Genomic DNA, 144179 nt, shown 5'->3' with positions numbered 1-144179 from the left:
AAACAATAACATCCTATTTGTTTCTATAAGTAGAATTCATTCAATATCAACCAACATTTTTCTAGTACAGAAAACTCTGAAGGTTTCATTTAGAATGTGGATACCTTGTCAGTGTTTTGTTTTGAAATCATACTTACTGTTTGGAAAGACAGACATCATTTCTTTCCCAAGGAATAATAGTACATATCTGATAAAATAAATCAACCTTCCCATTTCTGCCTTACTTATTGTTTATATTGTGTAGTTCTCTCAAATGTACCAATAGAATAGAATTCAGTGACTTTGGTTCTGGCCTCAGAATGGAAAGAACATATCTAATGATCATGGTGAATAAAAACATTGAGGATCAAAAAATCAAACAAACAACAACAAAAACACACAAAGAAACAATATTGAGGACCATAGAGAGTGACAATGTAAGCACAAACATCCAACACTAAGGATGTAATTAGCATCATAAGTCTCTTATATTCAGACCTAACCAAATAAAATATATTGAAGTTCTTAGCTTCAGCAATTTATATTTCAGTGCATTCCATATATTATCTCTTTGTGACAGCCTGATAATATGAAAATATTGCCAATATAGCTTAATGGTATTGAGTGTTTTATTGCAACAGCAGATTTCCAAGCCAGTAACATTATCATTCATTTAATAAAAAATATGTTTACTCATTTACTGAAGCATAATCATGACAATGAAATGTATACTGATGAATACTATTATTCAGAATAGTATTTATTTGAAAATAAAAGGGTCTGATATTCATAATAAGTATAGTCTTAAAATAAACATAACCCAATGTATTCAAGTAGTTACTGCTTTGTTTAATAGTATAAAAAGAAATAACAAAAATCTGAGTGACATAAGCAACGCAATACCTTAACTTGTACTCATGTGAATCAATGGCTTAGAGAAATACCACAGTGAGCAGTGACACAACATCAAGAGATGATACAAGTATGATTAGAGTCTTTGAGGGACAAGGAGGGCTACAAAATATATTTGAAAAAATATTGGCTAGATTTTTCAAATTTGTTAAAAACTATAAACCCCGCTATGCAACATGTTCAATGAATTTCATGCAAGAAGTACAATTAATCTTATTGTTTAAAATTAGAGATAAACAGGCCATCTTAAAATTAGAGAAAAAGACATTACATACAGTGGAACAAAAATAATGATAATAGCAGATTGCTCATCAAAAGCAATGCAAGTTAGAAAACAATGAAGCAGCATCTCTTTTCTTTTTTTTTTAAATCTTGGAGCTGCTGTTTACTTACTCCTTAAGTAAATGACTTAAAGCAACATTTTTAAAGCACTAAACACACACACACACACACACACACACACACACACACACACACACACACAACCCTGGTGATCTAACATTCTATCCCAATAAAATTTGTTTAAAAACTTGAATCAGTATAAATACATTTTCAGATATACAAAAGCTGAAATAATAACTAGCAGATCTGCAATACTATAAATATCAAAGAGAAATCCTTCAGGAAGAAGGACAATAATTTCAGATGGAAGTTTATATCAACACAAAAAATGTAAATGTGTGAGTAAATATAAAATATTTTCTTATATTTTTAATCCTCTAATATGATTGTTTTAAAAATATAATAACGCATTGTAGAATTTATTTACATATAGAGTATACTAGAGGCCCAGTGCACGAAATTTGTGCACGGTGTGGGGGGGTGTCCCTCAGCCCAGCCTGCACCCTCTCCAATCTGGAACCCCTCGAGGGATGTCCAACTGCCCGTTTAGGCCCGATCCCACTGATGGGATCGGGCCTAAATGGGTACTTGGACATCCCTCTCACAATCCAGGACTGCTGGCTCCCAACTGCTCGCCTGCCTGCCTTCCTGATTGCCCCTAACCACTTCTGCCTGTTTGCCTGATCACCCCCTAACTACTCCCCTGCCAGCCTGATTGATGCCTAACTGCTGCCCTGCCGGCCCATTTGCCCCTAACTGCCCTCCCCTGCAGGCCTGATCCCCCCCAACTGCTCTCCCTTGCAGGCCTGGTCCCTCCCGAATACCCTCCCTTTCAGGCCTGGTCCCTCACAACTGCCCTCCCATTCTGGCCATCTTGTGGTGGCCATCTTGTGTCCACATGGGGGCAGGATCTTTGACCACATGGGGGCAGCCATCTTGTGTGTTGGAGTGATGGTCAATCTGCATATTACTCTTTTATGAGATAGGATAGAGGCCTGGTGCATGGGTGGGGGCCAGCTGGTTTGCCCTGAAGGGTGTCCTGGATCAGGGTGGGGGTTCCTTTGGGGCGTGGGGTGGCCTGGGTGAGGGGCCTGTGGTGGTTTGCAGGCCAGCCACGCCCCCTGGTGACCCAAGCGGAGGCCCTGATATCTGGGATTTATTTATCTTCTACAATTGAAACTTTGTAGCCTGGAGCGGAGCCAAGCCTTCTGCTTACTCTGTGGTGGCAGCCATTTCTGTTGGGATTTATTTATCTTCTATAATTGAAACTTTGTAGCCTGGAGTGGAGGCCTAGGCCAGCCAGGGCTGCAGAAGCTTGGCTTCCTCCATTGCTGGGGAAACCCAAGCCTCCCTCCTGCTTTCCATGGCCGCAGCCATCTTGGTTGGGTTTATTTGCATATTAACTCCTGATTGGCTTGTGGGCGTGGCTTGTGGGTGTGGCTTGTGGGTGCAGTAGAGGTACAGTCAATTTGCATATTACTCTTTTATTAGATAGGATGTATGACAATAATAGCATATGTTGTGAGGTCCTTCAATATCTAAGTCAACAAGCTGAAGACCCAGGAAATGTGATGTTTAATTCCAGTCTCAGTCCAAAGGCCTGAGAACCAGGAAAGCTCTGTAAAAAATCAATAAAATATTTTAAAAAATGCAGATGTGGTTGAGAGAAATAAATGGAAACATAAATGAGCATAAATAAGACCTAAATAAATGGATAAATTTACCATGTTCATAAATCAGAAGAATCAATATTAAGAGGTCAGTTCTTCATAATTACAACTATAGAGTCGATGAAATACCAATTAAAATTTCAGTATGTTTTTTTGAAGTAATTAGACAGGCTTATTCTAAGATTTGTATTCATATGTAAGGGCATAGAAGATATTAAAAATAAAATTGTAAAAGTAGAATAAAATAATAGGTCTTACAAAATCAGATTTCAAGTTTCATGACAAAGTTACCATAAGTAAAGCAGTATGGTTTTAGAGTTAGGATAAATAGAACAATAAAACTGAATAAAGTCCAAGCTGACTTTTTTCTAAATATTAGGTCAATTCAATGAGGAAGAGACAATATCTTCAACAAATGGTGCCAAACTATTGAATAACAATATGCAAACTGAACAAATAAAAATCCAAAAAACTTTAATCTATAACATACATACAGAACATACATACAGAATACTTACCTCAGCTGAATCATAGCTTCAAATTTAATGCTTAAAACTAAAAATATTCTAGTTGAAAACATAGAGGAAAATGGAACATTGGCTTTTGCAATAATTTTCAGATTAAAAAGAAAAAGTGCTATTCATGAAAGAACAAATTGATAAATTTAACTTCAACAATATTAAAAAATGTCTCTTCTTCATAAAACCCTACTAAGTGGATATAAAAATGAGTCAGACACTGGGAGAAAATTTTGCAAATCTCATTCCTGGGAAAATACTTGTATCTAGAATATACAAGGAACTCAGAAAACTCACTAATAATTTCAAGTGGACAAAGTTTTGGGCACTTCACCAAAGAAGGTATATGGATGACAAATAGGCACACTTCCCAGTTCATTAGTGAAAAGTAAATTAAAATTTCACAGATATATCACTATATACCAGGGGTGTCTAAAATTTTAAAAAGACTGACCATGTCAAGTTGGCTAGCAAATGGATAGACTGGAACTCTCCTACAGTACTGTTGGGAATGTAAATTGGTAAAATCACCTTGGTAAATAGTCTGGCAATTTTTAAAATAAGTTAAATATACATATACCACATGCCTCAGTCATTCTACTCCTAGGCATTTACTTGAGAGAAAGGAAAGAATATATTTATACAAATACTGTACTTGAAAGTTTGTAGCAGCTTTAATTTTAATAGCCCCTAAACTGGAAACAACACAAACAGTGATCTAAAGGTTAATAAACAAGACAGTTATGGCATATCCACACAATACTATAAAATCACTCAGACATATTGATATATGCTACTACATCAATGAATGTCAAAATAATTTTGCTGACAAAAAAAGATAGATAAGAAAAAGAGTAGCTACTCCATTATTTCATTTAGCTAAAACTGTGAGAAATATCACTATAGTCTAAGGTGACCAGACGTCCCGCTTTTGGCGGGACAGTCCCAATTTTTAACAATTTGTCCCGCGTCCCGCTGCGTTTTTAAAAAGTCCCGATTTTTGGAAAGAATGCATGACAAGCTAGGGAACGGCGGGAGAACGGGAAGGGAATATACGGTTTTCGGCGGCCATGTGGCTATTTAGCCAGGATATGAGTTTTATATTATTTTTGTTAATTTTATAATGTTAAACTTTAATAATAACAAATAATTGTTGAGAACTGATTGTCGAGAACTGCTTATCAAAGTTCGCATTGTTGATCACTTGTTAGAATTCGACCACCATTGTTTGGACTTAATGAACAATGGCATTTTTGGGGATTGGCAAAGACGAAAACATTTTGTAACCGTCTCTCAGATGATACACATCGTACTGCGTGCTAGTAAGCTAGTTAAACAAGTGATGTCATTACAAATCAGCTATTCAGATAATTTAGGTAAGTAATTTATTTATTTATTTCATAAATACATAAATTTTTTTGAATTTAGCAGACAGTACTCGTATTATTTATATTTTATAGTGGCGGCATAAAGTCTAGCACCGGCCTTGAAAGTGACACGACTTACGTTACGGCAAATTCATGACCTTTTAAACAACGACAGCAATCTACTAAAAAAAATTCACTCAAATGAGAAATATGCCAAAGAATAAAATAATACTATACATAATTTTTTATTTATTATATTTGTAAATTGTACTTATGTTGAAATTTAAAAAAAATATATTACAATACTATTTTTGCATTCTATGAAAATTTTTGTTGCTCCATATAGACAAAATTTTTAAGCAAGAACTCCCGCCCCAGTCAATGGTGTCCCGCTTTACCAATGTTAAAATCTGGTCACCTTACTATAGTCATAAAATGCAGATCTGTAGTTCCCTGTAGATGAGGTGGGCAATGAGCTGTGGGAAGGGCAAATAAACAAAGGAGTGTGAGCAAAGTCTGTAATTGTGAATGTGATTATGTTCATTATCTGGTATTAGCAATTTGTGATGATGGTTTTATGGACGTATACATATGTCAAAACTCATCCAAATGTGTATTTTGAATATGTGGTGTTTCTTGAATGTCAACTATACCTCATAAATGCTGTTAAATCAAATCCTAGTGAGAATCATTTATTCTCACACATACACAACTTTGTAGGGCTAGGCTGTTTTAAGCAAGGACCAACTGGATGAATCCGTTTCATAAGGAGTGGCTAGAACTGATATGCATCCTACTAAAGAACTATGGGTAATATTGAGTGGCTCTGCTTTATATGTCTCTCATCCATGCTCTAAGAAGCCCAGCTTCTTATGATGATGGCATAGTGAGAAAACAGGAGAAAAAAAAGACACACACAAAACAAAACAAAGCATCTTGAATCTGTGATTTGTAAATGGCATGCAGTCATTCGTGACTCTTTCAACTTCTTAAAGCAAGTCACATAATCCATTCCAAAGTCAAGGGTAGAAAATATACTTCACTCAACATGAGGCTATAGTAAATGTATGGTTGAAATGATGATTGAGGAATCCAGCCAGTAAAGCAATCTAACACACACACATACACACACACACACACACACACACACACACACACACACAGAGTATTTTGCTCAAAAGAGCCAATATATTTTGAAGAGTACGTCAAAGAAACAGGAAATCATATTGCTCCTCATCTTTATAACTTTCCATTTTATTATAAGCTCTCATATCCTAAAACTTTGTATATCAATCTTAATCAAGAGGTTTTAATACAAAATTGATAGCTAAATGTGTCAATTAAATTACAACAAAATTCCTGAGAATATTATTTTAAAATTACAAAGTACCTGATCCAAAGTACTATGAAAATTTCAAAGTACTTTAAAATTTCAAAGTACTATGAAAAAAAAATATCCCTGGCATCCTCCTCAATTAGCTCTACAATCATCTCAAACTAGCCCTCAGCTGTTATGGTTGAAATACCAAAATGTTGATACATTGAAATATATAAATTCTTCCACTCTTATATATTTTTCCAAATTGAAATCCCCATGTAGCTCATTGTATTATTTTTAAACTGTTTGGAATTAACACAAGTTCTAAATGTTCTCCACGTTTTTACATTTTCCTCATTTATCTGAAAAATATCCAAGAGAATTTTAAGGCGATTTATGTGTATATAGGTTTTGGAAAATGTTGAGACGTATTACTCATCCCCATGGATTAGTAATTCTGCTGACTAACATAGCTGCCCACACAGTGTTCTAGCTAGCATAAGAGGAAGTTGGACCATTGAGGATATACTATAAACTATAAACTGATAATTCTGAGGGGAGCAACTTACATTTGTTAAAGTAAGTTAATAATAGCTATATTATCTACATGAAGTACTTCTCCAAAATGAAACACAGAAGGCTTCCAGAGAATTTCAGGTCAAATAAAATTCATATTTTAGTCAGAATATAAAACATTGCAATAGTCTTCCTCAGAAGAACAGCCATAACATTCAAACTGAAAGGACAAGAATCTCTCAGGACATGTTCTTTCTCTGACATTTATAATAAGTGTTTGCTCACAGCAAGAGAAAGAAACAGCTGAAGAAAAAAAGGTTTAACTCTATCACTTTAAACATGTGTGTGATTTTCTCTGTTAATTGTTCTTTAAAACTGGCTAACTCAAGAATAATTGTTGTGTACAAAACCCAGCCTATATATATTAGTAGGAACCCGCTGTCAAAATAATATTTGTTTTTCTGGCCATCACTGCTGCAGAAAAGTGGAGAGGGAAGGTAGAAGGAAAATATGAATTTAGAAGACATTTATTTCTTTTTCCACAGGCACAACTCAAAAGATGGTAAATGTAAAATAATAATAGACCTAACCTTGGCAGCTGAACTCAGTATAGAAGACCAGGCTCTGAGCATCCCACGTCCACCCTTTTGATCTTATTATTGTGACACAGAAGGAGAGGAAAGCCCTGCTGCTCGGGAAAACAGATCATGGATGGAAAGGTAAATGTCAAGGAGAAATCATAAGCAAAAGGAACAACATTGGTTTGCATGGCATGCCAACTAAAAAAACACCATAGCTGGAAAACAGTGAGTGAAACTGTAGGAAAGAAAATGAAAGGCTAGTAAGGTCATTTCTCTAAAGCACACAGAAGTGCTAACTTGCCAGTTTCCTGACTTTTTAGTTGAAGGATATTTTAGGGAAAATGTGTCACATGCGTGAGTTCATGTTTTTCACAAGAATAACATGAGGGATTTAGGGTTTTTCTTTGTTGTTATTTTATTACTCCACTGGATGGTCCTTATATATTGCCTCATTTTTCACCAGAGGTTTTCACATTGATATTTCTGGACCTATCAATTGTTCAAATAGTGAGAACTGAACTGGGAAGTTCAGAAATAATTGACCACAGAACACAAATAGTCTATTGGTTCAGAACAAAGATGACAGCACCAATTAAACTTTTCCCAATGTTCCACCTCCCAGAAGAGGAGCTTATGTTTTAATAAATGCTTGTCTGAAGGCCACATGGTTTGTTTGTATATTTTTGCTTGGTTAATAACAATGACAAATCAGGATGGTTCTTTTACCAAGCAATATACAGACAAGGATTTTATTCAATCTGCTTACATTACTGGCCTTGACATTTGCCGAAACATCACTGCCAGTTTACCTATTCCACGATCCTACTGGCATATGTAGTATTTCAAAATGAGTCAGGCACATACTTTAGACTGGACAATGTAGTTTTCCTGCATGTCCAGAATGGGGAATTTGAATAGTGAACACCCAGAGAGCCTCTGCTCTAGAGGGTCACTATGAAGTCATTTATATAATGAAATGTAAGACCATTACATGACACAGAAGAGATTTTCAATATAAAACATAGGCTGTTAAAAAGGAGGCTAAACGCCCTAGCCAGTGTGGCACAGTGGATAGAGCCAGTCTGCAGACTGAAGGGTCCCAGGTTTGATTCTGATCAAGGACACATACCTCGGTTGCACACTCAATTCTGGTCCCTGGTTAGGGCGCTCGGGTGAGGCAACCAATTGATGTGTCTCTTTCACATCAATGTTTCTTTCTCTTTCTCTCCCCCTCCCTTCTAGTCTCTCTAAAAATCAATGGAAAAATATCCTCAGGTGAGGATTTTTTTAAAAAAGGAGGCTAAAACTTAGAATCATATCATTCTCAATCAAATCAGTGTGTGTGCCAACATAAATAGAAAACAAAATAACTGGAATATATCCTGAGCAGTTAACTATTTTATTTCCTGGATATTATTATTAACAGTGGTTTTATATTTTCTTATTTATATGACTATATTATGATCTAATCAACATGCATGTGCATTTGTGATATAAAAATAATAACAGATCTACACAGGTATAAATATGTGTACACAGATATATACACTGATACCTTTATAGATAATGAATAGCACACCAGTTTTACCATTGGGCACATGCTGGACTCCCATGAGAAATATTAGTAGCTAACCTACACCTGTCAAGACTGTGACTTACTTTTAGTGTCATAAGTAAAATCTTGCATTCTGCTCCGGCATGCTTTCTCCTTGTATTCAATGTCACACTCTCAAGGAGCTGAGAGTGATCTCAGACTAACAGTTTTCTAACAAATGGGACTGTGGTAATACAGCTCCAAGGCAATGAATTCTGCCAACTGATTTGAGGGTGCTTGGAAGCTTAAGTCTCTCAATGCAGCTGGCTGGTATCTTGATAAACTGAGATAAACTGACATTCTGTACCTCCAAGTGTGAATCCCTGGAAAGGACATACAATAGGCAATGTAACCTAAGTAGTATCCTTATTTAAAAACATTAATCTGAGTTTATAATAAGAAACTAACCAGACAAATTCAAATTGATAATCATCCTCCCAAACAACTGGTCTGGTTTCCTCAAAAATGTTGATGTCATCTAAATAAAAAAGTAGGGCCCTGGCCAGTGTTGCTCAGTTAGTTGGGCATCATCCAGTGCACCTAAAGATTGATGGTGCAATTTTCACATGCCAGGGTTATCGGCTCAATCCCTAGCAGGGGGCATGCAGGAGGCAGATGATCCATTTTATGTTCTCACATCGATGTTTCTCTCTCTCCCTCTCCCTTCCTCTTTCTCTAAAAATCAATAAACTATTACCCTACCTAATAAAAGAGTAATATGCAAATTAAGCATCACTCTGCTACACCACAAGCCATGCCCACCAGCCACGCCCACCAGCCAATCAGAGCAAGTATGCAAATAAACCCAACCAAGATGGCTACAGCCACAGAGAGCAAGAGGGAGGCTTGGGTTTCCCAGGCAATGGAGGAAGCCAAGCTTTCTGCCTGCCCTTGCTGGTCTAAGCCTCCACTCAAGGCTACAAAGTCTCAATTATAGAAGGTAAACAAATCCAAAAAGAAATGGTGGCAGCCAGGGAGCTGGAAAGAGCAGGAGGCTAGGGTTGCCCCTGGCAATGGAAGAAGCAAAGCTTTCCGCACACCCTGGCCAGCCCAGGCCTCCGCTTAAGGCTACAAAGTTTCAGTTATAGAAGATACGTACCCCAACAGAAATGGCTGCCAGCCACGGAGTGACCAGGAAGCTTGGCTCCGCTCCAGGCTACAAAGTTTCAATTGTAGAAGGTAAATAAATTCCAGATACCAGGGCCTCTGCTTGCATTGCCAGGGGGCGTGGCTGGCCTGCAAACCACCACAGGCCCCTCGCTCAGGCCGCCCCACGCCCCAGGGGAACCCCCACCCTGATCCGGGACACCCTTCAGGGCAAACCAGCTGGCCCCCACCTGTGCACCAGGCCTCTATCCTATCTAATAAAAGAGTAATATGCAGATTGACCATCACTCCAACACACAAGATGGCTGCCCCCATGTGGTCAAAGATCCTGCCCTCATGCGGACACAAGATGGCCACCACAAGATAGCCAGCAGGGGAGGGCAGTTGGGAGGCACCAGGCCTGCAAGGGAGGGCAGGTGAGAGAGACCAGGCCTGTAAGGGAGGGCAGTTGGAGGCGATCAACCCTGCAGGGGAGGGCAGTTAGGGGTGACCAGGCCGGCAGAGGAGGGAAGTTGGGGGCAAACAAGCTGGCAGGGGAACAGTTAGATATCAGTCAGGCTGGCATGGGAGTGGTTAGGGGGTGATCAGGCTGGCAGGCAGAAGCGGTTAGGGGCAATCAGGAAGGCAGGCAGTCGAGCAGTTGGGAGACAGCAGTCCTGGATTGTGAGAGGGATCCCAGATTGGAGAGGGTGAAGGCTGGGCTGAGGGACACCCCCCCACACCCCCATGCATGAATTTCGTGCACCAGGCCTCTAGTAAAAAATAAAATAAAATAAAAGTGGAAAAATGTTCTATTTTAAACAAGAGTTAAATGGCATCTCAATTATATGCAATATGTGATATACTAAGATAAGTCTATAAAAGACATCAATGACATAAATGAGGACATTTTAATATGGACTCCATAGTAGATAATGCTATTTTATCAATGTTAAATTTTCTGAAACTGATACTACTTAATAATTAACAACACGAGCTTGCATTTTTAAAATATTTATTTTTGTATATTTCTGACATATTTTTGTTTATTTCTTAAAAAAATATCCCATGCTGTCCTAAGATCTAAATTCTATAACATCCAATTTCTTGTCTGTGCAACTCACAATGGTATTTCTGAACTAGGAATAATGCTTTCCCAAGTTGTAATGTGGTGGCTAACATAGGAATGACAAGATTTCTGCCATACCTCTGGGGTTGGTCCCAAAGTGACCAGCTCAAGGAGTCTAAGACCACTGCCTATGCCTGGCCAGCCCTCCAGCTGAGTATCAAGATCTTGGTACTCTTATGATTCATTCAGAGCTATTATTCAGACAAAGAATGGAGTTTGGGAAGTAATTAGAATAGGTTCTTGGGTCAAATGGACCTAGAGTGAAGTTCCTATTTTGCAGCATATGAAATGGCAGATCTTGTGCTTCAGGCTCTTGATCAGTAGAGAGGAGTGATAAAATATCTGTAACATGGGGGAACTGAGAGGATGCAATGGAGTAAAGCACGGGCTTTATTATCACAGAGAAATGGGAGGGTTTTTAAAAAAATGATTTGATACTTATATGTACTCCCAGGTCATTTATATTTTATAAAAGAAGAATTAAGAGCGTTTTGGGGGGAAGAGGGGTGGGAAACTTAACCTGACTTAAGCCTCCTTGTGATCAATGCTTACACTAGCATATTCTAAGAAAGACATCAATGAGTGTGGTTTCTATAGGAAAATATATATTTACTATATAAAATATTAAGAGGAAATTTGCTATGACTTACACCCAGGATCAAAGTGTCTAGATTCTCTGATTTTTAAATGATTTAAAAGAAGTTTCTTCTATATCAAACCCTTGTGGAAAGATGTTATTCCCTATTATTGAGATAAAAATATAAGCCTAGAAACTAGAAATAAATGTTTATTTTTAAAATGTTGTCTATTTTATAATTGGTATATACAATTAAAGAGTGGAAAACTTTGGAACAGTATAATTCACAGTTATTGATTTTAAACTTTCTCCCCATTTTCACTTAGTAAATGGTAGGTTTTCATCTCCAGTTTTGCCCAATGTCCAAATAGTAGTTTTTATTTAGTAAAATTCCATCCTGTTTGAAGATTTTGCTATTAATGGCTTTATTAGGACATTGACTTAAAAATTTCTGTAAGAAAAATGTGGTCCTTCCTTATTAACTTCATTTTGAATTATTTACATCTGTTCTGTTGAACACTCCCCTTTGATCTACATTGCATTGCACTAATGATTTTTTGCAAACAACAGGAACATGTTTTCCATATTCTCTCAGCAAATGTAAATGCTAATAGTGAATCTATATGAAAAATGTCAATATAATAAGTTTAGATTAAGTACAGTGTTGAGCATGGTTTGTAACACCCATATTTCATTAATGAGTAATATTACCTATCTTTTATGCTTTGCCTATTCAACAGAAACAGAACATTTACAATATACCTACAGACAGTGGTTACAACATACATCCAAACAACCAGTCACAGAATTGCTGGGAGTGGAAAGAAGAGACCAAAATTAGCTTTTTAATCAGAATGCCACTAGCTCTGTGCCTAAAAATTATAATAATAGAGCATAAACTCCATCCTTTATGCATTAGAATGTACTAGGATATGTCCTACTCTCTTTTGTTTTACATTTGCTTCTATATAAAGTGTTCTTACTTCAAAGTCATGCCTGTCTTCTCAAACCTATGGCTATCATCCATAGTATCTCCTGACACTCTGTGGTAGGCAGGATTCTAAGATAAACCCCAATGGTGTTTGAGTATGGTGAGAGTTTGTTACTTGCTTCTAGTCAATAAAAATATGACAAAGGTGATAGGATGTCATTCTCTCTCTTTTTTAAAAAAAAATATTTTTATTGATTTCAGAGAGGAAGGGCAAAGGAGAGAGTGATAGAAGCATCAATGATGAGAGAGAATCATTGATTGGATGCCTCATGCATGCCTCACACTGGGGACTGAGCCTGCAACCTGGGTATCTGCCCTGACCAGGAATCAAACTGTGGCCTCCTGGGTCACAGTTCAATGCTCAACCACTGAGCCATGCCAGCCGGGCTGTTATTCTGTTAATTTGGTTACATTATATTGCAAGAGTATTGGGATAGACTCATTAGCAGTCTGGAGCAAGAGATTCTCCTGTGTGCTTTGAAGACATAAGTTGTATAGCAATAAATTGGAGTCCCAAAGAGACTAAAGCTCAGCTGACATTCAGTAAGAAAATAGGGACCTCAGTACTACAACAGAAAGAAAATAAATTCTATGGGACTACATCAAAATAAAAAGCTTCTGCACAGCAAAAGAAACCATCAACAAAACAACAAGAAAGCCCACTGCATGGGAGAACGTATTTGCCAGTGTTATCACCAATAAGGATTTAATCTCCAAAATTTACAGGGAAGTCATACAACTTAACAAAAGGAAGATTAACACCCAATAAAAAAAGTTGGCAACGGACCTAAATAGATACTTTTCAAAATAGGACATAAGGAAGGCCAAGAGACATATGAAAACATGCTCAAAGTCACTAATCATCCAATAGATGCAAATCAAAATGACAATGCCATATCATCTCACACCTGTCAGAATGGCTATCATCAACAAATCAACAAATGACAAGTGCTAGCGAGGATGGGGAGATAAAGGAACCCTTGTGCACTGCTGGTGGGAATGCAGACTGGTGCAGCCACTGTGGAGAACAGTATGGAGTTTCCTCAAAAAAACTAAAACTGGAACTCACATTTGACCCAGAGATTCCACTTCTAGGAATATATCCCAAGAAACTAGAAACACCAATCAGAAAGGATATATGTACCCCTATGTTCAGAGCAGCACAATTCTCCATAGCTAAGATTTGGAAATAGCCTAAGTGCCCATCAGCAGATGAATGGATTAAAAAATGTGGTACATCTACACAATGGAATACTATGGTGCTGTAAAAAAGAAGGAATTCTTACCATTTGCAACATCATGGATGGATCTGGAGAGCATTATGCTAAGCGAAATAAGTCAGTCAGAGAAAGATAAATATCACACGATCTCACTCATTTGTGGAATATAATGAACAACAAAAACTGATGAACAAAAACAGATCCAGAGTCAGAAAAGCATTGATCAGACCGTCAAACCTCAGAGGGAAGGTAGGGGAGGGTGGGGAGAAGGGGGAGAGATCAACCAAAGGACTTGTGTGCATGCATATAAGCATAACCAATGGACCGAGACACCAGGTGAGTGAGAACATGAGTGGAGGGTGGGGGGGGGGCCAAGGGGAGGATAAAGACACATATGTACTACTTTAATCAATAAAGAAAAAAAAGGAAAGAAATTCTAACAACAACCAAGAATGTTTGGAAGAGGACCCCCTGAACAAAGACAGCCCAGTCATGTCTTACACTGAAGCCTTGTGAGACACTGAGCAGAGGACCCACATAAAAGTTGCCTGTACTTCTGACCCGTGGAAACTATTGAGATAATAAATGTATGCTGTTTTCAGTCACTAAATTGTTACATGATATTAAAAATCTACTGCATACTACCTAACCTACAAAATATCTCAGTAGCTTTTCTTGCATTTCTTTTATGTACAAAAACGTAATACCATGCCCCTCACTTCTGTCTCACTGACTCCTACTTATCCTCTGGACTGACATTATGTATCACCTCTCAGAAGACTACTGTGACTCACTACAGAACAAATTAGATTCCTTTCCTGCTTCTTCCCATGGTAATTGTATATGCTTACTTACATTTTATTTTAATGAATTCCATATGAGGCTTTTAAATGCAAGAATCATGCTTTACTAGTATTCTTATTTGATCATATTCTCTATGTTTATATATTGTGCTTCCTTTACCTGTGGGAGTGGTCCATAATTCCAAGTTTTAATTGATTCTTAAACTCCCAGCTGGATTGGAGTCACACAAATTCTGGAACCTGTTTTAGATTTACTGTGTTCACACTTGGGTGTGTGAAGATGATCTTCTCCCAACCAATCTCCCTATTCTTATATTCTACCACATGCTCTAGGAACTGCATATGCTATCATTGGGATTAGCTCTAATTTTCTAAATGTTTGTACTCTCTCTTTTCTAGATGCCTTTTCCCTTTCTCATCATTTTTTGGAATATCTATTGCCCTGTTTCTGTGTACTGAAGTCACTCATTCTTCAAAATTCAGATTAAAAGTCACTTCCTCTAAAAAGCCTTCCTCAATCCCTAGACCTGCTGGCTGCTGCTCCATAAAAACATAACTATTCATTTACAAGTATCTCTTTCCTAAAGCCTATAAAAGTATGGCTTGTGTCAAATTAATCACTGTGTTCCAAATTGATAGTATGATACTTGAAACATGAGACTAACATATTTTTCTGAATGAATGAATAGATGATAGATGATAGATAGATAAATAGATAGATAGATAGATAGATAGATAGATAGATATCAAAGCCTTATAAATAAGAAATACCACAGAGCTATAGACCTATGCTTTCAAGATCCTCCTGATTAGGAACATCAGAGATTGTGCTGGAAGTAATAATGCTCTAAGGCAAAATGACATGTGAGGTAATTCACTTCTCACTTCCAAGAGATTTTAATATGTGCCACACTCCCACTCCCATTTGAGAATCTTTACCTGGTGAATAACTATTGTCAAAGAGAGGTTCAAAATTTTGGGGTGTTTTGGGGTGTAGAACAAGTTTGAAAATTGTCACTGGGATGCAATGAAGCTAATGTTGATGTGTAGCTCATGGAAATCCATCACATTACTGTGGCTATGTTTCTAGATCACAGCCACCAGCACATGTCTTCATCAGAAGAAAATTACTAGCAAATTAACGTAATAGGGAACTGTTCATGTTCTTAATGCCCAGAAGTACATTAAAAAGTATTTATGTTTTAACTTCTTTTATACTTCACGCCAAGAGCATGTTAAAACAACTCTCTTACAATATAAGATGAGTCTGAATGGATAGAAAAGAAATTTTAAATTTTGAAATAAAAGAAAAATTATTTTTGGCGGTGAGATTTAGGGCCTGGGATGCTGGGCCTGGGGCAGCTGAGGAGCCCCAGGGATAAGTGGCGCCATCCCTGAGGCCTGCTGACTGGCAGACCCTGCGTGCCCCCCAGAAGTCAGCCAGCATCAGCGACCAGGAGCAAAGGCGGGCAGCCCTGGGCATGTTCACCCCCAGAGATGCAGGGCTCGGTGGGCGCCAGTGGAGGAGCCGGGGAGGCAGTGCTCTGCCCAAGCAGCTGGAGCACAGCCTGGCCTCGCCCTGCCCGGCGCCTTGTCCATCACAGCGCTGTACGCTGCCCTGGTCGACCCTGCCTGGTTGCACATTCATGCTGGCACCTGTTCCCGCCAGGAGCTGGGGGTCTCCGACCTACTTGGCCATGTGCACCCGGATCTGCTGAAAGATGTCTGCATGAACCCCCAGACAGTGCTGCTCCTGCGCTCAGTGCCCATCTGCTTCCTGCGCATCCTCTGTAGCCTCTGGCGTTCCTTCTGGTGTCTTTGGGCCCCAGCATCCAGCCCTGCAGGCCACCCATCGCTATGCCCGCCTCCTCACAGCCCTGCAGTGTGCTACGTCATCGGCTTTTCCTGCTGGACTTCCGAGCTCAGCCTGGCCCAGCAGCAGCAATCAGAAGTACCATGGTTCTCAGGTGTAATGTCATCTTTGCTGTTAGTTTCCACCTGGTGGCAGGAGCTGGGGGAGCCTCAATCCTGGCCACAGCAGCCAACCTTCTGCGCCAGGCCACCGCGCCACAGAGGAGGAGGAGCAAGCCCTGCAGCTGCTGTCTGAGATGGAGGAGACCTACCCCTCTGAATACGAGGTCATCAACCAATTCCAGCCGCCCCGCCCTACCCACCCTACTGCCAGCCTGGGCTTTCTCCCTCCCTGCTCCCACCAGGGGCTCCTCCCACACCCAGAGGAGCCAGGCCTTCCCCCAGCAGGCCTCACTGGTAGGGTCCTGAGCTTCACCCAACCTTCCCCAGGAGAGACTCTGCCTTTTGGATTATTCATGCATCCCTGCTCTTGAAACCTGGGGTTCCCGGATTTTAGATCATGCACTGTTTCCCCTCTTGCCCCCTTCCTGCCCCTGAGGTCACTATTCATCACCAACCAGAGCTTTCTTTCCTTGGGAAGCTGCTGACAGTGGACAGTCTCAGATAGAGGTGTCAACAGGGCCCCAGGGAAAGGGGACCGTGCCCTGCAGGCTGCCTTCAGAATGGTCAGTGTCTGTGGAACTCCCTGCACTTTAGTTTTTGGACTCCCCATCCTCCATGTCCTGGTTTGACGGGGAGGAGGAATTGCTGCTGGGAAGCAGAGCAAGTCTCGTCCCCGCGCTGCCCAGGCTTGGGTGGCTGGAGCCCAGGCAAGGAGAGAGCAGCAGGTGTGGGCCCGAGGCCTCCTGGTGCCCAGAAAGGATCAGAATGAAGGGGGTGACCCTCCCCAGCCCCTTTACCTTTTAAAAATGAACGGTTTTAAGAGGAAAAAACAAAACCAAGCAAAGCAACAATCATCTGTTGTTGTTGTTGTTGTTGTTTTTATTTATTTATTAAGGTATTACATATGCATTCTTATCCCCCAATTGCCCCCCCACCCCACCCCCACTCATGCCCTCACCTCCCTGGTGTCTATGTCCATTGATTAGGCTTATATGCATGCACACAAGTCCTTTGGTTGATCTGTCCCCCTGTCCCCCACCCTCCCCTGCCTTCCCTCTGAGGTTTGATGATCTGATCAATGTTTCTCTGTCTCTGGATCTGTTTTTGTCATCAGTTTATGTTGTTCATCATATTCCACAAATGAGTGAGATCATGTGGTATTTATCTTTCTCTGACTGACTTATTTCGCTTAGCATAATGCTCTCCAACTCCATCCATGCTGTTGTGAATGGTAGGAGTTCCTTCCTTTTTACAGCAGCATAGTATTCTATTGTGTAGATGTACCACATTTTTTAATCCACTCATCTGCTGATGGGCACTTAGGCTGTTTCCAAATCTTAGCTATGGTAAATTGTGCTGCTATGAACATAGGGGTGCATATATCCTTTCTGAATCATCTGTTTTTAAACTAGCGACAAAATTTGTCATTTTATCGCTATTTATCCCATTCTTTTTGGCTCTGCTGTGTTTAGGGCCACAGATCCTTCCAGCCCACAGTAGTTTCTCCCTGAACCTCTCCCAGCAGAATGTAGCCCCCTTCCCTTGCTCAGTCCCTCCCTGGGGCCTTCCTGTGGAACTCAGAGCCCCCCCAGCAGAGGGGCTGAGGACTACTGCCTGGCTGGCTGGCCAGCGTGGTGCTCCTCAGGACTGTGGACTGAGATATAACCCGGCCTCCGTGCAGGCACAGAGGTCACAGCAGAGCGGGAAACCCACCGCTCTCCACAGAGGAGCCACAATCCAGTAGACCCCGCTGCGTGAGGTGTCAGACGGCAGACCTCTCTGTGTCCTTCAGGCTTAAGGCCTCCCCTATACTGTGATGGGGCAACAGCTTGCTGCATGCCCCTCCCCTTCTTGAACGTCCTCTGGCCTTGCATTGTGCTACTTGTGGGCTTTTTCTTGCTCAGCCATCACTCTGGCTTTCCTGTTTGCCGCCCATGGCTCTGCGTCTGGCTGAAATTTTCTATCCTGGGATCAGCATAAAAGTGGAAGAAACTCAAGAGATCTTCAGTGTGGATCCAGATGGCCAAGCATCTTTGGAATCAGTGACAAGTGTGGAGCTGAAAAACAGACGGGTCCCAAGGATCAAGACCAGAGAGTAGACACCACTGTTGAACAGTGGCTCGGAAGGAACGGTATGCACCTCATTCTTTGGCCAGATCGCCTGGGGAGGTCCTGACAGACACATGAGTGGGTGGTAAAGACCACGTCTGCACATGAATAAGAGGCTGCCCGGAGTTCACCGTGATGCCAAAGTGTGTCCCTTAGTGACTTTCACCCCAGACCCCGCCATTAGGCAAGAAAGGTCGCTGTGTGATAGCTGCGCACAAAGCCAGGAAGCTGCACTGTGTTGTCTTTCTGTCAAGACTGAGCAGATATCTAGGGTGTGGCCAGCTCTCGCTGACCTTGGGTGTTTGGGTGTCTGAGGGGCAGATCAGGAGACCAGGAACCAGACATGCCAGCCAAAATAACCCATCATCTAATGAGGCCCCAGACATGACCCTGTGGACTGTTCCATGTAATTCAGAACCCACTTTTTATAACCGTCCACATCTCCAGCCTTTCCCCCTGCTATCCTGACACTAGCATATAAATTCCCCTGGTTGTTTTTTTCTAGGGGGAAAAAAAATAAAAAGCAAAAGAACATAAATCACAATAATGAAAAAAATAAATAAACATAATTTTTAATTATGATTTTATGCCACAAATAATAAGCCAAGTCTCTGAATTTTAGTCATAAATTTCTACAAACACTGACAACTGTTCCCCTAGTATAAATTATTTCCTTGTGTCTGACCACCATGGCTCAGTGGTTGAGCATGGACCTATGAACCAGGAGGTCATAGTTTGATTCCTACTTAGGGCACATGCGTGGGTTGCAGGCTCCATCCTTGTGTGGGACATGCAGGATGCAGCCAATCAATGATTCTCTCTCATCATCAATGTTTCTATTTCTCTCTCCCTCTCCCTCCCACTCTGAAATCAATAAAAATGTATTAAACAATTAAATTATTTCCTTGTGTCAGATCTGATTTTATTACTTTTATAACATTATTTTATTAATTTTTATATTTAAGATCATGAAGTGGCTGCACCAGTCTGCGTTCCCACAAGCAGTGTACTTGGGTTCCCATTTCTCCACAACCTCACCAACACTTGTCATTTGTTGATCTGTTAATGGCAGCCATTCTGGCGGGTGTGAGGTGATTGTTGTTTTAATTTGCATCTCTCTGATGATTACGGACTTTGAGCATTTTTTCATATGTTTCTTGGTCATTTGTATGTCCTCTTTAGAGTAGTGTCTATTTAGGTACTTTGGCCATTTTTTCATTGGATTGCTTGTCTTTGTTACACTGTATTTGTTTTTTATATATTTTGGAAATTAACCCCTTTCAGATGTATCATTGGAAAATATGTTCTCACTTACAGTCTTTTCATTTGGATGGTGGTTTCTTTTCCTGTGCAGAAGTGTTATATTTGATGTAGTCCCATTTGTTTATTTTTTTCCTTTGTTTCCCTTGCCCTAGGAGATGTATCAGCAAACATATTGCAACAAGAAATGTCTGCGATTTTGCTGACTCTGGTTTCTTCTAAGATTTTTATGGTTTCATGAGTTATATTTAAGTCTTTTATCCATATCATATGTCTACATGTTGGACTGGTGAAGGTGGTGGTGGATGTGAAGTACTAATTTGTGTGGGAAAATTATTTATTCACTAAGATGTGGTAGTAACAGAATATTCAACTGGAATAAATATCTGTCCTATACACTCTTACTGTGTTTAATCATTCACTCTCAGAAGATAAAAATAAATGCTTCTTGTTTATGTGAAGGAAAGTAGCTCAACCACTGCAAAGTAATCTGACAGATACTTCCCTTGGAATCTGATTCATCTGTGAGCTTTGACTCTGTCCAATTGATTAATGAGTCAAATTCTATAAAGTACTAAAAAAAGTGGTAAGTACTAATAAAAAAGAATAACACTTTTTCTCTATTAGACTACTGCAGGTTTAATGACAAAACCTGCTTGAAAAAATTACATTGTTGCAACCTGAATAATTATATTATTTCACTTGTTAATATAAATAGCTCCTCTATTTGAATTTGGGATTTTTTTCTGAAATCACATTATTGAAAAAAACAAGCATTTAAACCACAAACTAATCCATTATTGTATTCTCTATTTCCCAAATGGTGAAAATGTATTAAAGCAACATAATTTATTGTCTTTAGATTAAAAAAAACACTAAGTAAAGCTAAATTAGAAGAGTTAATATTAGGGGAAGAGATCATAGCAGAATAAATTGTTGTTTTTTTTACCACTTATATTATACAATAAGAAAACAAAAAACTGCCATCCACATTTCATATTTTTGAGCTTTGTAGGTTTCCAGATAAAATATAGGTTGTCACCTATATTTGAATTTCAGAGAAAAAACACACAAATACTATAGGTATACCCCATGTATTTTTATTTGCTACAACTGGTAACCATACATTTTTACCATATTCATTTTTACAGACTTATTGACTACCTACAGTCCAATTCTTATAATAACCATGACACTTACAAAAGACAATATTTGATTTCTTCAATGAGACCCTCTAGTGCTCTTCCTGTATCATACAAATAAAGAGGCTATAACTTTTAGATGATTCAAGTACAAAATGTTGGGGACTTTACCAGTTTGAGTTGGCATTATGACTGAGATGCTGAAAATACAGATGACAACAGCCTCATATAATAGAATGGACCCACAGTAGACTTTTTATAAGCAAAAAATAAACATTTGTTGTATTAAGTTCCTGAGATTGGAATAATGATTACTCCCACCTCATGACCTAGTCTAAACAGACTGATATCAAAATTATTGCTATCACTCAGCTGGCATGGCTCAGTGGTTGAGCATTGAACCAGGAGGTCAAGGTTCAATTCCCGGTCTGGGCACATGCGTGGGTTGCAGGCTTTATCCCCAGTGTGGGGCATGCAGGAGGCAGCCCATCAATGGTTCTCTCTCATCATTGATGTTTCTCTCTCTCTCTCTCTCTCTCTCTCTCTCTCTCTCTCTCTTCCTCTATGAAATCAATAAAAATATATTTAAAAATTTATTACTATCAAAGTAAGGCCTTCTGTACTTTATGATCACTCAGAATAGCAGTATTAGTTCTAGATTAAATTACATATATAAAATAAGTAAATTATAAAATTCATTCAGACTTTGATAAGAATTTAAATCCAGGTTGTGCTATTTTATTGATGTTTATATAATACCATAGTTAATGTTTTTATGAGGATTAGAGATAATGTCTAAGCCAATATCTGTTAAGTTATTTTAATACTAGAGGCCTGGTGCACAGATTTGTACACTGGTAGGGTCCCTCTGCCTGGCGTGTGTCCTCTCGCAATCCGGGACCCCTCAGGGGATGTCGAATAGCCAGTTTCTGCCCGATCCCCGCAGGCCTGATCCAGACAGGAGGGAGCCTCCATCCTGTGATTGAGCGTCTATCCCCTGATGGTGTTATAGCAACCAGTCAACCAGTCATTCAGTCATTCAGTCATTCAGTTGCTTAGGCTTTTATATATATAGATAATTCTCTAGTTACCACCCAAATTATTGTTGAATTTATATGTTCTATTGCCATAAATCATGAGAAGGACTTCTGACTCCTTTCCAGGTAAGTCATATTATATGTTAGATCTTTCGAAAAATGTGACTGGTTGCTGAAGTAGAATATCTGAGACAAGTTGGAAATAAGGGACTTCACCATGAGAGAAGAGTCACTGTCATTTTTTTTTCCTTTAGAGACATCCTATGGTTATAAACATTATGCTGTTTGATCTAAAAATGAGGAAATTGGTCCTTAGGGTAAAGAAATGATCTGAATATGTCTGACTTTCCCAAAAAGGAATACATTTACTATCTATGTGGCAAATTTTAGATAAGTGACAAGCTAGCAGACAATACAGTGGTGGAATCAATGTGATGTGGTGTCAAATGACAACACTAATGGCAAGATTGGCTCACTGTGGAGACATTGAAATAAAACTCTTTATAATTGCTCTATAGTTTCATTTGTAATCTATCTTCAAATGAAGCAACATTGGTTCAGTCTGTCATGGTATACATTTTCAATTCTGTCTGTACGTTATCATCTTCAGATAACTTATTATTATTATTTTTAATAAAAGTGTTCAGGATCCTCACATAGGAATTCCAATTCAGTAGAATTGATCAGTATCTTACTTTTTAATGGCTTTATTGGTGATTTTTATAAATTTACCAGTCTTGCTAGAAAGCCTTCATGATTTTCTTGATATACCATATGACATATTCTCAGTTTGTAGAACTAGAATATGTTAAGCACATTCTTTGCTAAAAGAATCTTAAGAATATGAAGTAAGGTTGGTTTTCTGTTATCTATGCCTGAATATATTTCTTAAACATAGAAAGCATAAAGAAAAATAGAGAAATATAAAAATAATATAAGAAGGTATTTTAAAAGATTGAAAGAAATACAAATAGCTAAACAAAATTTCAATTTCTTCTGAGCTATCATTTCTGTAATGTAATAGGCAAAATATCACACTCCTATTTGAAAGGTGTTCTTGTAGCTATCCTAGCCACAAAACTTTATCCACAGAAAATGATAGTTGTTAGATTTCCATGTATTACACGTTAATGATTATATTGTACTAGAGGCCTGGTACATGAATTCATCCATGGGTGGGGTACGGCCGTCCCATCCCAATGAGGGCTGATCAGACCAGGCTGGCAGGGAGAGAGAACGTGGGAGGTTTGAGGGGGCCAATTGGGGCCCTGATCAAGCTGGTTGTCTGCCGCAGTGGGAATCATAGTGACCGGTCATTCTGATCATTCTAGTCCAGGCATCCTCAAACTACGGCCCGCAGGCCACATGTGGGTGTTTTTGCCGCTTTGTTTTTTTACTTCAAAATAAGATATGTGCAGTGTGCATAGGAATTTGTTCATAGTTTTTTTTATAACTATAGTCTGGCCCTCCAACAGTCTGAGGGACAGTGAACTGGCCCCCTGTTTAAAAAGTTTGAGGACCCCTGCTCTAGTCATTCTGGTCGTTCTGGTTGCTGGGCTTTTATATATATAGATGCTTTAATTTTGTATATTTTTAATTTATTCCTTGGCTAGTTTCTCTGTTGTTCTGCAACAGTTTTGTATACTGATATAGTCATATTATATTTAATTACTAAAAAAATTAAGTAATGCTATTTATAAACAAGACATCTTTTGGTTCTATAGAAGCTTCACAAGATAAGTAGAATTTACAATATAGCAAAAAACAAACAGACCAAAAAACAAAAACTAAACTTTAGTCTTCTTAACAATAGGCAGTTAGGATACTATTACCACTTGGTTAATGATTTGACCAACATACTTTAGTGATCAAGTATTATGACTATAAGGGGGAAGATTTTTCATTCTTTTTTAAATGTGGGTATTACAATTTGCATTACTCAAACTTTGAAGAAATTTCTCCCAAGAGGAACATTATATTGAAGAGCAAACATTTTTCAACCAATAACTTTTGGCCATGGGAAATATGTTCTTTATTATAATCTCAAAAGTGTGTCCAATTAGAATACTATTTTGACCCTAATAAGTATTGAAAATCACATATTACATATCTATGTGTTTACAAGCCTTATTTTACTATATGCATATTTCACTGTCCCATTAAACCTGTATGATTTGACCAATCATATTAAATTGAAAAGACCCTTCACAATTTATTTTTAATTTCCTATCTTCTTGGTTATTATACTTGGATAATCTCTTCCAAAGTAAGTATCAGCCATTAAAAGGCATAAAATGTTAAGTATTTTCCTACTCCCTTCTTCACTACTAGGCAAGATTTATGATCATAGCCTATTTGACCATCAGTAATAATTTACATAATTCAAAATCTACCCACAATATTTAAATCATGAGCTACCTTCTTTTCAAATTGTGGGCCCTCTCACATACTAGTGTCCCCATCTGTACACAGTGACAACTTATTATTTCCCTCAAATAAATTGAATTATATTGCTTGCTATTTCCAGAAGTCTTTTTTTCTTAATAACAGTTTCTAGATTTCCCTTCTTCTGACTGTTTGAATTTCAAGTTTACATTTTATATACAAAGACTTTCTATTTGATATTCAGAGTCATATAAATATTTTAACAAAATTTTTACTGAGAATGAAGCATTGAATCTGTAATAATTAAGATAAATTGGTTTTTTTGGAGTGCAACTCCACCATGATTTTGCAAATATTTTTTACAAATTATTATATGTACTTTTCATTAGAAAAGAGTATTTTTCTGTAATCTCAAGACTGTAGAATGATTTGAATTGATTTGACATATTTATAATAAATCATTTTAATTTCCAGGTGTTAGAGAAAAAAAAATTGCAAAATCTCATTAAAATGCATGATTTTATACTGTCACTGTCTTTGTCTAAGTGGAGTATTTTATTCTCTCCGCTTATAAAAGCCGTATATACTAATCCTTCTTTGTATATTCCCTACTATGTTTCACATTTAGCAAGACCGTGGGTGGGTTAAGGAGAGCAGAAACTTTTCTTGATCCACCCATTGACTGTGGGAGAATATAGTTGGACAGAAAATTTTTATTTTATTATGCTTCTCAAACTTTATTTCCAGTATCTGAAACTACTAGTAAGAATTTTTGTTTAGATATGTGGACACTGTTTTCATTTTAAGGCTATTCTTAGTGTATCTTCAAAATGTTAAATTATGTTATTCAAATGTTCCTGGAATTCTCTCTACCTTGATATGTGCTATTCATAAATATATGCCTCTGATGGGTTGGAAACCCATCCCAATTTTTTTTTTACTTCCCTATCTTCTTGGTTGTTATACTTGGATAATTTCCTCCAAATTAAGTATTAGCATTTAAAGATAATATAAATGTGCAAATAATCTTTTTTTTTAAAGCAAACTTAGCTAATAGATTGTATTTTTTAGAAGTCAATTTGTTTATTCTACAATAACACATTTTTCTTGCAAACATAATTGTTCACTGGTAGATCTGACAGCTATAAAATGTGTGTGTGCATTTTTAAGCTGAATGTAATACATGAATTTCATAGGTATATACAAATAAAATACAATAAATTGTGATCTGCAAGAGAGCTTTATCTAGTATGTATGTCAGCCATTCCAGTTTCAATTTGGTAAATTTTTTATATGCACTTCCAATATTACATGTAATATTAGAAGCTATGATTAGAAACAAGCCTGGGGGACTAGATGAATCATGGGATTGCTAATAGGATATTAAGTCTTTTACAACTACACAGTCATTTGGTTGAAATCTAGCCAACATTAATAGGGTACCATATTATAATTTGACAAATGAAATGACTATGTTATGAGACCCAGTTTTATTGAACAGAAGGCTATAGAGTACTTTATACTGACTGACCAATGCAATCACTGTACAATTAAAGGTAGTTTTTTAAATATCTGCTCAGGACCATCCATAATTGCTCTCTGAAAGATCAATAACATTCCTTAATTTGTATCTAATGTGAGATAGTTTTGTGTGATGTAAATTGATATTAGAAGGAATTAGACATTTAAATATCCCATGTAATAGAATATTTTTCAAGACACATTTTCTTTAAATGTTTTGAATGTGATATGTTAACATGGAGTCAAAGCTCAAAATATTGGAAATACAGCAATGAATATAGCAATGAACGTAACCAGAAAAATTCTTTACCTCTTGGAGCTTATATTTTAGTGAATATTAAATGGCCCTTATTTTTTGTAAATATAATTTACATTAGACGTTATTTTAAAATAATATTTAATGAATAAGGAGCATTTACACAGAAATGTCTATCTATACCAATATTTGGAAATCGGTGAATGCAATTCAAATTGAAGAAAGAAAACAAGCCCTAGCCCATTTGGCTCAGTGGATAGAGCAACGGACTGCAGACCAAAGGGTCCCAGGTTCGATTCTGATCAAGGACACATACCTTGGTTGCAGGGTCCTCCCCGGCCCTGGCCCTGGTCAGGGCTCATATGGGAAGCAACCAATCAATGTGTTTCTCTCACATCAATGTTTCTCTCTATCTTTCCCTCTCTCTTCAACTCTCCCTAAAAATTAATGGGAAAATATCCTCAGGTGAGGATTAACAAACAAAACAAAAAAAAAAAGAAAGAAAGAAAACAAAAAACTGATCATCTCAAAATTGCTGAAATAATTTCGATTAATAAAATTGAACAGAAATTTCTCTTAAAGAATCTCGTTTTGAATAAAAATAAACTTGCTAATAAGAATTGTCTATATAGTACCCTCGTAATTGGGGGTGTAGAACTTCAGCAAACATTATGTTAAATATTGATACTTTGGAAACTTTTCCCATAATGGAAAAAAAACTAAATAATAATATTCATCATCAGTAATGTTGTGTGGGTTTAAACCAAGGCATAAGACTAATAAAATAAGTAAGTATATATACCTTGGGAAGAAAAGGACAAAACTCATAATTATTTGCAGGTGAGAAAAATATTCCTCTCTTTTAAAAATCTAAACTCATTACCAAAAATTATTATTAGAATATTTGAATTAAGAAATATGACCAGAAAATATATCAGCATACCACAAAGTATTTCCAAGAGTCATGAATAACAATTTTAAAAATTTTAGTGGAAAGAGTCTCATTCACCAAGCAAAAAAGTTAAGAGATGAAGAAATCAAATCTTCTGAGCAAGACCTTCATGCTACATGTGCTAAAATTTAACTGAAAAACATAAAATGAGTTATGAACAAATCAAGGGAATAACTGTTCTTGGAGGAGAAGATCCCACTTTAAAGATATTACCTACTTTGGCTTGCTGAGAACCAAGTGGAATGTAATAAGTGGTTAAGTCTAATTCAAATTCTACGCTTAAGTAACTGTGGTTGGCTGGGTCTTGTGTCTGCAGCCATAAGTAACATGGGTTTTCTACAAGAAAAAAAAATCCATAGAATAACTAGGATGAAATATATTTGATCCCAGATCAGAACACTGGAAGAAATATCAAAGGGGAAAATGAATAAATCTGACTACATAAAAAATATGCTATGTGAAAAAAAATAGTAAGCATAATTTTAAAATATTAAACTGGAGATAAAGCTTTGTAATATCCAAAGGGATAGAACCTATAGATATGGTTTGACTTAAATATTTTTCCAAATTGGTACAATTGCAGTTCATACTATTACCCTCAGACATAACAGAAAATCATAAACTGCTCTATGTAAAATATAACAAAAAGCAGTCTTTGCGCTCAGACTAAGACATGATTTGAAAGTGATTCAGCAATTTTTCACCATTGGTCAACAACAAAGGAGAATTTAGGAATAAAGAAAATGTACACAGAAGGAAATCGATGTAACCCTCTCTTTATACACAAACTTACTCAGATCATTACCTAACAGTCTCCTTCTCAAGTTCTCAAATTTGAAAAAGTTGTACTCATTCTCCCCTCTACCTCCAAAGTGAAGGTCTGGGAAAGCTACATTTCTGCATGCTTACCTTTTCTGAGTGCCTTTCAACTTTGTCTCAAAACTGAACCTCACATTTCAATCACTAAATTATAAATGTGTAAGGAAATCCATGCTGTTGCCATAGACATAATCCAATAATCATAATGATTTTTGAGAAAGAAGAGAGATACCTGTGTTTACATCTAGCTTCTGTAAAGAATGAGATAACAGAGGACTCTCATGGTGGATGAGTGCCCTGCAGGTACTACAGTGGGCTGCAGACACGAGACAGGCTAGGTTCATTGCATAAAGAGAAAAATCCGTCCTAATTTGTACTTTCCCCTCAGGCTTCAAATCCATTTTAAAAATGGACTAAAGCAATAGCTAAAGGGATTTGCACCCCAATAAAATCACACTTTGAATGACAGCTTTGCTGCTTGGGGAAATGTTACCATAATTCAACTGTTTCTATAATGAGTGGAAACAAATGTAAACTCAGCTACCTGGACGCAGCCATTGAACTTAGATAAGTATTTCCCAATCGAAGAAAGAACATCTGATTTTTCTTTGACATGCTCTGGTGTCTGTGAGCTTTGCTTTTTATGGCTTTAATTGAAATTTCATAATCACAGAGTTCATATACTGGGTAGATTTGATTCAGTACTCAGGAACAATATCATTCTCTTAGAGCTCTGCCAGTTTAAAAGAAAAAAAATATATTCCCATGCTTTTATTAGACTCTGTGCTTCTGCTGATTCTCAGTATAAGACTCCCTTCTCTAAGGTACATGCTATTAAAGAAAGCCTGCGGCTAAACTCAATGGGGACGAGAAGCAGGTGAGCTCGCCTAGATTAAGGGTTTAGCAAGTTTATTGGAGAATTTAAAGACAAAAAAAAAAAATAGAAGGAAAAATGCTTGGGATTCAGCAAAAACCAAAATGAATTTGGTCCAAATCTGTCATGAAGCAATGTGTATTTTCAAAGGAAATGTAATCTGTGTTTCTGACTCATTTACAATGGCCTTATCAAAATGTCATGTAATCAAAGTTATTCAGGGTCCAATAATTACTAGTATTTTAAGCTTCTAAATAGTATTTCCAAATATTTCCCCCCATTTTGATTATAAATGAACTCAAATTCCAAAAGGTCCACCAAGGTCAATAAAATTCTCAAGAGTCATCATATTAAAACAGAATTTAAACTCTGCAATTTTTTCCTTCCTCTCCTGAATCATTAAAATGGTTATGGGATGCTTAACTCACTTGGTGACTTTGGATAGACAATCAAACACAAGTCACAAAAAAAGATCCTAGGAATAGATTTGAACAAAATGTTATTTTACATATTTATTATCCAATGTAAAAAAAAATAAAATAAAAGAGCTAACAAAAAAGTCTCCTAACCTTACTCTACAGTGTAATTGTAGTTTTGGGGGGATTTAGTAGGAGTGTAACATAAGACACTCCAATGTTGTATTAGATGCCTGTTTATACATTCTTCATGTTCTGCATCTTTTATGTTATTCCACAGGGAAACACAGAAAGTCATAGGTGGAGGTTGTTATAATTTAGCTCAAGCCCTGAAAGTTGAAATTGGAAGTTAAATTATAGGAAGTTTACATTTTCTGCCCAAGAGAATGTTAATATTTGGTGGCATAACTATTCTCTACTGACACCCAGATCCCCAGATGTTTCCAAAACTGCAAGCATAAAAGTTTTGTAATGTGCTCACCTCTCTTTTGAGGTTTATCAAAACCTGCCATTAGTATGGCCAATAACTGAAGCAGATCCTCTAGCCCAAGGCATGACAATCTCTTGCTTAGACTATTGAATTTCCTCATAACTTGTTCTTTGCTTCACTTTCATTTTTCTACAGTCTATTGTTCACCTAGCAGTTAGATTGAGCCTATAGATCAGGGACGGGAAACCTTTTTTCTGCCAAGGGCAATTTGGCTATTTATAACATGATTCGCTTAATATAATTCACTTAATATAAATTTATGTTGCTATGAAAAAAGCTCCTAGATTTATTGAATTTTGAGTCCCACCTGCAGTTGCCTTGGCAGGGCCAGACCGAATGATTTCATGGGCCTTATATAGCCCGTGATGGGACATTCCCCACCCCTGCTATAGATCTTCTCAACTACTATTTAAAACCTTCCATCAACTAACTATCAATTGCTTTTCCATCCCATTTTGACTAACATCTTTAATGTGACTCAGAAAACCCTATAGTGATCTCAATCCTGGTACATTAACAAAGTGATGATCCATCTCTTCAGCACCTGCTGACTGTGCTGTCATCATACTGATCCCCTTGCTGTTCCCAGTCACCAACCACACTCCTGCCTCAGGGAATTTGAACATGCTGCTCTATGGGCACAAAGTATTTTTTCCCTGAGATATCCACTTGGCCCACTCTCCCATTCAGGTCTGTGCTCAATGTCAGCTCTTCAAAGAGGTTTCCCTAGCAAACTTTCTTTACCTAAAAAATAATCTCTTCTTGCCCTCTCTGTCTTGGCTTTTTTAAGTTTCTTGCTAGAAGTCAACACCAACTGATAGTATATATATATATATATATATATATATATATATATATATATGTATATGTATATAAATGTTAGAGGCCCAGTACATGAATTCGTGCATGAGTGGGGTCTGGCCAGCCTGGCTAGGGTGAGGGGACATGGGCAGTTGGCTGGCCTGCCTGCTGGTCAAACCCCTAGTCGAGGGGACAATTTGCATATTAGCCTTTTATTATATAGGATATACACTGAGTGGCTAGATTATTATGCGTTCAGAGATCATAATAATTTGGGCACTCAGTGTATATAATCTTTTTATTATTGGATTTCAGTTGTCTGTCATTAGAATGTAAGTTTTATGAGGAAAGACATTTCCCTGCAGCACACTGAACAGTGTCTAGTAGATAGGTTCCCTCCTAACTACTTATCAGGGAAAGTATACCTCAATAGAGACCCATTATATGAATGTGATTAAAATATGCATCTGCCCCTTTGAGTCGATGCATGCTCATTATTTGCCCACATAACTACTCATGCCAATGCACTAAAGAACCAAAAGATTGGCCAAGCTGCATCTTATACTTCAAAATTATTGGAAAATTCATCCCAATGCATCTATCAGTGGTTCCCAGTCAGATTTTCTCTCCTCATCCTGCTCACTTACAAAAGAATTCATTCCAATCTTTCCATCTCTCCTAGCTATTTCAGTCAAATTGCCCTCTTCATGGATTTGCCAATGTAAAATCAATAATTACAGACCTCTGTTACAAAAATCACAAAAAGATGCATACTGTTTTTACTAAAATGATGTGTCTTTCAATAGGATACCGTGCAAATGACAAAAGTAAAGTCCGTGAGAGTTGGGAGTTCAGCCTCACCCAGAACTGACCCCTGCCCTTCTATTTATACTGCTTGCTCTTAGTCATCTATGGTTCTGGCATCGGGCCTATCAAGACGGGTTTCTGGGAGACTGGTGCTCTGATGGCACATGGTTCCAATCTCAGACACCTCCATCATCATGTTCCATAAATTTAGTTTTATAATTAAATTTAGGATCCTGTTACACAAAACATTGCATAGCCACTTATTCATTAATCACTTACAAAGAGAGCGATCATTGCTCCTCAAATCACCAGCAGTTAGTGCCAATGTAGTTAACCTTGAAGAGGAGAGAAATTTGAGGATCTGCTTTCATAATCATGACTAAGGAAAAAACTGTGGGATTGAATATGGAGATGTCATCAACAAAAGACTCATAATAATACATTACACTTTTCTTTTCCTCAGATACCTGATTTGAATGGAAAACCAAGGCTAAATCCACTAAAAGTAGGGCAAAAAAGTCTGGGTGCACTCAAAGATGAAGAAGGAATACAAATTTTCCACAATATACAAAAGTAGAGTGTTCCTATGAAACCTGTTGTAAGCCCAAATGGCAAAAAGTGAAGCAGCAATTACCATTAACTTATATGGAAAAAATTTTGAGCATTCCCAGATCCAAAACTCAATGCACATATAACGTCTTTATTTTGTGTGCCATGATCAAGACACCTAATTATGTCCAGCTTTACACTGAGCATAACACCACTATGAGCTCTTTTTCTGATACACTAGGATTCATCTTGCTAACAGATGTACAAGATAAATTGAGGTAAAGCACAGATGCTCACAGACACAGTTCAAAGCTACTGGGCTTGATGCTGAGATCCTGAGTGTGGCTCCCTGGGAAGGAATTTGAGGAGCTACTCTCACTGCTCCTGGTGTGTGCTGCCTTTGTAATGGCTCAATACAAAACAAAAGCTGAACACTATTTTCACAGTTCATCTTTTTTTGTAAAAGGAACAATCCTTTTTGGATGTATTTTGCTTAGTGAAAACGGGTATTAATACCGGTCTTTCCTAAAAGCGAAGTGATGTGATGCAACCTTTTGAAAAATGGAGATACTTGCAGTGGCTAGTCTTGTCAACATGATAATAATGTAATGATAAATGCTTGAAATAGGTACACATGTGGTATTCAAATTTAATAAATTTTAAATAGGAAATAGCAGCTTCCAGTCAAGATGGTAGCTAGATAAATGCAGTGCTTGCATCTTTCCACAACCACCTCAAAATGACAACTAAACTACGGAACAACCATCATTAAGAACTGCATAAACTGATGAATAAAAACAGATCTGGAGACAAATTAGCATCGATCAGATGCTCAAATCTCAGAGGGAAGGTAGGAGAGGGTGCGGGTAAAGGGGAGAGATCAACTAAAGGATTTGTATGCATGCATATAAGCATAACCAATGGACACAGACACCAGGGGGGTGAAGGCATGAACGGGAGTGAGGTGGAGGGGGCAATGTGGGGATAAGGACACATATGTAATATCTTAATCAATAAAAAAATTTTAAAAAAGAACTGCCTGAAACCCTAGCCAGTTTGGCTCAGTGGATAGAGCGTCAACCTACAGACTGAAGGGTCCTGGGTTCGGTTCCAGTCAAGAGCACATACTTGGGTTGCAGGCTCAATCCCCAGCCTTGGTTGGGGCATATGTGGAAAGCAACCAATCGATGAGTCTCTCTCATATTGATCTTTCTCTCTCTCTGTCCCTCCCCTTCCCTTCCACTATCTCTAGAAATCAATGGAAAATTATCCTCAGGTGAGAATTAAAAAAGAAAGAAAGAAAAGCACTGCCTTAAATCTAGATGGACAGAAGTCCCATGCAACAGGAAGTCACTGGTTCCATCCCTGGTCAGGGCACATGCTGGAGTTGAGGGCTCGATCCCCAGTGGGGGGTGTGCAGGAGGAAGCCAATCAATATTTCTCTCTCATAGATGTTTCTATCTCTCTTTCTCTCTCCCTTCCTCCCTCTGAAATCCATAAAAATATATTTTTTAAAGTGTCAAATTAAAAAAAACAAGGAATAGGGAATCACAGGACACATTTCAAATGCTTATCAAAAATATGTATCCAGAAAAAAACGCTTGACATTAACACCTCTGATCACTCTCCATTACTTATAAATTAACTAGAGGCCCAGTTCACAAAATTCGTGCATGAGTGGGGAAGGGTCCCCTTAGCCCAACCTGCACCCTCTCCAATCCAGGACCCCTCGGGGGATGTCCGACTGGCGGGCCTAAACAGCCAGTCGGATATTACCTCTCAAAATCCTGGACTGCTGGCTCCTAACCACTCACCTGCCTGCCTGTGTGATCACCCCTAACTGCCTCTGCCTGCCAATCTGATCATCCCCAACTGCCCCCGCCCCTACCAGCCTGGTCTCCCCACAGCCTGCTGCTCAGTCATTTGGTCGCCCCTCACTAACCCCCCTGCCGGCCTGGTTGCCCCACGCAGCCTGCTGCTCGGTCATTTGATCATCCCTCAATAACCCCCCTGCCGACCTGGTCACCCCACACAGCCTGTTCAGTTATCTGCTCAGTTGTGATGGTCACTTAGGCTTTTATATAGATAGATTAACTTTGTTCTGTAGTTTTACAATGATGACAAATAAAATAAATACTGAAATAGTGAGAAGCTATATTCTGAGTCTCCTCTAGGGTCAAAGGAGTTATTTGTGGGATTGGGAAAGCTGCCTGTGATGTTCATATTATATAGACATATGTGATAATGAAAAGAGGTGCTTAATTATTAATCCCCATTCGAATGTTGGAAAGCTATGCTATTTACAAGGCCTTGTTTCTCACTAGCAACAACAGTGCTTGAATTTTCTCAGCACTGACCATATCAAAGGTCTAAATTTTCTAATGTTCATTTAATACAAAACACATGAGAGGAAAACTAGGAGGATAGTTTTTAACTGGTTTCAATGGCATTTACCTATGGAATATTAGCATACAATATCATCAAAGAGCAGCTGGATGTCAGCCAGCTACCAGTTTAGAAGCAACCCTGAAAACAATTCTCTTTTGTTAGTTTGGATATGTAGCATTGATGGATGATGGCTGTATACTTGAGCAGCTGGCCATATAGGAAACTGAGACAAGTCTAGTCAAAAACAGAAGACCTGCCCTAAGAACACCCTGAAGCACAATTAGCAGCCTAACTCTGGATTTCTGGAAAACAGAAAGAGCAAAACAAATTAATTTTTGGAACAATAATTACAGAGAAGTCTGTGCAAGCCAAGTTACACACAATTAAGTATCAAACACAGGACATTATTAACTTAAAGAAAAGCAAATGCATACATCTACATCGAACAAATTAAGTCAATGAAGACTCATCAAGCAGGTGCATACATTTATCAAAGTTCTTTACATTCTTCCTGGTTACAATCAAGACTGATTATTAGAAATAGAACTGTAAAGCTAGTAGCATAAAAGGGAAAATATAATATCTTTTTTTTTGCTTTGTTTCTGTGTATTTAACTATCAGCCTTTGTCATATTTAAAATACTAGGCTGGCTTCAATTGGCTAAACTTATGAAAAGGTTGGATTCCAGAATTTCAAAGTGCTAGTCTTTGAATTAAGGTAAGGAAGCTGTTTGCACTATGAACCATGTTTGGAAACTATATTCTTCATAACAATATTTTAAAAGTGGAATGTTCTCTAGAACATTGAGAGAAATGCAAAGTACTTTCCATGGAGTTGTAAAATATATATAACTATATAAAATACATTTAAATTTACTTTAGAAACTGTAAATATAAGGGATTAAAACTAAAATTACAAATATAAATTAATCTGGATTTTAAAACTTTGGTCTAGATGACACACTCAAATGAGGTAATTCAGGACATTTTATTAAAGAGGTTATCTCTGAATAGTTATACATGAAACCAATCAAAATAGGGCTAGCAACAATAGGAAGTACCTGATATTCTTGTCTTCAAGGGGAAAGAGAAAGAATAGTTCCTAGACTCTAGCACAAGTACCTATATGGAAAAGCCCCAAAGTCTAATCAACCAGAGCTGTGTTATGAGTATAGATATATAAAAAATGTGCAGCAACAAAGGGAAGGGAGTAAATATGCAGCATCATTCTCTTCCCATCCTCTAATATCCTGTCAAGGGCCTTTCCAAGATTTTTTACTTATAATGATCACCTCCCTGTTCTAGGGCAGGATGGATGGAATAGGTGCAGAAGGAATCTGGAAGAGCAAACATAAGGTATGTAGCAAACAGTTGGTCCCAGGATAAGATTGTTAGCTACTAAAAAATACTGAAATAGATCATAGCAAAATACTCTACCAGTCTTAGTTAACATTAGAGTGATGTCAGTATTTAATAAAATAATTAATGTAAAATTCTTCTCCCAGGAAAATCTGATTACTTTTCTTATCCTTCTTTAGTATTTTTTTACTAAAATTATTGATATTATCTTGATGTATTCCACATGGCATGTTTGGTATGTTATCAACTTCATCACTGTGAAGAAATATAAAGCCATATATTTTTTACAATATATATTCAAGGAAGGAACAGAGGAAATCATTATGGAACACCTACTTGTGAAAAGCACTCTGAGTATTCAAATATGAGATTTGATAGTTTACAATTAGAGTCAAACATTGTAAATATAACTTAGACCAAGTTGTAGTAGAAGAGTCTCTAGCAAAATATTATTCATGCTGACTTTTCCTTATATCACCTAAATAGTATTTCTCTACTGAATTTGTTCTGTTTATATTTATTGATAACTTTGTGTATAATGAGAATTATGAGATAAGAGAAAATACAAATTATAAATAAACTAGAGGCTCAGTGCACGAAATTCATACACTCAGGTTGGGGGGGGGGTGGGTCCCTCAGCCTGGATTGCGAGAGGTTGCAGGCCAGGCCGAGGGACCCCACTAGTGCACAATTGGGGCCGGGGAGGCACGCGGGAGGTTGGCCAGCCAGGAGGGACCGTGGGAGGGCTCCAGGGCATGTCTGGCCCATCTCGCTCAGTCCTGATTGGCCGGACCATGGAATCAAGCTAACCTACTGGTCAGATCATAAGCCCCCTGGTGTTCAGTGCATGTCATAGTGACTGGTCGACTGTCTGCCCCCTGGTTGTCATAGCGAGTGGTTGAGCAGCCTTGGCATATCATTAGCTTATTATGCTTTGATTGGTTGAATGGCCGACTGGATGACCAGACACTTAGCATATTAGGCTTTTATTATATAGGATAATATTTTAGAATATCTTATTACCCCTACTTTGGATTATTTTAATCATTATAATTTATCTTTATTTTGTTAAAAATATCAACAATATTAAACTTTAATAATATAATAATTTAAACAATTTATGCAAAATGAAATAGATTATATAGTATTAAGAAAATAATCTACAAATAAAATAGTGTAATTATTTTCCAATGTCAAAATAGAAAATAAGTAAATACTTCAGTTGCAAATAAAAGTTTTTGTAGAAAATTATCACTGAAAAGACTGTATATAGCCTTAGCTGGCTTGGCTCAGTGGATAGAGTGTCGGCCTGCAGACTGAAGGGTCCTGGGTTCCATTCTGGTCAAAGGTATCTGTTCCTTGTTTGCAGGCATGATCCTGGGCCGGAGGCAACCAATCGATGCGAGATGATGCTTCTGTCTCTGTGTCCCTCTCCCTTGCACTCTCTCTAAAAATCAATGGAAAAATATCCTTGGGTGAGGATTTTAAAAAATAATTTAAAAATACTGTATATAGATAGTATTGCAGTTCCACTTTTGAAAACATGAAGTAAGTAATCCCGCCCCCCCATTATTCCCATTAACTACCACTACAAACCTGAAGACAGAAAGCTGGAGAGAAAAAGGAAGACTGACCAAGACTACAGGAACAGAGGAAAAACACAAGAGAGTTCCCTGAGGTTTCCTTTAGCCCCAAATGTTCCAAAATTGGTTTTGGAAAAGTAGGTGACCAAAAAACAACAGGTACAGACAAAAATATGTTGTAACATAGTCAGTTTTTGAGAGAAAAAAGGGCCAGGGAAGCACTAGCAAAAGAGAAAACTGTTAGAAAATAAAAGTTGTAAAAAACTGTGGCCTCCAGCCCCAATGCCACCAGCAAAGGCTAAGTGGAAAGCTTAGATGCCAGGTTCTCATAGGCATATCTATCCCCTGTGCTGGGTGGTATCAGATAAAGGTAGAATAGGAATCAGGACTGTGTGGGCTGTTGTGTCTCCCCAGATTTATATGTTGAAGTCCTAACCCTGAGTACCTCAGAATGTGAATGTATTTGGAAATAAAGCCTTTAAAGTGATTAAGTTAAAACAGGGAACTAGGGCAGTTTTATTTTTTATGGCCCAAATCTTGAAACAACAAAAGTATCCCTTAATTAGTAGCTTGTTAAACAAACTGTGGCAAATACATACCATAGAATACTAGTCAATATTAAAAAGGAACAAATTATTGGCACATGCAAAAATCTGGATGGATCTCAAAGGCCATAAGTGAAAAAAGCCAATGCCAAAAGGTCAGACACTGTGTGATTCCATTTATATAATATTGTCAAAATGACACAATTATAGAAATGGAAAACAGATTAGTGGTTGCCAGAGTTCACGGATGACTATAAAAGGTATAGCAGGACAGAGTTCTTTGTGGTGATGGAATAGTTCTGCATTTTGACAAGGTGGTGGCTACACAAATATACAGATGTGATAACATGACATAGCATACAAGCATACATATCCATGTTGCCAATCCCAGTTTCCTGGTTTTGATAATTTAGTATAGTTATGTAAGATGTAATCATTGGAGAAAAACTGGATGGAAGGCAAATACAACCTCTATAATTTTGTTTACAACTTGTTTTGATTTAAAATTATTTCAAAGGGGGAATCTAGGACCTGGGGAGGGGAAACACTGCTGTGGACACACCACTCTGGAAATAACTGAATAGTCAAGACACATGTTGAAATCCCAACCACCATTCTGGGTTTTAGAGCTTTGCGGAAGTCACATAAACTCTCTAAGCCTGGAAATAAATTTAAAAAATTAAATTTTCAAAATAAAAAGATTTTAAAGACTGACCACAGTTTTTTTAAAATTAATTTTAGAGCCTGAATGATATCACAAGAATTGGCAACCCTAATATTCCAGAAAACATAGGAAAAAAAATACCAGCAATATGATGAAGGCAGATTATCTCAAAGGCCTCTGGGATTTAAGATATATGTATGATATGTAGATTAAAATTTAGGGCTCCTTCAGAATAAAGGTGGTAGGCAACAGATGTTTCTTAGTATACTCTACATTATTAAAATTTTATTTTCACAGAAAACTGAATTATAGATTAGCAGAAATTAGGTAAATAAGCTACTGATTTCACTTAACTATCTTCCTTAGATAAGCACGATAAGTACCTAAATAAAAATCTAAATATGAATTACTTGAGCAGATGTACATTAGAGAAACATACACAAACACTCTGAATATCAAATGAAAACTAAAACAAAAAGGGTTCTTCTCTATCGGATCCAGATAATTTAGAGAACCAGTCTCCAAATTTTCAGCCTTAGTAGAAAATTTAATATAATGTTATGCTTGGGGGTCTTGTCCAGAAAAATAAACCTACCCATTTCCACCAATTTCTTAGGGAAGCTTTCCTTCCCATAGACTAGGTTACTCATCCCTGTTAAATATTCCTATGAAACTTCACACTTCTTTTTAAACATATTAAATTTATAAAATAACATTATGTGCTGAAAATTTTTTTTTTGGATGGACAAATACATATTTCTGTATAGGTATTGATTGATCTATCAAGCAATATATAGATGATTATTGATTATATAGATATAGATGTAATGTAGTTATAGCTATATTTGTCTCATTAACCGATATCCCATAATACCTAACATAATGAATTGTATAGAGTTATATACTCAAATATGTGGAATAAATTATTTTCCCCTTTTAACAGAGTAAACTCTAAAACTCATTAAGGAAGGTCCTATCTAAGGTCACAAACCAGCAAAAGTAAAAGATGTTCAAAAGTGAAGATAAAAACAACAGGTTAAAAGTGAGGTTTAAAAGAAGAAAGAAAAGGATGGAGGGATTTTAGTATTTAATATTTAATTCACTCCAGCAAATCTTTATTAAGTGTTTATTATGTGCAAGCCAGTGTGTTTGCTGCCTGGTCTTTTGAATTTAGGAATATTATAAATGTTACTGGCAGGAACCAGAAATAGTCATGATTTCTCACTATGTGAGAACTTGAGGAAAATGGATGATTTTGGAGTTGACATTTAAATAAAAACAAATGTTTGTGTATTGATTTATGTCTTCTATTTCTGCACATGGATTTGTCTCTTTTTAATAAGCAGTATATAGCACATAGACAATAGTTTTTATATAATTTAAAACCTAAATAATTAAAAATTAAATGTGTCCTACTGGAGTCTAGCAAATAAAATTCTCTTTCTACCTTTAAATTGAAGGTATGTAATATGAAGTTAGAGGAAAGTTTATTAGACACTGTATGTCCTTTAAAGAAATCAACTATGATTCTCTTACTTAAAACAGCCAAAATTTTCCAATGTGTAAGTGAAAATTGAGATGCTTGAATATGAATTCAGACAATGCAACTCAGCAAAAGTAACTCTGCATGAAGAGTCAGAGGCCTAAATTCTATTCTGTCATTGTCAAGGTCAGGAAGAAAGTTCCATGACAAATGTAATTTGGCTTTTCCAGGGTTTCTAGTTTCTCAACTGCACAATGATGGAATTCTTGCTTAATCTTTCCTGTCTGAATCCATTGGGTGTAATGAGGCACAGGAGAGCTGAGGAAGTAAATTACTCTCCATTCATCATTCATTTATTCACTAACTCACATATTCATTCATTTTTCACCAAACATTATCAAGCAAAGTATATTTGCTCAAAGATTAATAAAATGCTTTCCAGTGATACATACTAGTAGGTATATAGATAAATCCCTTTAAAAATCTGTACAAAGGATAGAACAATTAATTTTAAAGCAGTTAGAGAGGCGTCTACTTTGAAGCTTAACCCAAGACCTGGACTATGGTATTCGTTTATTAATTCCATAGGTTACTCAAGCATTTATTGAGTGCCAAACTTAAGACAGGCACTGGGCCATGTGCTAGAGATACAAAATTTACTGCAAGCAGGCCTCTGCCATTAATAGTGTGGCTTACAACTAACAACAACATATTATATATTTGAGCACAGATTATAGAGACATAGATTTGGATCATCCAACCCAAGCTAGAAGTCAGAGATCAGAAAAGGCATCAGAAACATGTGTTAATTGTGTTTTACCAATCCAAGATTAGGATTAGTTTGAGAGATTTCTACTTTCTCTCATAATAACACCTCAATTTATCCTGGAGTCCACTTTCCTGCCCTATCAATCCATGGTCTAAGCAGTGCTCCATGTGAACTCCAAAGGAATATATAGTGCCTTCAGCCAAGCCAATCACTGCATTATATCCTATGACCTACAGTGACTGACTTTCAATAGTGACCATATTATCCAGGTCTATAATCCCAGCAGCCCAGTTATACTAGTTGATTCAGGGATGGACATAGGAACAAAATTAATTCATATACAGTGATCCTCAACATATGCACAAATGTTACCAAGAAGAATCTGGGTTTGAATATATTCTATTCTAGACTAGGGCCTGCTAGAAGCCATCATATTGGTAACATGGACTTCCTGCTGAAGGTCAACTAGAGGAAAGTACAACCAAGAGATGGAGGGAGCCAGGAAATAGGTGGGAACAACACAAAAGAAACACTTGATGTAGAGAAAGTATTGACAGTGACAACTTAGGAGGGTGCATGAAGCAACCACTTTTCTCCATAAATGTTTAAAAGATTTAAGGGGATTAAAGCAAAATTATGGTGCAGAATAACTTTTGTCAGGAAAGTGACACAACAATTTTTGAAAAAGAATTGTTTTTGACTGTGTAGTAAATAAAATAAAAGAATATTGCAGACAGATAAATGAGTTGAAGTGCTGTTGATGGCATCCAGAAAGAAAGGTAAGTGTCTAAACTCAGGTGAAAAGAAAGAAAAGACAAGGGGGAAAATAGCCAATAACAGAGTTAGAATTAGCAGAATGTGGAGATTAGCAGAATATGGATACTGAGAATGATAGGATACAGGCTGAATTCCAAATAGTCTCTTGGGAGGAAGAATGAATAATTAGATCAATCATCAAAATAGGAAGTATAAGAAAAAGGAGCAAGTTTGGGTTAAAAAGAAATTAAGTTCTGTTTTCAATCATGTTAAACTTTAAGTACTTTAACTAATGCAAGTTAAAAGTCTCAATAGGTCATTTAAAAGTCATTGCAGGAGATAAGGTTTACAAATATTTTATAAATCAGTTGTAAATAGCTATCTATGTAGATGAGTTAAGATGGAATAAGTACATAATATAAGTTAAGAAAGTGATTTCAGGAAATAAAACAAGAAAATACAGTCACAGAGCCAAGAGAACCTTGAGTCCTGGAAGCCAAGGGGAAGAGAAAATGAATGGTTTCAACAGAGAACAATCAATATTAATAAATTAAATAAAATGAATTTTTTAAAGATAAATAAGTAACCATTATATTTACAATAAACACATTTTTGGCAGTCTTGATGAAAGTTGATTTAATGACAAGATGGACTTTTTTCACTGGATTAAGAACTAGGTGGGATGAAAGAAATGAAGACTTTGAGGTTGACTAATAGTTAAAGAACTATGGTAATAAAAAACAAAGACATAGATCGTTGTGGATTGAAGAAAGATTTTGGTTTTAAATTTTTGTTTTCTTAAGAATGTAAGAGACAGGTGTATTTTATGCTGCCTGGAAAAATCTAATAGAAAAAAATATATAGTTGAAAATATGGGAAAGAAAAAGTATAGCTGATAGAGTGAGGTTCATGATGAGCAGGAGAACATGAATTTCAAAACAAAAGATCAGAGGGAAGAATTAAGGATGGAAACAGAGATGGGCTCAGGGTTTACTGAGTTAGCTAGGCCTGGGTATGATGGTGGGGAGGGTACTGTGATGAGAAGGATACGGTAAAGATGTGGAGAAATGGAGAGGTGTACCAACACAAGGAATTGAAGATAGTTCTTGTGCAATGAACGCATTTAAAGAGTGACTAATGAAAGAACAAATAATGTACTATTTGAACTGGAGATATGGGGACAACTCGTATACCCAAAGTGAATGAAGGGGAAATTATGCAAATGTAAGAGTGCATACAAAGATGAAGAAGAGTAACATACTTTGGCTTTAGCCAGTCATACCAGATGCAAAAAGTTGAGAGTAGCTTAGGGTTAATGATAGAAATAAGACTGAAGAACATTGCTATAGATGGATTATAAAAGTTTCTGGAAATAGATTGCTTTGCATTCAGAACTACAGTAGATTGTGCATATTTTCACCTGTTCTAAAGAATTTGTAAGCAGAGGAAGGACAGTGTCAGATTTCCTGTTAGGAACATAACATTAGCAGCTGGGCAAAAACTGATGAGTTGGGATGAAGGAAAAAAAAACGCTAGATTTCCAAGGCACTTTAGACAGACTCTACATTTAATAACTGAACAAACGTGAGTCATAAAGAAGGAGATCAGCAGAGCATGACTATAACAGAGAAAGAGAGCATTTTAGAAGGCATATATTAAATCAAAGCTGTCGCTAAAGCTCACCTAGATTCTCTGCTATAATAAAAATATGCTTATTTCAAACAGTTAATTCGTAACATAAAACTAGTGAGTGTATACCATTTATTTAAAAATAATTTTAAGTGCCTATGATATTCCATACACTCTACAAAGCACTGGAGATCTGAATAAAGCTCAATTTCTATTTTTTTAACACCTTCATAACCCTAGAAGAAAGACAGGGAAGGAATAAGATTGAAACAATCCAATATTAGAAATATGTATTGCCATATACATATGTGTGAGAGAAAAAAGAGTGCTTGACTACCTGTGTGTGCATGAGAAAAGGTTTCCCAAAATGAATTTGAATGGTGGCTTGGAGGATAAATTGTAGTTTTTATAGGCAAATAAAGGGAAGGTATGATAAGAAGAGTAGCAGGAAGAATATACATCCCATTTGAACAGAATGAAATGTCTTCAAGTACAAGAGAGAGTTAGCAAGCGTTTTAAAGGTTTTAAGGTTTTAAGGGCTTATTTATGAGGGAATATGCTGAAAAGGCAGAAAGAGTAGATATGAAATGTCTTAAATGCCATGCCATTGCCTTTTTCCCTATGATGATTATAATAATGATATTGATTATGGTGGTGATAATGTGGCTACAATTAATGTTTATCATGTACTACCATATGTCAACAGTTGTGCTGCAGATTTATATAAATTAATTTTATTCTCCTAGTACTATAAGTCCAATATTAATATCATTTTAAGAGAAATGAGGCATGGAGGGGTTAAGTATATTGACCAAATTCACCAATCAATCACTGGAGAATCCAGCATTGAAGCCAAGTTATAACATTAACCACTCAATCAGATCAGAGGAACAGAAATGGGGAAGACTTTATAATTTTAGGAAGATAATATAACTGACTTTCCTACTTGGAACAATCACTCTGCATTTGAAAAGATATACTAAATATCAGGAACTGGTTATTAGAAATCTGCTGCAGTATTCCAGGCAGTCAAACATAAGAACATAACTATGGTAATGGTGGTGAAGATAAAGGGCAGATTTGAGACTATTTGAGGACAGAATTGGCAGTAGTTGTTGATTGATTAGGGTTGTAAGGGTTGGAAAAAAAGGAAAAGGAGTATGATATTTAGGTTCCAAAGTAGGAAAAATAAATAGATGTGGTTTAGTAGGAGCATATGAAGAATTTGGGACATATTAACTGTGAGTAACCTGTAAGATACCCAAACAAAACTCAGTAGGACACAATTATACAAACAGGGGGAATATCAAGAGAAAGGTTAGGGTTTTATATAGAGACTCAATAGTCATCAAAGTAGTATAGGTACTTGAAGATATGAGTGTGGACATAATTTTATAAACAAAATTATAGTAAAAAAAGAGCTAAAAATATCATTTGGGGATAGCTGACAAAATGATGTGTAAATTAGAATTTTGAGGTAAAATAAGAGTTAGAATGAAAAAGAGAGGAGAGAAATGGTCCAGGAACAGGACATAGGAGGAAAAGACAGGCTGATTTTGAGGTCTAGGGTTCTAGGATTCCTAAGCAGTGTCCTTTAGAATTGGGCATTATGATGTCACCAGTGACCTGAAAGGAATCCCATGAAATGCACTAATTGGAGATACTCTTGGTGGTTTTACCAAAGTCTCTTCCATGAGTACCTCAGTGTTGTTGAATCAGAAAGCTAGTTGATTGATGCACACAGATGACAGAGAGGTAGCCAAGTTACCAGAGACACCCAGAAAATATTCCCTGCCAGCCTCACCCCCAGATGGAGCTGTGTGCTCATCAGGAGAGCTATAAAATGGTGCAGCATGAAGTGGGAAAGTATCTCTTTAAATAAAACAGTCCGAAAGTTTGTCAAGGCAGCATTTTTCTACAGAGAGAAAAGTGTTCTCTATTATACATTAATAAGTATTAAGTGAAATCCTACTCTATGCCTTATGAAACACCTTCCAGTACTCACTGTGAGAGAGATAACCTGCTCAATGATCTCCCATATTTAAATTATTTAGAAAAAAATCAATAGAATCTCCCATCTAATATGTAATCGATGTAGGATATACAACTTCATAAGAATTCTAACATTTGAAATACCATTCTTTTAAATAAAATGGAGGTTAGAAAGTACAATTATAAAATTACATTGTTTTCTACAATCCAAACAAGGAATTGGTCTTCATTGCTCAAGGTCATTTTTAGCAGTCAATTAAGTGTTTGGATGAAGGAAGGTATATCCATATACACACACTTTAAATTTGCAGATTCACATGCAAATATATTCAAAGAACTAAAAAAAGCATAAAGTATATATGAATTTTTCAGAGCTATTAATATTTTATATGAAATTTTTATCTTTAGCAATTTCTTTTACAATCGGTACTATTAGATCTCATATTTATGTCTTTCATTCCATTTTTCTTGCTTTGAAATCTTTGATAGATTTACATGAAAATGACACCTTTGTTCCTTAGAAAATTATCTATGGGGTATTCTCTGCCCAGAATTACAATAATCCTATACTTGTGACATCTTAATCACCTCCAGGGCAACCAATTGTGAGATTTGAAACAGAGGATTAAAACTTCAAGTGGAAAATAAGAAGCAGGAATTGATGAGCTCTTTAAAAACAAAAAACAAAAAACTGAGGTTGTGTGTTTTTTTCCCCCCAAAAAAATATCCTGAGGAATAAGGACAGATTTTCAAACAAGAATTTTGAATAATATAGAGAAAATACAGCAGCATGGTTATTCAAAGTTTCCCTTGGCATGTCAGCAGGTCTTTTAAAACTTACAGTGATGATCTAAATGTTTTGATAAAAATGAAAGTGTTAACAATGATAGGAACAAATACTATTAAATGCTTTTGGCTATAATATATCATTTTCACTAGCCTGATGTCATTGCTGCAAAGGAAAATGAAATGAGAGAGACTTAACTATCGAATCATTCGAATGGAAGAAGGGGAAAAGGAAAGAAAAGAGGGAGGGAGAAGAAAAAAGGGACCCAGTCATGACGCTTGTCTGTTATAGTGATTGCAAACAATTTTTGTGAGATATATAGAAACAGATGTGTAATAAGTTAAAATGTTTAATGTTTTATATTATTTAAAAATGAACTCTTCTTATAAAATGCATAGAAACCAGCTGTTTATTTTTTAATGTTGCTCGATCTTCTGACTCTCATGAACCAAAATAACAGCTACATAGCAAAGAAAAATATGTGGCCTTTGAACTAGATTCTCAGTCTCATTCCAGTGGAACATGACATTAGTCACATAAAATTAACATAATTTATGGTTCAAGAACAATATAGTTGCACATCAAATATTTAAGTAACTTGTGATATAACACTAAGGTATAGTATATATTATGAAAGTGTCTACAATGTTGATAGTTAAATTTTTATATTTATTTTTATATGTCATCATTTATTGTATTCCATAATCAGTATAAAGTAGAATACAAAGAATCAAAGATATATTCCAAATACTAGGTGTACCAGTTAATAAATGGATTTTTTTCAATAGATGGAGTTACACATATGTTGATATATATGTGATTTGATATGTATGCTATTTTGTTGTATTGACAGCAAGCTTCAAAACTTCATATGTCAAATTTGCTGAAAGTGTTAACATCATAGATATTTTTATGCTTAAAAATGTCGAATTTCGTGCCAAAAAAAGAGCATTTGCGGGAAGTTTTAATTCATTATTTTGAAGAAAAAGTTATCGTATACTTCGGGAAGCTTATGGTGAACATGCTCCATCTCAAGATACTTGTGAACGCTGGTTTAAATGCTTTCAAAGTGATGATTTCGATGTGAAAGACAAAGAATGTCCAGGTCAACCGAAAAAGTTTGAAGACCAACAATTACAAGCATTATTGGATGAAGATGCGTGTCAAACTCAAAAACAACTTGCAGAAAGATTAAATGTTGCTCAGCAAACAGTTTCTGATCATTTACAAGCAATGGGAACGATTATAAAGGAAGGAAAATGGGTGCCACATCAACTGAATGAAAGACAAATGGAAAACCGAAAAGTCATCAGTAAAATGTTGTTTCAACGGCATGAAAGAAAGTCTTTTTTGCATCGAATTGTGACTGGCCATTCACAAAAAAAAAAAAGTGGATTTATTTTGAGAATCCTAAACACACAAAATCATGGGTTGATCCAGGTCAACCATCAACATCGACTGCAAGGCCAAATCGCTTTGGAAAAAAGACAATGCTCTGCATTTGGTGGGATCAGGAAGGTGTGGTGTATTATGAGCTTCTAAAACCAGGTGAAACCATTAATACTGATCACTAGTGACAACAAATAATCAATTTGAATCACGCTTTGATCGTGAAATGACCAGAATGTGCCAGAAGACATGGCAAAGTAATTTTGCTTCAGGATAACGAACCATCACACACTTCAAAACCAGTTAAAGACACGTAAAACATCTTGCCTGGAAAATATTAACCCACCCGCTGTATTCACCAGACCTTGCTCCTTCAGATTACCACTTGTTCCAATTGATGGCACACGCACTTTCTGAGCAGCACTTCAAAATGTAAGAAGTGGATCTCTGAATGGTTTGCCTCAAAACAAGAAAAGTTCTATTGGGACGGTATCCACAAATTACCTGAAAGATGGGGAAATGTGTAGCTAGCGATGGACATTACTTTGAATAAAACATCTTTGATGTTTCTCTTGAAATTATCGTGTTTTCTTTGATTACAAAATCTGCCATTATTAACCCGTACACCTAGTATATGGACATAAGACTTTCATTATTTCTCTAGTGAGATAATCTATTTAAATATGTACATTTTAGGATATAGATAGAATTATGAAAGATTTTATATACGTTGACTTTTTAAATTTAGATACATGCACATATTTTATAATCACATTCTGTATAAAATAATTTATTAACTCAGACGTATAGTATCAATACTTCATATTTTAAAAATTGGTGTCATCATTATCTCATTTATTGAGTCACTTGAGAGAATACTATGTTCACTGTCACCATATTATTAAAGATATACTAATTTTAATTGAAATATGACATTCTCCTAGAAATTTTATCCTAAACCTCAAACACATGATTGTGACATCATACAATTTTAAAACATTTATCCTTTAGGTTTATATTTATGAAATCCTCATAATAATCATTTAGTTTTATCTTTATGATATTGAACAATTACAACTGGTATTTTTGTTAAATTTCTAATTGCCCTTCTTTTGTTTTTATTGATTCTGTTAAGTAATCTATAAACTACCATACACAACTACCTTTACTTGAATTAATTTCCTACTAACATATTTCCACAAATGTTAAATTATTTTAAAAATAAAATAAGAGATTTGAATGCATTGGCATTTTTTTAAGTCTTAAATTAAGGGCAAATATTCCTTTCTGCCACATGTCTTTGCAAAAAAAAAATTCTGGTATATAAATATGCTTATGAAAATTGAGAGTCATATAAATGGGTATCTATGAATTAAAAGAGTAATGAAACCAAGATGAAGCTTTGCACATGCAATTACAGTCCTATGTATTAGTATACCACAAAATGAAAGTCTTAATTTTGGCTCTAAATTTCGAATTAAAATAAAACAGAGAGACAGTCTTAGATCATAATTCCTGAAACACAAAAACAAATAGTGGTATGAGAAAAGCATTTTTGAAATTTCATACTGGACACACTTCTTGATGATTTTCTGCTCAATATACATATTCTAGAAACTAGAATATGGAGACTTGTTATAATTTTTTCATTGTGTTCTAATATGTCATTAATTTAATTAAATGTATATCAATTGAGCTCCTGCGGTGTCCTGAGCATTGCTTATTACCTCTGAACTCTAGTGAGAGTTCATTTTCTGAGATTGAGAGCTGCAACTTTGGGGTCAGAAAGATGGGAGCAAGTCACTGAACCTCAGGGGTAGATGGTCACATTCTTCAACGTCTATCATTCTTCAACTTCTATCGTCTTAACTGAGTTCCTCTGGCAGGGATGGGGGTTAGATGTTGTCCCAGAAATTGTTTCCTTTACCTCTACGCATGTCTACGAAGTATTCATTAGCACAGAATGCGCAATGAAGACAACTGTTAAACAATGTACTCCCCTCCCCAAGCGGACTCTGTAAAGAAGTTGAATTTGCTTCTGATAGAGTCTGATTTTCTCTAATTTGGTTGAACTCGGGGGGTTCAAGCACAAAAATATCACAGTGTTTACTAACTTTCTCAATCTCCAACCTCCTCCAGAAATTCCAGGCTCTCCACAATGTAGGCCTTGTACAGGGGTAGCTCTCTATACTCAACCCCAAAGCCCTGAGGGTTTATTAGAGGTCACGTACCAGATGCTGCGCATCAAATGGCTGAAATACGATAGTGAATGAGCCTCACAGCACATAGCATGCTGCTTCCTTTAAATCCAAAACCTCACTTGCAGACCCTTCAACTTTTAGGGCAGACTTTGTTTTCTTCTACTTATTTGTTTTCCTGAAACTTTTTTTAAACATTCATTAAGAAATGCTTCCTCTGAAGAGAACAGATAGGAGGAACATGTTATAAAAGTCAGAACATTTTCATGAATTCCCCAACCAGGTGTACAATTCTATAATACATCATCTGTATATTGTATAGCGTGTTCACCACCCAAAAACCTTATATCTAAGTAAGGTCATATTCATAGGTACCAGGGGTTAGGACTAAACCACATTTTGGAGAGGACACAATTTAATCCATAATACTCGATGTGGAGAATATGAAAACTTGCTGTCATATCCCTATAACAATTATTTAAATCCAAAATCACTCATCTAGGGGAAAAGATGAACAACATAGACTGAACAAGAACAGCATCGATCAGACTGTCAGACCTCAGAGGGAAGGTAGGGGAGGGTGGGGATAAGGGAGATAGATCAACCAACGGACTTGTGTGCTTGCATCTGAGCCTAACCAGTGATCACGGACAACAGGGGGGTGGGGGCATGTGTATGGAGGGGTTTGGGATGGGAATGGGGGGGGGGTGGGGTTGAGGACAAATATGTGATACCTTAATCAATAAAGTAATAAAAAAAAATCCAAAATGTTTTCAAGTAAGTTTGTTTAAAAACAAATAACACTAATGAAAATTACCAAAAACTCTCGCATAAATACTAATTTTCCACAGAAAATCTTTTCTTAGTTTTATATTTTGAGTGTAATCTAAGAGGTGTATTTACTTCCCAGAGATAAAACACTTCAAGTTCATATAACACACCTTGATCCAAATTTGAGACCATAAATCTTTAGTTAACTCCTTTGTTATATCTCCATAACCTTTGTTTATATCAAGAATTCCTTATTTCACTTAGTATAATGCTCTCCAGGTCCATCCATGCTGTTGCAAATGGTAAGACTTCTTTCTTTTTAACAGCAACGTATTCCATTGTGTAGATGTACCACAGTTTTTTAATCCACTCATCTGCTGATAGGCACTTATGCTAAGCAAAATAAGCCCGTCAGAGAAGATAAATATCACATGATCTCACTCATTTGTGGAATATAATGAACAACATAAACTGATGAACAAAAATAAAACCAGAGACATAGATGCATTGAACAGACCGTCAAACCTCAGAGGGAGCAGGGGAGGGTGGGGAGGGGGGTGTAAGAGATGAATTAAAAGACTTGTATGCAAGCATATAAGCATAACCAATGGACACAGACAATAGAGGAGCAAGGGCATGTGCTGCGGGCTGGGAGCGGCTGGGGAGAGGCTAATGGGGGAAAAATGATATATGTAATACTTTCAACAATAAAGAATTTAAATTATATATATATATATATATGTATATATATATATATATATATATATATATATATATATACACACATACATACATACTAGAGGCCCAGTGCACGAAATTTGTGCACGGAGGGAGGAGTGTCCTTCAGCCCAGCATGCACCCTCTCCAATCTGGGACCTCTTGAGGGATGTCCAATTGCCCAGGATCAGGCCTAAACGGGCAGTCAGACATCCCTCTCACAATCCAGGACTTCTGGCTCCCAACAGCTCGCCTGCCTGCCTGATTGCCCCTATCTGCTTCTGCCTGCCAGCCTGTTCACCCCCTAACCACTCCCCTGCCAGCCTGATTGATGCCTATCTGCTCCCCTGCCAGCCCGATCACCCCTAACTGCCCTCTCCTACCTGCCTGGTCAACCCTAACTGCTCTCCCCTGCAGGCCTGGTCGACCCTAACTGCCCTACCTTGCTGGCGTGGTCAACCCTAACTGTCCTCCCCTGCTGGCCTGGTCCCTCTCAACTGCCCTCCATTTGAGGCCTGGTCCCCCCCCAACAGCCCTCCCCTGCTGGCCTGGTCACCCCTAAATGTCCTCCCCTGCTGGCCTGGTCCTCTCCAACTGCCCTTCTTTCAGGCCTGGTCCCCCCCAACTGCCCTCCCCTGCTGGCCTGGTCCCTCCCAACTGCCCTCCCTTTCAGGCCTGGTTGCCCTTAACTGCCCTTCCCTGCTAGCCTGATCGCCCACAACTGCCTTCCCCTGCCAGCCATCTGTGGCGGCCATCTGGTGTCCACATGGGGGCGGCCATCTTTGACCACATGGAGGCGGCCATCTTGTGTGTTGGAGTGATGGTCAATTTGCATATTACCTCTTTATTAGATAGGATATATATATATATTCCTTCTCAGGGATAAAAGGTATGGTAGACCAGAAGATAAGCCTCCCAGAACGTCCTTTAAGAGAGGATTTTGTCATTCCAGTTCCAGGGAGTGTGTTTGACCCAGAGCCTTCAGCTCTTAGCTCCCCAAGTTTGTTTCAACTGCAAACATCCCTTCTCCTGAGAGCCTGTCCTTCAACCAGGTTAACTCCACAAGAGATGGACAGGACTCACTTCCCTCCAGGTAGGCCAAGGTTTTATTGGGCCTGCATTGAATTTTGTTCCTATGCCAGATTCTGTTCTTCTCTCTTCTCTTCATAGATATTGACCACTAATAAAATAGGTATATATAAACTCTGTTTTAACATCTGCTTCCAGAGAATCTAACCTATGGAACAGAGAAAAGTGGAATAAGAATAGTCCCTAATTACTCCTTTATTGAACACAGTCACATAATTACTCATGTTACACAAGCAATAGTTTCAGTATGGACTTTGTTTCAATACCATTTTAATTAATGCTTTTGGCTGAGAATTGCATTTCAGGAACATTAAGAATTCAATAGATTGTTGTGGATTTGCCTAAAGACCAGGTCAATATGCATTTAAAGACAGGATATAATTAATGCACATAATAAGGTGGAGATAGTTTACAGACAGGGCTTACTAAATATTTGCAAAATAATGCCAAACTATATACAGAAATATACTAAATATGTAATACATCATAATCCAGTTGAGTTTACTCCAGGCATGCAAGGGGAGTTTAGCCACTAGAAAATCAGTTAATGCAATTCACCACATTAATATATTAAAAAGTGACATCTCATAAATATAGAGTAAATATTTGTAAAAGTCAACAACCATTCCTAATAAAGGACATCTTTTAAAAACCCAAAGAAACATGGCATTTAGCTGTAAGATGTTGAAAAACACCCATTTCCTTTTTATAAAATGATTGCATTCAAGTGTGTACTGGAAATTTTAGATCAGGGTTTTTCAGCCTCATTCCTATCAACATTTTGGGTCAGATAATTCTTTGTCCTAGAGCAAGCATGTCAAACTCAAAGGCTAATACAGGTTAAATAAATGAGGTTTAAGTTTATGTGTGCTACAAAAAAACAAAAGCTTCAATTTTCAAAGAAATTTAGATTTATTTGGATAGAGACATGCTGAATACAAAGGGATGAAATAAATGAGTAATCATTAACATAAAATAATAGAACATTTTAATAAAAATTAATATTTTTTCTTGAACATTAACTTACCAGACACCGAGTAACTGCACAAATTAATAAATGTAACACAAATAAATCTATTTTTCTTGTTCTCCGAAAGTGAAATATTTCCTGTTGCACACACCAAACAAGTCAGTCCAAGATTAATGACGTGGCAATCGTCTGCTAAAATATTTGCTGCTAGTATTAGTGCAGAAAAATGGTGCACCTGCAAGTAAGGTGCATAAGGGAAATAAATGCAACACGATCATAGTACTCAGTCATTAGCAAATGTTGTAGTTCTTTATTAATAACTAGAGGCCCGGTACACAAAATTCGTGCATGGGTAGGGTCCCTAGGTTTGGCCAGTGATCAGGGCCGATCAGGTTCCCTGAATCCTCCTTTCCTCGCTCCCTCTGTGCCCTGCAATCTCCGCTAGTCACCCACCATGTTCTGCACTGCTCCCTGGTGGCCAGCACATGTCATAGTGAGTGATCAAACTCCGGGTCCCGAGGGGACAATTTGCATATTAGCCTTTTATTATATAGGTTTATGTATAGCAGGATATTGCAAAAAATTAAGTTATGAAATTTTTATTAAAATGTTTCTTACATACCGTTATATTGCCTGGGCTGCAAAAATATCTGTTGTGAGCTGCATGCAGCCCGTGGGCCGCAAGTTTGACATCTTGTCCTAGAGGGTTGTGAACTGCAGGATGTTTAGCAGCATCCCTAGCATCTACCCACTCTTTTTGTGTAGCACACTTCCCAGTCGTAACTAGAAAATATATCATCAAACATTTCCAAATGTTCCTGGGTGTAAATTTTTTACCAGTTGAGAACCATTTAGATAATATTGATGATGATAAATAAGAAATATAAGTATTGAAAAAAATAATATTGTCAATATGATTGCCTGTATGGAAATTCTAAAAAACTATACTAATAAATCATAATAATTACTTAAATGAGGTTAGTATTCTATACAATACTAGTATGTTAGTATTTAATGCACTAAATCAGTATACAAAAATTAGATGTAGTATTAAACACTAACCACAATTACAAAGTGAACCTTTTAAAATACCATTTAAGATAGCAACAGAATTGACAAAAGATATGTAAGGCTTTTATGAAAAAAATTATAAACTTTTTTCAATGACTCATAAAATTGTGAAACTGGATAAGGAATAAACAGAAAGACCACAACCCAGAATAAATAAAATAAAACATCTGTACATTTATAGAACTTGATATATTATACAGGACGCATTGCACATTAGTGAGGAAATATGAACTTCTAAATGGTGCTAGAAAAAGTGGTTATACTTATTATAAAATTAAATAAAATGATATTTCTTCCTCATCCCATACATATAAAGCAATTAAAAGTAGATGAATCCTAAACATGAAAAGTAAATCTTTAAAAATTTAGAAAACTATATAATGGATCATGTTAAGACATTGGCAAGGAAAGATTGTTAAGTTATATAAAAATTGAAAACTGTTTACATAAAATGTAAGATGAAGATGAAAATAGGGAGAAGATATTTGCTGCTCATATGCTCATACTAAAAAGATGATTAGTATATGGAATACATAAAGAATCTATAATAATAAAAGCATAATATGCTAATTAGGCAGGATGTCCTTCCAGATGACCTTCCGGGTGAAGCCGGGGCTGCAAGGGAAGCCCAGGTCGTGGGTGCCTGCTGGCGGCCAGAGGGAAGCCCGGGTCCTGAGTGCCAGAGGGAAGCTGCTGCTGGCAGCCGGGGGAAGGAAGGCCTACTCTTGTATGAATTTCATCCACCGGGCCTCTAGTTCCATATAAATAAGAAAAAGAGAAACATCCCCTTAGAAAAAAATGGACAAAAGATATAACCAGACAATTTCAATAGAGAGAAACACAACTGGCAACTAACCATATAAATATGATCAGGCTTAATAGCAATGAGGGAAGTGCAAATTAAAATCACAGTGATAACTTCCTTATTATCAAATGCTGGGGAGACTATAGAGCAACCTAAAATTATATCTAATACTAAGGGGATAGGAAATTGGTTAATCTACTTTGTAATATCTTATGTAGTTGAATATTTAAATAACCTATGATCCAGAAATTCTAAAGTACAATTCAATTCTAGAATAGCTAAACTGGTCCCAGTCCAAAGCTAACCACTTGCCTATTTGTTTATGGCCTTTCTGCTTGTTTGTTATAGAAATATTTTAAGTCACTACTCAAGTACCTATATAATAGTCTTGATATTGCCTCTTGGAAAGGAAACCCTAAAACATTTACTATTTGTCTTTTTCCATTCTAGAGAAACTCTCATAACTAAGGAAATCTATACATGATTTCATGATGTGTTTTGTTTATAAATAGTGGAAAATTAGAGACACACAAAATATTCATTAATAGGTAAGTGGAGAAATAAAATACATTATTATACTGGAATATTACAAACAGTTTAATAAATGGATGAAATCTTTCATGTAAGTATAGATGAAGCTTTAATACTATACCCCACACAAAATAAAGTTGCAGAAATTTTTACCATTTATATAAAGTAAGAAATGAAATATGAAACTATTTAAAGGCTAATAGTTTCAATAAAGGCATAAAGATATGCATACAAATATTATATACTGTATTTTAATATTTACTACTATAAAATGAATAAAGATGCAATTGGGGAATACTAAACATGGTGCTTCACTGTACTGGTGATATAAAAAGCGTGGTGCATGTCTCACAAAAAAAAAAAAAAAAGAATCTGACATTGACACATTACTATTAACTAAACTCGAGATTTTATTTTGGATTTACTAGTTTTTCCATAATGGTCTCTTTCTGTTTGAGGATCCAATTCAGGGTGTTTGATGTAGCTGTAATTGGTTTTCAGTTGTCATCTCTCCTCGGTCTCTGGTATCATTTGCCTTTGTTTTCATGACCTTGACAGTCTAGAAGTACTATCCTCTGCAATGTTCTGCAATGTGGGTTGTCTGATATTTTCTCCATGGTTAAACCAGGGCGGTGGATTTTTAGAAGAAGTAGTGTAGAGGTGAACTGCCCTCTGTTCACATTATTTTGGGTCACATTAAACATGTTACTGTTTCACTAGTTGTTTCATCTCTTGTTAGGATAGTTTTTCACAGGTTTTACACTACACAGTTACTCTTTGCTTCCCCTACTGTTGGGCGCCAGATGTAACTATTTTCTCTCTTTTCCGCATCCAACGTGGCTAGAGAGCGGGTCCAATTCCTGAGTAGAGGTGGCTGGGGATTGAGAAATAAAAGAAAGAGACAAAACACAGAGATAGAAAGAAAAGCTGGGGCCGAGTGGACCGCTGCCCTCTTCTGATGGAGAGACAGTGACCCAGAGCCAATGCAGTGTGTTTATTTTATACCCCCAAATACCAGGAAGTTTCACCAAAAGGTCAAGACAAAGGAGATTATTTGCATTCTTGAGTAGGCCCTGAGCATTCTTGGTGCTAGGCTGGATTTATATATCAAAACCCACTTCCCCACACCATGGGCTGGAATGAAGGTCAAGCTGACAACACCCTTGCCCTTTTGGCAAGGCATGTTCCCAGGGTATGGCTTTACTGACACCACTGGGTTCAGCTGATGATAATTAAAGAATGCCCATGTGCCTTCCCAGGGGGCTCTCTACACCCTACTCTGTTCTTTGGAAGTGAGGAGTTGAGAACCTAGTCCACCCTCAAGTCTGGTGGCAGTGGCCTGGGATGCAGACCACTGTTTGTCTCAGCAGGAAATTAAGCTCCACCTCCTGGCGCATGTGTGTATGCATGGGTCAATGGATACATAAAGTGCTTTTGAAAGACAATTAAAATTAAGGCAACTCACTTATAAAAGGGTGGGATCGAATAGTTTATTTCCATTAATTATTACCCAAAATAGTATTAAAGTAATATTACGTATTCAATTTTTAGTCCTCATGGAGCCATTGAAGTGGTAAAGTGTAACATTAACTGACATAATTGATGTTAAAATTCGGTGTAGACTTTTTTCAAATGAAAGGCACTTTAAGTAAACTTATTGTTCCTTTTTTTTTTCTTGATAGTGATGTGTATATTTCATTTCATGGTCCTTGAGGTTCTTTTCTTTCCAGTTAAAGTAACACAGCATGCAACTTATAGTACACTGCATCTAGCTACATTTTCTGTTTACTACAAAAAAAAATGTTTTTTCTAATGAGTATTTCAATTAAGCTTGTGTTTATGAGAATATTGGCAAAAGAAGATGAAAACTCTCAAAATGCAGTATTCTTTGAAGCTTAATAGAAAAAAAAAACTCTCCAAACTGTGTCAGGCTTTAGTGGCAGGTACTGGAAGGCTCAGCAATCTTTAACAGCTCTATGCGTTATTTTTACTCTATTGTCTTAAAAAAGTAATTTATTTTCTATGGTTTGTTTACATTCCCATGTATATAAGTTGTCCCAAAGAAATGTATACATGCACTTTGAATAATTATAAAGGCAGTGTTTATTAAAATACATTTCATTTTCAAAATTGAGCTATCAGCTGTTAAAGTGTGGATACATCTTTCGGGACATCCTGCATACTCAGCAATTTGGAGGAAATCTGTTAGATATTAATCTGCCAATTAATATCCTTGGGATTTCACGCAATTTAAGTTATTTTGTATCATTTTCCTCATTTGCAAAGTAAGGTGAATAGTTTCTGACTTTATGGAGTTGTTATAAAGTTAGAAAACAATGCTTGAGAAGTACTGAGTGAGCCCATGCCTTAGAATCAGAGAGGCCAGTGTTCAAATCCCAGCAGAGCCACTTATTTTCTCCTTGTCCTTCGGAAAAGTTCTTTAACTTTGACGTGGGTCGCCTCTTGAGGCAGTATATGTCTCATTGTTGGAGAAAACAGTCTCATTGTTGGTGGCAGAAGGTATAAACCCCTAGCAGAAGTCCTGATTATGTGGCTGCTTACAATTTCATTTTCCCTTTCCATCTTCCTCATCTAGAATACAAATTATTCACAATTTAAATATTTATTTCAAAATGTTGGCAAAGTGCTATGTGCCAATTCACAATATTAGTAACTCTTAAACTAATGAATAAATAAAGACAAGGTAGAACTAGTTTTATAAATGATGCATTAAAGCCATGGCATAATATAAGACAGCTGTGCTGGAGAGCCAAGTAAAATTGGCTATTTATTTTACTAACTCATGTGTGTCCTGTCTGCTTAGAAGGGATTTAAAGTGGACCCTGGCTGGGACTGATATTAGGGAAATCTGTGTTTCAGTTCTGGCGTGGCCATTTGCAGTCTGTATATCTGATAATAAGGCACTGAACCACTCTGAGCCCGTTTCTTAATCTCCAACCAGCAATACTGATACGGGCTTTACAGGGTTGTTGCAAAAATTACATTAGATACAATATAATATATAATTAATATAGAACCATAGGCAATGCATAACTTATGTGCTTGGCAACTCTAAGGAGTTATTCATGATTACTGATGATATTATATTTTCTTGGGTTCTTTCTATTTTATTTGTTTCTGTCAGTAGAATACAGAGCTAAAGGTTAAAGAAATTTTATAAAGGAGGTCCTTAACATTTTCGTTTTTGAGTCTTTGTTCTTTTCCAGCAAGAAGTTTCAGGTGTTCCATCTCGCCAAGCCCTCTGCCTGGAGCGGTGTGGGCCGCACTGACAGTGGCCTGGCTAACCACCAGCTTACCAGGAGGGGAACTTGCTTAATTGCCTGGATTCTGGCTTCACAAAGCAGCTTTCACACCTAAAGCTGGAGAGCTCACATCTGTGGCTGTCAGGCTTTCTGCCTTGCAGATGAAGAAATCAGCTGTGCCTGGTCCCCACAGGATACCCAGGGGGTCCAAGCCTCATGCATAAAGTCAAAACACACAAGCTCATTTCCATATAGAATACAAATAACATATTCATTTAATCAGATAACTCCCGAAAGTTACTGCACATATTATTTTAAGCTCCCGTGCAGGTAATTACAATCCTGCTTAGGAAAAATCGATGAAGCCATTAGATCAAAACCAAATTCCTTTCCATTTTATTTGCACATGTGTCTTCTCTATGCACATTCACAGGTTCTTAAATACACTCACCCAGAACAATTTTTTCTCTTTAATGTTGAGGTAATGTATGGTATTACCTCAGGCTATGTTCTGTGTATTCATGTGTGTGTGTGTGTTTGTTGGTGTGTGTGCACATGCATAGAAAAGAAATGGGAGGAGTGAGGAGTTATTAGCTTTTACAGATATAAGCGTGTTATTCATTTTATAGCTGTAAAGTGTATATTTGTATTGCTGTGCCATCAAAAGAATCACGGGCTGCTGATAAGCTGCAAGAATCCAGGGGATGCTCTGCAGTGAAGGCCCATGCCTGACTTCACATCTGAGAGCACCAACAGGGTTCTAATAATGACACCTCTGATGGTGAGATTTTAATTACTCAGCAACTGCTCAGCACAGCAGCTCCGTAAAGAGGGGAGAATGCACATCTTGGGCAGCTTTACAAATTTCCATTACCACCAATTGTGGTGGCTTTGTACTGTTTCAGCTTAGCTAAGCTGCAACTACATTTCCCCAGAATTTCCTTCCCTGCATGATTCCTGGTTAGGGTTCGCCACATAAAATATTTGTGCAAGATGTGGAATGGAGAAATAGAAGTAAACCAGCAGTCATTACACCCTGAGGGCCTCTGAGGGGGGGCGTGGCCACTGCCTCTCACACACAGTGTCACTGATGGGCTGGCGCACTTTGAAGGTGTGAAGCAGCAGTCCACAGCTATGGCAACTTCACCAGGATCTCCTTCTCCAGCATCCTCATTCCTCGGCCAGAAATTTGGGCAGCTCTGTGGGCCCAATAAAGATGCTGGGTGTTTTGTTTGTTTGTTTGTTTGTTTGTTTTGTTTTTTTGTAATTGCAGAGAGAGGAAGGGAGAGGGAGAGAGACAGAAACATCAATGATGAGAGAGAATCATTGATCAGCTGCCTCCTGCACGCCCCCTACTGGGGATCCAGTCTGCAACCCAGGCATGTGCCCTGACCAGGAATCGAACCCTGACCTCCTGGTTCATAGGTCGACACTCAAACACTGAGCAACACCAGCCAGGCAATATGCTGTTTTTAACCACTTTGCATCAACATCCATTTCCAAATCCATTCTGACCTAGTCTCCTGGTATCAGTAGTCTATATCAGAGGGTGAAACTCAAAGCCAACATAATAATTACAATTTACTGTCTCTTGAGTATGTTTCACAAATTACACATAGGTGCTCCACAATGTCATCCAAAGTATGACTCCTACCATCAACATTTTTTATCAGCACGGAGTGCTTCTATTAATGGTTGGTAGTTCTATTGTCTTTTTAAAGTCTTGTTGTCATTGTTATGGTTGTTTTTTTAAACATAGTAGGAGGAGAGCAGGTGTCCCCAAAAAGTAAGACATGAATTAGCAATGTTCAACTTGTAGCTACTTCAATCAGGGCCTGCTTACATGTAAGTATTAATTATTATGCGGCATGCTTTTCAAGTGTCAGCTGAGAAATCCTCCTGACCCAACTCCCAGGTGTTCAGAAAATATTTTCAGAGGAGCTGTAATGTCTTTACTGCCAGTCTGTAACAATGTATTTTTCATTATCATTAGCTATGCCTCCCTTTTTGTTAAGGATTTGTCATTCCTGAAAACCCCTAACAAAGTGCCAAATATGCTGGCAGAATTAATACTGCTACTACCTCGGTAGATATTAATTATACAAATTAATAGTTTTTATTTTGAAAAGCTGACATAGAAGAACTGAAACATAGGACAAGAATGTGTAGATTGTGAGGAGAAATGGATGGAGGTGGGACTTTGGTCACTGCCCAGATAGTGAGTCCTGATAAATACTGGACAGCTTAGTCTTTTATGGTTTATAGACATTAATCTTTCTCAATATCCTTTTGTTACTCCTTGGTCATTAGGGGAAAGGCTTGTCTTAAAGTAACAGAATAGCAGGGGGAGCATTTTTCTTAACTAGCATTATTAACTCATTTGTTTATCAGAAACCTACCTGGTATCTTCACTTTGCTTACTAATGGCGCAAATGGAGTATGCCAATAAGCCATTATGGAGTTGAAGGGTAAGGTCAGTCTTGGTGGTAGCGGTGGGACACCTCCCATGGTAGAGAGCAGAGAGGAAGCAAACATTCTGTTGACTCTTATTAGGGCATAAAACCATTCATCTAAGTGTATTTATCTCCCAAAGACCCAACCTCCAAATACCTTCACATTGGGAGATAAGAGTTTCAATATATAAATTTTTATGGATAAACAAACACTCAGCCCATAACATCAGGAAAATAATAAATGGAAGGGTAAAACTTCTAAAAGCTGAATATTTTCTATAAGCACTCAGCAATCTTCCAAGTCTGATTGCCCCATATCATACCACACACTCCCATTTCCCATCTCTGCTTCACAACAAATTCCTCTTGAAAGAAATATTTATAATTCCCATTTCCATTTCCCCCCTCACATATATCCTTTAGCTGTCAATCCTCTTTAGTTAGGCTTCCCCACTTTATTGAACCAGATCTTGAAAAGATAACTAATAGCTATCTACCAACGTCTACTTATGTGCCTTGAACAAGACTCCTTCCTGAAAGCTGTTTTCCTCTGGCACTTCATTGGTGTTGTTCTTACCTCAACAGCCCTTCTTCCTGGTCTCCGCTGGGGTATGTTATCCTCTGAAGGATTCAGTATTCTATAGAGATCACCCTTTTCCTTTTCTAGATACTTTCATATGATCTCATTTAGACCCATGACTGTAAATAATTTCTTTGTGCCAGTAACTCTCAAAACTGGATCTCCAGTACCAACTTCCCTGAACTCCAGATGCACTTTGAAATATATTTGGCTGAATACTTGACATCTTAATCTTAACATAGGAAAAAAATATTGAAATATTGATTTCACCTCCAAACTTGCCCTTTTCCCAGCCTTCCTCATCCCATTTAAACAACAAATAACCTGAAATCTAAAATTAATCTTTGATTCCTCCCTTTCCCTTAAACTATTATCCAATATAAGCCTTAAATGTTGTCAACTGGCTCTCAAGACATAGGAATTCATCATATTTTTTCCTCAAATTAAACAAATTTGATATACCCGCATATGGGGCCTATACTATTGGAATATTCTTCTAGCAGGTCTTCCTGCTTCCTTTCAACTCAATTCCCTAAAAAGCAGCTAAAGTGACATTTATAATTAAAAAGTAACTCAGATAATGACACTCCTTTGCTTAAAAAGTCTCCAATTGCTTCCTAACAAATTTAGAAGAAAATCTAAGTTTTAGATTTAAGCCTTGTTAGTTTGAGTTTTCCCAGGAACAGATCCTGAGACTTTTATTTTATTTTTATTTATTTTTTAAATATATTTTTATTGATTTCAGAGAGGAAGGGAGAGGGAAAGAGAGATAGAAATATCAATGATGAGAGAGAATCATTGATTGGCTACTTCCTTCACACCCCGTACTGTGGATTGAGCCCACAACCTGGGCATATGCCCTGACCAGGTCATCAAACCAGTGATCTCTTGCTTCCTGGGTCAAACCTCAACCATTGAGCCACACCCGGTTCAGGGATCCTGAGACTTTTAAAAGACTATGTGGAACATGCTTCAGAGTGTCCTACCATGGAGCAAGAAAACTGCTATGGCTTGAATGTTTGCATTCCATCAAAATGTGTATGTTTAAAGCCTAATCCCAGTGTAATGGTATGTGGAGGTCAGACCTTTGGGAGACAAACAGATCATGAGGGTAGAGCTGTCAAGATGGGATAGATGTCCTTATAAGATGAGACACAAGAGCCCTGACTGGCATTGCTCAGTGGTTAGAGTGTCAGCCCACGCACTGAAGGGTCTTGTGTTCAATTCTAGGTCTACCAGGATAAGAGCACTTACCTGGGTTGCAGGTTCAATTCCCTGCCTCTGTCAGGATGCATGTGGGAGGCAACCAATCAATGTCTTTCTCTCACATGTATGTGTCTATCTTACAACGATGTTTCTCCCTTACTCCCTCACTCCCTCTCTTCCACTCTCTCTAAAAATCAATGGAAAAAATATCCTCAGGTGAGGATTAACAAAAAAAAAAAGAAAAAGCACACAGCCTATGGTATTTTTTTACAGCAGCCCTAACTGATGAAGACACTCCTGCCATTCATTAAAATATATATTCTGACTCCCATGATTCATTGGTCAAAGGCTGCACTCTTGTACTTTTCAGACTGCTCAGCTTTCCAGAGAGGAAAATCTTTCAGCAAAGAAGAATCTTAGGTATAGGATGCTATATATCTACTAGTATATGGAGACTGTGAGTGTGAAGGAGACATAGCATTTGAGATTGTCTGCTACACCTGGTTTCAAAAACAAAACAAACAAACAAACAAAAAAAAAACATAGCTAGCCTCTGACTCTTTGACCACAAATTTCTTGCATGTCCCTTCTTTCCCTGTCACCTTGACTTCTTTCTACTCATAAATGCACCAGCTGGTTTCTGCTTTCTAGCCTAAGCATTTGCTTGTCTCTCTAAAAGACCTTCTCTTCCTATAGATTTCTGATTTAGTGTCTAGTTCTGAAAGAACCCTTTTTAGTTTCTCCCTATTAATGCTTCCTTTAATACTCAGTCCTTTGTTTAGTTACCTTTACTTCTCTACTAGAATACAATTTTTCTAACATTAAGGGCTTTAGCCACTATTATTTCAGAACAAATGTTAAATTTAGAGATGAATGTTTGTAGAATGCATTTTTATGTTCATTTTTATGAAGAAGGTAAGAGATGTTATGGATTAAGAGATGATGGCAAGAAGAGAGGACTCCAGTAATCAACATCCCTAGCCCCACAATCTGCTGGCTGTTGATGTTCAGCAGATAACGAACCTCTCTGTACCTCAGTCACTTGGATGGGATAACAATATTGCGCACCTAATGGGGCTGTTACGTATAAATCATAAGTAGTAGTGCTCAGAATAGTCTTGTTCATGACAAACACTTTAGAAAGAGATAGAAGCACCTATATTTAATAATTGGATTGAATGTAGACAATGTTATATGTTTAAGTATCAAAATAAGAATATAGATAATTTCAAAAATTGAAATATTGGGATATAAAAATATTTTCTTTAGAAATATAGAGCTAATTAGCAAAAGAAACAGATCAGATAAATGCTCTAAGAAACACAATTGGGAATAGAAAGACATACGGTAAAGCAGAAATTAGTTGATTTATTTAACACTAGAGGCCCAGCGTGTATAGGGTCCCCTAGGTCTAGCTTGCCATCAGGGCCATGTCCGCCACCCCGTGACGCCTCGCACGCTCCGCAGAAGCTGCTGGGGCCCCACCCCACCCCCACCCCACCCCCACCCCACCCCTTCCACCACCCCACCCACCACAAGAGCCACTGCTCATTTGGTCATGACACTGTTACGGCGTCACAACCACAGGCCTTTCATGATACAGATTACATTGGTATAATTGAGATTAGCGTAATTTTTAAAAAATTACACTAATTAAATAAAAATATTTTAAAATAAACTGAATGCAATGAAGAAAAACCACAGACTGGAAGGAAACATTTGCAAAAACAGATCTGATAAAGGTCTGTTATCCAAAATACACAAAGAACTCTTAAGACTCAACATTAAAAAAAACAAACAACCTACTTTTTAAAAAATGAGCCAGAGGTCTTAAGAGACATGTAACCAAAAAAATATATACAGATGTCAAGTATGTGAAAAGATGCTTCATATCATATGTTATCTCGTTGTTTTACTTGGCATTTCTCTGATAACTTGTTCACTGCAAAACACGCTGAAATTTTACAATAATTAAATGCATAATATAAAAAATGAGGCCTTATTAAATAGTTGATTTTAATATAATTTTGTTATAATATATTCATTTCAATTTTTGCTATGTGTATACTGTATTCATTTAGCAAATACTGTGTTTCTCCTTGCCCCAGGCATTGTGCAAGACATTTGACTCAAAACAATAAGGAAGAATAGACATTTTCCCTACTTGCATGAAAACAGCTTGGTGAGAAAGATATGTTAATGTAATAATAATATTCACAATGGCGAAACACAATTTGATAGTTGTTGGAAAGGAAAGGTAACTTACACTATAAAGTAAATCATTAGAGATACTTGCCATAATTTAGTATGACCCAAAAAAAGCAAAGCTATTATTACTATTCAAAATTATGATTAGATACTGTTCAAGAATGTAATTTTTTCTATTAAAATAACTTGAATATATGTCCTACAAGTGCATGTAAATCTACCTCATTTTTTAAATTTGTAAGTACAAATTTTGGATGTTAGCAAACAATTCCAAAATAAAATCTTTGATTATAGCATAATTACAGGAATCCACCTCATTTGACATCTACTATCTGTATACTTCCTGACACCTGCCTATTTCTTGATTTTGGTTACTTGCCTAATTAGTCTTCACCCCTAATGATGCTTAACCATTGTCTAACTGGATTTTCCCATAAGGCACTGCTATGTCTAGCAAATATTTTTGGCTTTTTGTTTTGTTTTTGTTTTTTAAAAATCTTGTTTTGTCTTTTAATGTATGGTCTGTTTTACTATGACAAGCTCTCTACTTCCTTAAGATAAATAATAGTACTCTGCCTCCAATGTCCTTGGACCGGGAATGGTCCACCTCTCTTTGTGACTGCCCAGTGAGTCTTATTCCTCCTTTAGTTCTTTCCTACAGCAACTTGAGAATAGATGCTTGCAATTAATTTTAATTTCCCTTTTAAAATGTTAATATTTATTGAAATCCCTGTTCCTGTAGCCACTGGGTTCACAAAGTTCAATAAAAATATTTCATGATGCCTGAAATATCAGGGCACACCACCTTGTGATATATAAAAGTTTATCAAGATTTTTTTTCTAAAATATTTCAAAGATCTGAGATCCTGAAATGGATTAATACATTTTTGAATCATCTCTCAACTGTTTTAATAGTTGAACGAAGCATGTAAGTGCCTACAATGAGTCACACACGTTAGTTTTTTAAAAAAACAAATATTAAGTAAATTGAGCCCTGGAAGTCCAGTTTTACTAGGTAAATGAATAAAAACATCAGATGACACCTTTAATGATACAGATAAATAAATAAATAATTTTATCAGACCAAGATCAGGAAAAGCTCAGTATCACAGCAACCCTCATATTTTACACTCTCACAACACTCATCTGTACACACTGCACCACTTCAAATTGGTATATTTAATTCTGGTTGTTGCCTCTGCTCAGATGCTTACTTTTCTCTGCTCTTTCTGGAAAACAACTATTCAATTTGCAAAGCCACAGATGTTTTTGACCTAATCTGTGCACAGATGGCAGAGGGAAAGGAATAGAGAGAAGAAGGAAAGGAAGACTATAAACAACACAGGAGCCAGATTATGGAGGGCTTCATATGCCATTCTACTTTTAATTTTTTATGTATTGATTTTATAGAGATAGAGAGATACACAGGGAGAGATTTGCTGTTCCACTTCCTTATGCTTTCACTAGTTGATTCTTGTATGTGCTCTGACCAGGGATCAAACTTCCACCCTTGGTATATCAGGATGATGCTCTAATCAATTGAGCTACCTGGCCAGGACCTCTTATGCAATTTCAGATAGAGATCTTAAAGGTGGTTTTTTTTGTGTTTGTTTGTTTTCTTGAGAATAGTAGAGCGCTATTGAATATTTGTAGCCATATGTGATATTTACCAATGATATATCTGACATCAATTTGGACAATATGTTGAAGGTTAAAACAAGGCTAGAACTCTCATTGCAATCTTTCAGCAGTTGAACAGAAAGGAGTTGACCAATTTGGTAGAATTAAAGCAGTGACAGGTGAAGGATTACAGGGAATATTCAAGAGACATTCTACAGCGTATTTTCATATCTTCAATTGTTTGGATGTGTTTCATGTGGTTGAGGAAGGCTTCAATAAGTGTGATGTAGGAAATTATAATTAAGAAATAACAAGGCATTTAAGTGTCAAGTATGTTTTCTGTTACCTTTTAGGGGTATATTAGCAAAAAACTAAATTGAAAAATGGACTTCTGAAAGAGAGTTCTGCAAAAGAAAAATACATGACAAAAGGGATAAAGAGCCAGAAAGCATTTGAATTTGGGGACATCATGTCATTTTCTTAACAAAAAAAAAAATGACTCTGTTGGGTCTTCAAGGATAAGTGAGATTTCAGGATCAAGGAAAAATAGTTAAAAATATATGGAGACCAATAACTTGAACATGTGTCTTAGTTACAGGGAATCATTTTCATCAGAATTAATGAAATAATATTCATGGGATGTACCATTAAGTTTTTTGGGCATGGGTCTTGAAATAAGATACACTGAAGTACAAATTATGAGACTCACTTCATATTTTTTAAAAAATTTGAACACGATTCTCAAAGTCAAAATCTCAGTTTCCTAATACAAGATAATAGTACGTACCTATGATACAGAGCAAGCACTGAATAAGTGCTACAATTATATAAAACAATGTAAACTGTCAAGCTCTATATAACAGTACTAGAGGCCCAGTGCATGATTGAATCATGCACGTGTAGGGTCCCCTACACGCTTTCGCTTTCGATCACGGGGGAGCTGGGTGCCTGAGCGGACAGGCACCCAGCTCCCACGCTTTTGCTTTTGATCGCTGGTGCAACAGGCCTTTCAGAAGCCTCCAGCGCAGCGGAGGCTTCTGAAAGGACTGGTGCCAGAGTGGACAGGCACCCAGCTCCCACGCTTTTGCCTCCGATCACGGAGGAGCTGGGTGCCTATCCGCTGGTGCACCAGGCACCCAGCTACCCCGCTTTTGATGGTCCCAAGTAAGACGTGGGCTCGCTGCCCCAGAGGCCCCTTCTATGCCGCAGCACAGCCATGGCGCAGACGCTGAGCTCGAGCAGCTGCTGGCGATGCGAGCCCAGCATCCCGCCGGCCCAATTGGCCACCCCGGCCACCCCAAGTCCCGCCCCTCCGCGCCTCCTGGTCAATCATGGACATAGCGAAGATACGGTCAATTTGCATATTTGTCTATTATTAGGTAGGATTATTATTAACATTAACAATATTTGGTTCTAGTAAAAGACAATGAATTTAAAAAAATATTGCTGCTCTCAAATTTTAAAAAATGTCAGAATTGATATTCCTAGTTGACTATAATCACTATATAGTTACTGGAACTTCTTCCTCCACTTTTTCTTTATTATTATGTAGATGCTACAAACCAGGTAAATAGAAGACTGTTAAACTGTTGTGCAATATAAATGCAAATATTTCAATCCTCCATTCAGCTTATTGCAAGATATATTAAAAACATTTCACGTCACTAAAAGTATAACTCACCTAAAAGCATATATAACTCTCTCTCTTTACCTTTTATGCAAGTATATTTAGTTTTAAATAGATGAATGTTTATTCATGAAATAATATAGATGTACTATATAACATGATTTTTTCTCCCTACAAATTCAACCTGAGCTTGACAGGGCAGAGTTATTGATTAGATATCATCAGTGCTGACATATACAGAGAGAACATAATTTCATTTTATGGGCTGCTGTGCTGGTAGATAGAATTCATTTTATGAAATGGCTACTTCTAGGCCTTTCATTTTAACACTTTGAAGAATTTTGTTTTTCATTGAAATAATATTTTTATGCCACATTGGTTTTCTAATGGCTTATCACTTCTAAATAATTTAGCAATGAGCTGCTTTATGTACTGTAGTATGAGACATTTGGCAGAATTGTTTAGTTCCATCCAGGTATATATTTAATCTCTGTACTTGATAGTTTGTCTTATATATGTATATACATAAATGTGTATGTGTGTGTGTGTATATATATATATATATATATATATATATATATATATGTATATACATATATATGTGTGTGTGTGTGTGAGTGTATATATGTGCATGTGTGTGTGTGCAAGTATGTGTGTAGTCTTGAAACCTGGGGTCACTATTTAGGGACTTTATATCATTTGGCCTCATGTTTAATTGATCACAACATGTAATATTAGTGTACTATTTTATTTATTTACTAGAGGCCCAGTGCACGAAATTCGTGCATGTGGGGGTGTTCCTCAGCCCAGCCTACACCCTCTCTAATCTGGGAACCCTTGAGGGATGTCCGACTGCCCATTTAGGCCTGATAAACAGGCAGTCGGACATCCATCTCACAATCCAGGACTGCTGGCTCCCAACTGCTCGCCTGCCTGCCTGCCTGATTGTCAGGGGAAGGAAGGCCCTGATCACTGGCCAGGCCTAGGAACCCTACTCATGCATGAATATTGTGCTCTGGGCCTCTAGTTTCATATTATTATCTTATATAGACCTAGTCCCAAAGGCGGACACTCTCCTGTTTATCCTGATCACTGTGTGGGAGAAAATATTTCATTCACTTTTATTGAGATATAATTATTATATAAAAATTGCACATATTTAATGTTTACATCTTGATGAGTTTAGACATATTCCTATACCCATGATACCATCACTACAACCAAGGTACTAAACATATTTATCACTTCCAAACATTTCCTAGTGTTCTTTTGTTCTCCCCTTTTTTTCCCTTCTCTTTCCCTAACCCCCCTCTGATTAGCTCTCTCTCTCCGCATCTCTCTCTCTCTCTCTCTCTCTCTCTCTCTCTCTCTCTCTCTCTCTCACACACACACACACACACACATACACACATGTTTTTATACTTATTGTTAGATCATTTTTGATACTGATGTGATTATTACTGACATAGCCACCACTTAATTACCTGAAAATAAATGCTCTAACATGCATTTTGCAGATGTTACAAAAGAGTAAGATGTAAAGAACTAAAAAATGTGGGTGGTTTTGCTGATAAGAAAGGTATTAATTTTATATTGGAAAATACATTTAATGGTATATACCCATTATTTTAAAAAGTATTCTTTCTCTCTTAAGTCTATATGATTCCAATCTTGCATGAACAGGAAATAAAACACACCTTCTAGAGTTTCTTTCTTCTGTTTATGTTGAGTTCTTTATGGAAAAACTAAGCCAAGAACATAATGTTCTCTCTTTATGATGAATAGTTGATTCCATTTTAAAAAGAAAATCCTTCCTTTCAAAAAGCTGTAAAATAGAAGTATTTTAAAAATAGCTCCATCTGGCTCATTGTGCAGGATCATTTAAAACTGTATGCTCAGTCTAAAGTATTTTACTTGGTCATGAAATACATATGTGTACATAATATCAATTTCAATCTTTGTGTCTGCTATTGAACTTGAAATTTGATGGTTACATGAATATTGATACTGACAATGCTCTCAGTATTACCAATATTGAATGTACATTATCTGATTAGAGCCAGAAAATAATGACCAAAATAGGCGTGTTCTTTACAGATTGTCCAGATTATGTACAATTAATATTTTACGTTCATTTATTCTTTATACATCAACTTAGCCCTGCTCGCTGCAGCCTAGTCCTGTAGTCATTTGAAGCCATTATCTAGTAAAAATAAGCTTAAAGAACAATATTAGTGACTTCTGGTGATATTCCCCTGCTTCTTACTCACTGTTACTTGTATATGTGACATCACCGTCAACTCTCAATCCAGTAGCATGCACAGTACATCCTTAACCTTGGGGCATTCGTAATTGATGAGGGTCTGGGATCAAGTGGTATATTCTTTGACATGGTTAAATTATCTGTTGGAGGTAATAAACCAACAAAAATAGACTGTGATTCCTCTGTCTGGAATCTTCTTTGGTCTGAGCATAGGCTATTAAGAACTCGGTTTTCTGTCTCTTTATTTCTCATTACTTGACATAATAAAGAAAATGAAATATAGTGAGTGGATGCCTGTCTGTCTCTTCTGCTCTCTTTATTTTTTCAATTTCTTCTGGGAAAGGGGGAAGAATGAGAGCCCAATAAATATAGCTGAGGGAATGAAGCCTGTGTTGTTGCTACACTGCACATATTCTTACAGCCTTCTAAATTGTAAAATGTTAACAGCAAAACTGAATCTTGACATGTTGATAGCTAAAACCATACTGCAATATGGCACATCAATTGCGTGTTATGTTTTTGAGAACCAAAAAAATTCTCTTCTGCACCATTAACGTAAATCATACCGGTTAAAACACTTTAATACTCCAGGTGTTTTTCTCTTGTCGTGGTGGTGGTTGTTGTTTTGGTTTGTTTTTAGATGGCACATTTGTTGATTTCAGTTTGTGAGGGGGAAGGGGATGAAATAAACTATAGTTTAGCTATGGGGTTATGTACACAAATAATACTCAATAAGCTTGTCAGATGAACATTTCACATTAACCAAAATAATAACCTGTCATATGACTTTAAACAGTTTTTTCCCCATGTTTCAGAAGAACAATATAGTGCTGTAAGTACCGCAGCTGCATGTTTTGATTTTTTAAAAGAACAACTAGTTTCTAAAGACTTCCATCATCCTGTAGCTCTCCAGATGTGAGTTATAGCACTGTTGTAAACAATGAACATTATTAAGTTTAACAGAACTTAAAAAATAGCCCATTGAAGATAAAATTGTGACACATTGAATGACTGGAAAAATACTGGAAGTAATATTTGATCTCAAGAGGCAGATATCAATTAATTTTTAAAACATACACAAATTGACAATTTTCCTGTTTTTTAATGTTTGGAAGCCTAAATGAACACGGTACCCGAAGCAAACGAGGTCAAGACCTGGGCATCCTCTCTGTTAACCACAAGGGGTTGAATTTGTTCAAAGCTGCTCTATCCTCTCACTGGCATGAATATTTAATCCTTAAAGGTGGAAACAGCCTTTTATTTTGAAAATGAACAGAGCTCTGAAAATCCTCATGAGTTCAAATAGGGTAATGAGACTTTGAATCTGTTTTTCATGCGATTACTTTCATATGTTGTACCAGTTCACTGGTGACATGTTTATTGTCTTAGTGCCCCCTGACCCCCTCAGACTCTTGTTGTTCCCACAGTCCTCTCCTTCTATATATTCTGTTTTCTCTTGTACTAAAACATATTTTGTTGCTGGATATTGATAAAGCACAAAGTGTTCATGCATAATTAAATTCAAGAATTATGCATAATATCTCTCAATCATAGTTTATTGAGACTCTCATTCTGATGTCTTGAAACCCTTCCTTATGCATTTTTACATTTTGGAGATAAAAACAAAGGACTTGCGTCCTTAGTTACATAGAGGAAATTACTCAAATATTATTACCTGGAGCTAATTAACATAAATTCCACATAAAAATGCAAATAAAACAAGATTCAATGGTGGAATATTGGCTGGTTAAGAAAATACAATGTGACAGAAGTATAATCAATAGTGCACCTTGAAGAATGAGCTGACTTTGACATGGGAAACTGGGAGACAGAGAGGGAATTTTAGGTAGAGAGAACATGAGAAAAGGGTGTGGGAGTTCATCAGAGGCCCATTTGAAGCAGCAAAAGTAACATAATTTTGAAACATGGGGAGACAATAGCAAACAGAAGAAGATAAGTTTGGGAAGCAATGTTAGAACGATACTACAGTAGAAAAATTGCATGCCACACAATTTATTATTATTCACAATTATTTAGATAACCAATAAAAGTTGAATGAAGGTTTTAAGGAGGAATGAATATGATTCCATATAAATTTAAGAAGTACTGGTATAATTCGACATAAAAAACTAGCAGATAGATATATAAGATGCATAACTTCTGTTTTGTTTTGTTTTGTTTTGTTTTGTTTTGCAGAGAACTGAGTTTTACCACCCTAACCTTCCTGGCTGGTGTGGCTCATTGGTTGAGCATCAACCCAGGAACCAAGAAGTTGTCGGTTCAATTCCCAGTCAGGACACATGTCTGGGTTTCGGGCTTTATCCCAATGGGGGCCATGCAGGAGGCAGCCAATTGATGACTTCCTCTCTCATTGATGTTTCTCTCTCTCCCTTTCCCTTCCTCTTGCTCTAAAAATCAACAAAAAATACTTAAAACAAACAAACAAAAACAACACCCTAACCTATTATTATTCTACTAGAGGCCCGGTGCATGAAAATTCATGCACTGGAGTGGAGGGGGGGGGCGTCCATCAGCCTGGCCTGACCCCTCTCACAGTCCAGGAGCCCTCAGGGGCGGGAGGCGACCCAGCAATCAGGGGAAAGCGATGCCCCATCACACCTCTGCTGCTGCCACTGCCAGCAGCACAAGCCTTGGCCGGCCCTGGTTACCTGGGCTTCAGGCGGCGGCTAGGTAGCTGCCATCTGAGTCTTGCCTGTGCCTCAGGCCAGCCCTGGGCAGCTGGGGGGCTGAGGGGACTAGGGGACTCCAGAAGCAGGCATGTGGAGCTTGCCGCACGCCTGCCACCCAGGTGGGACTGAGGGGACTAGATGCCACCATCTTATGGCTGTGGGCACCACTATCTTTGAGGGCATGACAGTCAATTAGCATATTCCCTGCTTATTGGCTGTGGGTGCTGCCATATTTGCAATGGCATGAGGGTCAATTAGCATATTCCCTCTTTATTAGATAGGATACTGTTGAAGGAATAGTAATACTGTCATATAAATTTTGTTTTATAGTATTTCTTTATAGACCAGCAAAGGGAAGAAAGGAGAATAAGCATTTATACTGTCTTTTACAATTATGTAATTATCTTTACCAGTGCTCTGTTTTCTCCATGTGCATTTGAAATATTTAATTTAATCCTGAAGAATTTACTGTTAGTAATTTTTTAAGGCAGGAAGTCAGGTCTGTTAATAATAAATCACCCTCAACACCTCTATTTTATTTATCTGGCAAAGTCTTTTTCAGTCTCATTTTTGAAATGTAGTTTTCCTGGAAATAAAAATTTATGTTGACATTTTTTTTCTTTTAATACTTAAATATGCAAATATGTTTCTTGTCTCCATGGGTTCTGATCAGATGTCAGTTGTTAATTTTACTGGAGGTCCTTGAACATACTGAATCACTTGTGCTTTCAAGATATTGTATTTGTCTTTGTCATTCAACCTTTTACTACAATATATTTTTGTATGGATCTTTTGCATAGCTTTCTGTTCTTCATATTGCTTACTTGCTGCCAATCTATCTTCAAGTTTGTTGACTCTTCTTGTCATTCAAATATACTCTTGGGACCTTGTAATGAATTTTGCATTTATGTAATTGTACTTTGCAATTCCTGAATTTACTTTTGATTATTTTACACTATCTATATTTTTATTCATATTCTTTATTTGATGGTAGATTATATTTGTGCTTAATTTCTTGAAACAACTTTTGCTTTTGTTTTCTGAATTATTTATAATGGTTGCTTTAAAGTCTTTATCTTGTGGGACTATCATCTAGGCCCTCTTACAGGCAGTTTCTATTGCCTGTTTTTGTTCCTGTACACAAGTCACACACTTTTTCTTTTCTCCAGAACATGTTGTTATCGTTTGTTTGTCTACTTACTCAGTGATTTAGCTGGACTATTTTAATTAAATCCATTTCCTTCAGAGTGTGTAATTTCTAATGTCAATCCTAGGATGCACATCTTCACCCTGCAATGACAATGGTTTTAGCAGTGTTCTCTTTGACTTTCTTATGCTCCTTTCACTATTTTAAGCTGTCTTTCTTTCTTTCATTTTTTTTTTTTTTGGTATCATACCTAGCTGTTAGCCTCTACTAACTGCCAATTATTGCTTTATTGTTTTTGACAATGCCCTAGAACATAAATTGTAGGGTATATTTCCTAGCCAGTTTTTGAGGTTTGTTATAACCCCAGGATGACTCTTCTTAGCTGTTTTTCCCTTGCCCTCTCTGTTAAACTAGCTGGCCTTAAATTTAGCCTATTGCTCATAGAAATTCTGGCCTCTTCTTAATTGTTTACCTCCGAATCTCCCTTTGTTGAGGACCAACTTAGGCTTCAACTTCCCCACTTTTTCCCAAAAATAATCAGTTTTGTGGGGAGAGCTTTTTAGGTCTCTGTCTGTATAGCCTGCCTCTCTCTATAAGTAAAATCTCTAAGCTACTGCTTCAGAACTGATAATGGGGATAGTGTCTCATTTCTGTTGAGTGACACCTCAGTTTTAAGAGAAGCACTCTGGGCTGGGAGAGTGTGTCTGATATTCTGAGTTTACATTTTCTAAGATGGGACCTAAACTCTAAATGTAAACTGGGGCAAAAGTGGGGGCCCCATTTTTCTCAGTCTATCATCCATGCATTAGGGCCTGGGGGTTAAATGGAGAAGGGACCCCATGAACTTGACCAGGATTTAGCTTCTGCAACATAGCACTAGGACAGATGAGAAATGCTCATGGCCTGCCCCTTCTCCAGGGATGCTGTAGTCCTTGGCTGCAGCTGACTAGGCAGTGAGTCCCGCCTTCTTGGTCATATGCACCCAAAGTGGGTCTTCCATCACAATGAGCTGGGTGTTTGGGAACTGAGATGGCTCTTTGTAGCTCAAGTGACAGACACTCTTATTCTTTTTACAGATTTATTTGATTTTCGTGAATAAGTAATTCAAGAAAATTTATTTGCAGCATATCCTTACAACAACGTCCAGATACTTTCAATGGTTGAGGTTTTTTAAAACAAATAAATATCATCAGTTTGTGTTGTTTTGTTTGAGAGTGTACCTGCAAAACTTCCCACGCCACTATTTCAAAAATTGTCCTTTTTTCTGGGGAATTTGAAACTATTTTGCCTCTGATTTTATCATTGTCTTCCTATCCTTTTTTATTCTTTTTTATTAAACTTATTGAGGTGACACTGATTAATAAAATTATATAGATTTAAAGTACACAATTCTATAATGCATCATCTGTACACTGTATTGTGTGTTCAACACCCCAAGAAGGTCTCCATCCATCACCATTTATCCCCCCTATCCCATCCTCCCCGTTCCTCACAACCCCTCTCTTTCTGGCAATCACCACACTGTTGTCCATGCCCATGAGATCTTTCTCTATTTCTTTTTGTTTCTTGTCTAGAATGTGAGTGTAGAATAGAGATGGGGCAGCCAATCTATAATGAGCAGGTGACGAGAATGAGAAAACAACAACAACAACAAGGTAATGAAAAAAATGGGGGTCCTAACATTATTTTGCAGCAGAACAATAACAGCCACTTCTCCTCTTTGGATTTATTGTTATATAAGAGAAATAAACCAGTGTGGTTAAGTCCAGTTGTGGGTTTTCTGTTAAATGAAGACAAATTTCCTATTTTCCTATTTTCTTCAGAAAATAACATATGCCTTAAGGCATTCCAAACAACATAAATAAACCCAAAGTCTTCTTCCTTCATTTCCCCCTTTTTACTTTTGCCTTTTAAAGGGCCTCAACAACTCCAATCTCCCTAATCCAAAGTGAGTATGATATCTAATACTGTTTGTTCCATTTCCTACATCTACTGAGTCACTAAATCCTGTTGCTACCTCTTTAACAATTCCTTAGGTCCCTTCTCTTTTCCTAGAAGTACTATCTTAATGTGAACTTGATCAAACTTCACTTGAAATATTGTAGGAGTCCCATAATTGTCCTTCATTACTTCATTTTTCATACCATGCTACAGATGAGTTAACCAGTTTAAAAGATGCTTTTGACATATTCCTTCCCTATTAATATATTTTCAATGCTTCCTTTTTCAGTAAACTGTATCAGGCTGTAATCTTTCTTGGAATAGCAGCCAGGGTCTTCATAAACTCACTTATGACCAACTCTTCTGCCTTGTGTTTTACCTACCACTCCCCAAACAAACTCTGTACTTTAGACGGTGGTACTCTCTTACCTTTAAGTCTTTTGGTCTATCCCTTCCTCTCCCGGAAATACTGTCTTCCTTTTGTCTACATGCTGAATTACATTAGTCTTAAAATCCTGCCAAAATATGACCACAAAAAGAAGACTTTGACATCTTCTTTTAATATTATAATTGATACCATATTGCAATAAATGTTTCTTTATTATTTTCCTCTTCTTAGAATATAAACCCCCAAAGTTCAGTTTCTTTGTGTTTTCTGTGTGTGTGTGTGTGTGTGTGTGTGTGTGTGTGTGTGTGTTTAATTATCAGGTTCCTGATACAGTGAGTGACTGAGATGTTGCTATTAAATTGTTAAAGGGGGGAAAAAGAAATAAAAAATGCAGGAAGACATTTTGAGTTTATGATCATAAGAAAGAACATGTGAAAAATAAATGTTATTGTAAAAGCAGCACATATACAATTGGTTCTTGTAAAGTACATAGTAGTAGTCAAAGAGACATTAAATATCTTATTATATGAGCATCTAATGAAGAAGTTTCTAAAGCTTTAGTGTGAAAAACAGCCCTTTTCTTAACCTGAGTTAAGACAACTCCAAATTTATCCCAAGTTTTATATCAGACCATTGAAATAAATAAAGTAGAAACATTAATTCTTAAAATGATTGTATACACATCTCCATGTACATTCTAAACCAGTATTTTCAATTCTGATAATAAAGTCACATAACTATATTCTCTATGCAGTCAAGAAAATATTTTAAAAATCATGGTGCCTTCAAAGGCTGTCTCTGAATTAGAAAGCAGTTTACCTTTACAAAGGATGTTCCCATTAATTCTATTGTCAATGTTAAGCACATAAGCTCTAATTCTCAAAGAGTTAAGAATAAAAATAAAAATGGGATAATGCACTTATAATACACATAATTATATTCAGCAATAAAATGAAATAGGTGCTGTGATATAAGTATAAGGCAGTGGGCAAAACAGAGTAATCAATTCTAACTTGAAGAGGTAATGTGGAATGAGGAAAGGAGCAAGAATGCCCTTGAAGTGATATCTCATTGTGGCTTTAATTTACATTTCTCTGATGGAGAGTGACATTGAGGACAATGTTTGGGAAAACAATTTGTAAAGTCTATGATTGTCTAACCACTATGCTGTACATCTGAAACTGATACAAAATGATATTGAATGTAAACTGTAATTGAGAAATTAAAAAAAATAATAAAGAAAAAAATAATGCCCCTGGAGTATAGTGATGCTTAAGATAACTCTGAAGGGAAATAGTTCATTAGAATTCACCACAGGAAGCAGAGTAGCCTAGAGACTGAAAGCAACTTGAACAAAAATATCAAGATTTAGTCTCCCTGGTGCCTTCAGAAAAATGTTAAGTAATGTAGTCAGGGGGGAAGGAGGTCAAGGTGAACCAGCACAAGTCTAATATGACAATGAGCACTGAGGCTAGAAAGAGGTAGAGGGAAGACTGAAAATGAAGGGCCTTGAATGCTAAGGATTTAGGTAGAACTACTAAATTGTTTTAAATAGGGTAGTGTCATCATTAGCTTTCAGTTTTAGAAAGATTTCCCAAGCTGTATGGCAAAGAGATACTGGAGATCAGCCACACTAAGGAAGCAGAGGACGAGCAGGTAAAAGCCTGTGCCGGTAGCGTGGACAAGAGAGGACAGCTAGCTCAGCCAGCATTGCTCAGTGATTGAGTAGCCAGCTATGAACCAGGAGGTCAGGGTCCGATTCTCAGTCAGGGAACATGCCTAGGTTGCAGGTTCAATCCCCAGTGTGAGGCATGCAGGAGGCAGCCAATCAATGATTCTCATTATTGATGTTTCTCTCTCTGTCCTTCTCCCTTCTCTAAAATCAATAAAACTATACTAAAAAGAGAGAGAGGAAGGTCTAGACCAATTAATTAGAAACCAGGAGATGCTTACATATAGATCATAGTCATATATTGTATTGATCTAGAAAGACTCCCAGTTTCCTGAGTTTGATGCTTGGAATCCGGATGATATGATAAATCTGGAAGACTTGATTTTAGATGTAGAATGGATCATTTAGTTCAGCCTCTTTATTTTAGAAGTGATAAAAATATATAGATGTTAAGTGATTGGCCCAAGTTCTTGCAGCTGTTTGTCTAGTCCTAGAAGGACTAGAATATGACTCCCAATTACCATTGTAGCACACTTTCCAACATAGAGAACTATATTCAGATATCCAGTGCTCTTTCAATTTTCATGCCAGGCAAGATGACATAATGGAAAATAAAATAGATGGTGTTCCAGCTTCCTAATTGTTATAATAGGATTTGGGGACTATCTATCAGACAATGACAGATTTGCCATTTGAGGATGTTATCTAAAATTTATGAGACAATTATTGTAATCTAATCATTTTATTTTTAGGAATAAAGGTTCAAATTCCATCCAATTTTGTAATGTTAAAAAAATCATGACACTTTTTCTCAGTGATATATCATTTATCATCAGATATAAAGAAATAGTGAAGTTTTATGTTTAATAATAAGGCAGCTCTCCTCCTGTAATGTCAGGAAAAGTTTTAAAGATAAAATTGGGTTCCGTTAATTGCCTTGGCAACTTTGCATATATAAAAATGAATATGGGTCAAATTTTAAAATAGGAGGGTGTATACAGTGGAGGCATTTTGGAGAATATTCAGATAGATTTGTGTGTGTATGCACGCATGGGCTTTTTATTTTTATTTTTTGTCCCAATACAATTTTACAGATCACAAAACTAAGTATAAGATAATTTATGCTTGTCACCGATGTATGAGAACCAGTAACAAGATGTGACCCTGTGCATGAAAATAATGCAATCCAGGTGAAGTCTTGATCCCTGCAGTTATCCTAATGGATGGAGTCTGGAGTCAGCACCAACTTCTCATCTGTTAAACTGCCTCCCCAGGTCTGCTGATGGAACAGAATGGAACTGGTAGAAAGGAGCATTTTCTGTATTTTTACATTTAAAAGTTAAACCCATCTTTGTAATAAAATTTTATTAACAGTGCTCACTCTATTTCATAAACCTTCCACAAATAATACCTTTTTCTACTTCTCAGACAAAACCGCTTAGTCTTCCTGTGCTTACTCTTCCTGTGATGGGTTCATTCATCTGAACTTAACCACAGGCCTTGCACTCTGACAATATTTGTCTGTGGAGCTCCTTTTCCTTGCTTCAAACAAGTAGCTCTTTTTAAAGTCAGTCCCTTCCACAAACTTCTGTCAGCAAACATATCTTCCAGCTGAAGTTAGTCCTCTTTTTTAAATTAACCACCATAAAGACACCAGTTGACTATAAAACACTGAAGGTCTTAAGTTACCCTGTATATCTTGGTTCCTCTATCTGGTGACCCCTTAAGTCATTAAACAGTGGATAATCACAGAGTGTAATTTCAAATGAGACAAAAATTTCTTCTAAAGTAACGAATTCTCTTCATTTTGTTCCTCAACTCTACTTTAATTCCTTTTGTGACTGTGCCCCATCTAATATAAGTCTTAGTACAAAAGCACAGTGCATCCTGGCTGGCATGGTGCTCAGTGGTTGAGCATCGACCTATGAACCTGTAGGTCATGGTTCGATTTCCGGTCAGGGCACATATCTGGGTTGTCCGGTGTGGGAAGTGCAGGAGGCAGCTGATCAATGATTATCTCTCCTCATTGATGTTTCTATCTCTCTCTCCCTTTCCCTTCCTCTCTAAAATAAATAAAAACATATTTTTAAAAAAGCACAGTGCATTGCAGGACTGGTATTGGACCCTGTTGGCCTTAAAAAAGTCATGGAAACTAAAGTAACTTTCATCCTTTGCTGATAGAATCATTTGGCTGAAAAAATATTGTTCTTAACTTGGATAGTGACTAAGAGAGAAATAATAATAGTTCAATACTGTATAAGAACAGAAAAAAATTTCAAACCATTCTAGAAACCCTCTGGAGAAAACCTAGCATGCATAGAACCTGAAATGCCCTCTCTCCTGCACTGTTGAGATGAACTGGTGTGAAGTTACTTCTACCATCATATGATTTATCTAAAGCATATCTTACAGTTAAATGTAACCCATTTAAACTCACCATCACACTGATACTAATAAATATCACTAAAAATACTTTCACACGTGGAAACATTAATGAATTAATTATTATATTAATTCACTGCACATATAAGTACCACGTGTCTAATATGTGGCAGGTTTGAACAGAATAGTTTCCAGAAGGTGTCACCGATTAAACAAAAACAAAGCTCAGAAAGTTAAATACTTGTCCAAGGTCACACAGCCAGTAGTTAAACACATGGTCAAATCATACCAAAGTCCATGTGTTTTTCATTCCATTCCACGACCTCAAGGAGCTCCTGGTTTAGTGGAGGAAATGTACAACCAAATAAATAATTCAAAATACAACACAAGAAGGTGTTTTGCTATAAAGTCCCTTGGAATATCCTCTTTCTCTGAGACACTTATAAATCCAAGAAATACCACTTAAATGTCTTCTAAAGTAGATGAAGTCTGAGTAGCTCATGAAACTCACATGTAATATAGCTTGGATGTAGTTTTCTTTGCTGATGGTTTAAAATGTAAATATGTGTTGGCTTTAATTTGACTTTTACAAGAACTGGTATTTTTACTTGGAAAGTCTCAACATGTAAATTTCTGGGCACCCCTCTGGCCACCCTTGAAGCAAACAGGAGGTCAGGCCTGTGCCAGTTTGATCACTTTCAGGTAAGAACCAGACTCTATGAGCAGAGAGGTTCATTAAGACTTCTTTCTAGGGCAGCCTAAAAAAGCACATCTCACCATTGACCATGTGGCTGCTCTTGCGGGTCCCTAAAGATAGGGAAGTCCCCACATTTCTTTTTCTTAAAGATAAGATTCCATCTTTCTCCAGAACAATCACTGTCAGAACAGCATGGCCACCCCTGCTCAGAAGTTCTTATTCTCCTTCTCTGCATAGAGGGATCAGAGAATGAAATCTTAACTCTCTACTTTGGCTTGAGCATTTCTCGTGTTCATTCCACTGGTTTGCAGAGGGAAAATGAAAGTATATTAAGATTTATCTATTTTATTTCATTCTATATGTGTCTCTGCTTTTGTATACAATTAACTCACTGAAAAGAAAAGTAGCCTGCATAAGTTTTACTTCTAAAACTAAAAAAAATAAAAAATAAAAAGCGTTCACCAGACATACCTAAAGGCTTAACTTAGCTAACTATAAAAGGCAAAGAAGCATGGAAAAGAGAGGAATGAGTCATGGTTAAGAGTAGGAAAATCCTGAAGATGTCATAGAGAAGCCGACATTGCATCAGAAGAAAAAAGACAAGGAATTTTCAAGCTAAGAAGGGCAGGAATCCCCAGCCCATTAAATGGCCTGGGTGTTTTTAAAGTCCCTGTTGAAATTTGACCCCTGGGTACTCCAGGAAGGAGAGAGGGAGGTAGTTGAAGGCTGAATTGGTTTAGACCAAATTATAACTACCATTCCAAGGAGACTGAACTTTTACAACAGGGGTCATTTTCACAGATTTTTTTTTTTTTTCTGAGTTTGATTACTCAGGAAGAAAACATGAATGTAGTGATGTCTAAGCAGCAGCAGAAAAGTATGGTTTCATGACTAAAAGCATTGATCTTTATTTATTCTTCCCTCTTAAATATTTGCTTCCGGAAGAAAAAACTCTTTTTAATTATTTACAACTTAGATAGTTTATCCCAAAGGTATTTTGGTGCATAGCCTCACACTGTCACATTTTTTTCCATGCAACTTTCTCATAAAATTAGAGGCATACTGCAAAAACAGCAAAGCACCCAAAACAGAAAACAGGAAATTCTTCTCAAGCCAATGTATCATTAACTCATGAAATTCACCACTGCCTGAGAACACTGAAGTGGCTTAGAACATTTTTAAATGAGATCATAAATTCATATAAAGTAAATTATATTTTGAAGTTATTAGAACAACTCAAACAAAACATAAATCCTGAGGCAGCAATATCCAAGTTGATCAGCAAATATATCAGGCACTAAATTGCCTTCTGAAATTATACTATAATTTAATAGCTTTTGCATAAAAATTGGAAAAACATCTTTGAAAGTAGCTTATTTATGATTCCTGATTATCTTCCTATTACATTATTAAAATAACAGGCATTTATACAGTAGTGTTTATAGTCTATCCTGTGATTTGCTTACATATGTTTTAAGATATGACCTTTATAATAAAACTGATTTCCACAATAGCACTGACATAGTATCATGTTTTCTATTTTACAAATGATGAAACGAAGACTAAATATGTTAATGATTTATTCAGCTGTATATACCAGCATAATAAGTGAAAACTTTGGAAACAACCTTAAAAATCTAACTTTTTATTTTTGAAAGAATTGCAAGTCATTTTATGAAAAGAATATATAACCTAGATATAGTTTGCTTTTTTTTTTTCATTTACTAGTTAATCCTGGAAGGGACAATCCCTTAATAGTCAGCAAAGCCCCAGGATGTCAAGATATTAGATTATAAAATACTAGAGGCCCGGTGCACAAATTCGTGCACCAGTGGAGTCCCCCGGCCTGGCCTGAGGGATTGGGCTGAAACCGCCACTCCGACATCCTCTCAGGGGTCCCGGATTGTGAGAGGGTGCAGGCCAGGCTGAGGGAACCCACTGGTGCATGATCAGGGCTGGGGAGGGATGCAGGAGATTGGCCAAATGGGGAGGGACTGCAAAAGGGCTCCAGGGCGTGTCCGGCCCATTTAGTTCAGTCCTGATTGGCCGGACCCCAGCAGCAAGCTAACCTAACAGTCAGAGTGTTTGCCCCCTGGTGGTCAGTGCACATCATACTGAGCAGTTGAGTGGCCTTAGCATATAATTTGCATATTACACTTTGATTGGTTGAACAGCCAATTGGACAACCAGACACTTAGCATATTAGGCTTTTATTAAATAGGATTAAGGCATGTGAACATAAAGGATAGCAAGAGAGGAAGCAGGGAGATAGGGAGGAGGCTGTGTGGTCAGCCTGTGAGAAATGATTGTGACTTGCAGTAGGGAGTGGGGAGTGGGGCCGGGGTGACTGAAGCTTTTAAAGAAATTGTAGTACACTGCTGGTGGGAATACAGGCTGGTAAAACACTATCAAAAATTGTGGTGTTTCCTCAAAAAATTAAAAATGGGAGTGCCAATTGACCTGAAACACCAACCAGAACAAATATATGCACCCTATGTTCATAGCAGCATTATTGATAATAGCTAAGATCTGGAAACAGCCCAAGAGCCCATCAGTAGATGAGTGGATTAAAAAAAAAAAAAGCTATGGTATATTTACACAATGGAATACTATGCAGCAGTAAAGAAGAAGGATCTCGTACCCTTTGAGACAGCATGGAGGGACCTGGAGAGTATTATGCTAATCGAAATAAGCCAGTCAGGGAAAGACAAATATCATATGATCTCATTTATATGTGAAATCTAATGAACAAAATAAACTGACAAACAAATATAGATTCAGAGACATGGAAGTTTATGTATTTTTAACTAATTCTGAAAATCCAGATTATGTGTGGAAAACAAATGTCAATTGGTAAAACTTTAATTTGAAAACGACATTCAGAATACAGAAGACAGATTAAGGACTTATGTCTACAATAGAAATATAAACAATTTAACAACTAATTTAATTATACACATTAAAGTAGCAATGTTTAAAAACAAGAATGAGAAGAACCATTGCCTATAAGGCACCCAGTCTATGAAGGCCAAACTGACAGTGAAGTCTATAGTGGCCCAAACTGATTAGACACCAGCCCTCTTATTTCCTGGAATTCAAAGGCAATGCTATGTCACATCATGCACGTTTTCCTTTCTATTAGTCAAGCTGTACTTATTCTATACAACATAGTTGCAAAAGCAGTCTACTCACAAAAGAAATCTGCAAAGTTTGGCCAGAATATGTAATAAAGGATTTGCTGTTATATTTTTACAAGCTGGAAAAGAATTTTGATCTGAAGAATGTGGGTATAATGAAGAGAGCCAAATGTTCTAACAATTGCAATAACATTCTCTTCATGAGATTCTCAAACTCCAAAAAATAGATCCCACTGTACCTCAAATATGCTGATTAAATTGCAGTCATGAATTAAAACAAAAATTTATTTTGATTAAAGGAATGAAGTCACTAGATTGAAGGACTTCTAGTCATAAAGCAAATTAGTACAGGTTCCCAGGCAAAAGAACTTTGAAGTCTCCAGATATATAGTCAAATCGAAGAGCACTCAGTTAATTTGTTCACTACACTAAAATGTTTCCATGAGTCTTAATATAGGAAAACAAAAGGGACCAGTGGCCCATTACACTTTTCAAGTCAATGATTAATGTTTAGAATGGAAATAATAATTTATATCAAAATAATTTCTTTCCATTTCTGTTCCTTCTCTTTACAAAATATTTCAATATATTCAGTCTTGTTTTATGTCATACAGTGAATCTATAAATACCATGGAAGAATAAAAAACATTGATCACCTTAATCCTTAATTCCTATAGAACAGTAATGTCTAATAAACACTTAAGATCCATGAATCTGGTCAGAAAACCTGTTAAATGGTTTTCTTATAAAATATTAAAATAGCTGTTTCTGCAAATGTGTTAAGTAAAGGGACAGATGTGGGTGGGAGATGCATGGTAATTTTGACATTTGACTGCTTTCTGGTATGTTGATTGGACCAGTGGATGCCGGTGTTCAAAAATTGAACTTATCATGTGCACATTTCTAGCTGTAAGTGGGTGACAGAACCTATGGTTCTCTTTATTTATTGCATGAAGTTTTGGCCCTGTTATCAATTTACCATTAAGTTTCACATGACAATTGTCACTCATAAAAGAAGTATGCATGCCCATGTCACAGACTGAAAACTTAGAACAAGGACTAAGTACCCTGTGTATCTGAATGATGTCATCTTGTTTCTCAATTTGATTTTCTCCACCATCCTTGGTTAGACACCACTCTCAATGAAATCATCAGCTTTTACCCATATCAAACAGGAAATGCTTGGTTTTCAGATGATTAAAAGATCCTATCAGATGGTTAAAGCTAATTTCTTCAAATACATGATCTGTTAGAAATAGTTTCAGTTCCCTTCACAGGAAAACCAACTTTTAAGGAGAAAAATGCATGACAGATATCTTTTAGTCTATCTTAAAATCTATAGACCTTGCAGCTTTTGTAACAATGGGGAAAAAAATCTTTATGATTCAATAGCTAAAATGTCTTCTTTTCCTTCAATTATCTTTAAACTATTTCTCTATTTACTGAAATACACTTTAGAAAACACAGAAATGTTATGATAATACAGAAATACTTTTAAACAACATTAAAGATAATTTTAGAAAACCCCATGATTTTACAATGGAGATACTGATTGTATAATAGACAAACCCACCCACATAATGTCAAAATGGATTACTTATAGCTGGGATTGTTTTACTATGAAACAAAAACCTTTCCTGAAGCATATTAGAATCCCAAATACGTGACTAAGCTACTTCCTAAAAATAGAAGTGGCTCCAATTAAATTATCAGCGAGGCAGTAAGTTAGAACATTCTTAGAGTTCACGAACATCATGTGATCTGTGTGTACAAAGATTTTAAAAATAGAAATTTGATTCAAGAGAGAAACTATTTCCAGAGCATTTGTTTATGAGCACAGTGTTTAGGGGGGATGATCTCTGTACTCTTCCCCCCAAATGATTTGCTTTGAGTGTGTGTGTGCACGTGCACATAGGCATACGTGCATGCAAGTTTTATGTATGTTTATCTTGTAGGCCTTATTTAAATTTGCACAGAGCAGAATGAACAGTTACTGAGAAATCTAACAGAGATATTTTCTTTTATGGGAGCTGCAAAATTACATAAAAGAGCAATGACTATCTTTTGTATCCAGTTGACTGCAGCAGAACCCTTTGCAAATGACTGAAATATCCATTGCTCTTATGATTTGAAAAATATTCCTATTTTTGAGCACAGTATTTTAGTTTAACATCTGCAGTATTGCAGCACATTAACTATTAGGCAAGTTTAGCATGACCTTTTTTTAGATGTATTGATGGAATCCATTTTATGTGTAGAAATAGAATGAGATTAATTCATTTTAAAAGTAATAAGATATAATCCAAGTAAGATTTTTGATCATTACATAGTAGGTACTACATAATTCATAGTCAAATCCATTAAATTAAAAAATTCAGTTGATAATTTTCACTATTCATTGTGTATTTTCATAATTATTTGATTTACTCAAGTGCATGTTCAGTATGATTTGGAATCAGATTCACATGATTTTGATTCTGACAGTGTTAAGTCCTGGGAAATAACATCATTGTAACTACATCAAACACTATTCAAGAAAGAATGTCTTGGGAAGATTTTGTTTCTGGGTGGATTACAATGCTAAGACTACTGCAACTTTATCTGTGAATTTAGAGAAAAATTAAAATATGTGGAAGGCTTACAGAAAAAAACACACACACATTAATATAGCATTTTGAAAACCAAACATGTTCAACAAACGTTGCATGTTGTACTAGAGAAGACAACTTGGAAATTCTCTCTGAGATGAGTCTTAGAGTCAGTACTATTAGAGCTGCATTTATTTTCAACACTTCCCATGAGCACTTACGAGCAAATGAACATATTAAGCTATCATAATTTATTTGTGCAACTCCTAAAATAGAATTTGCAGAGACTGAATTTTTAAATGAGGAATGATAGTTCTGAAAGACTGGATTTCAATTTAACTATATTTTAAAATTTATCCTCAATTTTTACTCTTCTTGATTGGAATATATGCCACTTCCAAAGGAAAGACATGATGTAGAAAACTGCATGGAGTTCTGAAAATCTATACACAGCTTCTACACATTGAAGTTAACATCTTAGATAGGAAGTAGTTCAAAGATTCACCATTATCTGTTTGTTTTTAGATAATTAGAAACTAGTTAAGGGAATCAAGCCCTCCACAACCTATTCTTTAAAAAAAAAAAATCCTCACCAAAGGACATGCTTTAAAAGAGAGAGAGAGAAACATCAATGTGAGAGAAACATCAATCAGTTGCCTTCCTTATGTGCCCTAATGAAGGATGAAAACTTCAACCCAGGTATGAGAGAGAGAGAGAGAGAGAACCAGTATTTTATTGCTTTATACCTCAATGTATTTTTTAAAATCTTACTGAAAATCTTTTAGAAACTTATTTTGTTAATGCTCTCATAATTTAAATATTGAAACAGAGCAAGCTCTTTTAAATACTGGGAGTAACATGTTATTGTATAATAAAGAATTTGACTGGCCTTTTTCTCTGGTTCTGGGAGGGACTTCTAACCTCTTGGCATTTTCAAAATGATAGGAGTGTTTTTGTTTTTCATAAAACCCTGAAATCACACCCGAGTTATGCTAATGAGGTGACTTTAGGTGGGCCTCTAGAGAGTTTCAGGGTGGGGCTGGTCACAAGAAACACCAACCATGCAATTAGAGCGTTGGGATTTTGAGCTAGTTTAACCTCCAGGGAGAGAAGAGGAGTTGGAGATTTAGTCCTATCACATAGTTAATGATTTAAACAATCATGCCTATGCAATAAAACCCCAATTACAACTCTGGTCATTAATGTTCATAGGACCTTCTTAGTTGATGAGAACATTGATGTCCCAGGAGTGTGATATGCCCTAACTCTAAATGTCTTTTCATTTGCCAGTTGCTGATTTGTATCCTTTGTATGTTAAATGTAATCATGAATAGAGTGCCTTCCAGAGTTCTGAACAAATTATCAGACCTGAAGCGGATCATGCGAACTTCCAGAATTTGTAGCCACTGGGTCAGAAGTGGGGTTGGGGTCTTCACTTATGTCTGACATCTAAAGTGAGTGCAGTATTATTGGGTACCATGCCCACTAACCTGTAGAACTTCCTAATATTTGCAATACCTCCTGATGGTTAGTGCCAGAACTGAATTGTTGTACAACAGTTGGTGTTGCAATAGGTATAATACACAGGGACTGTTAAATAAATTATAAAATTCTGATAAGGCAAGGTTTATTTTATTCTATAGACATACTAGTGGCCCAGTGCATGGATTCATGCACATTGAAAGGAAATTAATTAGAAGAAATAATTTAATATCACTATTCACTGCAGCTCGGCAGTAAACCAGATTTGGGGCCAACAGTGCCCCAGCAACAACATAACCCCACTGCCAGAGTTGGAATCGTGTGGTCCCACAAGGAATCGGGCTCCCTCCTCTCTGGTTCCTGGGTGCATCACCCAAGAACCGCCACTGCCAAGTCACTGAAGCTCAGCTGCTCTTGTGTTAAGCGTCTGCCCCCTGGTGGTCAGTATGCATCATATGTACCAGCTGGTCAGACAATAGGACAGTCAGATGATCATTTAGCCTTATATATATATATATACTAGAGGCCCAGTGCCCGAAAATTTGTGCACCTGGAGGGGGGATGGGTCCCTCAGCCAGGCCTGTGCCCTCTCACAGTCCAGGACCCCTCAGGGGATGTCCACCTGCCAGCTTAGGCCCGCTCCCCAGGGGATTGGACCTAAGCTGGCAGTCAGACATCCCTCTGGCAAGCCCTCAGGGGATGTACAACTGACGGCTTAGGCCCGCTCTACATGGGGAGTGGGCCTAAGCCACAGTTGGACAGCCTAGCGCTGCAGAGGAGGCGGGAGAGGCTCCAGTCACTGCTGCTGTGCTCGCAGTTGTCAGCCCGGCTTGTGGCTGAGCAGAGCTCCCCCTGTGGGAGCGCACTGACCACCAGGGGGAAGCTCCTGCGTTGAACACCTGCACCCTGGTGGTCAGTGCGCATCATAGCAACCTGTTATTCCCGGTCATTCTGCCATTAGGGTCAATTTGCATATTACCCTTTTATTATATAGAATATAGGTTTTAATTGCAATGAAAGAGGAATTTAGTAGGAGATAGGAAATAATAACTAAAGAAGTGTTTTTTAAGTGCTAAGAAGCCATTTTCCAGGCAGTACTCAAATGAGAAGCATGAAAAAAAAATTATATCTCTTTCTTAGTAATGGAAAAATTATTTAAAGGTAGACTTATCATCAAATGATAGTGGTACAATTGAAAACTCATCTATACTAGTAAAAGGGTAATATGCTAATTAGACCAGACATCCTACCAGACATTCTTCCGGACAAAGCCATGGTGGCAGGGGTCGAGGCAGAGGCAGTTAGGGGCGAGCAGGCCAGCAGGGGAGGGCAGTTAGGGGTGACCAGGCCAGCAGGGGAGGGCAGTTAGGGGTGATCAGGATGGCAGGGGAGGGCAGTTAGGGGCGACCGGCAGGCAGGCAAAGTGGTTAGGGGCAATCAGGCAGGCAGGCAGGTGAGCAGTTAGGAGGCAATGGACCCAGATTGTGAGAGGGATGTCTGACAGCCCCTGAGGGGTCCTGGAATGGAGAGGGTACAGGCTGGGCTGAGGTACAACCCCCCCCATGCATGAATTTTGTGCACCAGGACTCTAGTATGCAAATAAAATGAATCATCAGCATTCCTCATACCACATGCAAAATTAACTCAAAACTGACCTTGGACCTAAATATAAAATCTAAAACTATGAAATTTATAGATGAAAATAAAGGATAAACTTTTGTAAACATGATTTTGGTACTGTTGAAATACAACCCAAAAAGTATAGTCTATATAAAAACAAATAAATTAGTTGATCTTTGTAAAAATTAAGAATTTCTGCTCTTTGGAATACACTGGTAAGTAAGAAAATTAACAGACAAGCCACAGTCTAGGAGAATATTTATAAACTAGTGGCCCAGTGCACAGATTTGTGCACGTGAAAGGAAATTAATTAGCAGGTGGCTGGCGGGACAGGACTGGGTGAGAAGGGCCAGACACGCCCTGGAGCCAACATCCCATGGTCCTTCCCCGGCCTGCCACACCTGGGGCAGCACCATGGCTTGAAAGGCGTCTGCAGAGTGAGTGGGGTCTCTGGGCCTGGCATGTGGGGATCAGGCCAAAACCAGCTTTCCAACATCCCCGAAAGGGTCCCAGAGTGGGAGAGGGAACTCTGCAAAGTTCCTGTCGCTCAGCAGCTCCTGCATTGAGTGTCTGCCCCCTGGTGGTCAGTGTGCATCATACCTACCGGCCGGTCGGCTGGTCACTTAGCCTTTTATATATATATAGACTAGAGGCCCTGTGCATGAAATTCGTGCACGGGGAGGGAGTCCCCTCAGCCCAGTCTGCACCCTCTCCAATCCGGGACCCCTCGGGGGATGTCCAACTGCCGGTTTAGGCCCGATCCTGGGGATTGGGCCTAAACCGGCAGTTGGACATTCCTCTCACAATCTGGGACCTCTGGCTCCTAACTGCTCACCTGCCTGCCTGCCTGATCACCCCTAACTGGCCCCACTGCCAGCCTGGTCTCCCCTTACTGCCCCCACCTGCCGGCCTGGTTGCCCCCAACTGCCCCCTCTGCCAGCCTAGTTGCCCCCAACTGCCCCCCCATTGGCATTGTCACCCCCAACTGACCCCCCTCTCAGCCTGGTCGCCCCTCACTGCCCACCTCTGCTGGCCTGGTTGCCCCTAACCGGACCCCCTGCCAGCCTGGTCGCCCCCAACTGCCCACACCTGCTGGCCTGGTTGGCCCTCACTGACCCCTCTGCTGGCCTAGTCGCCCCCAACTGCCCCCCCCCCCGCTGGCCTGGTCACCCCCAACTGACCCCCCTCCCAGCCTGGTTGCACCTCACTGCCCCCTCTGCCAGCCTGGTCACACACCTCACTGCTCCCCCTCTGCTGGCCTGATCACCCCCAATTGCCCCCCCTGCTGGCCTGGTTGTCCCAACTCCACCCCCTGCCAGCTTGGTAACCCCTCATGGCCTCCCCTGCCGGCCTGGTCACTCCCAATTGCCGCTCCCTGCCATCCTGGTTCCTTCCAACTGCCCCCCCTGCCAGCCTGGTTGCCCCTCACTGCCCCCCTCTGCTGGCCTGGTTGCCCCACACAGCCTGCTGCTCGGTTGTTTGGTAGTCCCTCACTAATCCCCCTGCCAGCCTTGTCACCCCACTCAGCCTGTTCGGTTGTTCGGATGTGATGGCCCCTGGCACTTTACATATATAGATAAGTGTAGTAAAGTTTTTATATTTAGGATTTATATAAAAACAGTGTCAAAACTCAGTGGTAGAAAGCAAAGAGTCCAAGAAAAAAAAAGAGAGAAAAAAAAGAAAACAAAACAGTCTAATTTAAAATGGGCAAAAATTAAACTTCAATGAAGATAGATACATAAAATGGCAAATATGCCCATGAAAAGTACTCAACATATTTATTTAATTAAAATAATTCATATTAAAACCATAATTAGATACCATGCATCACACAACTGTTAGAATGACTAAAATCAAAGAAACTGCTGGGGCTGGGTAGAAGTGGGTAAAAGAGGGAGTAAATAGGGGACATCTGTAACAGTGTCAACAATAAAAAAAAAAAAAAGAAATTGTCAATAATAAGGATAAGGAAATTATAGACACTCCTGGTAAAAATGAAAAATGATAGTCACTTTGGAAAATATTTTCGCTGTTTCTTATGAAATTAAACATATGTTTACCATGTAATTAAATAATCTGACTTGGCATTATGCAAGTGAAATGGAACTTTATGTGTACTGAAAAACCTGTATGCAGATGTACCTAGTGGCTTTATTTGTAATCGTCAAGCCGAAAACAACCCAAATATCCTTCAACTGGCAAATAAATAAACAGTGGTATATCCAAACAATGGAATGCTACTCAGCACCCAAAAAGAACAAACAAGTGATTCACACATCGCCACCAAGGATGAATCTCAAATGTGTCATTCTAAGTGAAAGAAGCTAGTCTCAGAAAAATACATATTCTATGATTCTTTTTATTATATTATGTTCTTTAAAATTAAGACTATTTTTAGAGCAGATTTTAGCTCATAACAAAATTGAGAGGAAGATACAATGATTTTTCCCATATATTCCCTGCCCCCACACATGGGAAACCCCCTCCACCCCCAGATGCATAAGATCACATCCCTACCAGGGTGGTACATTTTTTGCTATTAACTGTAATGAACCTACATTAACACATCATAATCACCTGAAGTCTATAGTTTAGATTAATGTTGACGTGTGTACATTATATAGGTTTTAAAAATGTATAATTACATGAATCCACCATTATGGTGTCATACAGAATATTTTCCCTGCCCTAAAAATCCTGTGTGCTCTGTCCATTCATTCCTCCTCTCTTCTATGATTTCCTTTTTATGACATTTTGGAAAAGGCAAATGGAAATTTACACATAGTAACTATAGTTCCAGAGACATGATTTTACAAAGTGAAACCAAAAAAAGTAATAATAAAAACAAATAATAATTATAGTAATAGCACCACCTTTCATCTGTGTAATGTATGATATTGAAAGTAATTTTATTTTTATTATCTCATTTACTCCTCACACCTATGAGAATTTGTGTGTATATCTATATCATTTGTGCTTTAACAGGATTCTACTATAAGTCAAAAAGTTACCTCCACTGCTTTATTTCCATTTTATATCCCTGCAATTTATCAGCCAGTAGAATATCATGTTATCAACAATGATTTATAGTAATATCATCAATAAGGATGGGATTAATTGATAGTATCAATATGTCTTATTCTCTCACTGCACAACTAATGAAATAGCATCTAAGTTTTAAGAACAAAAGCTACCTTTGCATTTTGACTAAAACAGAGTCATAGCCATAAAACACCAAATTTAGTAATGTTGTCCTAGGCAAGTACTAAAACTTGGGACATAGGCCATGACTAAAGCTAGATGGAAAATGAAGAACCATATGTTTTTTACAGTCTATACTTATGAGCTAACCTCTGCCTGACCTATTCCCTGAAGCCATATTCATTGTAATATATTTTCACAATGTCAGCTTTTCAATATCATATGGGTTATTAGAATTTCTGTCTGCAGCAACCCAAACATTTGAGAACATACTGAAGGAAATAATTTAAGGAGAGAGTGAAGAAAGGTCTTTATCATTTATAGTTATAACTAGTCCTGTTTTTAGCTATGCTCAGCGACTTTGGTGGCAAGATTTTAACCTAGCCCCGATTATTTTAATTTGTCTATACTTTTGGAACATAATTGTCACAAAAATACTGAGATATAATATATATGCATATGTCTTGCATTTCCTCAAATAGATTTCACAAATGGCTCTCTAGCCAAAGCTAGAAAATTGCATGAATATATACATACACATGAATATAAATAACACTGGTACACTGATACATTCATGTTGCATGAGTTTACATCTATTTTTTCCATGAGCTTCTATAGGATTTCCATAATGATGTCGTTTTAAGGACAATAGGAAGCAAACACTTTCTAGCGGTGCAATTAGGTCACCCAACATCATGATACCTAAACATACCATCTGACAACACGGCATTGCTATGAGGTAACTGTTTCAACATCTGCAGCTCTAAAGTTAATGATGACTCTGGCAAGAACATTCTCCTAGTATGCTGCATGAGAAAGGCACTAATTAATCATTAAGTGGCCTTATATCAGACAGGGCTGCCGCTTCTGTTTCAAATCAAATGGAGTGGTGCAGTGCTGCACTAGCTGTAGAACAGCTCTAAACATTGAGCATGATGGGGAAGTATGCATTACTGACATTCTGAGGAGACTGGAGTTTGGAAATGATACTTGAATTGTTTAATAAATAAGCACCCAAACTCATTTACTGATTGATGAGCTGAAGTAACCACATGCCAGATGTATTTTCTAATTCACACTAAGGGGAGCTAAATTTTCCTCGATCGTGGAGGTGTGAACTTTCAAGACTCCTCCTTGCATCATGATGGAATCTGATATGCTGAGATCAGTACGTTCCAGCAGCCTCACGTATATAATTCAGTATCAGAGACACACCACAAAATGTCTACACTCAGAAATATTTAACTAGTTTAAACAGACAATCATGATGATAGTGTACTTCCCTAAAAATATTGACACTCACTCCTTTTATGTGCATATTATAAGATATTTGGAAAACATTGAAGAGATCACAGATAAAAATAAGATATTTTAATATGCACCAACCAAATAAATCCAGTGTTAAATCTTGGTGTATATGTAAGTTTTTTCTTTTTATCTTATAGAAATATCTAAAGTTCACTAAGGGCTACAGTGTGCCAGACAATTTCTAAGCACTTCACATGTATTTTCTTACTTAGTCCTTAAAACAAACAATAAGACATTTGTTATTGTTGTTGTTGTTGTTATTTTACATGTGGGCAAACTAGGACACAGAGAAGTTTCCTGGTAACATGTTAGACCAGATTCAACAAAGATAGTCAAAAGCAGAGTTGGTAAATAAAAGTCTGTTTGCACAGTGGTCTCAGGCTTATTTTTATATGGTTCATTATCTAAAAATGTTTTGGTTTATGTCTTTAAAAGGTAAAAATAAAGCAAGTGAAGAAAAATATGACACAGACCGTATACAGCCATGAAAACCTCCTTTTACAGAAAACATTGCCAACACCTGGTCTAAAGGAATAGCAGTATGGAAAGGCTTTGCCATTAGTCACAAACTGTGCTACAGCCAGGTCTCGTCAGTTGTCTCACTTCTAGTGTCACTGCTCAGTCATCAGTCCCATCTTTCCATCCTTTAAGATGAGATGGCACTTGGAGACCAACACTGTCTTTTCCAGAAGTTCCTCAACCTGGATTGATTAAGTCCATCAGACATACAGTAGTAACTTTGAACATCAAAAAGGAACAGTTCAGGATCTTGCCCTGCCCCTTGGAAATAATCCTTGGGGGCCTTAAGAAACTAGTAATGTGGCCGAAACCGGTTTGGCTCGGTGGATAGAGCGTTGGCCTGCGGACTGAAGGGTCCCAGGTTCGATTTCGGTCAAGGGCATGTACATTGGTTGTGGGCGCATCCCCGGTGGGGGGGTGTGCAGGAGGCAGCTGGTCGATGTTTCTCTCTCATCGATGTTTCTAGCTCTCTATCCCTTCTCCCTTCCTCTCTGTTAAAAATCAATAAAATATATTTTAAAAAAAAGAAACTAGTAATGTGGGAATATTCTATTGAACGCCCAGCCTTTAAAACCCCTGAAAAGGAAGTTCCCAGGGAGCACACCCATGCCATTCCCTTTCTCCTCTCTTTCCCCCACAGGCATGTATCTCCTAAACTCCAAGGGTCCCCATGAGGCTTGCAACCAGGGGAGCAATGAGCAGCCACAGCTGGTCCCAGGCCCACCCCTTGAACCTGTCTCTAAGGCCCCCTTTGCTCTGACTTCCTAGTGAGCCAAAGCAGTCCAGCCTAAGCTCTCCTGTTGCTTCTTCTATGTCCTTCCTTAATTCACTGTCCTAAGTTTATTTTTGCTGTGGTCAATATATTCTTGCTTGCTTTTTTTAGAAAGGAAGGAAGGAGGGAAGGGAGGGAGGGAGGGAGGGAGGGAGGGAGGGAGGGAGGGAGGGAGGGAGGAAGGGAGGGAGGGAGGATATAGTAACACAAATGAATGCATGGGGGCACTAATTTTTCCCAACTATTTTACTCATCAAATAAGGCCTAACTCTGGTTTCATTTTACCTATGAGGTATTCGAGGGCAGCTTTCAAGGGTATTGTGAGTATTCCTTACTAGTGTTCTATTTGCCCCCCCTATCACCCAAATGACTCATATTGTTTTGTTTCCATGTTTGTTTGTACTCTCCTTATAGCTGTTACAACAGGCTTCTTCTGAGGCAACTATAAATTTTACTGCATAGGTAGTAGGGTTCATGAGATAAAAACTCACAAAACTCAACAAGAAAAAGAATAAGGCAAAATTTTAAACAGACATTTCACCAAAAAAGATATATTGATGTCCAATAATTACATGAAAACAAGCTCAATACTGTCTGTCATTAGGGAAATGCAAGTTAAAACCACAATGAGATACCACTACACTCAATTAGAAGACCTAAAATTAAAAAAGACTGATAAAGTGTTGGCATGAATTTGGGTCGTGTAGAACTCTCATACACTATTTTGGGGAATGTAAAATGTATAGTCACTTTGGAAAAGCACTTTGAAGTTTCTTACAAAGTTAAGCATACAGGAATAAGTTCCACTCATTCCATTCCTAAGTATTTACACAAGAGAAATGAAAGCGTATATCCATTCCTGGCTCCTCAGACGCCCCTTCTCAATACTCTCATGAAGCAGGAAGAAACCACACACTTCCCAGTGTGGTTAGGATGGAATCTTCTAGCTGTTCTAAGCTGAAGTATTGGTCAGAATTAGCTAGTCTATCAACAGAGAAAGATTGACTATTTTTTAAAGTCAATTTTTAATGAAGCATAATACAGTATCAAATACAGCCTGATTATCACAAAGTGAATAAATCAAATAAAATTTTTTTGCACCCAAGAAATTATCCTTATGTTCTCTGTGCCCCTACCCACTAAAGTAGCCACTGTCCTAATTTTAAATTATTACAGATTAGTTTTGTTTTGTTTTTAAATTTCTAGTTCAGGGCAAAATACACTGAGCGGCCAGATTATTATGATCTCTGAACGCATAATAATCTGGCCACTCAGTGTATTTGTATCTCAAATGGGTGCCAAAAGTATTCTAGACTTTTGCTGGAGATCAACCACCTATTTGCCCTGAGCTTTCTATCAGCCAGTGCAAAGGGGAAAACTGATCAGGTACACGATTTATAATATCTTTGATATCAAATAAATGAGGTACTCAAGAGAAGTACACTGAGTGGCCAGATTATTATGCATTCAGAGATCATAATAATCTGGCCACTCAGTGTATGATTAAGAGAAAGTGTGACACTCTCATGGCAACTCTCTTTATGTCAAGAGAGACAGTAAGAAAGGCAGAAAGGCAGAAGAATAGAATTGATCGGAGAATTATGGCTAGGAAAATGCTGTAGCATTATTCTTAGCACTTGGAATGAATTGGAATCATAAAAATAAGAAACCTATTATATATTTGAAAGAATTGACCTGCCAAACCAAATACAAGTCTAGACTACAAAGTCCTGTAACTGCTCAAATTAACCTTCGTACAACAGGCAGTGAGCTCCAAATGCTGCTCAGCTCCCAGCTGGCTCATTTTCCCCACTGCTCATTTTAGTTGGAGCCTGGAGGGGGTGGGGAGGAGGAGGAGAAACAATGTCCCCGCAGTAGAATCAGAGACCATTAAGGAGAGTAGAAAAGTGAGCAAGATTAGGTCCTCTTTAAGGAACATATCTCACCCTCAGAGTAAGGACTTCACCATATTCATCCAGTAGGACTTGGGAAATATGCACTAGTGACTACTTTGTGGTACTCATTCTTCTTCTTCCAGGTGATAATGTCTACTGTGGAACTTTTCCTTGGATTACCACATTATAATATGCACTATACTATGGTGGGAAGATAACTTGACTTTAGAATTCATTAATCTCCAACCTAGACACACCACTTCCAAACTGATGTACAACACAATGCACAATACTTAGAGACCCTATCGATTTTGAGCTAAGCATGTTGACTGGATTGACTTTGGTTGACTGTACTCATGTAGTCAGTAGAAAGGAGCAAAAAAATAGTTGATGGCCAGAGAAGTGTACGGTAGCAGAGACAGTGGTCCTCATCAAATCTGCCACCTGATGTCCCAGTTTCTTTATCTCTTTTGAGCGGGCGGTACACCTGGGGTTAGCCAATGTCATGGAGATGGGACTCACATGTTACCTCTAAGACAAAAATCTAAAAAGAGCTTGATCTCTTCTCCCTTGCTGAGGTGATGCAGTAAATTCTGTTTTATGTGGTGTAGTTGTGTAACAGTGGAGCCTCAATCAGCCTGGGTTTCTGAGGAAATATATAAAGGACTACTTTTTACTTTGTTAATACACTGAGATTTGGAGAATTAGGTGTTATCACAGTAATACTTAGGCTATTTTTTTTCTAACACAAATGGAGTACAAAACATGTCTCTCATGGCACCTAGAATTTTGCCTAACAGTTTTTCAGATATTTCCAAGCCAGCATTTTTCCAACATGTTTGTACCCCAATCCTCTAGGGTGTCTGAGATGAGATAAAGGTGAAGTCAATTTATCACAGATCACAGATTTTTAAAAAAAGAAAAACCTTTATTCACAAAGTTTACACATCCCAAGAAACTGACCAACGTGGCATGATAAAAAACACAGAGGGAGAGATAAAATATACTCATTTCCATGTACCCAGAACTCCCCCTTGCAAAGGGTTAGGAAAACCATCTCCTCAGATTACAGAACGTGTCTTGAAATGACCTGGTTTGTCCTTTTGTATTGTATCATATAATACTTAAAGGTTTGTTTTCCCCCAAGTGGTCACTACTTTTGCTAGTGATAGTGATTTACAAGGTTGGTAAAATTGTAGAGGATCATCATCTGGAATATTTTCTTTCAAACACCTATTTTCTTCTTTACTTATTTTCTTATTTATTGTCATCACCACGCTAGAATGTGCACACTGCATTGTGCTATCACTAAGAGGTTGCATGGCAGAGTAAAGAACAGACTATATACTCTAGCAGGATTTGAATCCAGACTATGCAGTGTAGGTCTAGGGCACAATATGTATCCATTTGCTGCCTTCATTTCATCTTTGGTAAGATAACTCTAAGTATTAATTCCTACATCATATGGTTGGGCTGAGAATGGCATGAGTTAACACATTTAAGGCATTCAGATCAATGTCAGGCACATGTTAAGTGTTCTATAAATGTAGCTGACTCCATATGAGTTGGGATCTTTTCTATATTGCTTACTAGGATATCCTCAGTGACACATATGGCATTGTGCATGGCACGAGAAAACAATCCAGAGACAACCATTAATACGTGTACCTATCGCTATAATAGTAACTATCTTTGTCCACAATCCTGCAAATGACTTCAAATATGTATGAGGAGTCAGTGTTATTGATCAGTGGATTATACCACAATAGAAAATATTTTTAAAAATTGTTTTATGCTGATATATGTTAAATAAGGAAATCTCCATCATACAGTATCGAATTATCCATTGTATGAAGTAACTGTACCCTATTTCACCTACTTATCACTACCAATTTATTATGATTCTCAACTAAACAAAAGGAAGATGAAAGCAAGGAAGACAGAGAAAGCCAATTCAGCTGAATTCTGCTGCTCATTTTAAACTGTTAAGATCCAGCCAGAGGGAAGAGAGAAAGATGAGAAAATGAGGGTTAAAATCAAATGCTCAGTGAAGCTTCAGTTTTCCCTGCCTTCAAGTTATCTGGGTTATGAAAACTTCCATTAGTATAGACAATTAAGAGTTTCTAAATTGAGGATTCTGTTTATTTGGTGTAGCATTTAAGATTTCTTAGGCTTTAAATTCTCAGCACTAAATGTGCTACCATAGAGGGGAGAGCATGCAGTCTATTTTGTGGTAACAATTTGGGGCTTTGCTGGAAGATAAATTCCAAATAAAGGAATCATTTTCTCAATAATGCTAATGGCTTCAAGGAAAGGTGTAATTACAAGAATGGGGCTGAATGTAAATATTGTATAAAGCCTTGTGGCTGGAAACAAAGGCTTGCAGAAAACATCACATTATAATGGACACTTATCTTTGATGGAGGAAGAGGTTAATGTCCATATAAAACAATCTCTAAACTCTAGTGGGAACTACAATTATCGATTTCAAGGTATCTGCTATAGTAACAGCTATCTATAAGTTTTGGAAGACCAAGTGCAAGTCTGTCTTGCACTGAGCTTTTTATAAGAGTTACATGCAAATTGGCCTTAGGCCAGATTTTTGTCACAAAAAGAAACTTGTCTTATTATTCAAAACTGGAGGAATGATACTTATACGTAAGACCTGAACTCATACAATTCCTGGAAGTAAACACAGGCAGTATACTCTTTGACACTGGTCATAGAAATATCTTGTTGGATACATTCCCCCAGTCAAGGCAACACAAGCAAAAATAAACAAATTGTACTAAATTAAACTGAAAAGCTTTTGCACAATGAGGAAAACCATCAACAAAGGAAAAGACAAGCTACTGAATGAGAGAACATATTTGCAAGCAATATGTTTAATAAGGGGTTAAAATACAGAACTCATTCAACTCAACCTCAAGAACTCATTCAACTCAACCTCAAAAACACAATCTGGTTAAAAAATGGCCTGAGGATCTGATTAGATACTTTTCCAAATATGACATACAGATGGCCACAGACACATGAAAAGATGCTCAACATAACTAATCTTCAGGGAAATGCACATCACAACTACAGTGAAATATTGCCTCACACCTGTCAGAATGGCTATTGTCAAAAAGTCAACAAATAACAAGTGTTGGCAAGGATATGTAAAAAGGGAATCCTCATGCACTGCTATTGGGATTGTAAATTGGTGCAGACACTATGGAAAACAGGATAGAGGTTCCTCAAAAAATTAGAAATACGACCCAGCAATTCCCCTTCTGTGCATTTATCCAAAGAAAATGAAAAACTAATTTAAAAAGGCATCTGCACCACTATGTTCATTGCATGATTATTTACAATAGCCAAGATATGAAAGCAACTTTGAAACATTGGTATCCATTGGTAGATGAATGGACAAAAAAGATGTAATATATTAGTATTACTCAGCAATTAAAAAAGATAACTTTTGCCATTTGTGACAAGATGGATGGAACCAGACAATATTATGCTATAAGACAGAGAAAGACAAGTAGTGTATGACTCCACTTACAAGTGGAATATTAAAAAAAACAAACCCCACAATAAAAAACAACCTGAAAAATAAACAAAAGACTTGTAGATACATAAAACAAATTAATGGTTTCTAGAGAGGTAGAGGTGGGAGAATAGGTTCAAAAAGGTGATGGGAATAAGAGATTCAAAGTTCCAGTTATAAATTAAATAAGTCACAAAGATATAATTTTCAGCAGAGAAAATATAGTCAATACTATTGTAATACAGTGACAAATGAAAAAACTGGACAGATACATGCAAAAAATATTACTATGGTAATTGCATCATAGGTATGTAAGTGTTAAATCACTATGCTATACCAGGTACATCTAAAACCAATATTATGTTGTATGTCAACTATATGTTAATAAACATATTAATGAACAATAGGTTCCATTGATAGAAGTAAAATCTCTGTCCTCAATATCTTATTGTCTAGAATTCGATCTAATAAAAGAGTAATATGCAAATTGACGGTCACTCCAACACACAAGATGGCTGCCCCCATGTGGCCAAAGATGGCTGCCCCCAGGTGGACACAAGATGGCTGCCACAAGATGGCCAGCAAGGGGGGGGGCAGTTGGGAGGGACCAGGCCTGCAAGGGAGGGCAGTTGAGGGCGATCAAGCCTGCAGGGTAGGGCAGTTAGGGGTGACCAGGCTGGCAGAGAAGGGAAGTTGTGGGGGACCCAGGCCTGCAGGGGAGGGCATTTGGGGGGGGACCAGGCTTGCAGGGGAGGGCAGTTAGGGGCAATCAGCCTGTCAGGGGAGTGGTTAGGAGGTGATCAGGCTGGCAGGCAGAAGTGGTTAGGGGCATCAGGAAGGCAGGCAGGTGAGCAGTTGGGAGCCAGCAGTCCTGGATTGTGAGAGGGATGTCTGACTCCCTGTTTAGGCCCAAACCTACCAGGATCGGGCCTAAAGAGGCATTCGACATCCCTCGAAGAGTCCCATATTGGAGAGGGTGCAGGCTGGGCTGAGGGACACACATCCCCATGTACGAATTTCGTGCACCGGGCCTCTAGTAGTTACATATTTTTCTTTAGAGTAAAGAAAGTATCTGTACTGAAGAGATTAGAGAGTTGTTCCAACTTCTATATTTGTGATTGTTTTAGTATGGAATTATACAATTATTTCCTTCTGATGGCATCTATTTAGTTAATTTATCCAATATATTTCATATAAAGTTATATCTAAAGGCTTTATTAGAATCAGATAAAATGGTTTGGCAAGAAAAGTTCATAGGTTATTTTATATTTTTCACAACTCATTACACTGAAAGATAAATAAAGGTAATTTTGGTCACAGGGTTAAAGTAGTTATAGCTTGATATTTATATATATATATATATAAAGAAGTAATATGAAAATTGTCCAGGACGCCGTAACGTTCCGACCACTCAGGAGGAGGCTGCACACGCAGGTGGGTAGGAGGGGACTGCGTGCAAGGTGAGGCAAGCCCTGGATGCTGCGGTGGCCTAGGCAGGCCCAGAGTGGAGATAGGAGAGACAGGCTCTACACGTGAGCTGCAGAGGAAAGACCTTTTCTGACCATTCATTGGCTAAGCTCCTGGTACACTACTCGCAGTGTTCTTGGTAACTTGGGTAATAAGAATCCAAGAAGGTGATTTAGGGTTTTTCCACCTCACTCCTGGAGGAAAAAACAAAGGTCCGCTGCTGGAAGAGCTAAGAAATGACATATCCTGCCCTAGCCGGTTTGGCTCAGTGGATAGAGCCTCAGCCTGCCAACTGCAGAGTCCAGTTTAGATTCTGATCAAGGGCATGTACCTAGGTTGCAGGGTCCTCCCTGGCCAGGGCCCAAGTCAGGGCTCATGCAGGAGGTAACCAATCGAAGTGTCCCTCTCACATTGATGTTTCTCTTTGCCTTTCCCTCTCTCTTCCACGCTCTCTAAATCAATGAAAACATATCATCAGGTGAGGATTAAAAAAAAAAAAAAAAAAGAAATGTCATATCCTATAAAAGAGACATCTTGAAAATGCCAAAAGAACGTTGTCATTTTTTTGTTGTGAGGGGACTGGAGTCCATGTTGATGAAAACACCTTGATGTCTGCGGCAGCCAGCAGTGGCAGCAGCAGGAGGGTGATGAGGGTAGTGCCTTCCACTGATCAGCCCAGTTGCCTCCCACAGAGGGAGGCCAGACTGCAGGCTGTCAGTAGGATATCCCCTAAGGGTTCCTGGACTGTGAGAGGGGGCAGGCTGGACTGAGGGATCCCCTCTCTAGTGCACAAATTTCGTGCACTGGGCCTCTTGTTTAATTATAAAGATGCACACAGCCCCCTTCTTATCAGCAAGTAACCTGTTATTGATACTCTGATATCATTCCACATATTGGTAAGTTTCCTATCGTCCATACTTTTAATGGTTTGGTACAAATTCACAGTCTTTGCCTGAATCAATTTTTTTAAAAAAATTATTTTATTGTTTAAATTATTACAAATAGTAGTACATGTCTCCTTTTTTTCCCCATTTACCTTCCCCTGGCCTCACCTACCCCACGGCACATGCTCTCACCTCACCCCACCCAATGTCTTGTGTCCATTGGTTATGGTTATATGCATGCATACAAGTCCTTCAGTTGATCTCTTACCATCCCCCTAACCCTCCCCAGCCTTCCTGCTGTAATTTGACAGTCTATTTGATGCTTCTCTGCCTCTGTATCTATCTTTTTGTTCATCAGGTTATAATGTTCTTTATTATCCATAAATAAGTGAGATCATGTGGTACTTTTCTTTCACTTACTGGCTTATTTCACTTAGCCTAATGTTCTCCAGTTCCATCCATGCTGCTGCAAATAGTAAGAATCCCTTTTTTATAGCAGCATAATATTCCTTTGTGTAGATGTACCATATTTTTATAATCCACTCATCTTCTGATGGGCATTTAGGCTGATTCCAAATCTTAGCTATTGTAAATTTTGCTGCTATGAACATAGGGGTGCATATATCCTTTCGGATTGGTGTTTCTAGTTTCTTGGGATATAGGACTAGAAATAGGATTACTGGGTCAAATGGCAGTTCCATTTTCAAATTTTTGAGGAAACACCATACTGTTTTCCACAATGGCTGCACCAGTCTGCATTCCCACCAGCAGTGGAGGAGGGTTCCTTTACCTCCACATTCTCTCCAGCACTTGTTGTTTGTTGATTTGTTGATGATAGCCATCTGACAGGTGTGAGGTGGTACTTCATTGTTGTTTTGATTTGCACCTCTCGGATGATTAGTGACTTTGAGCATGTTTTGATATGTCTCTTGGCTTTCTGAATATCCTCTTTTGAAAAGTATCTATTTAGGTCCTTTGCCCATTTTTTGATTGGATTGTTTATCTTCCTTTTGTTAAGTTGTATGAGTTCCGGTAAATGTTGGAGATTAAAAGCTTATCAGAGACAACATTGGCAAATATGTTCTCCCATGCAGTGGTCTTTCTTGTTATTTTGTTGATGGTTTCTTTTGCTGTGCAGAAGCTTTTTATTTTGATGTAGTCCCAATGTTTATTTTCTCCTTAGTCTCTCTTGCCCTAGGATCTGTGTCTGTAAAGATATTGCTACGGCATATGTCTGCAATTTTGCTGCCTATGGAGTCTTGTAGGATTTTTATGGTTTCCCGTCTTACATTCAAGTCCTTTAGCCATTTTGAATTTGTTTTTGTGTATGGTGTAAGTTGACGAACTAGGTCAATGGTTGGCAAACTAGTCAACAGAGCCAAATATCAACAGTACAATGATTGAAATTTCTTTAGAGAGCCAAACTTTTAAAACTTAAACTTCTTTTAACACCACTTCTTCAAAATTGACTCACCCAGGCTGTGGTATTTTGTTGGAGAGCCACACTCAAGGGGCCAAAGAGCCGCATTTGGCTCGCAAGCCGCAGCTTGCCGACCACGGATCTAGGTTCATTTTTTTTGCATGCATCTGACCGAATTTCCCAGAACCATTTATTAAAGAGACTGTTTTGACTCCATTATATGCTCTTGCCTCCTTTGTCAAATGTTAATTGAGTATAATGGCTTGAGTCAATTTCTGGGTTCTCTGTTCTGTTCCATTGGTGTGTATGTCTGTTCTTGTGCCAGTACCAGGAAGTTTTGAGAACAGTGGCTGGGTAATATAGCTTGATATCTGGTATTGTGATCCCTCCAACTTTGTTCTTCTTTCTCAGGGTAGCTGAGGCTATTCGGGGTCTTTTTTTCATTCCAGATGAATTTTTGGAGTTTGTTCTAGATCTTTGAAATATGCCATTGGTATTTTAATAGGTATTGCATTGAATCTATAGATTGCTTTAGGTAGTATGGACATTTTAATGATGTTGATTCTACCAAACCATGAACATGGTATGTTCTTCCATTTGTTTATGTTTTCCTCTATCTCTTTTTTCAATATCCTATAGTTTTCAGAGTACAGGTCTTTTATGTCCTTTGTTAAGTTTATTTCTAGGTTACTTAATTTTTTTGGTGCAATGGTAAGTGGGATTTTTTTTTTTTCATTTCTCTTTCTGTGGGTTCATTATTGGCATATAAAAAGGCCATAGTTGTCTGAGTGTTAATTTTGTATCCTGCTACATTGCCTAATTCATTTATTAGGTCTAGTATTTTTTGATGGAGTCTTTAGTGTTTTCTATGTACAGTATCCTGTCATCTGCAAATAAGGAAAGTTTTATGTCTTCTTTTCCATTTTGGATGCCTTTTATTTCTTCTTCTTGTATGATTGCTATGGCTAGTACTTCCAGTACTATGTCGAACATCCTTGTCTTATTCCTATTCTTAGGGAAAATGAGTTTAGTTTTTGCCCATTGAGTATGATGTTGGCTGAAGGTTTGTCATATATGGCTTTTATTATGTTGAGGTATGATCCCTATATTCCCACTTTACTGAGAGTTTTTATCAAGAAAGGGTGTTGGATTTTGTCAAATGCCTTTTCTGCATCAATTGATATGATTATGTGATTTTTGTCTCTCAGTTTGTTTATGTGATGTATCACATATATTGATTTGCGGATATTGTACCATCCTTGCATCCCCAAAATAAATCCCAGTTGGTCATGGTGTATGATCTTTCTAATGTATTGATGAATCAGATTTGCTAGAATTTTGTTGAGTATTTTAGCATCTATGTTCTCTCTTTTTGTGGTGTCTTTATCTGGTTTTGGGATTAGGGTAATGCTAGCTTCACAGAAAGAGGTTGGAAGTGTGCTTTACTCTTGAATTTTTTGGAATAGTCTGAGGAGAACAGGTTTTAGTTCTTTGAATTCTTCGTAGAATTCCCTGTGAATCTGTCCAGACCAGGGCTTTTGTTTGCTGGAAGATTTTTGATCACTGTTTCAATTTCTTCAGTAGTTATCGGCCTATTCAGTTTTTTTTATTCTTCTTGGTTGAGTTTTGGGAGCTTGTATTTTTCTAAGAGTATGTCCATTTCATCTAGGTTATCCATTTTGTTGGAATAGAGTTGTCCATAGTATTTTTTCATAATTGTTTGTATTTCTCTGGGATCGGTTGTTACTTCACCTCTTTCATTTCTGATTTTGTTTATTTGGGTCCTCTCTCTTTGCTTCTTGGTGAGCCTGGCTAGAAGTTCACCAATCTTGTTTATCTTTTCAAAGAACCAGATCTTGGTTTTGTTGATCTTTTGTATTGTTTTTTTTGTTGTTGTTGTTGTGGTGGTGGTGGTTTTTCTTTTTTTTTTTTTTTTTTTGGTCTCTATGTCATTTATCTCTCCTCTGATTTTATTATTTCCTTCCTTCTGCTTACGCTGCACTTTCTTGTTGCTCTCTTTCTAACTCTTTGAGTTGTAGGGTTACATAATTTATTACCATTATTTCTTGTTTTTTGAGGTAGGCCTGTAGAGCTATGAACTTCCCCCTCAAGACTTCTTTCATTTGTGTCCCATAGATTTTGGATTGTTGTGTTTTCGTTGTTGTTTGTTGCCATGATGCTTTTTATTTCTTCTCTGATCTCTTTGGTAAACAAATCATTGTTTAATAGCATGCTATTTAGCCTCCAGGTGTTTGATTTTTTTATTGTTTTTACTGTGTCTGATTTCTAGTTTTATGCCATTGTGATCTTGAGAAGATGCTTGATATGATTTCTATCTTCTTGAATTTGAAGAGACTTTGCCTGTGTCCCAATATATGGTCTATCTTTGAAAATGACCCATGTGCTCTTGAGAAGAATGTATATTTTGTGGCTTTGGGGTTAAATGTTCTGAAGATGTTAATTAATTTCATCTGATCTAGTGAGTCATTTAGGATTGATGTTTCTTTGCTGATTTTTTTGTTTAGAGAATTTGTCCAGTGGTGTTAGTGGGGTATTAAGTTTCCCTACTATGACTGTATTGCTGTCAATCTCTCCCTTGATATCCTCCAGTAGTTTTTTTATGTATTTGGGTGTTCCTGTATTGGGTGCATATATGTTTACCAGAGTTATTTCTTCTTGTTGGATTGCTCCCTTTAGTATTATGAAGTGGCCTTCCTTATCTCTTGTTATGTCCTTCACTTTGAGATCTAATTTGTTATATATAAATACTGCTACCCCAGCTTTTTTTTCATTTCCATTCGCCTGGAAAACATTTTTCCATCCCTTCACCCTCAGTCTGTGTGAGTCCTTTGTTCTGAGGTGGGTTTCCTGTACACAGCAGATATATGGGTCATGTTTTCTTATCCACTCAGCTACCCTATGTCTTTTGATTGGGGCATTTAATCCATTCACATTTAAAGTTATTATTGATAGGTACTTGTTTGTTGACATTTTTATTCTTTATGCCTATGTTCCTTCTTCACTTCCTATTTCTTCTTTTTACAGCAGACCCTTTGGCATTTCTTGCATTCCTGGTTTGGTGGCAATAAACTCCCTTAGTCCTTTTTTGTCTGTGAAGCTTCTGATTTCACCCTCAGTTTTGATTGATAGCCTGTTAGGTACAGTATTCTTAGATTCAGACCCTTCCTTTGCATGACTTTTATATTTCATTCCATTCCCTTCTGGCCTGATGTGTGTCTGTTGAGAAATCAGTCACTAGTCTGATGGGGGATCCTTTGTAGGTAACTTTCTGTCTCTCTCTGGTCACTTTTAAGATTCTTACTTTGTCGTTGGTGTTTACCAATTTAATTATAATGTTCCTTAGCATGGGTTTTTTTGGGGTTCATTTTGTTTGGGACTCTTTGAGCTTCTTGGACTAATGTGAGAATTTTCTTCCCTATATCAGGGAATTTTTCTGTCATTATTTCTTAAAACAGGTTTTCTATTCCTTGTTCACTTTCCTGTCCTTCTGGCACCCCTATTATGCAGATATTTTTTTCCATTTCCTGCCTGTTGTCCCAAAGTTCCCTTAGGCTGTCCTCCTGTTTTTTAAGTTTTTTTTTTTTTTTTCCTAGATGCTGCTCTGCTTGGGTATTTTTTCCTAACTTGTCTTCTAGCTCACTAATGCTGTCCTCTGCTTCTTCTAGTCTACTGTTGATGCTTTCTATTGAGTTCTTTATAGCAGCAATGTCATTTTTCATTTCTTCTTTGTTCTTCTTCATTTCCTCTTGGTTCTTACACATATTGTTAAATTTGTCTTCCAACCTTTTCAGTGACCTTATGACCATTTCTTGAATTCTTTCTCTGATAAGTTGCTTGCCTCCATTTCATTTATTTCCATTTCTGGTGATGCCTCCTTTTCTTGCGTATGCAGGATGTTTCTTTGTCTCCCCATGATTGTTCCTATCTGGGTGTCTGGTTATGTAGCTCTCTCTCTCCTGCATTTACTTAAAGGCACAAAATACAACACAACAAGGCACAAAACACAAAGTACTGAACACAAATGTATTCATGATACTAATAACCCCAAATAAAGTTGACCACCAGAGAAAAGAGAATTACGGGCTAAAAAAAAAGAGTGCGAAATTGATATTGAGAAAAGGGGGAAAAAAGAGAGAAAAGAAAGAGAATAAAAAAAGAAGGGGGAAAAACTATTTATAGCGTGGGAAAACTCCAATAGAACAACTAATCCAAAAAAAAAATGCAAATAACAAACACCCAGCGATGAATGCAAACTACAAACAATAACTAATTACAAGCAAGGATAGGAAAAACAGAAGCAAAAAAAGGAGGAATAATCACACAAACAAACATACAAAAATACCAAACTAATCAACAATCAAACAAACAACAATACAACAGAGAGAAAGAAGGGCAAAACAAAACAAAATAAAACATAAAAAAAGAAAAAACAAAAAAAGGGAAGAGAGAAAAAATTGGATAGTGAAGAAAGAGAAGAGAGAATTGTGTATGGATTTGGAGCAGGGGAGCAGAAATTAGATATAAAGTAGGATTAATTTTTAACAGGGGGTAAAAAAATAATAGAGAAAATCTAAAGCAGGAATAGAGTAAGAGAAACAGGACAACAAAAGAGGAAAAATGAGGAAGAGAGTGTTGGCATAAAGATAAAGTTGAGATAGAGTAAAATGATGCCAAAGGAGAAATGAAAATAGAATATAGGACACTAATCATAAAATAAAATAAAATAACATAAAATAAAATAAAATAAAATAAAATAAAGTAAAATAAAATAAAATAAAGAAAAAATAAAATGAAACTTTAAAAAAGGTAAAATAATAGTAATTATAATACTAAATAAAATATAATAATTAAAAAGGTAAAATCAAGTTAGAAAAAAAGAAGAAATTAGCTTCTTAAGTAAAAAATAAAAATGTGCAGTAGTGAATGTCATTAACTTCCTCTACTGTGCTGTTTAGCATGCCTTTTTTCTGTCAGGTAGTCAGGACAATATTGAAGTTCTCTGCGTTCCACTGCTCCTCTGTGTTGTAAGCCACAATCGTGTTTTCAAGCAGGTGGTATTTCTTTGTTTCTCAGCCTGCCTTTAGATGTATTTACACAAGAGTCAATTTGTGATTCCACCCCTGGGTGGCAGTGTTTCTGTGTTGACATCCCGGGCTATAAGTCCTCTCTACCCAGTATTTCATTTTTGTTTTCCCTGCTGCACTTAATAGTGGGTTTGGGGAATTTACTGCTCTGATCCCCAGGTTCCACAAAAACAACATACCCTTGCAGTCTCTGACAGTGTTTTTAATTAGGAGATCCTATGTACTGGGCTTAGTAATCAAAAGCAAAGATTTAAAGAGAAAAAAAAAAGCCAGAGTAAGCACAGGTCCTCGCAACTTTTCCCCCAGCACTGCGCACATCTCTGTGCATGTCTTTTTCACTTGGCACTGCACAGCAGGTATACTGGTAGAAATTCCAGCTGCCTTTCTGTGCCCAGCCCAGCTATGGGTTGATTTCTAGAGTTCTCTTCTGCCTGTGGACCCCTTTCCACATTCGCAGGCTATGCTGACCCCAACAGCCGCGGATTTTGTGGGGCGCAGATTTCCTTTGAAACATTAGATCCTGCTGAGCGTGTTTCTCCCTCCAGCCTGGATCACAGACCTCACCTTTCTCTAGGCAATATTTAACCTTTCCATGAGAAAGTGCAGGGCTCGCTTGTGTCCAAGTATTCACGCTACTTGAGACCCGGTGTTCGTGGGTTCACAGCTGGTCCCTGGACGTTGTGGTTGTAGGGTCCCGGGAGGTAACTGAGTTCTTCGCAGTTGAAGGTAAGGCTAGGCTTCTGATCATAGCCACTCTCCCCTTCAAGATGGCGCAGTCTCTGCGGCAGAGCCAGCTACTCCAGGGGAGATTTTAGCAGCAGTAGGGGCTGCCTGGTCAGGGGAGCCTGGTCTGGCAGTCCCCAACAGTCCCTTGGAATATAGCTGTCCCTCACTCACAAATAGACACTTCCCACACATCCACACTCTCTCCTTTTGTTCTCTCATTCACACACTATCTTACAGCCTACCTTCCCGTCGGCAGCCATCTTCCCTGAGATTACTGAATCAATTTTCCCCCCTAAGATTACATAGTGAAGATTTCCTGATACTATCATTCCCTTTATATATATCTTTTGTAAAGAACTTTTCCTCATCAATTGAGGCTGTTACCCTGAAATATATTTCATCATGGAATATCAGTAAAAATGCTTAAGCTCTTATGTTTACTTTCAGTTTTCCTAAAATAAAGTTGAAATATAGCCCCTTCCAATAATGATAACTCAGGTTTTATTTCATGTGTTGATTACTACTGGGACCCATGTAATTCTATATATTCAGACTGTTTTAATCCCAATGTTTTAGTCTCTGTCTTTATGAAGCTTGCATTTCTAGAGGGATGCAGAGACTAATACTTAAACAATAGGAAAAACAAAAGGAATAAACTAGAATTTATCCTTGTAATGCAACAAGAGAAATTCTGTTTTGAATCATGCATTACATTGGTAGGCTAATTGCAACAAATATATCACCAAAATGATAATGGAGACCTTAACTAGTATAATTTCTCAAACACAATAAAAGTGCTTTTCTTACTTATGTAATAGCACTGAGCAGGTAAATCCTTAGGTAGGGTGCACTCTTCCATGTTACTCAGAGATCTTCAATGCATCTTGTGAATTCACCATAGGTCTGTCTAGTGAAACACTGTGAAGAACTCCACATGGGGTTATTTTGGGAAATACTCTACTCATCATCTAGTAACCTGAAACCATATCCTTATTAAATGAAAAAAGACTTGCTCAGCTGGCATGGTTCAGTGGTTGAGTATCAACCTATGGACCAGAAGGTCATGGTTTGATTCCTGGTCATGGCACATGTCCAGGTTGTGGGCTCCATTCCCAATAAGGGGTGTGAGGAGATAGCCAATCAATGATTCTCTCACATCATTGATGTTTCTATCTCTTTCCCTCTTTTTTCCTCTCCTAAATCAATAAAAATTATATGTTTAAAAATGTTTTTAAAGAGATTTTTTCTGTCAACAAGAAGAGGAAAACATTAATTTTGGGAAGTTGCTGTCTCAGGTTCAGAGGAGGAAGTGATATAGGAAATAATAAGCTTGTGAAGAAATGAGCCATGGAAGACTCTGAGGGAAGAAATTTCCATCAAAGAGAACAGTGCTGATGATAAGGAATCTATTAGCTTAAGCTATTCAAGAAAAGTAAGAAGGCAAGTGGTGACTGAAGCATAGCGAGCAAGGAGCAAGATTAGATAAAAGGTCAGCGGAATCGGCAAATAGATTGTATTTGTCCTTTTAACACCTGAAACTTTATGTGAAAGATTTATAATTTTTACTAAGTATAAAATAACTCAATGCAAAGTCTTCATAGTTTATGTTTAAAAAGGTATCTCTTGTTGCTGTAGTAAGAATATCATGTAGTAATGTAGGAGAGGGAGCAGGGAGACCGGGTAGGAGGCTTTTCAGGATTCCTGAAATATGATCTAGATTGAATGATCTAGGGTAGCTGCTGAGAGTTACTGAGAAGTAGACATATCCATGCTCCTTTCATACCCTTCTTTCCCTCACACCTCATACCCATGTGTCAAAAAATCCTCCTAACTCTACTTTAAAATAATTCCAGAATCTTACAACCTTTCACCATTTTGAATCCTAATACCATGTTCCAAATCTCATTTCTCTTCTAGAGTTCACAGTGGCCTCCTCATAGCTCTCTTGCATTTCCATTGTCTCACTAGAACCAATTCTCAAACAACAGACATAACTAGGCTTTTAAAATCTAAGAGTATGTCCCCCTCTGTTCAACACCCTCTAATGGTTCCCCATCTCTTTCAGAGCAAAATCCAAGGTCAAGACAATAACCTGCAAGGATGTCCCTGAGCTGGTTCCATTCATTTCATGATTTTTCTTTTTGAGTCGAATCCCTAGCCCATGCCATCAGGCTTCTTTGCTATTTTCCCGTGATATGCCAGTCATGCTTCCAACTTAGAGTTTTTACTATGTTCTTTTCTCTCTTATCAATTCTATTCCCCTTATCTTTCCTACAATCTCACATTCTCACTGAAGCCTGTGTGACTCAAACTGTTAAGTGAAATAACATGCACCACCTCATCACACATCCTTATTCACTCCCCTTGCTAAACCTTTTTCATCATGTATATCACTTTCTGACATTCTCTATGATTATTCCATGTGTCTATGGCTTATTATCTATTTCTTACACACACACACACACCCACACCCACACACACACACACGGAGTATAAGATCCATAAATACAAGTAAATATCTTTGTCTGTTTTATTCACTGATGTCTTCAAAAATATAGAATAGAGCCCAGCACATAGAAGGCACTCAATAAATGAAACTGTCTCCGTTAATGAATGAATAATGAATAACTGAAGGCAGGGAGCTAGCAGATAATGTGAAGGGACCGAATTTCCTCTTTAAAGATACAGTATTTTATCACAGATATAAAAGCCAGTAAGGAACAGAAAGGGTACTCCTGAAGGGGCCTATTGGATATCATTGGCCAAGTTGTTGTTCAGTCTGTATTCATTCAAGGAACTCAGGGGCCATGTTTATTTGGAACTGGTACAATACTGGATGAAGAAGGCAGTCTAGCCAAGAAGATTAACTAGTGAATAATAAAGAAATCCACACTGAAATAATATCCTAAATAATCCATGTCCAGTTTGTTTTAGTTTTTGCAAGCTGCCCTATTTAATATGGTCTGATTGCAACCTCTCAGTTTTTACACTGAAAATAAGAGATCAAATATACACACCGAGATTAAATCTTTAATGTCTAAGAATCCAAAGCATGTACAATTAATCTCAGGGTATGTTTTGGAGGTTATAATAAAAGGCATATATTCTGTGTTCAAGGCGAGAATTACTCCTACTTAAATAGAAAGCAACAATAAGCATGCCCATTGCTCATGTCTAGCTCTGCCAACTAGTGTTATTAATTCATGGAAGGTAAAAGAAGTGAAAAAATTTAACAAAACGACTGAACCAGAAAGGACCTGAGAACAAAGAGAAAGGGTCCAAATTAAGTATCGCTGCATGAATCTAACTCATTCTGTGGCTATGGGCGTTTCAGATTCAGGTCTTTTTCTGTTATTTTGTTCATTTTTGGCCATCTTTCTCATTCTAAGGATAGCCTCTTTTTTTCCCTTTAATCCCCCATTTTCATCAATAATCCAATCCAAGTGCAAAAATAGCATGAATGTTAGATCCTTATGCTGAGTACAATGGGCTATACATCCTTGGAGTATTCACTCTGGAACTCTTTCTACTCTAAAAAGCCTTAAGTTTGGCACATATATTTTATACCTGCAGGACATTTCAGTCAACAAAAAAGGATATCTTTTTTTTCCTGCCTAGCATTGTAATCAAACACAATCGAAAAAGTGACAATGGCCACTATGACCAAGATTCACTCATATTTTATTTGAGATTTGGAATAGCATAGTGACTGAAAATTTGTCTCTATAACACAACTTATCTTCAGCTATTCATTTCTTAGTATTAATCATTGTCTAATCAGTAAAGTCAGTTTGCTAATAGGAAATATAAATATATATATAGCCATCTACAATTATATATTAGTATCCAAAACTGCAGAATAAATCTATTCTTATGCTTAAATTTCAGTTAAAATTTACATAACATACATAATTCATGCCAAGTTTAATACTCTTGAGAATACATTTTTTCTAGTAGAAAAAAATAATTTTTTGTATAACAATTCTCATCACCTGTGAAATATGAACTAATCACTTGACATTTGCTTCACATGTAAATATACAAAGAACCCAGAAACGATAAATACAATAATCATTTGAATTTAAAAAAATCTTTATTGATGCTTTCTGCTATTTGGTAATAGTGTAATATAATTGCTTATGTAAGGGAGAGGATGGTGACAAGAAGTTCAGAGCAGCCATGGAGTTCAACCCTTAGAAACACTTTAATCAGTAGTCATATCTATGCCCTGGCTAGTGGGACTCAGTTGGTTGGGCGTCGTCTGGTGCACCAGGAGGTTGGCAGTTTGATTCCTAGTTAAGGGCATATACCTGGGTATGGGCTTGATCCTGGGTAGGTGGTGTGCAAGAGGCAGCTATTCAATGTTGCGCTCTCACATCGATGTTTCTCTCTCTCTCCCTGTCCTTTCCTCTCTCTCTAAAAATTAATAAACTATTCTTTAAAAAAAGTCATATCTAAGCTATAATTAAGGAAGCTAATGAATGTTTGATGATCTTGAATATATCTTTATATCAACTCCAAAGCAGTAAACATGGGCAGGACAAAAAAGGAATACATCAGAAAAATATCCTCAGGTGTGTATTTAAAAAAAGAAGAAAGAAAAGTAAGAAACATGAATGGTATAAGAGAACCATTGATCAGTTGCCTCCTAGTGGGCACCCCCCTACCCTACTAGGGATCTAGCCCACAACCCAGACATGTGCTGTAACTGAGAATAAGTCCGTGACTTCCTGGATCATAGGTGGACTCAACCACTAAGCCACACTGGCCAGGCTTGATTTTTTTTGTAAATCAATTTCCAGAGAAGGTACAATCTAGAATTTGAGAGAACAGATATGGCAAGACCATATATGACAATAAAACACAACCACAACTTCACCACAAATAAGGTCAAAAGTCCAACCCAAAATCTCTGCAGCAACAGGCCCAGAATGATCAGGACTTGGTCAAGTGATGACTGACAGATTTCTATTCTGTGGCCTACCTCCTAAATCACTAGAGAAAGTCAGATGTGCTCCTGAAACAATCATAGGAGGCCCTTCTCTAGACAGCCTACCAGCAGCTTTCCAATGCCAATAACCACCAATCGGAGCATACGTAAAGGCTTCTCTTTTTATCACTGTAAAGCTTTTCTTCCTCCTACCCCCCTGACCTGTCTTTGAGTCTGCCAAACCCAAGTGCTGGTGGCTGACTCACTTTCAATAAATAGCAAGCTCTAAATAACTAGGTTTTGTTTTTCTCTTTTGGGTGGTCTTCATTTATTTCCACAAGGTAAAATATTTAAGAAATGACTGAATTTGAAAGTCTATGAAAGAATTTGAAAGAATAATTTTTCTCAGGAAAACTTGCCCTACTTCTAAGGTCTGATGTAATCAAAACTTCAAAGGCAAAATTTTCTTAGCTGTAATTGGAGTAAAGTACCTAGCTAAGTGTCCTTGGTCCATCTATATACATGCACAGTTTATATGAATGCATCTCAGGATGAATTTGTCTCAGTAGACTGAGGTCAGACCAATACTAAAAGAAAAAAAGATGAAAAAAGTTCTTGAGAGTCAAATGGACTTTTTAAAAGTATCCAAATTACAACTGGAATTGAAATGATCCAGGAATGCCTTTAAGCATGGAACAAAGGCCAATACGAAAAAGATTTCAGCTATTGTGGAAATAAAGGTATCCGTTTTTAATGTGGCAGACTTTGGTGAAATATTCAACTGCTGGAACAATACAAAGCAAAGAAGAAATCATTTTTAGATAAGAGGACAAAACTAATGGATATTCTCCACAAGCCTAAAAGCTATGTTACCACAATAGTGCAAAGATAATGGTTTCCACTTCTACAATTTCTCTTAATGATTGTTTTGCCAATATACAGCGTAAAGGAAACAAAGACTAATAATTGCTTGTCAGCATTGACGAAGCATGACTGGCATCATGAAGGGGAAGAGCTGGGGGAAGGTGGATGGCACTTCACAGCTAAAGCGGATACTAACAGTCTGTGCAATATTCACACCCAAGGAATGACAGAGGAAGGAACATTTGAAGGTCAAGTTAAATGAGCTGTTTATATAATTCTAGTTAACAAAACACATTTCAAATGCCAAAGGATTTGAGTCATTGAGGAAATTTTAAAAGGTGAAAAATAATGCAAGAAATCACATTAAGAGTTAGAACTCTGGGTGCCAGTTCCAATTATATGTGGGTGAGAGAAAGCTTGACTGTACAGTCTTATAAAGCAAAATTTTAAGCCATCAAATCATTTAGGGAGAAAAGCCCTACATTACAATGAAGTCAAATTCCTCAGTGATATGCAGTACAAAAATACTCAAGCAGATGAAGAAATAAAATGGGTTTCTGAGATTCTGCAATAAAATAAAAACATAGTAGATAAAAATTAACGTGTTCACTTTGAAATAAAGTAGCCTTAAGGGAGCAAATATTAAAGAATGCATTACCTTTAAACGTGTGTTGAATTCTTACATGCAGCCTGGAACTGGAGGAGCTTACAGGGCATGAAGGGTAAAATAAGACACTCATGACTGTTAAATGTGTACTTACAGGCATTTAGTGGCTCTGTACTCAGTAACAGGATGAGCAATTTGTGCAGCAAGACCTCCCAACACAAATGAAGAGCTGTAACAAGATGGATGGATAGGGATAGAATGTGTTTAAAAATAGTAGGTTTATATCCACGTTTAAATGAGTTCCATAAGGATTTAAAAATAAACTCATTTTCATATCTCCCCTTGACAAATACTCTAATAATTCCAGTAGTACCTTGAGCTGAAAAGCTTTATATATTTCTCAGTAGGGTTTATCTAGGCATGTGCTTGTATTGACAAAAATATATAAATTGCTTGAATATTAATAACATTTAATTATATCATGGTCAGGCTTGTCACACACAAACTTTGTCATTATCCACCTACATTTCAACAGTAAAGCTCCTTCAACAGGTGTTTCTTTCCTGGCTCAGACTAGTTGCAACTTTCTCAAGGATAGTGAGGCAGGGAACATTAGCAAACCTCATCCTCAGTAAGAAATTTTAAGGCTATTTAAATGCAAGTTTACTTTGTGCTTAAGTATCTTTCCTGTTTAACAACCATCCAGATTCAAGGGAGGTGGGAGTGAGTCCCTGTAGGTTTTTCTGCCTGTAGAAAATTCAGCAGTAAAACAAAATAAAATTTTGTTTATACTCCAGAAAATGGTCCTCTAATGTTAACGGGAGATTCCTCTTTTCTAAAGTTTGAAATATAAACATTCACTTTATTTGGTGGCTTCCTAAAACAGTCTCAGAAGGTCAAATGCCCATACACTGTGCCTAATTTTATTCTATGCCTATTCACTGTGCACTAATTTTACATTGTCTTTTAATGATCACAGTCCAAAATGTGACATCATTCACTCATGTCTACACTTTACATAAGCCATTTACTTATATCAAGGATGAATGGAGATTCAACCCTTCTATACAGCCAGATTCTTTTTTTTTTAAATTATATTTTCTTATTGATTTCGGAGAGGAAAGGAGAGGGAGATAGAAACATCAATGATGAGAAAGAATCATTGATTGGCTGTCTTCTGCAAGCCCCCACTGGGGATCAAGCCCACAACCCAGGCATGTGCCCCAACTGGGAATTGAACTGTGACCTTCCAGTTCCTAGGTTGACACTCAACCATTGAGCCAAGCAGGCTGGGCTCAGCCAGCTTCTTTATGTAAACAAAAACATAAATGAATCTTCTAATGCCCTTTTTCCATTTTGCTTAAATTACTTTTCTATTTTTTTTTCTTTATCAACAATTTTATCCAAAGACTTGTATCTATTTGGTATATTTTCTCTAATTGCATCCACACTAAAGAATCAAAATCCATGTTCTACTCTCTCTGTCCTTCAACAGGAAATGTCCTTTTTAGCTATCAGTCAATGACCCCCTTTTTTAGTAACTTCCTATAGACCCCCTTCTACCTCTCTCCCACCCAGCTGAGGTCCTCATTATATCTCACTGGGGCATTCACAAGTGCTTTCAAAACTGGCCTTTTGCTAATGTCTTCTTCTGTTCAAGTCTACCCCTAACACTGCTACATACGTTACTTCCCTAAGCCCAACCTCAGATCATGCTACTTTCTGTTCAAAAAGTGTATTGTTGACTCTTTTTATTACTTACACAACAAAATAAAAATTTCTTAACTTCACAAAGAATATCCCCAGGATTCCATTTTACATTTTCCTTCCTTCCTGATGGACAATACACTTCTTCTGCCAATAACTCCCTCACTATGCCTGTCATTAGAGAAACTGGAGATGATAGGAAATAGCATGGTATACTCTGAACTACCTCTCCTTTCTCTTTCACATGGTAAGTGTATATTCACTTCTAGGATGAGCTCAGGTTTCACATTTTGGGAGCCCTGACTTTCTTAGGATAAATAATTTTTACCTTCCTCCGACTTCTGAAAGAACTTTGCCCATAAACTATTATAACATCTATTTCATGTACCTTTTATTTATAGTTGTATGTTCCTATTTACTGATTGTGATATTCTAAAAGGAAGGGCTTATTTATTTTTCCATTTTTAAGACCTTCCTTAGAATATCCAACACACAAAAATTGTCAACACATTTTGTTAACTTATTGAAATGAATGAGCATATGAGTAAGTCAACATTATTCTATGCCTAGACACTGTGCATTAATTTTACAAAGTTTTTTTAATGATTACAGAAAAAAAACTAAGCAGTTAATGTAGATGGAACAATATAAGTACATTTATATTTAAGGATAAAAAATTGAAGACAACATCTGAATATGCACAAGAAACATATAGAATATATAGGAACTCCTAAAATAAGGGAAGACTAACTTTAGTATCCTCTGTATCTCTTAAAAGATCTTGCCCTTTTCAGCAGCTTCCTACATAGTATACTATCAATTTCAGAATGTCAAATTCAAAAGCTTTTCATAAGATTTGCTTCCTCCAATGGTATACATGGATAGGAAGTAGTTTCCTGACTTCAGAAATTAGAGATACTCTTACACTATATATATATATGTGTATATATATATATATATATACATATATATATATATATACACATACATATATATATACACACACACATATATATACACACACACACACACACACACACACACACAAGAACATATGTTCTAGAATGTTCTGATTTTAGGAGATTAATTGATGGAAGTTACATAAACAGACTATGACTTGTTTTACTTCAGAGCTCATTATTCTCACACCATATGGAATTTTATGTTATGTAATTTCTTGTCTCATAATTAAGTTATTCAATTTCTTGTCTCATAATTAAGTTATAAATTTTTAATTTAGTAAAATAATTAAAGTAGAAAAATATAACTTTTTGTAGAGGCAATTTTGAAATAATCACTTGAGTCAGTGATTTTTTTAAATTAACTAAAGAATAGCAATTCCTCTTAACAATTACAAAACAAAACCATGGTAATTTTTGAAGTGTATATTTATTTACTTGCTCTTAGGTTTCCTTAAAGAAATAGAATACATAGGAAATATGGCTGTCACATCAAAGGAAGACAGAGAAAGATAGTTATCAGGAGTACGAAAGGGAAAGGTCAGAACAAAGAAAATGTATAATATCCAAGACTTTAAAATCAAAGGTTTGCCCTAGAACCTTAGTAGGTCCCGCTGGGGAAAGTGCTTATATACTTTTCTATATTTGGAACACAGAATCTGATAAAAGTTGTTTGCTGAATCTAACAAAAACTCAACTTCAATTTTATTTGCTGGAAGTTTAAATTTGTCATTTCTACTTTCATTGCCTTTTCCCCCCTCCTATTTCACATTTTCTTTATCCTATTCCAACATCATGATGTTAAAGATAGCAAGATTAAAGTTCTTTAGAATTATGTAAAGAAAATATTCATTTAGTTTCCTACACAAACTTGTGTTTGTTATTTTTAATGTTTTTGTTGATTTTAGAGAGAGAAAGGAAGGGAGAGGGAGAGAGAACTAGAAACATTGATGAGTGAGAAACATCGACAGGCTGCCTCTTGCATGCCCCCTACTTGGGATTGAGCCTACAACCCAGGCATGTGCCCTCACAGGGAATCAAACCAGGGACCTCTTGGTGCACAGGACAATGCTCAATCCACTGAGCCATACTAAAAAGGTCACACGTTTCTTTTTGATAACCAGATAATCACTATTTGAAAACATTAAGAATTCAAGATTGTCTTCTTTTCATAACCCTGAAGTACAGTTTGTAACTCTTCATTAATATCATATTAATATCATATCACTATCATGTGGTATCTCCCAAAGAGCTTGAGAAAGTGGCTACAGAAACAATTTTGATAATGATGACAAATCAACCTTATTCTGTACTCTCAATATAGAAGGCATTATTCAGGAAAGATTTGCTAATCACAAAATGCCTCTGCAATAAAACATTAAAAGTCATAGCCATATTCACATATATCCTGACAACCTCAAAATTAACCTTTTGCACTCGGATGTCGATTGTGACTCGACACGGTTAGCATTAGAATAAAGGAATCGAGAAAAAAGCAAGTGAGTGCAAAGGGTTAAACCCCGCAAATAGACACAAATATGCTCACCAAAAATTAAAGGATGCCCTCTGCAGAATAAAAAATATTCTACCTACTTCCCAAATCTTTCAAATAAATGTGGCTTAAAAAGAAGTTGAGGGAAGGAAGAACAAACAGGCTTGTAAAAACAGAGTGAGCAGTACCAGAATTAAACTGTAAGACTGACCATTAAGAAGAGGGTGTTCAAAACTTCTGCACAAGACTTACTTTAACGAGAGGCATAAAATACTTGAATAAAAATAGGCAAATTATATGAGGATGATCAATGCTGTAAAACTATCAATTCTTCCCACATTACTATACTAGTATTGATATAACACAATTCCAATTATAGTTAGAATGCACAAGATGAGCATTTGAAAGAAAAAAAAGGGATTATAAAACTAAATGTACAATTTGGCCCTTCCTTTGGAAGATTTAAATATATACTAGAAGCCCAGTGCATGAAATTCATGCACTGGGGTGGGGGGAGGGGGTTGTCCCTCAGACCAGCCTGCACCCTCTCTAATCTGGGACCCCTCTCATAATCCAGGACTTCTGGCTCCCAAACGCTCGCCTGCCTGCCTGCCTGATTGCCCTAAACCACTTCTGCCTGCCAACATGATCAACCCCTAACCACTCCCCTGCCAGCCTGATCAATGCCTAACTGTCCTCCCCTGCAGGCCTGGTCACCCCTAATTTCCCTCCCATGCAGGCCTGATCGCCCCCAACTGCCCTCCCTTGCAGGCCTGGTCCCTCCCAATAGCCCTCCCTTGCTGGCCATCTTGTGGCAGCCATCTTGTGTTCACATGGGGGTGGCCATCTTTGACCACATGGGGGCGCCCATCTTGTGTGTTGGAGTGATGGTCAATTTGCATATTACCTCTTTATTATATAAGATATATATATATATATATATATATATATATATATATATATATATATATATATATATAATATCAATGGTGATTTTCCCTTAATGGGAAGATCATTGTTGATTTAATTATTTGTGTCATGTATTACATTTAAAAAAGTAGTTAACTTGGAAAGTTCTTGTGAAGCTTATTGTTACTGAGATGCTCAAATGAAATATAAGTGGAAGTGCTTTACAAAGTATAAAATATAATACAAATATGAAAGTTTTAAATTGTATTTATTGTATAATAAACATTAACACTTTGCCTTTTCAATATAATTGATTTTCATGGACTTAATAACTATATGGCACATCCCTTTTCTCTGAACATTTTTTTGCAGAGTATTTTCTAGAGTGCTCAGAAAGGGTCCTGCTTCTTCAAGACTATCTCATCTATCTTTCTCTGCAGATGGCTTTCTATTCTGCTTTACAGAGAAAAGGAAGCTCTCAGACTAGATAACCCTCCACACCACCAACACATCCTGTTAGCCTACATTCATGGGCACCTGTTTATTCTTCCATCCATCCTCCTTTTTTATTATAGGGGATGCTCCTCCTTTCACAAAGTTACTCTCCTCCCCCTTTTTAGTAGATTCTGTTCTCTCATATCTTCTCAGGCGGTATTTTTTTTTACTTTCACGTCCCTCTTAAAAAGACATTCATTCCCCTTTAGCGTTAAAAGTACTCAATTCTTCCCATTAAAAGCAATCTTTATTTTCACTTTTCTCCTTTCATCCATTGTTAAGATTTTCAAAGACTTTCTTTTTTATCTCTCTGTTTCCTTAACTCCCATTATTCATCCTACACAAACTAAACTTTCTTCTCCCATTCATTGGCTCTTGTTAAGATCACCAATTGCCACAAAGTCCCTTAAAGCCAATGAGTTTTTTCCCTCACACATATTTTTTAATACTATGTTGTTGGCATACACGTCCCTGGACTTTTGTACTACCACATTTGGTTTATTTGACCATATTATACCAGATATTCATATCTGCAGAATTCTCACTTGAATTATGGAGCCATATATTGAATTACTTACATATATTGAATTTTTTTGGATGCTCAAAAGGTGTCACAAACTTCATCTGTCCAAGTTAATGAATCTCCCACTCACTCTATTGCCATCTTAATTTTTTTAAATTTGTATTTATTAAACACTATATAAGAACGTGGGCTCTTGATCAAATATCTGAGTACAAGTGCCAGGACTACCACTTAAAAGATGAAATTATTAGATAATTTTCTCAATCTCTGCCTGGTTCTTTATCTGAAAAAAAAACACATTCAGAGTCATTTTGAGAATTAATTGACTTAATCTAAGTAGAGTTTTGAATATTACCTGACATAATAAACATTTAATGCACATTACTTATTATTATTTCCTGTCTTACCTTTCTCACAACCACTTAGCTAGTTATGAGATATAAATCTCAGTCATGCTTAAAATGTACTGATCACTGACTTCCATACTAATTCTACCACCAGTCCTCAGTGTTTAAGCTCCTATAAAGCTCTGAAAAGTGTCTAGTTTATTCTGTATCAGTCTTACTATAGTACAAACAACCATTACAGATCACTTTATTCTCCCCCTATTATTGCCAGACCAGATTTCTCATTTTGCTTACAGGAATACTTTTGGAGGAAATAAATCTATTTAGTCTCCACTTCACTATCAAACCAACTGAAAAATTCAATTTCAAAACTGCATTCAAGTGATTTTAATTTATTTGCAATATGTCATTTGCCTTCAAAGAGTACCTACAAAGAGAAACAAGAGCTTTGTAATCAAATAGCTTTGTAGAAAGATTGTATACTATTTCCTTTCTTAGAGCTTTACCATCAATTAGTTCCAGAAAAGACACTACTTATTTTTGTGTAGCCTGGCATTTCCCATGTCTTTGGTCATCATACTTTATTGTGAAGTAATATTATTAGCACATTTTTGAAAATGCCTTTCTATATAATGAGGATTTATGGATATTTTAGCAGGGAAGGGACAATAATAGAGTTTTTTGTTTTAGAAAAACAGTAACATGAAGAATTGCTTCAATATTATATGAAAAAATAAGTTATTAAGGACAGTTTCTAAAATATTCCTTACATAGTTTTAAAAAACTACAAATTCATCCTTTTAAAATGCTATCCTAAAATATTCTCTCAGTCAATATTTATTCTCTTCATTTCCTGCACTGTCCAGATACTTCTAACCTTACTGTTGTCACACCACTGAAGCCCTTATTATCTTTAAAAAAGGAAATAATTAAAATATCTCAAATTCAACCTCTATCCATATTATACCTCTAAGACACAATAATTTTATTAAAGCAGCTATTGAACAGGAAATTTCCCTATAAATGTCACAAATAGCTTTTCAAATTCGGACTATGTGTAGAAGGTAGGAGTGGGCTTTAGGTGAGAAGTAAAGTCACATTTGAGAGAGAAAAAGTACAAGGGAAATCAAGAAAACACTTAAACCAAATTCAACAGAGGCTAGGAAAATGTCAGAAAAGAGAGTTGTACAAGTTGGCATTCTAGAGGAAATTTTATCAAATTTTGTTCCCTAATAATATTCGTCCATATTCAACCCTACTATTACTTCATATGATAGTGCTTCCATCCTCAGGATGTTACAATGGTACCAAGAGAAGCATCTGAGGCTCAAAAACAGATGAACTTCATTGTTTATAAGATCAAGTAAAAAGCCCTTCACCCAACAATGTTCACCACACTCTAGCCATAGTCTACCTTTCTGGTTTATATCTTCATAATGATATAGTACAGACTCCCCTCTCTAGTCAACTGTATGTATTGCAGAATGGATGTGACAGAAAATTCTAGAACATATCCACATCCAGTTACCCTTTCTCTCTTGGCATCTTGGAGGATTCCACTTCCTAGTGCTCTTCCAAATATGTGGCTCAATGCAACAAGTGTGGCCAATGGGCTCATTTCATTGCCAGAGCAATACATTTCAGTTGTCTCAGTTCTCTCTCTCTCTCTCTCTCTCTCTCTCTCTCTCTCTCTCTCTCTCTCTTTCTCTCCAGAGACTGAGAAAGATACCTTTCTCTAAAGTTCAGTTTCAACATGGTGGAATCTTTGCCAGCCTGCATCTATGAGCAACTTTTGGATCAAAGTCCCACAATTGACATTTGTGGGACATGTAGAATTTGGAAGAAGTAAGACTTGCCCTATTTAGCCACTGTGATAGAGGGGTAGTTTGTTATCTCATTGGAACCTAGCCTACCCTGACTAAAAAAATAACTTTATTCATGCCACCTCTGAATTTTTATAAGAAATATGGCTTCCTGTTTCTAGTAAAACAGGGCTATTTTATTTGGAGTGAGGACAAATAGCATATCTTAACTCAGAAGAAAAATATAACAAGCCATATTAAAGGAATCCTAAGATTATACTAGGAAGTATCCTCTAGTAAAGACTAGTATATTAGTAGAGAAGCATGTGTGTTTTTTTCTTCTCTTTCTGTCTTTTTTGGTTATCATACTGTATGGCTAAAGAGAGGACATCCATCTTAAGAACAGCAATCTCCTCAGCAATCAATTCTGCACATTTTATTACAGTCATTTCACTTAAAAAATAACTTAGTTCTCAGAATAACATTTTCTAAAAGAAAGAATGTTCACAGGAGACACATCAGAAAAATATCAAAGAGCCAGACAAATGAAGAAAGAAGAATTCTCTCTGTGCTTATAGGAATAAAACCTGCACATTCTTTTCTGAGCTTATGACAGTTTAAAGTCTATATGTTATTGTTATCAAGGACAGAAGACTTGGTTATTTTCCTTGATAGTGTGTTGTCTGATAGTGTGTTGTATGAAAGATATTTTCCACTTTTATTTGTATTTACCTTCTTAGGAACTCTTTTTGTATTAAGTTATTTGAAGTATTTTTGGGCACAGTGATTTGAAAAGGATTACTACTCACTACTTCTTCCTTCTGTCCTACCTCTTGGAGTTCTTCTCTATGATAAAATAGCTTCAATCCATTCAAGTATGGATGATTTTCAGCCAAATTAAATTTTTTCCCTTTGCTTTATCAGAACACTATTTTCCAATTGTGCTGTCGCCATATCATTACATTCCACTATTTGAACTCCCAAAAAACCCAGCTGGGTTATGCCCTAGATGAAATAAAGAGAGACCACAGCATGTTTCCATGGCTTCTCCTTTAAGGATATTGGGAATAAAGTAAATCTGTAGCAATGTCATATAGGCAGATGTGATGGGAAAATCTCCCCCCTTTCTAGTGCCACAGCTCCACTTTCTTTTAGTTCACAAAAGTCCAGGCATCTCTCTCCTCTCTCACCCAGGGAAGAATTGGATTGAATTATTGAGAAGATAAATCATCCTCACATATGAATATTGAAACAAAATTGGATCATTTTTAAAATTTCATTTTGCTTGAATAGCCTTAGGATAACAATGAAAACTTAAAATATGGCCTTGGCTTGACCTTTGCTTTCTTATTTCAGATGGTCATTGTGGAAGGCTTTAAATAAAAGATGATCATATTAACTGAGCCTCTTCAAAGGTCAGCTGGTCTATTTGTCTGAATAGTTGTGTTATTTTAAGAGACTGGCATGGTCATGTTTACCTTTTGGGGCCATCCATATGCATGGTTAAATAGTATTCATTGTTTCATAATTAGGAGCCTGTAGTTTTGTTTAAAATGCAAAACATTCCTTAGAAAATTTCAAGATGCATTTCCTGCATTCCGTGCCTTATAGGAAAGAACCTAGGCATTGAGGAAATAGTGGCTTCCTTGGGAAACAGAGGGAAGTGCTCAAAGGATGTGAGGGAAGACACAAAAAGAGACTTTGCCTACTTCTCCATTTTTTCTAGGAATATTTCTCCCCACATTAACACCACTTCTTCATATATACTTGCATGTAAATTGAGCTTCACATGACAAAGAATTGTCAAAACAAAGCTCAAACTGAAAATTAACTCTATATTAAAGGAAATAGGACTGTGAGTGATGCTAGAGAGAAGCAAGTTGACTTTAAAATACTTGGTTTGTGACTATTGACCAGAAATATTTGTTCACTGTCCCCAAGAGCATGACGCTGTGGTAAGTTAAATATTGTCTGTGGGGAAAAGAGGGAAGGACTTATTTAGCATGGTTTTCTAAAGAATTTCCTTGAAAAGAGGAACCTGAAATAATTCTGCATTTTAATCAAAGGATAACAAAATGATATAAGTACAATAATACTATCTTAACTTGAGAATATTAAAATTTTGGTTTTATATACTTATATTCCATTTAGGAAACGCTTTCCAATGCTGTTGTTTGACACATGTAATCAGAAGTAAGAGATATACAGAGATAGCCCCTGCCCTCGGGGAATTGAGAGTAAGCAATACTAACAGCAATGCAATACAGGGCTGTTATTTTCAGGTACCTGAGCTCATCATCCATTTTTTAAGGCTTGTATTACCATCTTGGGAACCCAGCATGCATCTACTTTATAAAAGTGAAGTAACCTAATCATTCTAACTTAGCTTACTCAGTTTGAAGGAGCCCGACATTGCAAAGTGGAAATAGAAAAGAACTGTAATTTTATACTGTTTCAAAGTGTTTTTTTGTGACTGCAAAAGCTGTTACAACTGATTTCCAAGTGACTTTATATCACATCCTTCTTGAGTTCACACATATTCTGGGTCACTGGGAGGGAAACAAAATTTGTCAAAACAATTCTTAAATATCTATCAATATTTAATTTTAATTGTCTTTACATAAAATAAATTCTACTCCATTTTAGGCAGCTATCAATTTATAGTGTGTGAAAATATCTGTAACTAAAAATAAAAAATTAATGTTAAACTAAAAATGAAAAAATTTCTTGCAAGCCATTCTCAAATCTTATGTAAGGTGTTACGTTGAGTTTTTTTATGACTAGAAAAGAGGCCTCAGGGAAAAATAATCTGAGCTTTCTAATTTATACTAGAACAATATAAATGTTTGGTTCAACTTTTATTTCAATCTCATTATATTTTCATGTTACATATTTGTATTATACCTTATGCACATTTATGAGCTCATTCAATGTGAGTGAATCTATAGTAAAGTGCCATTCTGAAGAATAACACTGTTAATCAGTTCAGGAAAGGTCATGCTTTGTTTGCTTGTTCCATAAATCATGCACACATTTCTTCTAAGTGGCTTAAAGATTTGCAAAGTCTCAATTCCACTAAGCAAAGTTAACTGCATATTTTTGAATGAACATTTTCAACAGCTATAATGAGAGAAGTGACATGGTTCACATTCTACATAAACACAACTAATACTACCTTCAAGAACAAAAATCAGCCTGTGAAAATGAAAACCCAAAATGACTAGAAACAGAGGGCACACACTCACTTAGTCAGTGATTGATTTTGGGGGGGGAGGGTCCCAGGAAAAAGCTGACATTGATTTATCTTTTAATCTAACAGAATAACAACAAATCTTAAAGCAATCAGTTTTAATGGTCTTAATAACTCCAATCAAATTATTCACCTTCCACATTAATATGGGAGGTTGGCTTCATATTTATTCATCAGATTTGTCAAATAAATATCACCATTTGCCAAACTAAACCCTATTCCTTTAGTTCTAATGGATTCTATTAGCATTCCACTTTTAATTGCCCTCCCCTCATAATTAAAGTGACAGTAGGTCCCAGTTTTCCAGGCATGGTCACAGTCCTGGTTTATGCTTTCCACACTGGTATAATTTTTAAGAGAGTCTCTCCAGTTCCTCAAATGTCTTGTTTTGAAAGATCAGGCATGTGGCCAACATGCTCATAACTCTGCTTTTATTATTCCCGATTTCTTTGGGGCCTATTAAAGCTAAACGTCTTCTTTATGATCAGTATGAGCAAGCATATGAAAAGAACACAGCTTAACAAATCTATATATTTCCTCACCTACCCAAAGAAATATATGTTCCTCAGCTATATCACATGTCTGAGCTCTAAAAAATAGTAGCTTGGTAAGATGAAACTTTGCTGACAGGCTGTTCTATACGCTTTTCTTTTCAAGGACTCTATTTGAAAAAAAAAAAAGTGTTGTGTTTTTTTTTTTTTTGTGTGTGTGTGTGGTTTTTTTTGTTTGTTTGTGTGTGTGTGTGTGTGTGTGTGTGTGTGTCCTTCTAACAATAGCAGAAACTGAGATGGTCCTTATGAGTGAATTTAACAAGAAGAGCTGCTTGATTTTATTTGATCTAAACTTTCCTAATATAAACTTTATATGTATAAGGTGGTGATATAATAAAAACATAGCACTGTTTACTACTATTGATTACATTTTGCAATGATCTTATGTTCTAAAACTACAGAGTTATATTGGGGTTTCAAATAATGAACAAACAGGAATTTTCAGGACACTGTTGGAGTCACACAGAAGCTTTTACCATTAAAGCAGTGGTTCTACAAGGGCCACCTGGAGCTCTCCATGGGGTGATGGTCGGTGAGAAAGATGGGCAGATAGATGGACAGGAGGTGTGCTCAATGGGTACAAAGAAGGGTTGATACAGGGAAAGAGAAATCAATGTCTCAGCAAAACAACTCCTACAGAGTTTCTAACTAATGGATTTCTCATTTAGCTAGACTGTAAATTTGATCCTGTGCAACATTTACTTTCTTTATTTAGATCAGGATTAAAATGGAACACCTAAAAAGGCCACATAGGATAAAGAGGCTGAGATGCCTTCAAAGGGATGAACATTTCCCAGTGGATATAAATAGATTGTTGTTTTGATACATTCAAAAGGTCATTAGTCAAATGTTCTGTTTCTTTTTCTCTCACTCTCATTTCTCTCCATCTCTTTCTCAGACATAGAGGCAAACATTAAAAAGATAAATTAAATCAATAAGCCAACCCATTCCCTGGCTCTAACAACAAAACACAATTTGAGGATTAACATTTTAGAGGCTTTAAAATTCAACTTCCACATGCATTTTTGATAAAGTTTTTTTTATTTAACCAAATTGCACTTGAAATAATTCCAAAATTAATGAAGGATGAAATCAAAAGCCTTCTTTCAACATAAAAACAATGAGAAGTTATGATGGCAAAATTTGCCCTCTTTCTAGGATCATGGCCAGATAAAACCTTTAACTTGATGTGTTCTGCTCCTCTATTTAACTTTTATATAAAGGATCTAACAAATTACTAATAGCTGATAATCATCAGGTTTTACCAGGTTTACAGAGCTAACCTTGTTGAGGTGCTAATAGGACCTTGGGGGGAAATCAGTCCTCAGTTAAATAAATAAATCATCAGGTTTGCAGTACCACATTTACTATGAACACAGAGTGCAAAATGGATAATCTCATGTGTAGCCTAAAATAATGTTCAAGTGAATGCTATAAAAATTATCTGAGCAGTACGTCAGACAAGATGAGCAATGCCAAAAAAGGAAAAGATATAGTCTTCAACTTTGAGTTATTTATACTTAACTGGAAGGAGACACATGCATAAAACAACATGCTACACTAACATTTGATAACCCCTGTGTGTGCATGGCCTATGTCTTAAATAAACAACATTTAATATTTAACAAATATTTATTAAATACTGATTATCGGGCATCATATTGGACACTGGGATTATGCCAGCAGCAAAAATGCAATCCTTCCTATTGGTGGGTTTACCTAATCTTAGGGGAGAGTGTAATGAATCAAAAGGAGTCTTCCTTAAGGTGGTGACAAACACACACTGAGGAACAATGTAAGAAAGGGAGAGCTCAGATGATGAGAGGGCAAATGAACTATGTGATTTCCGAGAAGTGAGACAGAGCATTATCAGTGTCACAGAGAATTTGACATATCTTGAAAACAGAATTGAAGGGACACAATCTGTGTCTTGGTTTTCTTCCGTTGATTTTTAGGGAGAGTGGAAGGGAGAGGGCCAGACGGAGAGAAACATTGATGTGAGGGAAATAACACTGATTGGTTGCCTCCTGCAGGAGCCCCAACCAGGGCCCAGGCCTGGGAGGAGCCTGCAACCAAGGTACATGCCCTTGACCAGAATCGAACCAGTGACTTTTTGGTCCGCGGGCCAACGCTCCAATGCTTTATCCACTGAGCCAACCAAACCGGCTAGGGCTATACAGGCACTTTTTAAAAAATGTTTTACAAGGCAATATTTTTTCTAGGTTTTTTAATTTTTTCTTAACATTCAATATTAATTTGTACTAGTTTCAGGTGTACAGTATATTATACAAGCAGTTTGAATGATCGTTTTTCCATTCTGTCTTGGAGAGTGACGTTCTCAAAGTTCCCTTCTAGATTGCTTGCCCCACTCTGAAGTCCCTGTGTTTCCTATGATGCCTCTGCAAACCACACATTGCCTTCTGAATGTCCCACGGAAGTCCCACATGTGACGGGTCTAAAAACTGGGCTCTGCATCCATTACTCCAAATGTGATCCTTTCCTCACATCCCGTATACTAGTAAAAGCAACCTGCTTTCACCCTGAATTCAAGCAAAAAAGCCAGGTAGTCTTCCCAGGATCCTCCCTCTCCCTCATCTTGCCCCATCATTGGATCATCAAATCACCTCAGTTCTACTTCCTAGCTATCTGTAACCAGGTCTCTTGTTCATCTCCATCGACTCTATTGGTTCAACCACAGTATCTGTGATTGTCTCCTAACCTATAATTTTTGTCTATTACCTTGCAAACTGCCCTGCCAGAATAATCGTTCTAAAATGATCCAGTGGCTTGGCAAGATCCCTTTACCTAGAATCTCCTCCATAATAAATGAGACCTTTTCATATACTTCCATCATAACACTGATCATACACAATTTATTTGTAATTTAAAGAATGAAAAACTTATTATGACATAATGCAAAAATATAAGGAAAAGAGAAAAATTGCAAAATTCATGAACCTAACAACCAGACCACCTGACTTTCGATAATTTGCTATCTTTTGTATTAGTCTGAGTTCTCCAGAGAGGATTTCTACTGGTCTCTGCTTAATGGCAGGTAGTATCCCCAACCTAACACCATGTTAATTTACTATCTCAGCTTGAGGTTTCCCTGACTAAACGGTTAGTGTAAATTTGAAAACCAGACTTCTATGAGAGCAGATTAATGACTACAAATTGCCTTAAAGAGAATTATTAACGACATTTTCCCCTGTAACAACCTAGGAAATGACAAACATCCTGGTGAAATCTATTTTTTGACTGGCAATTTTTATTTTTCCTAGCCCATTGTTTCACTATGGAACAGCCCCACTGAGGATCCAGGACTGTTTGAGGATACGCGGGCATAAATTCCCAACTTTGTAGGGGCTGCAAAGCTTGGTCTCCAGTTCTTCATGCTTTTCAAGCCATCTAGAGTTCACGGCTCTATTTTCATCTGCCTCATCATTTACTTATTTGCATCCTTGCTTGTTTATTTTGGTCTATACTGAATACCAATATATTGTTTCTAGTTCAATAGTGAATTAAAATGTTTTATTCAGTGTGTATTTATATTGTAGCATGAGGACATTTGTAGAAAATGTAGCTTACTATGCCATCTGAAGATGAAGTACTCTACTGATTTGAGCTCCTTGAAATAGGAAAGTATGTTTTGTTCTGTTTATTAACAGTATGTCTAGTAATGTGGGGCATAAGGTGAAATCAAGATGAGCCGAAATACATAAGGAAAAAAATTTAATGTATCATATTTTAAAATTAATTTTATAAAAATCTTAACAGCTTTATCAAGGTATTGTAAATGATCTATAAAAACTATACTTATTTAAAATGTACAATTTGGTAAGTCTTGATGTATGTACATATTCATGAAACTATAACCACAATCTGGATAATAAACTTATTCATCACCCCTTAAAGTTTTCTCATGCCCTTTATCATTCCTGCCTCTCTCTGCCCCCCAGCTATCCTTAGGCAAACAATGATCTGTTTTTTGTCCTTAAATATTAATTAAATATAAATTGGATCATCCAGTATGTAATATTTTTTGTCTGGCTTCATTCACTTAAAATAATTATTCTAAGTTTCCTCAAATTTTTTGTTTTCACCAGAAGTGCACAATAGTTCTCATTACTGCACTTGCTAGAGAACTCTTAGAATGGGAGTTCTATTAACTTATAACCATTGTAATAGGTGTGTAGTTGTGTCTCTTTGTATCTTTAATTTGCATTTCCTAATGATAAATGATGTTGAGCACTTTATTCTGTGTATTTGCCATCTCTGTCTTCTTCAGTCAATTGTCTGTTTAAATCTTTTTACCCATTTCTTAAGTTGTTTGCTTTCTTCTTATTGAATTTGAGAGCTTCCTCTATATATGCTAATGTAAGTCATTTATCAGATTTATTATTTATAACTATTTTCTCCCAGTCTGTGGTTCTTTCCCTATTCTTTCAACAGTGTCTTAATGGTCAGGTTTAGTAATTTGTTCTTTTATAAATCATATTTGTAGGACCATATCTAAGAAATCCTCACCTAACCCAAGATCATAATTTCACTTCTACAAGTTTTATAAATTTAATTTTATATCTAGGCTCATGACTATTTTTAATATTTGTATATGGTGCAAAGAATAAAATAAAGTTCATTTATCTTATATATAGATATGCAATTATTTAAGCAGCACTTGTTAAAAAACAGTAAACTTATTTTTGATGATGCAAAAATGTTTCATGCTAATTAAAGAGAACATTTTCTGCTGTACATTTGCATTACAGAAACTCTTGCTAGAGGATGTTTCTTCCATTATGTAAGATGCATATAGAGCTAAGAATTGTCAGGAAAAGCTGTTCCTCTCAGAGAAGATCACAGGCAAGTTTATGTTAAAGGAATTTGAATTTGTAAAAATGTCGTCTATAATCAGCACTATATGTTGGTTCTTCCCTCTAAGTTCAAAAGTCCAATATCACATCATTTTTTAGAATAAAACATCTTAATGATTATGTCATTTCCATTTAAAATAAAAATCAATTACATTCATTTTGTTTTCTGCATCTTACCCTATTTTTTCTGTTATATTCATCAGAAGGGAGGTAGTATCACAGACAATTACTTTTCCTCACATACTAATGTCCACACTTTCCAGAACCTATTTTCTCTACAATCCACCCATATTCAAAAAATAATGCATCTCAGAGATCTTAAACTGTTGAAGTCACACAGCCAGTTACTTATATAACAAAGATTAAAAGCCAAATGCCCAATTTCTAGTTTTAATTTTCTTTTCTTTTTACCCATTTTTTAAATTATAGTTTGCATTCAATGTTATTTTGTATTAGTTTCAGGCATACAGCATAATGGTTAGACAATTATATATTTTACAACGAGCTTCACCTGATATTCCAGTACTCAAACTGGCACCATACATAGTTATTACAATATCATTGACTATATTTCCTATGTTTTACTTTGCATCCCGTGACTATTTTGTAACTACCAATCTGTACTTCTCAATCCCTTCAGCTTTATTACTCAGTCTCCCAAGTCCTCTTCCCTTTAGCAACCATTAGTGTGTTCTTTGTATTCATGAGTCCACTTCTGTTTTGCTTGTTGGTTTATATTGTTCTTTAGATTCCACATGTAAGTGAAATCATATGGTATTTGTCTTTCTCTGACTGACTTATTTCATGAGCATAATACCCTCTAGGTCCATCCATACTGTTGGGAATGGTAAGATTTCATTCTTTTTTTATGGCTGAGTAAGATTCCATTGTACATATGTACCACACTTTTATATTCATTTGTCTATTGATGGGCACTTGGGTTTCTTTCAGAGTTTGGCTATAGTAAATAATACTGCAATGAACATAGAGGTGCACATATTCTTCTGAATTACTGTTTTGGGTTTGTTAGGATATATAACCAGAAGTGGCAGTTCCATTTTTAAGTTTTGAGAAACCTCCATTCTGCTTTCCATAGTGGCTGCACCAATCTGCATTCCAACAACAGGGCTCCCTTTACTCCACAGTCTCACCAACACTTGTTGTTTGCTTTTTGCCAGCATTATCCTAATTTCAAAACCACATAAAAACACTATAAAGAATGAAAATCATAGGTCAATATCCTGGATGAATATAGATGCTAAAATTATAAACAAAATATTAACAAATGGAATCCAGAAATACACTAAAAAGATCATACATTGTGGGATTCATTCCTAGGATGCCATTTGGTACAATATCCACAAATCGATTAATGTAATACACATAAACAAAATCAAGGATAAAAATCATATGATCATATCAATAAATACAGAAATCCAGCACCCATTTATGATAAAAACTCTCAGCAAAGTGGAAATAGAGGGAACATATCTCAACATAAAAAGGCCACATATGACAAACCCACAGCTAACATCATACTCAATGAGGGAAAGCTAGAAGTATTTATCTTAACATAAGGAACAAGTACTAGAAGTCCGTCCCATAGCAATCAGACAAGAAAAAGAAACAAGGGCACACAAATTGAAAAGGAAGAAGTGAAATTGTCATTATTTTCAGATGACATGATACTATATACAGAGAATCTGAAAGACTCCAACAAAATACTAGAAGTGATAAATGAATTCAGTAAAATAGCAGGAAACAAAATAAATAAATATCCAGAAATTGGTTGACTTTTTATACACAAATAATAAACTATCAGAAAGGGCAACTATGAAAACAATCCCATTTACAATTGCATAAAAAATTAAATACCTAGGAATAAATTTCACCCAGTTTTATTGAGATATACTTGACATATAATAGCATATAAGGTGTAAAACATGATGATTTGATACACCTATAGATTGTAAAATGGTTACCACAATAAGGTTAGTTAACAAATACATCACCTCAGATGATTGCTCTGTGTGTGTGTGTGCATTGAAAATATGTAAGACCTACTCCTTTAGACATTTCCAAGTATATAATACAGTATTGTTAATTATAGTCATCATGCTATACATTAGATACCTAGAAGTTATTAACCTTATAAATGGAAATTTGTAAATTTTGACCAACATCTCCCCATTTCTCCCTTCCACAAACCCCTGGAACCCACCAATCTAATCTGTTTTTCTATGAGTTTGGCTTTTTGAGAGTCCACATGTAAGTAAGATCATACAGGGTTTGTCTGTCTAACTTATTTTGCTTAGCATAAAGACCTCATGGTCCATCCATGTCCTAGCCTATTTACACACACCTGTCTATGCTAATGGAATGAGTTACTGTTATTTTGGTCAACACCACAGAAAATAAATCTAAATCCAAAGATAAACAAAAATATTATTCCAAAGACAAAATATTTTACCTACTTTATTTTTTGCATTTATATACAGCAATATTCCCATAGCTTAGCCTTATTGAATGCAATTACATTATGGGCTTAGTTTTGATCAAGAAAGTCTGCAAAGAATTCCAAAAAGGAATGACATAGGACTGTGCTAGGGTAGGAGCTCTCGGTTCATGAGCAGGCTTCCTGAGTTCATATAAAAGTTAATAGATCATTTAATGGTCATATATATTGGATGGATTTAGAAAGTTACCAAATCCCTCTAAAGTGTGGTACTTTTCACCTATTAAGTGGAGATAAGAACACCTCCATCAATGGATTCATTAAGATTAATAGAATAATATATATTGAAGATTCAGTATAGTAAACATTCCACAAATGCTCTCTATTATCATTAAAAATCCATTTACAGAGAACAGAATTCCAAAAATTGAGCCTAAATTTCACATATAAAACTATTTCTTTAAAGCCTTAAAGACAACATATCCATATTGAACTCTTTAGTGTTTATGAAAAGCTATGCTTCTCTCACAATACAAATAAGTTATCCAGAAATAAAGATATACAAAGAACTTAGGTATAAATTTCTTTGTATATCCAACTTACTTTGATCATATAGTCACTTACTGAGATAAAGATTAATGGTAAGCCACAGGCAGAAAGTATGAGTAAACAATATATCATGAAATCCCACTAATTAGTTTGAAAAAATAGAATTTATTTTTAAATCTAGTAACACATTTTTAAAACTGACTGAGGCATAAAGCATTCAAGCACCTAATTCATGTACCATATTGATGGGATTTATAATCACTATGTACAAATGAAACAAAACACTTTGCAGAATGCTAAATACTTAATTTCTCCTGTTCCTCCTAAAGAAACATAATTCCCATATTGGGTATCTGTATACATTGCTTAGTTACAGAATAATCTTCAATTGAGCAAAAATGTAAGCTCTTGGAAAATGATTAAATGCAAAGCAACGTACAAACAAAGGAAGGGGGAATCCAAAGAGAGAGAGAAATGAAAATATTCCACTTAATCCTCCCTTTCAAAGACTACCAAATAAATATCCCTGAAATTATTTAATTACCTGGGTAGATACTTTAGAATATAAAATAGGATATTGTTCAGAGCGATTCTTAACAAAATTCTATTTCCCTTCTTCAACTTAATTTGGCAAAGCAAAAACCAAAGTGGTGATCAAACTGTAAGGTAGGTTAATGTAGAATCACAATGTTGTACACCTGAAATTAATATAATAGTGTATGTCAACTATACTTAAATAATAATAAAAAAACAACCACCATGCCTGTCAAAACCAAAACAAAACCTCATTTGATGTAGCTCAAAAGGAAAATAGCTTTAATGACTTTTCTACATATGTATATATACTCAAACACAGGAATCATTTCTTTTCTCAAAGCCCTTCTCATAGTTGTAGCTAACACTCCTGAACTTTGCAATTCTTCTAAGCAGCTCTAATTTTACCTCCAAAGGAAGATCAAACAAGTATCCACATTCCAATTTACTCATTTTCTCACTGATGAATGCTTTGAAATAAATATTTTGGATCATGCTTTCAATTTTTATTATTTCAACTTTCAAAATGTGATTTTCTTTTCTTTTTGTAGTAGAGGTCAAAAGACATTGTCTATTAAGAATAATTTTTTTTTTCTGTTTTCTTTATCCTTATTTTTATTTCATGAATAAACAAGCCATGAGGGGAAAGCTTTCAAATTCACCATAAGTCAATGTTATTATATATAAATTTTTTTTTTAAATAAGAAAGGAACATTTCACTGAACATGATTTAGCTAAACAGGAAGGACAGAGAAGGTGAATACAGGAAAAGCATGTTTCATTGATGGGGCAATGTACCTGGGAAGATGAATAGCAATGCATCAAGAAATCCACTGGAGCCTGGCTGGTGTGACTCAATGGTTGAATCTTGACCTATGAACCAGGAAGTCAGGGTTCGATTCTTGGTTAGGGCACATGCCTGGGTTGCGGGCTCAATCCTCAGTAGGATGCAGCCAATCAATGATTCTCATCATTGATGTTTCTATCTCTTTCTCCCTTTCTGTTCCTCTCTGAAATCAATATATATATATGAAAAGAAATCCAGTGGAGATTAACCAAAGTACTTATATGCACAGACAATAATGTGATGAAGGCCTGAAAAGGGTGCAGGAGTGAGGTGAAGAGGGTCCAAGGCGGGGTAGGGGGACATCTGTAATACTTTCAACAATAAAGATAAATACATTTTGGAAAAAGAAATCCATTGGAATGATTCGTCTTGAACAGGAAAATAAACGCTCCTCTACTGACCAGGAGGAGAGGAGCAGTATAAACAGAAAATTATAAATAGGGAATGGCTATGACTTTAAAGAGGTTCAGTTTGACAGTTCATTTTATTAAGAAATCAAAGGCAAATTCAAGTGGTCAAAGAATAGAAGTAATTTTAGAAGCCTTTACATGAGTAGCAAAAATATGAAATAGTTGTTGAAAGAAATGGGAATGGGATATGAATAAAAGATTACAATTCTTACAAAATAAGTCATGTTGATAGTTGAAAGCAAAAGATAATAAATGCAAAGAAATATATCTGTGTATAAGTAATATGATCAATGTTAATTACTGAGTAAATATTTAGGTACTGTAACTGCCTGCCTAATAGGAGAGGATGGAAGAACAAATAATAAAGTTATTTAAAAGAAAAAAAAACCTTAAAATTTAAACCAGGTACATTGCATCTTGTGGTGTTTTTTGTTTTTTGTTTTTTTTAAGTTAATATATAACAAGGAGAAGCTGCCTATTTTTACAGAGGGTAAAACATGGAATTTGGTCAGAGAATGCCTGGATTTTTTACATATTTTACTATTTTCATAGTTTTTTAGTCTAGTTATATCTATAGCTAGTTATTTAAAATCCAGGGTATCCAGGTTCTTAAGCTATAAAATTAATGAAATATCTGCTCTTCAACCACTATATAAAATTATGGAGAAGCAAATTATTATTATTGCTTCAAAAACCAAGAGGAAAATTATTGTAGCCTTCTTCTAGGGTTATAGCTAATTTGATATTGACCTTTGAACTCTGCTCTTTACTGCTTGAGAAGTCTGATTAAAACATGTTGTGCAAATGAATTTTATAACATGTTAAATTTACAATAGTAAGCAATTAATGAAAATGCAGATACTGTAAAATTTCAAAATTATATTCTTAGCCTTAATGCTCTTCAGGAGTCATTTTTTGAAAACTACATTATAATATATGTGTATCAAGCTATCAGAAGAAACATTATCTTTATGACCAGAAAACAAGAAAGCTTTGAAAAATGGTTCTCTCTCTCTCCTCCTTTTTCCCATTAAGGTGCAAAGTGAGGGTCAAGTATTTTTTTTAATCCTCACCAGAGGATATTTTTCCATTGATTTTTAGAGAGAGTGGAAGAGGGAGGGAGAGACAGAGAGAAATATCGATGTGAGAGAAATACATTGATTGGTTACATCAATTGGTTGACTAAAGCAGGAACCTCAACCAGGGCCCAGGCCAGGAGGAGCCTGCAACTGAGATATGTGCCCTTGACCAGAATCAAACCCAGGACACTTCGGTTCCCAGGAAATAAAGATAATATAAATATTTGTGTGGATATTTTAATATAAACATAAATTTCCTGTATTTATTTATACATTCATTCATTTTTGTAGGTTTCTTTTTTTAGTTGGTTAATAGGAATCCTGACTCAAATGGTAAGTGTATGTGTAACTTTATAAGAAATCACCAAACTGTTTTCCAAAGTAGCTGTACTATTTTATAATTCCATCAATAATATCTTAAAGTCCCATTTGTTCTGTACCATCTCAGGTCTTGAATTGTCAGGTTTGTTTTTTTTAAGCCATTGTTATAGATATGTAATACTATGCCAGTCACAGTGGTAGGTTAATTTTTAAAACTAGTTCTATAAGCTCAATATCCTCTGGTTAATGCAGAAAAGTTATCAAGAATAGACAATGAGGTGAATATATCCAGGTGCAGGGAGATGTTAATGACCCCTCTTGAAACATGAGACCCTACTTTGGAGACCCTACTTTTCTGCAGTTGTTACATAGTGGTTAAGGCACCACTTATGTCAAAGGACTACAGCTATTATATCTAAAAAAGAGGCTTGGTTCCTCTTTAGATCTGCTGAGAAAATCAGTGGTTTCATGTAATGCTAATAGACAAATGTAATGAATACAGGAATAAATTTTTATACCCAAAACTCAGTAAGTTCTACAAAGTTCCGATTATTTATAAAATTCAACAAGCACTGACCTCACTAAATATAAACATTAATTATGACTCTTCTATCTCCTTTTTCAAGTGAGATAATCATATCAAATTTTTATAATATTCTCCTATATAGCAAACATATGCTTTTGTCTACCCTACATTTCAACATGAGACGTGTACCTACACACATTTAAAGCATATCTCCTCTACATCTCCGTTGTCCATGCAAAGAGGACGTTTTCTATGGAATTGTACCATAAGGCAAGTTGTAATTATTTTAGAGGGTTGAATATGGGAGGACAAAGGAGAAAATATCAAAGAAACCAATCTTTTGTTAGACTCCAAGTGTAACTTCAAGAATTTATGGCCTCAGTGGCACAGTTAAGCCAAATATTTCCTAATACAAGATCCACATTATTGAATTTACTATAGGTGCCTAATTTTAACCTCCAGTACATGAATTTCTAAATGTTTATACATTCCTTGAAATTGTATGTAAATTAGATTTTCGTGTCTATGTGTGTGCCTTTGGAGTTTTATTTGTTTTGTTTCCTGGAGCAAAGATTCTTCACTCTGCTGAAAAGAAGTTGAGAATCACTACTTTAAAAAGCATCAAGGAATATACACATTGTAATTTCCCAAAAGGTTAGCATTACATTAACAAACACCCAGTATGTATAGGAGGGCTAGCTCAATACAATAGTCCACACTCAGTATCCAGATTCTAAACACAGTCTTTCAGGAATGAGCACCAGAGAAAAGTAATTAGATAGTACGTACTTGTTCCGATCTCACACACAAATTCGAGCACATAATTATTTAAGAAGTTTTCACTATTTTCCTATTCTTTATTCCTAATTATTATATTCATTAGTGTGTGTGTGTGTGTAGGGTGTGTACATTGTAATACCCAGGGATCACTTCACATATATTTGGACACTAATGACCTTGAAAATTACTTTTGAAAAGCATCAAATTAAATCAAGATAATTATACCCTTTGTATCTTCAAAAATTGATAAAAATAGTTGGGTAAAATCTACCTGGAATGATGCTGTGTTTGGTGGAGGCTTACAAATAATTTGTTCAGAATCCCCCAAATTTACTTTCATTCTAAGAAATTCAGGGCCCAATAAATAGTACCTTTTTCCCTCAGAGTAAGTTCTAAATAATTTGTTAAATGTGAGAAATAACTAAAGTTGTTAAGAGAAAAATATCCTATTGATTACCAATGAAGGCTGGATTACAGAACCTAACAAAGGTATATGTTGCAACAATGGACTTTCTAATACCAAATGGCATAATTTGATAGACATTGTCCCTACAATACTCCGAGTCATAAGCAAAGCTGTAAAGTTCCTCCCTAACTCCTTTTGTTTATAAACCTTACTAAAGTATGGCATGGAGAAGCAGTGCAGAAACTATGTTCCTTGAGCTGAAGGTAGGAAAAAAAAGACTGATCTACTCATGTACTGTTTACCTCCCCAACTCATCAATAGTCAGTCTTATTTTCCTGGAAGAAGCCAGGGGTGTACAGAGTTGTAGATCCTCTACATAAAAGGAAACATTATATGTGACTCATGAGTGCTGTCTCCTTACAGGAAAGGGTCTTATAAGGTCTGAGGATATTTGTTAACTACAAACCATGAAGGAATGAGGTCCCACCCCAGCTATAGATACTAGCTATTAGTATACTTTCTCCCAGCACATTAATTAACAAATTAGAGGCCCAGTGCACAGATTTGTTCATTGTTAGGAACCCTCGGCCTGCCCTGCACCCTCTGGCAATCTGGGACCTCTTGGGGAATGTTGGATAGCCAGTTTCGGCCCCATCCCCACAGGCCTGATTCAACAGGAGAGAGCCCGATCCTGTGCATTGAGCATCTGTCCCCTGGTGGTCAGTGCGCATCATAGCGACCGGTCGACTGGTCATTTGGTTGCTTAGACTTTTAGATAGATGATAGATAGATGATAGATAGATAGATAGATAGATAGATAGATAGATAGATAGTTATGTGTGGACACAGGAATAGAAGGAAGCTATCTAACCCCAGAGTAGCTGAGTTAACTAAAATCACCAATTATAATAACATCTCCTGGGATTTGCATGATTTGAGAGAGTGGCTGCTATGTTATTTTAACATTGGTATAAGAACATGGGTTCTAGTGAAAATCAAGAAGGTTTTTCTCTTTTGAATTGCCTAAGGATAACTCATAGGCTAGCATGTTTCTAAGCTACAAGTGAGGAGAGAGATTGTGTTCTTCAAACTGAATTAAAAGAGTAGGTCTAGATATTTCTAAAAACATTTATCTAATGTTTGAAAAAATCCACAATTTTCCCTCCTACTGTTTAACCTCAGCATCGCTTTTGGCACTTGAATCTATTACTTCAATTAGCTATCTATAGTGAACAAAGTTTTGTTTTTCTTACCACCTCAAAAAAATTTTATAGGCTTGTGGATTGTTATCATGCATCCCTGTGCACATATCTTTCCTATCCTACATAATAAAAAGGTAATATGCAAATTACATCACTCCGCTACGCCCACGATTGGGCCGGCTGGAGGCGTGGGGGGCGGGACTCAGGGTGGCCGATTGGCTGGCGGTAGGAGCGGGGGGCGGGGACTCGCGAGTCCCCGACTCCCGCTCCTCCCACCGGCCGTTAGGCCAACGCTGCGGAAGGACCCATGGGGCCGGAGGAAGACGCTGGTGGTGGCCCATTGCGTGGCTGCTGGCAGCAGTTTTCCGCCAGCACCAGTTTTCCTCTGGCCACCCGCCAATGGAGCGCCTCCCGGATCGGAGTTCCTCTCGGGGTAGCCGATCGTGCTGGCGGGAGGCGCTCTGATCGGCGGGTGGC

At 36.9% G+C, this 144179-nt stretch overlaps 1 pseudogene across 1 annotated transcript; it reads left to right on the top strand.

Moving 5' to 3' along the window:
• The first annotated feature begins 16084 nt into the window (after positions 1-16084).
• Positions 16085-16948, top strand: LOC307105412 (transmembrane protein 127-like; annotated as a pseudogene). The gene has a single exon. The product of its transcript is annotated as a transmembrane protein 127-like (transcript).
• Positions 16949-144179: the final 127231 nt, after the last annotated feature.

This window comes from Cnephaeus nilssonii, assembly GCF_951640355.1.
Source record: "Cnephaeus nilssonii genome assembly, chromosome: 9".
In the NCBI taxonomy this organism is placed as follows: domain Eukaryota; kingdom Metazoa; phylum Chordata; class Mammalia; order Chiroptera; family Vespertilionidae; genus Cnephaeus; species Cnephaeus nilssonii.
This window is presented reverse-complemented; position numbering and strand designations above follow the sequence as displayed.